Source organism: Hyperoodon ampullatus, assembly GCF_949752795.1.
Source record: "Hyperoodon ampullatus genome assembly, chromosome: 16".
In the NCBI taxonomy this organism is placed as follows: Eukaryota; Metazoa; Chordata; class Mammalia; order Artiodactyla; family Ziphiidae; genus Hyperoodon; species Hyperoodon ampullatus.
In genome coordinates, this window is record NC_136929.1 from 25,608,932 (window position 1) to 25,753,110 (window position 144,179).

The 144,179-nt window shown below is 38.9% G+C and overlaps 1 protein-coding gene across 1 annotated transcript; it reads right to left on the minus strand.

The window, feature by feature from the left end:
• Positions 1-60,062: 60,062 nt before the first annotated feature.
• Positions 60,063-120,928, minus strand: NDFIP2 (Nedd4 family interacting protein 2; the record flags this gene model as incomplete). Its single annotated transcript, XM_079721699.1, has 8 exons — positions 60,063-60,464; positions 61,858-61,963; positions 64,661-64,727; positions 67,897-68,021; positions 75,798-75,891; positions 82,136-82,272; positions 85,996-86,161; positions 120,608-120,928. 7 exons carry the CDS (start codon positions 120,926-120,928, stop codon positions 61,860-61,862), a joined length of 1,014 nt encoding a protein of 337 aa, XP_079577825.1. The 3' UTR covers positions 60,063-60,464; positions 61,858-61,859.
• Positions 120,929-144,179: the final 23,251 nt, after the last annotated feature.

A 144,179-nucleotide genomic window follows, 5' to 3' on the forward strand; every position in this document is an offset into this window, starting at 1 on the left:
TCAAGACAGATAAATTAGCTTCAGCATAAGGACGCCAGCAGCAGACAGGGGAACCTCTGAGTTAGAGATCACGGGGAGGGAGAGATTTTTATCTGTTTTGCTCACTGCTGTACTCCCTATGCCTGGTAGATAGTAGGTGCTCAATAAGTAATTGTTGGATAAATTTGGGGGCTCTAAGAAGAAGACAACAGAGTTCCAGAAAGTTACTGAGACAGTGAAGCTCAGTTATCAGAACTAAAAGATCACTGCCCCCTAATCAGCAGGAATGACTTACTGCCAAGTCAAGAAACCCTGTCCTATAGGGACCTCTGATTGAAAGTCAAAAATAAACCTTGGAATTCAGGTAAGGTTAGATCAGCAGGTGGGAGTCAAATGACTTGACTACAGGGTGGGAGAAAGGACTAGGGGAGAAAAATCAAGCCCATCTCTCTCTCAATCTTACCTCACGTTGCTTCATGAAAGTCCTACCTGTCCTAACCCCATTCCAGCTGCCACCTCCTCCCTGGATCAGTGAGCATGGGCATCCTGGTACATTTGTAACTGGGCTCTGAAAACATTTTCTTCAGGTAGCCAGATCCTAGTTCTCACTCAAAGCTCTCTTTGAAGGAAGAACCCTAGCTCTCAATTCCAGCTGGTTCCTGCAGAATTCAGTCTGTGTTTCTGTGGCCTCAGTTCTCTGGTGGCGCTTTCCTTGATACGAACCGCAAATTCATAATGCGATTGTTTTTTGATACAGAGCATTGCCATCACTGAAAAGGAACTATCAGAGTGTACCTTTAACTCTCCCTGGCAGAGAAGAACGTCCGTACTGACCCCTCCCTAGAACCGGACCCAAGTCTGTCCTTGATGTTGAACTTATGGGAAAGGACTGTGCTTCACACAGGCCCATCCTCAGTTTTCACTTTCTCCCCTCCATCCCCTCCATGTCAGTGATCTCTCTCTCCTCACTCCATCCCTAGAGCTTAGCAGGAATTGCCATCTTGTTTCATGGCCAGAACTGACTTTACGATGTGCAGGTGGTATTCTTATCTTGCTAACTCTTCCCAAATATGAGTTCTGGAAAGCTGCTTTATTTTCAGAACCTCTTAACTCAGGATAAGGTATGGGTCCTACAAACTGTTAGAAAGCCTTGGACTTTGGTTTAAGGGAACTACTCATAATCTGCTCCAGTTATTGAAAATAGCAAAATAAAGGTCCCTGTGGTCTTTCAGTATGCCGGTCTCCAAATACCGAGAAAATAACGTATCAGCTGAGTTGGACAAATGAGTTGGTTAACAGTGCTCTGAAAGGAGATAACACTTAACCAACATCATCCTCTGTGCAGTAGAAAAAGAAGGGCCATGATTAGCACAGAGGATTTACATTTATTTTTCTGTTATGATCTGAGCTTAATCAAAATATACACTGGTCATATTTATGTCTATCCAACACAAAATAATTGAGTAAAAGCAATCATTATCTATCTTTATTTTAACACCTGATACAGATGCAAATACTCCTAGAATGTCTACTGAAGCTTAACGATCAAATTAATCATAGCAATTTCCCACAGAAGAATATTTAATGGCATTCTAAAACGTGGATAAAGGGAAAGAGTAAAAGAACATTGATTTGGAGACAGCATAAAAGGCAGATGTCATCAGTAAGATTACACTTTGAATTTTATTTAATGTAGGGCAAAAAAGAAAAAAATGCTTTTCTCCCAACTATATTTTTTCATAGAGGACACTGGCACTTTTTGTCCCTCAGAAAATTACTGGATGGAGGAATACAAATGCTAACAAAAACCTTTTGGCTTCTTTTTAGTTCCTAACACATACTCTCGAGTTCACGCTATGGTTATCAGGAGAAATCTATGGAAAATAAAGCTGAACAGAACTGCAGATCATCACCTGGCTTAGCCTTGTCAAGCAGGGATGAGACCGGAAGTGCCAGGTGACACTGACTGACAGAAATGAAAACCCGAGAAGAAAACACACTGAGGAAAGGATAGTGAGAAACTTAATGAGATCTGTACCCTGCCATGGCCAAGATCAGAGAAAAGTGATATACGCATTATGTGTTCCAGCAAACGGATAAGTTCCAGCAGCCTTTCTTAGCCTTTCCACAACCCTCTTTACACAGTCCTGATGATGGGCAGAGGGTCATTTGGAGAGATAATATTTCTAATTGTATAAATTATATTCCTGATGTCCTAATACCAAGGTTATTACAGTTCAAAAATCATGCAGTGGATTATGCAAGGTCATAAGTTAAAGAAAAAAGATTTGGAAACCACAGGAATTTTTAATTTCCTAGGATTTTTTATTATATTCTTTGTTTTAATTGTGGTAAAATATGCATAATATAAACTGTACATTTTTAAATGTGCAGTTCAGTAGTATTAAGTATAGTCACACTGACATACAACCAATCTCCAGAACTCTTTTAATCTTGCAGAAAACTGAAACTCTATTTCTATACCCACTAAACAACAACTCCCTCCCCCCAGCCCCTGACAAACACCATTCTACTCTCTATTGCCATGAATTTGACTTCTCTAGGTATTTCATATAAGTAGAATCACATAGTATTTGTCTTTTTGTGTCGGGCTTATTTCACTTAGCATAATGTCCTCAGTGTTCATCCATGTTGCATATGTGTCAGCATTTCCTTCCTTTTTAAGGCTGAATAATATTCAGTTGTAGCATGTATCACATTTATCCATTCATCTATCGTTGGACACTTGGGCTGCTTCCACCGTTTGGCTGTTGTGAACAACACTGCTACAAACTAGTCTTTCCACTTTAATCCTGTGTTTGTGCCTCAGACATGCGATCATGAAAAACTGCCATATCAAGTCCTCACATTCCTGCTGAATGGGAAGACTGACCACAAAAATGTGATGGCTCTCCTACTAAGATACTGAATCCTATTAAAGAAAGGCAGAGTTCCCAAACATATTCCATGCTCACAAATTTCTTGGTCTGTGCTATTGAGTGGGTGGGATATCAAAATGAGTAGGATAGCACTATGTCCTCTGAGACATTTTTGAACCTATATAACCCTGTCCCATCCTTCCTCCCTTCTGTTGTTTTCATGTGTACCTATAAGACACTTACAAAAACCTTAGGGAAGAGGCATAACATATGAACTTGGAAAACTTATATCCCACCCGCAGAAAAGGAGGTGTGTCAGAATCTGGGGCAAGGGGCCAATGTGTATGACTTGAAAAATCCTGTACTTTATCCTGACACACATAACGTCTAGAGACCTACACCAATGGCTCCCTGGCTTTAAGACTGGACTGCCCAGTTAAATGTAAAAAAAATATTCCTTAAAGAAAAACATTCAAAATTAAGTAGTTTGGAATTTAAGGAAATTCCTTAACTGTAAAAGATTTAACTCAATGAAAAATTCACTTCTTTGCTAGAACAAATAAAAACTATCTCAAGCATATCCCACAGGAACCATTTCACCCATATGGTCTGTAACGTGCAATTAGCACCTCACTAGTTACAAGTCAAGTCCCTCCCTTCCTGCCCCATGACCTTCACCAGGCCCAAGAGAAAGAGCAGGAGCTGTTAGATCCGTTTCAGGGATAAGAAAACTCATGCGCTGGGTGGGTAAATGAGCTGCCATAGGCACCATGATCAGCAAATGGCAAAAATCAAATGTAGAACCCTAGACTTTTCTGTGGAACACAGAACTGAGAGTGTTTAGAAACCTTTATAGCAATTTACAAAGTACATGCTCTCTGATGAATCTAAAAAATAAATTAGGGTTTGTACTTTATGTCCTGGGAGTTTTCATTTCATTTCTCATAATTAATTTCACTGTATTCTAAAAAGTATATCAGCCCACAAAAATCTGAGGGTTAAAGAAACTAATCCTTCACCGCAAAGAGTTTGAAAAGCACGGTTGGACTCAAATTCCTCTCAAAAGCAAATCAACCCCTAACGGGTGTAAGTGAAAATAAGCATGTATCAGGAATTCTATACACCATCTCAAAATACTTTATAAGTAATAGTTAAGAAATGCAAATATTCACAAAATATGAGAATTTTCTAACCAGCTTATCAAAAACAGCATACAATGCACAAAGAGGTAAAGACTGCACTTTAAAATAGCAGATGTCAAGGACAGAATCTGAAAGTGAAGGTTAAACGTTACCATGAGGGACACAAGATGCTTTGACAAGGCATAGTTCCTTCTTCATGGCACATAGAAGAAACCACAGCGCTGCGCAACCACTGCCCCGTTGCTGACCATTCCAGGGTCTCTGGTTGTCAACCATTCCTTAGGTCACTGAACCTCCCTGCTGGAGAGAACATCCAGTGTCTTCTCGTCACCTAGGGTCACTCCACAGGTCAGGAATAAATGGGAAAAGGGGTGTCTTTGGCACCCAGCTAAATAACCACGTCATCTGCTTAGTACAATCCTGTAGTGTTTTCTTTTTTTCTTTTAGATAATAGTTAAATTCAGGTTCAATACAATTTATAGTATTAAAACCAGATTCTTTTTTGAGGTAATAAACTAGGTTCTACAGTTTCTCTCTCTGGTAAATTGGTCCTTTAAAGCCACAAAGTTTATAACAGATCTGCCATGAACACTCTTGTAAACATGAATTGTTTCACATTCAGGTTTCTTTTCGTTGCCTTAATTTTCAGGTAATTATACTCTTTTGTTCCACCCCAAGCAGCACTGTACCTTCCTTGGTATTTATACATCCCAATAATTGCAGATGGTTATCAAAGCCTATCTTTGCTGTCGCTAAGCCAAGATGAACCTATTTAATTCCCTTACCTGTCCTCATAAGTCAGTCCCTCCAGCCCCCTCAATCATCTTCCTGACTCCTTGTCTGAACGTTTTCCAAGAAAACGTCTACATCTTTCCTGGTCTCAGGCTCCCAGAACAAATGTGGTTTTCAGGTGCCATTTCATCAGGATCACTTCCTTACCCCGGGGTAAATCTCTTGAATTCTTCACATCCCTTTGGTCTTTTTCCCTCTTCCTATATCCAGCGTGGGTCCAAGGTATTTTGCTGCCCAAGGCAAAAAGAGGCTTCTCTTCTTTTATGCCACGTAATTGGATTTATTTCAGAAAGTTTCACATTCTCTCCTCCACTCTCCCCACTCCTCCTTCTGTTCCTGAATTATAGATACACTGCTAAATTATCTGGCTGCAAAAGACCATCAACAAATCCAAAGTCTTGTAGTATTTGGAAAGGTCAAAGGCTCTAGGAAGCAAAAGTGTGGACTCTGATAAGTCATTTCTAAAAGCCTCAGTGTCCTCGTCTTTAAAAGTGGGCAATGACAAAAATAAGAAAATGTTTGTAAAAATATGAAAGAATATACAAAATTATTTGTAACAGGGAAGGAATTATATAAAGTAAGTTTTTTGTTCTTTTTTATAATAATTCAGGCTTTGTTAGAAATAATAAGGTCACAAAATGACTTAGCAAAAGTAAATACTGCATGTGGAAGAAATGCTACCAGTAATCCAGACTTTATGCTTCCTCTCTCAAAAGTCTTCAAAATCATGAAAGGTCTGTTGCTTAAATATTGTCCTGTATATTTAAGGGCTATAAATATAGTCCTATCCGGGAAGGGATTTTGTATAAGGATGAACAGTTGGCCTGCTGGACATAAGGACTGCCTCACTGGGAGAAGGGAGAGCACAGAAAGCCCCTCCCACAGGTAGTGGTGCAATTGTTAAAACTTTCCCAAGTGGAGATCTGGGCCTCCGCACCATGCCAGGGAATGCATGCGCTGATGCCACATATCAGACATTTGGATGCATGTTGCTGGGATCAATAGATGCTTTGGGGAAAGACCATAAACTCCTAAGAGTGACTGATCACCAATTAAAGTATAATTGTTCACGCCAGGGGCCTCCTCAAGCTGTACACAAAGAGACTGTCAACTTTTACAACCAGAAGGCAAGAAAACTTTAGGATCCGACCCCAGAATTACTTTAAGAGCAGCAGAGCTCCAGGAGAGGCTGTATTCTCAACCTTGACTCATTCACTACTCCAAGGTCAGGGCTCTGATTCTGAAGTAGTGGGAACATAGATATGGGGTGAAGATATCTGAGTTGATACATTAAAAAAATCTTAAATCCTAAGAATTTCCTGAGCCTCCTGGGCCTGCAGAAGTGGTCCACTCCTCCCTGTTAAAGGCTAGTGTCAGTGCAACTAGTCACTAAACAATCTATGATAAGGAATAGAAGAGAGTTTTGTTCCAGCCAAGTTGAGGACTCTAGCCAGGCAGACAGAAATTCGAGAAGCATTTGAACTGTGTTCCACTGGACTACAAAGCAGAGGAGGCTTATCTAGGCAAAAACTGCAAAATTGCACAAATTGTTTGTCAAGACTTAGGATTGGAGCTGGCAAGAAATAAGGGGGCTTGTTGAACAAGGATTGATCACAGTGACAAGGGGAGACCTCAAGACCATAAGGTTGCAGCTAGGAGCTGGTAGCAGATAACTGTTTTGAGAACAGCTGGTGGTATCCTTGAATTTGATACAGGTCAGAAAATTCAAGTTCTCAGTGATGCAGAAACATGTCTGAAACCACATCCATAATGGCCACTCGGCTCCATTTTGGATGCTGGGCCACAGTTACTCCATTTGATTTTTAAACGATTTTAAATATGTCATCACTAGTGACAGACCCCCCTTTCTTAAAAATTATGAAGGAACTTCTGCCTTACAAGATCACATGCACACACACACACACACACACACACACACACACACAGCATTCTTGATCTACTCCCACTTCCTGGCCACCAGACAATAACTAGGACTAAGTCAAAATAAAATCCTGCTGAAGAAGTATTGGATCTGCTAACAAAGCAAAGAGATTATACCTTAATATTGCCTCAGGGCCCAAAGATGTAGCAGCAGAAACTGGAGGAGTACAAGACGGAATTCCGAGTACCACATCAATAGGAGCAGAACATACAACTGGACTAGAGAGTTTCTAGGATGGCAGCACTCTTCTGTGATACAGAGCTTCACATACCGGCAAGGACCCAGGGAGATAATACTCATACATTGCTAGGACGGCTCTGGGAAGCTTGGAGAAAGTGATAGCACTCACTAAATGAGTAGAAATGCCACAACTATCATGGTTAATAGTAAGGAAGGGGTCAAAAGACTCAGAGACGTGGGCGTGCTAGAGTGGAATATAAATGGTAAAAATGAATGCATAAATGAATAAATATCTTCCCATACCTTGGAAAGACACATTTATACATTGCTGCCGGAATTTTCTTCCTAAAACTCAAATCTGATCACATTACTCTTCATTCTCACATACCAAACAAAATTTGATTGTTTTAGATTTATTCTTTTTATTTTTATTATCTGTGCCTGGCATGTATTTGCCATATCAAAAAATACTTGTTGAATAAATGAAAGGACCTGCTGAGCTCTCAAGACTCAGTTCCTCCCGCTACCTTCTCTTCTAAATACCTCTCATTTGAAAGGACAGACACGATGTCTTTCTCACCACTCCCCAAATACGACAACCGTTCACAGCCTGTGCCTTTATAAAAGCTGATCACTCTGCCTCAAATGCTATCTCCACCTTCTTTCATCCATTCACCCAACAAATATTTACTGAGTGCTACACACACCCTCCCTGCCAACTCCAATTCACTCTTTATGACATCCTCTCTGAGAAGGGGTTCCTCTCTTCCCCAAGATAAGCGGGCTTCTCTGGGCCATGGCACCTTGAACCTTCCCCTCTAGACACCTCCCCTTTGAACTGCTATTTGTCAGTTTACATGTCTTTCTCTCCACTTCACTGAGTGCACTCAAAGCAGGAAGACCACCCTCTAGCTCGGACCCCAGTAAACAGGAAGATATGTGGCAGATACCTATTTCTTTCATCTGCCTGGTCTCATTTTCAACGTTCTTGTAGCAACACTCCTGCTTCTTTGGGGAACTAGTGCACTCTCCCCCTGCTTCCCACTCTGTGTGGCTCCAACTGCCAGTCCCAGTTCATCAGACATGGGTATCACACATGCCCTTAGTCACAGAGGTGGGCATGTGACCCAAGCAGGGACCTGTGTGGTCCCTGCACAGGAAGGAGCTCCCTCTTCCCAAGGGGTGGGGGGGTCACTAACGTAAAGCAGCCTGTGGCCATGACCTCCTGCTCTCAACCACATGAAGGAAGCACATCTGAAATAGGGAGAATGTGGCCAACGAGCTGAGAGAAGTAGAGCGGGGAGAGCAGACCTAACGTTATTTTAGTCTCTGAAGCCCCTGAGGCCAGAGGCACCCTGAGTCATTCAGGTAAATCATCCCAAAAACTTGTTGAATGAACACAAATGAAACTTTAAAATATACTTTCAAAACAGTGTTCATTGTCAAAACTCAATTCAAACATATTAAATTATTCCATAAATTATTATCGAGCCTCTACTGTGGGCTGGGCATTCTTTTAGATGTTAGGCTGGCACAAGCAACTTACTCTTTTTGTAATATAATGCTATTTGAAATTAGCACTTACCTCAAAAAAAGGAAACAAGCCCTTAGAATTTTATTAAATATTTGTATTTTAGAGTGATAAGCCCAGTCTTTTTTTATTGTATCTATTCTTGGTTATTGGGATAATTTATGTTCTAATGTGAAAGCAGATAATAGTCCTCCAAAATGGTATAGATATTGGATCAGTCATGCAAAAGTCAGCTAAACAGTAAACATAATATAACAAATGAGGTCAGGAATAAAAATGTATATTTTACCCACAAATGTATATATTTACCCACAAGGATTAAGATTGATTTGATTCTCAATAAGGCAAGAATGATAATGTAAGGATCGTATTACTTATTAATGATCTAACTTGCCACCTAAACGCGTTGACACATTTCCCCTGAAATAGAGTAGCGTGGAGTGGAGGTACCAGATGGTATATTCAAGAGGTCAGTGTTCCTCTTGAAAAGCATGCAGCCTGAAACTTAACATCCCTAAAGCTGTGATCTATCCCAAACAGAATACAGGATTCCTACCACCTGGTACTGTGAATCCTGACGGTAGAACTTTGGCATTCAAGGATTAAATACATGAGGTATAAACTCTTAGAGAATAACTCAAAACAGTGACATGTATTTTTCCCAAGGCACCAAATAACAAGGCTGGTAATTTCAAGCAAATCTCTTAGCTAGACCTATGTGTGTTTCCCAAATCTGGCTATGTCTCAGAATCACAGCTTTTTAAAACTAAAGCTATCAGGGTACTTACCTACCAGTCAGATTCTGAATCAATGGATCTAAGATAAAGCCTGAGCACCAGTATTTTTTTTTTCAGTTCCCAAGATCAAAGCGATGTAAAGCCAGATTTGAGATCTAGGACTCCTATCTGAATAAATCTTTCTTTTTCTCTACCAGTCATCATGCACACTCAACTTTTTTTGATGTCCATTAAGTGAGATATAAAATTTCAGCTAATATTGAAGAGATGGTTAACTTGCATCATGAAGCTATACTTAGGAAACGTGATGTTTTTCCATAACCAAGAATTGGGGAATTCATGAAGATCTTAGAACACAACCCTCCTGAATATCAAGAGTCTACTATATCTTATAAATTTTAAGATTGCAATGGCAGCTACATTATATTTAAAATCTTGAATTTTAGAACTCACATAGACTTGGGAACTCATTCAGTCTAACTCCCTCATTTTACAGAAGAGAAATCAGAGCTACTGATGTTAATGTATTAACATCATTAATGGATTTCGTTCAGATGGCAAATGAACTCTGAAATGTATATTTTAGTGTAAATTTTTCAAATTCTGCTTTGGTGAACACAGCAATCTCCCAAATCACAAAAGCCTTCCAAAATACTGAAACTGATCTGTGGAGTGCCATTGGGTCAGTAAATTGGGAGCTGATTCCATCTGTAAAAACCTCTCAGTTGGCAACCATGAGTACCTTCCACCTATTAAAATGGTCAGTTGACCTGATCATTTATAAAGGCTCTAATCTGAAAAACAAGGAAATTTCTATAAATCAAGTTGAAAAAAATGTTGACAGAGTATTGTGTTCTAAGATGGAGAATATTCTAAAACAGGGTGGATCATAACATAGGTTTGTGGCTCAGGGTTACCTCCAGGAAACACTCAAGGCTTCTGAAGTTTGATTAGTGAATCTAAGCAGAACATGTAACTTTCTAATCATAACAAACATAATGTTCAAAAAGAATACTACTTATTGGTTTTCAAGAGAATTCTACCTCAAGTGAAACTGATACAACATTTCTTATAGACATGCACAAATTGGTTCATTTGTATACAGTGCCAGCTTTGATAACATTGAGAATAAATACACTACAAAGTTCTCAAAAGTTATCTTTAGATGTTTAATACCTGTATAATTGAGGAGACTTGTGGCTTTAGGTGACTTATAGTATGTCACCATTTTATATAGCAACACTCCAAAGAAATCTGTCAACTTTAGACTAAGTTTGTACAAGGCAAGACACAGTGTGAAACCTATCTCAGACCACTTCAGACATTTTTAGCATACATATGAAGCTGGCCAGAGACAGAATGCCCATACCAGATCTACCACAAGTCTGTAGCATATGTCATTGGTCAACTATGCTTCAGACCGTGGGGGAAATATTCCTGAGATGTAGGTGATTTTCTAATTTGTAACAAAGAGAGACATAGAACCAGGCCCAAAAGGGTCAGAACTTGAAGGGGGATTATTTCTTTTGTTCATTAATTTGTTTATGCAATAATCCCATATTAAGCACATTCATTACAAATACAAACTAGCAACTTAGATCTGGAATTTTCCGTTGATAAGTTAACAGGTTATATAGTATAACCTTGTCTGTTTGAGATTTATTGAACTGGAAAAAGAAAATTTATTATTTCAGTCTAAAAATTGACTTAGAGAAAGAAAAATACATATTCTCAATGAGTTATTCATACTGTAGAAATTATTGAAACTGTTATTTAGGAACTATCGCAAGACTGTGCTCTAAGATTTTCCCAATAAGGAAAATAAATCCTCCCCTGAATCTCAAATCAAAACCAATAAGTTCAAGTACAAAGTCAACAAGTAAGGTCATCCCATCTGTGAAGATTTCTTTAAATAGTGACGTAATACAAGGTGGATCCCTCCTATATTTAGTAATTTCATCTTAGCACGTCTGAAATTTTAAGAAATAGTCATTTTTTTCTATGCCCTCAAGTTTACTGGTTATTCATTCATGAATAATATCAGAGGTAATAGATGCTACATTTAGGAAACAGAATGTCACATGCTATACCAGGAAGTTTTTAAAAGAAAAGAATGGTTTGGAAAAAATAGAACTCAACATCACATTAAAGAAATTTTTGTTCTAAATATATTAGAGGAAGTATTTGGAGGGCATGGGCTCATATTTCTAGTGCAGAACTTCCTTTCAACTCTTTCTACCCAGTCAACAAGTTTCTCTTTCCAAAAACACGTCTAACCTCACCTAGGCTGTATAATTTTTCTAAAAGCACTCAGTTCTCAAAATGGCCAGTGTCCCAAACCTTCCTATTTGAAAAAAAAAAAAAAAAGGGCAAAAGACAAAGAAGAACTCAATCTAATGATCTGAATTTTTCTTTTTTCCTATTCAAGAATGAGAAGTATTTCAAAGTAAAAGGTTAGTGACATGTAGAAAAATCCCTGTGCCATAATGCACAGTATAGAAAATACTTAGGACACTTATAATACAATATTGTGTTACCTTAAAAGGTTTTATTTAAGTCCCTCATCTTTCTCAAAAATAAAAAAGCTTGGAAGAACCCAACAGAAAAAGACATCTTAACATCTTAACAGTGATTAAGAAATGAAATTATAAAATAAAAACTTAAGTATTGAGGAGAAGGCAAATATGCTAAAAACATAATTGAGAGTGAAATTTATCTGTGATCATCCTGAGAGGTAGGGATAAAATAAGAAACACAATCACCTATGTTGATCCTCTAAATGTAGAAGTGGAAGCGCATCAACTTCTTGACTAAAATAGTATTATTAATATCATCTAGGATTTTATACTGTGTGGCTCAATAGCTAATGTTCTTGACAATGGTTTTCCAACAAATACAGAAGTCCTCTTTAAATGACGCTTTCTTATATAACCCACAGCTTTCCAGAGAACACATCCTGGAGATAAAAATAGGGTCATGAGAAGAGTATTCTCCAATTCTATGCCAACTGAGAAAGTGCAACCCATGGTAAATTCCTCAACAAATGAAAAGTCCCCAAGAAGGGTCTTCTTGGCTACAATTTGGCATCCACAATTTTCTTTCTCTCCTGTTCTATAGTGACAGCTCTGTCACTGCTGAGGACAAAAATGGCGGCTACATCACTGTAGCTCACAGAAGTGGCCATCACCAATGGTTGGCAAGGACATTAACGTTGTTGCTAAGAGTTGATGTCTGTCCTGAGACTGCCACCTTCCATTTGAATACACTAAGCTTGACTTTACCTTAGGGGCTTGCCCTAGCTATTCCTCTGCCTGGGAAGCTTTTTCCTCATGTCTTCATGTGGCTAACTCTCTCAGGAGCCCGTGTCTCTGTTCAGATAGCCTACGTTTCCCTGAACATGCTACCTAAACTTATCATTATCCCCTAGTCCCTCTCTATCCCATAACCCTGTTTTATTTTGGACTTGGACCAAGTCACCAAAACAATCAATCACTCCTTCTTTCTGATTCTTCCTAGAGGACCAAAAAACAAAACCAATCAAATCAAAACAAACAAACAACAAGAAAAACACTTAAAGTTGGCCACGTTAATGGGCAGGTAGTGGGATGAGTTCCTCAAAGTTGTGCAGCATCAAATAAATAAAAAGCAGTCAGTGCCCTCCTTCTATCTGGTTTTGAAATTCAGGTTTACTTCCAATGGGTCCTGATTGGACCTTGTGCAGCGATATAGCAAAATGTTAAAAGGTAGCAAATATATTTCAGGAGGTTTTTCCCAAATTAAATATCTGCACAAGGGACTTCCCTGGTGGTCCAGTAGTAAAGAATCCGCCTTGCAATGCAAGGGATGCATGTTCAATCCCTGGTCAGGGAACTAAGACCCCACATACCATGGGGCGACTAAGCCCGCAGTGCCTCAACTACTGAGCTCATGAACCTCAACTTGAAAGCCCACGTGCCGCAAACTACAGAGCCCACACGCTCTGGAACCCGCACGCCACAACTAGAGAGAAGCCCGCACACCACAAAGAAGAGCCCATGCGCCCCAACAAAAGATCCCACAGGCCTCAATGAAGATCCCACGTGCCTCAACTAAGAGCCAATGCAGCCAAAAATAAATAAATAATTAAAATAAATAAATAATAAATCTTTAAAAAATCTGCGCAAATTAATAAGGTTAATGTACTACTAACCTCAAATTTTCCATTTGTCCCCAAAGTACAATCAATTAAACATATTTTTTAAAAGAAAAAGTGCTGATCTCTAGAACAGAGGTGCTGGCACATGTGGTGTAAATAGGAAGAATTTCGACTGAAACGAGTACATCTCTGAGAAACAGGCACTCTAAAACTTAGAGCAGTGAGGAATCCAGAAAGTTTAGTTAGGTGTGAGAGGAAGTTCTTTATTTAATGGCAAGCCAGAGCATGCAAAGATGGCAGAACTATTTCATAAGATTGCACAGTGGCTCCTTACAAACTGAAAGGATTATTTAGCCATAATCTCCATACTTCCCAAAACAATGACACTGTGATTACAGCGCATGCCCAATATGGATAAGAATATTTTTATTACTCACCAAGTTGACTTCAAAAAGGTTCAGGATTCGTTTGCAGAATTTAAGACAAGATTTAAACAAGTAAATAAGTATTTGCTTAGGTTGTCCTTTTTGAATGTTGGCATGAAATTGAGGCTGGTTATGAAATATTAATATGCCGACTGCCATGGTGTAACCTGAACTGGATGACCTGGCATTGCTATTGAAGTCTCAAGGCCACAACAAGGTATATTAAACTTTGGGAAATACAGTCACAGGACACAGCAGCAGAACTTGCAAAAAACTCTGCTGTGATATCGCAAGGACTGTTTAGTTAGTATTTATAGCTCATGTTTCCCAGCCAAGTCTCTTAGGACAAAAAAGTAGACTTGGCATTGCAAGGACTCATCTACCCTCTCAGACTTCCAGGACCAAGTATTCACGAGACTATATGAGAGTAAACTTAATTTTTTTCCATTATAATGTCTGTTACAAAATTGGTGAGTGACTTCAGGAAAATATTTTGACCAAATCTAAAGATAATAAACAAAAGAGAGTTGGTGGGGGGGGATTCAAATTACACTTCTTCCTATTTCCTAAAGACAAATTTGTCCTGAGAAGTAGAATCAAACATCTTTAGTTTAAAAATAAAAACTAGGTTTAAAAAAAAAAAAAAGATATACCATGCTCTTTGATAGAAAGGCAAAAATATCAACTTGGATTTTTCCTAAATTAGTATGTAAATTAATTCTAATAATCATGCACATGGATTTTTTAAATTAGATAAACTAAATGAAAAAGAAAATAAAAACTTAGAAATAAAACAACAAAAATAACCACAAAATTTGATGAAATAACAATAGAATATTTCTATATGGTAAAAAAATATATGTGTATATATATATATATCTTAAATCAAGTCAAAATGCTAAAAACAAACTGGAAATATTATTTGCAATTCATGTACACAATGGGGAAAGGACAGTCTCTTTAACAAATTGTGTTGGGGAAACTGGACAGCCACATGCAAAGGAATGTAACCGGACCACTATCTTACATTATATACAAAAATTAACTGAAAATGGATTAAAAACTTGAACCTAAGACCTGTATCCACAAAACTTGTAAAAGAAAACATAGTCGGTAAGCTCCTTGACACAGGTTTGGATGATGATTTTCTGAATCTGACACCAAAAGCTAAAGCAACAAAAGCAGAAACAAACAAGGGGGACTACATCAAGCTAAAGAGCTTCAGCACAGCAAAGGAAACCACCAACAAAATGAAAAGGCAACCTACTGAACAAATGAATGTATTTGCAATTCATATATCTGATAAGAGGTTAATATCCAAAATATATAAAGAACTCATACAACTTTATAGGAAAAACAATTTTTTAAAGAGCAGAAGACCTGAAAAGACATTTTTCCAAAGAAGACATACAGATGGCCAACAGGCACATGAAAACATGTTCATCATTAATCATCAGGGAGGTGCAAATCAAAACCACAATGCGATATCACCTCACACCTGTTAGAATGGATATTATCAAAAAGACAATAAATAACATGTTGGTGAGAATGTGGAGAAAAAGGGACTCTTGTGCACTACTGATGGGAAAGTAAATCGGTGCAGCCGCAGTGGAAAACAGTATGAAGTTTCCTTAAAAAATTAAAAATAGATCTACTGTATGATCCAGCAATTCCACTTCTGGGTATTTATCTAAAGAAAATGAAAAGACTAACTCAAAAAGATATATGTACCCTTGCGTTTACTGCAGCATTACTTACAATAGCCAAGATAACCTAAGTGTCCATCAAATGGATAACTGGATAAATAAAATGTGAGATATAAAATATATATATATATATACACACACGTGCACACAATGGAATATTACTCAGCCATAAAAAGAAGGAAATCTTGCCATTTGCAACAACATGTATGAACCTTGAGGGCATTATACTAAGTGAGATAAGTCATTCAGAAAATAGAAATACCATATGATTTCTTGTATATGTGTAATCCAAAAATAAAACAAACAAAAAAACTCCACAAAAAACAAACTCATAAATGCAAAGAACAGATTGGTGGTTGCAAGAGCAGGAACAGGGGATGGGGAATGGGTGAAATGAGTGAAGGGGTCATTAAGTAATTTTTTTATAAAAAGAAAAGTGGCATTCTTGGAATAGGCTGCATACTCACAAGAAGTAGAGAGATAACAACACTAGATATACTTATTTATTATGTGATGTGATACAAAATGGTTTGTGGAAAATGCTTTTGAGACACCATATCTATGGTGGTAAGGAACTAATTTTGGATCTAATCATCATTCTTTAGAAAAGATTGTAATCCAAGTTAGAGTTAAATAAATAAGTAACCTTAAAACAAAACTTTTTAAAACTCAGTATGAAAACTTATGTTATAGAAACACAACTGAGATTTTATGGATGTGGGTGGTTAAACATATGTGGGCCACTGAAAATTTAGTTAATCTGAAAACTTTCAGAATATATTTCCTTATATGTATTTGTCCATAGTAGGGTTAAAGCTTTTAATCTGCAGTCTGTCTAGTGATCAGAGAGGTAATAGTTAAGGAAGAAAAAAAAGAAAGAAAATGCCCCAAACAAACTGAAAATAATATTTGCAATTCATGTCAAAAAAAAGTCTAATTTCTCTAACACCAGTAGCTTCTAAATATCAATAAGACCAACAAAAAGCAAGCAAAGTTTAGAAGCAGATTAGTCACTGAAGAATAAATACAAATGTCTCCTAAAAATATGAAAAGATCTTCAATAAAGAGTAATTTTAAAATGCTAAACTCTACTGAAATTCCATTTTTCACCCACCAGATTAGCAAAGTTCAAAAAGTTTGATGAGGTACAGTGCTGGCAAGTATATAGTGAACCAGGAATTAAGCTGCTGCTGGTGTGTAAATGAGTCCAAACTTCATGGAAAGCAATTGGCAATATCTATCAAAATTTACATGCACATACTTATGGAAATTTCGCCTCTAGGAATTCATCCAGTGGAAATACTTGCACATGTGCAAAACAATATTTACATAAAGATCTTCACTGTAACATAGTTTGTATTAGCAAAGGTTTGGAAATTGCCATCAGTAGGGCATTGCTTAAATAAGTGACAAGTCATCTAAACCATGGCAGCACTCTTGCTTTTCTATATGATGATCATTCTCCAACATCTGTTTTGCTAACAGGCTGTATTTCGCTAATCCTCTCCCCATCCCTAGGAGATTAGTCTTGAAGAGTGTAAGTCGATCATGGTCATTCCATTCTCCTTGTTGGAATACAATAAAACCTCCAGACCACTGTCTCTGGAGGAAACCAGTGGCTGGGGGATAGGAACTGAAAGGAGATTTACTTTTCTCTAAATGCCTCTTTGAACTCTCTGAATTTTTCAACAAGGACAAGTATGTATGGAAAAAAATACATGAACTTTGTAAATAACATCATCTTCCATTTTTAATTAAGAAACTGAGGCCTAAAAATTATATTTTTGAAGGTTTTGAAAGTAGCAGCAGAAATGAAACCTAAGTCTATGTACTCTAGCTGTAAAGTGAGTCCCAGCAAGGCCCAGCTTATCTGGATATAAGGTCTGTTATTATTTGCTTTAATATCATCTCTTTTCCCTGGTGAATATGCAGAATGCTTTAAAAACTGATAACCGTAAATTCAGGCAAAAGAGTTCAAATTCTGTCTCTGCCACTCCTTGAGAGCTATATGAGTTTCAGCAGGTAATGTACTTATTTGCACCTCAGCTTATTCATCATCAAACAAGATAACAATGAAACCTTGGGGCTGTGAGTATTCAGTTACAGCTGACCCTGGAGCAACACAGGTTTGAACTGCAGGGGTCCATTTGTAGGCGGATTTTTTTCAATAAACACGACAGTACTACTTACCCCTCCTTGGCTGAGTCTGCAAACGCAGAATCGTGGATGCACCCACCTTGGGACTTAAGTAGCAGTGGCTTTTGATATCCATCGCGGGTCCTGGAACCAATCCCCCAAGATACCGAGGAAGGACTGTGGTTTAAATGAGGTAAATGAGAAAAAGCTGTTAGCCTTGTGCTGGGCTTTTATGAGTGCTCTAGTGGACATCGGTTGTTGTAACGTGCTCACTTAATGAAAGTACATTCAAATGAAGTTTTGGTTCAATATTTTGGGAATTTCTCAGCATTTCTTAAAATAATCTGAAAAACCGCATCAGGGATCGTAAAACTAAGATTGGGATAACTCCTTTTAAATCAGCTAAAAGAGTATTCTGAGCAGTGTTTCTCACACTTAAGCTTTGCCTGAACATTGGAATTACTTGAAGAGTTTTTTAAACTACTGATGCGTGAGTCCCACCTTCGGCGACTCTGATTTAATTGGTTTGGGCTGCAGTCTGGGCAGCAGAATTTTTAAAGAATTTTTAAAGGTCTAATGTGCAGCCAAGGTTGAGAACCACTGGCACAGACTCTTCATAAATCATCTGCTCTTAAGTTATAGCTATTCTCATGGTGTTGGTAGAGGTTTTGAGGGCTTATATATTTCCCTCAAAGATTAGAAGTTTCATCAGGACAAGAATTATCTCTTTCTTTCTAATTCTTTTTCTTTTCAAGCTCTGATTTCTATCTTTCCTTTCATCTCATTAAGTGCCCAGTTGATTCTCTATCTTCTTCTGTTGATTGATTGGCTATTAAAAATTGCAAACTCTGACAGCAGCTGGAAGCCTCCCTCCTTAAGAGTTTTCCTCAGGCTCTTTTCTGGGGCTAATGGCGGACGCTGGGAGGCTTATGCCAAGGAGTACTTCCCAGAACTTCTGCTGCCAGTGTCCTTGTCCCTGCGGTGAGCCACAACCACCCTCTGCCTCTGCAGCAGACCCTCCAACACTAGCAGGAGAGGCCCTTTAATCATCAGCACAATGTATGGCACATGCAGAAATCGTTTAGACAAAAAAGTGTTTCAAGAGAGATTCCAGGAGAGGGGGAAGATGGCGGAAGAGTAAGACGCGGAGATCACCTTCCTCCCCACAGATACATCAGAAATTCATCTACACGTGGAACAACTCCTACAGAACACCTACTGAACGCTGACAGAAGACCTCAGACCCCCCAAAAGGCAAGAAAGTCCCCACGTACCTGGGTGGGGCAAAAGAAAAAACAGAGACAAAAGAATAGGGACGGTACCTGCACCAGTGAGAGGAAGCCGTGAAGGAGGAAAGGTTTCCACACACTAGAAGCCCCTTCTCGGGCGGAGACTGCGGGTGGCGGAAGGGGAAAGCTTCCAGGTCGCGGAGGAGAGCGCAGCAACAGGGGAGCGGAGGGCAAAGCGGAGAGATTCCCGCACAGAGGACCGGTGCCGACCGGCACTCACCAGCCCTAGAGGATTGTCTGCTCACCCGGCGGGGCGGGCGGGGCCGGGAGCTGAGGCTCGGGCTTCGGTCGGAGCGCAGGGAGAGGACTGGGGTTGGTGGCGTGAACACAGCCTGAAGGGGTTAGTGCGCCACGGCTGGCCGGGAGGGAGTCCGGGAAAAGTCTGGAGCTGCCAAAGAGGCAAGAGACTTTTTCTTCCCTCTTTGTTTTCTGGTGCGCGAGGAGAGGGGATTAAGAACTCTGCTTAAAGGAGCTCCAGAGACGGGCGCGAGCCGCAGCTAACAGCGCGGACCCCAGAGATGGGCGTGGGACGCTGGGGCTGTTTCTGCCGCCGCCAAGAAGCCTGTGTGCGAGCACAGGTCACTCTCCACACCTCCCTTCCGGGGAGCCTGTGCAGCCCGCCACTGCCAGGGTCCCGGGATCCAGGGACGACGGCTTCCGCGGGAGAACGCACGGCGCGCCTCACGCTGGTGCAACGTCACGCCGGCCTCTGCCGCCGCCGGCTCGCCCCGCCTCCGTACCCCTCCCTCCCCCTGGCCTGAGTGAGCTGGAGCCCCTGAATCAGCGGCTCCTTTAACCCCGTCCTGTCTGAGCAAAGAACAGACGCCCTCCGGCGACCTACACGCAGAGGCGGGTCCAAATCCAAAGCTGAGCCCCAGGAGCTGTGCAAACCAAGAAGAGAAAGGGAAACCTCTCCCAGCAGCCTCAGGAGCAGCGGATTAAATCTCCACAATCAACTTGATGTACCCTGCATCTGTGGAATACCTGAATAGACAACGAATCATCCCAAATTGAGGAGTCTGAGCCGTGTGGGTGAAAGGCTCTTGGTGCTGCAGCCAGGAGTCAGTGCTGTGCCTCTGACGTGGGAGAGCCAACTTCAGGACACTGGTCCACAAGAGACCTCCCAGCCCCATGTAATGTCAAACGGCAAAAATCTCCCAGAGATCTCCATCTCAACACCAGCACCCAGCTTCACTCAACGACCAGCAAGCTACAGTGTTAGACACCCTATGCCAAACAACTAGCAAGACAGGAACACAACCCCACCCATTAGCAGAGAGGCTGCCTAAAATCATAATAAGTCCACAGACACCCCAAAACACACCACCAGATGTGGACCTGCCCACCAGAAAGACAAGATCCAGCCTCATCCACCAGAACACAGGCACTAGTCCCCTCCACCAGGAAGGCTACACAACCCACTGAACCAACCTTAGCCACTGGGGGCAGACACCAAAAATAACGGGAACTATGAACCTGCAGCCTGCGTAAAGGAGACCCCAAACACAGTAAGATAAGCAAAATGAGAAGACAGAAAAACACACAGCAGATGAAGGAGCAAGATAAAAACCCACCAGACCTAACAAATGAAGAGGATATAGGCAGTCTACCTGAAAAAGAATTCAGAATAATGATAGTAAAGATGATCCAAAATCTTGGAAATAGAATAAAGAAACTGCAAGAAACATTTAACAAGGACCTAGAAGAACTAAAGATGAAACAAACAACGATGAACACCACAATAAATGAAATTAAAAATACTCTAGAAGGGATCAATAGCAGAATAACTGAGGCAGAAGAATGGATAAGTGATCTGGAAGTTAAAATAGTGGAAATAACTACTGCAGAGCAGAATAAAGAAAAAAGAATGAAAAGAACAGAGGACAGTCTCAGAGACCTCTGGGACAACATTAAACGCATGAACATTCGAATTTCAGGGGTTCCAGAAAAAGAAGAGAAAAAGAAAGGGACTGAGAAAATATTTGAAGAGATTATAGTTGAAAACTTCCCTAATATGGGAAAGGAAATAGTTAATCAAGTCCAGGAAGCAGAGAGTCCCATACAGGATAAATCCAAGGAGAAACACACCAAGACACATATTAATCAAACTGTCAAAAATTAAATACAAAGAAAACATATTAAAAGCAGCAAGGGAAAAACAACAAATAACACAGAAGGGAATCCCCATAAGGTTAACAGCTGATCTTTCAGCAGAAACTCTGCAAGCCAGAAGGGACTGGCAGGACATATTTAAAGTGAAGAAGGAGAAAAACCTACAACGAAGATTACTCTACCCAGCAAGGATCTCATTCAGATTTGAAGGAGAAATTAAAACGTTTACAGACAAGCAAAAGCTGAGAGAGTTCAGCACCACCAAACCAGCTTTACAACAAATGCTAAAGGACCTTCTCTAGGCAAGAAACACACAAGAGAAGGAAAAGACCTATAATAACAAACCCAAAACAATTAAGAAAATGGGAATAGGAACATACATATCGATAATTACCTTAAATGTAAATGGATTAAATGCTCCCACCAAAAGACATACTCTGGCTGAATGGATACAATAACAAGACCCATATATATGCTGCCTACAAGAGACCCACTTCAGACCTAGAGACACATACAGACTGAAAGTGAGGGGATGGAAAAAGATATTCCGTGCAAATGGAAACCAAAAGAAAGCTGGAATAGCAATTCTCATATCAGACAAAATAGACTTTAAAATAAAGACTATTAGAAGAGACAAAGAAGGACACTACATAATGATCAAGGGATCGATCCAAGAAGAAGATATAATAATTGTAAATATTTATGCACCAAACATAGGAGCACCTCAATACATGAGGCAAATACTAACAGCCATAAAAGGGGAAATCGACAGTAGCACATTCATAGTAGGGGACTTTAACACCCCACTTTCACCAATGGACAGATCATCCAAAATGAAAATAAATAAGGAAACACAAGCTTTAAATGATACATTAAAAAAGATGGACTTAATTGATATTTATAGGACATTCCATCCAAAAACAGCAGAATACACATTCTTCTCAAGTGCTCATGGAACATTCTCCAGGATAGATCATATCCTGGGTCACAAATCAAGCCTTGGTAAATTTAAGAAAATTGAAATTGTATCAAGTATCTTTTCCGACCACAACACTATGAGACTAGATATCAATTACAGGAAAAGATCTGTAAAAAATACAAACACATGGAGGCTAAACAATGCACTACTTAATAACGAAGTGATCACTGAAGAAATCAAAGAGGAAATCAAAAACTACTTAGAAACAAATGACAATGGAGACACTACGACCCAAAACCTATGGGATGCAGCAAAATTAGTTCTAAGAGGGAAGTTTATAGCAGTACAATCCTACCTTAAGAAACAGGAAACATCTCGAATAAACAACCTAACCTTGCACCTAAAGCAATTAGAGAAAGAAGAACAAAACAACCCCAAAGTTAGCAGAAGGAAAGAAATCATAAAGATCAGATCAGAAATAAATGAAAAAGAAATGAAGGAAACAATAGCAAATATCAATAAAACTAAAAGCTGGTTCTTTGAGAAGATAAACAAAATTGATAAACCATTAGCCAGACTCATCAAAAAAAAGGGAGAAGACTCAAATCAATAGAATTAGAAATGAAAAAGGAGAAGTAACAACTGACAGTGCAGAAATAAAAAGATCATGAGAGATTACTACAAGCAACTCTATGCCAATAAAATGGACAACCTGGAAGAAATGGACAAATTCTTAGAAATGCTCAGCCTGCAAAGGCTGAACCAGGAAGAAACAGAAAATATAAACAGACCAATTGCAAGCACTAAAGTTGAAACTGTGATTAAAAATCTTCCAACAAACAAAAGCCCAGGACCAGATGGCTTCACAGGCAAATTCTATCAAACATTTAAAGAAGAGCTAACACCTATCTATCTTTCTCAAACTCTTCCAAAATATAGCAGAGGGAGGAACACTCCCAAACTCATTCTACGAGGCCATCATCACCCTGATACCAAAACCAGAGAAGGATGTCACAAAGAAAGAAAACTACAGGCCAATATCACTGATGAACATAGATGCAAAAATTCTCCACAAAATACTAACAAACAGAATCCAACAGCACCTTAAAAGGATCATACACCATGATCAAGTGGGGTTTATTACAGGAATGCAAGGATTCTTCAATATACGCAAATCAATCGATGTGATACACCATATTAACAAATTGAAGGAGAAAAACCATATGGTCATCTCAATAGATGCAGAGAAAGCTTTCGACAAAATTCAATACCCATTTATGATAAAAACCCTCCAGAAAGTAGGCATAGAGGGAACTTTCCTAAACATAATAAAGGCCATATATGACAAACCCACATCCAACATCGTCCTCAATGGTGAAAAACTGAAAGCATTTCCACTAAGATCAGAAACAAGACAAGGTTGCCCACTTTCACCACTCTTATTCAACATAGTTTTGGAAGTTTTAGCCACAGCAAACAGAGAAGAAGAGGAAATAAAAGGAATCCAAATCATAAAAGAAGAAGTAAAGCTGTCACTGTTTGCAGATGACATGATACTATACATAGAGAATCCTAAAGATGTTACCAGAGAACTACTAGAGCTAATCAATGAATTTGGTAAAGTAGCAGGATACAAAATTAATGCACAGAAATCTCTTGCATTCCTATACACACACTAATGATGAAAAATCTGAAAGTGAAATTAAGGAAACACTCCCATTTACCACTGCAACAAAAAGAATAAAATACCTAGGAATAAACCTGCCTAAGGAGACAAAAGACCTGTATGCAGAAAATAATAAGACACTGATGAAAGAAATGCACGTTTCCAATAATAATTATTTTGATTGTGAAAGGAATAAGTGAAAACCTTAGGCAAATGATTAAATCGGTTCCATATAACAATCATTTAGAAGAGAAATAATTTCCCTTAAGACTTTCCTTGTTTGCCAAATCTATCAGATCCTACATCCCTGTCTAAAATTTAACATGGTTACCCTTATTCCCAACCCTGTAAAATTTGTCATCTAAACACAAAGCAAGTATGTCATTGTTGAGATATTCCTTTTCCCAGTGAACTCTTAGAAGGAAGATATGATGTAAAAAGCAAAGGGAAGGCAGCTAGTAGGCATTCACTCATTTATTCATTCCGCAGGTGCGTACTGAGAACCTGCCAGGTGTCTTGAGAGCCTCCCGGGTGGCCAGAGCTATGTGAGGAACTGTGGTGAAGTACCAACCAGGACCAGCGGGGGAAAAGTGATAAATGTTACAACTAGTAAAGATGGCGATCATCAGCAGGAGACCTCACGGAGTCAAAAACTATAGAAGTGGGCTTCCCTGGTGGCACAGTGGTTGAGAGTCCGCCTGCCGATGCAGGGGACACGGGTTCATGCCCCGGTCCGGGAAGATCCCACATGCCGCGGAGCAGCTGGGCCCGTGAGCCATGGCCGCTGAGTCTGTGCGTCCAGAGCCTGTGCTCCACAACGGGAGAGGTCACAACAGTGAGAGGCCCGCATACCGCAAAAAAAAAAAAAAAACTATAGAAGTGAAGCTTGAATGCACCGTCCAAATGGGGCTGGGCAGGATTGGTGCCCAGGCATGGAGAACAGGAAGGTCTGGGTGAGAGAGAGCACGGTTCGCTAGAATAACAGAAAGAAAGTGAGTATACCTGGAGTGTGTGAGAGGGAAAGTGGTGAGAGAAGAGGCTGGAAAGGTAAACAGGAACCCTAAACCTTGGAACCCCTGTCAAGGGATTTGGATGGTATCCTAGGGACACTGGGAAATCATTAGAAGATTTGAAACAAGAGTGGTAGCCTCAGATTTCTAGGGTTTTTTTTTGTGTGGGGGGGGGTTTTGCTCTGTTTGGTTGCAGTTTGGAGCATGCTTTTGACAGGAGAAGGCACGAGGCAAGGAAACTGGTTGTAATACTCCAGGGGAAAATCCTTGTGATCTAGTCTTGTGACAAATGGAATCAGAGAAAGGAAGGGAGCATTCTTCCTAAAACTCAAATCTGATGATGTCACTCCCACACTTGAAACTCTTCAAACTTTTCCCATTGTTCTTAGGATAAAATTTCAAAAACTCTTAAGACGGCTTAAAGGGCCCTTCACGTTCTGGAACCCCCTTCCTCCCCGCTTACACACTGACCCTCTCTGCTCCTTGTATGTACTAAGCTCTTTGGACCTTGAGGTCTATTACACATAAGCTGCCTAGAAACTTCATAAACTGTTTGGTTTACTGAGGAATAAATGAATGAAGTGAATGATTTAAGAGATATGTATCAGTTAGGCTTGTAATTGATAAAACTTGGAGGGGAGAAGGACATCAAGGATGAAACACATGTTTCTGGCTTGAGCAACTGGTTGGTTTAGGGAACCTCTGAAGAAGAAGCAGAGAAGATCGTTCAATTTGGCTTACATTGAGCTTGAAATGGCTGCAAGTTATCCAAGAGGCGATCCTAAACAGGCTATTGGACCTCAGTACTTAACATACACCTGATTCTGTGCCAGGCACTTTCACACCTATTATCTCCTGTAATTAACTAAAGCCAAATATAGATGAAAGACAATTAACTATATGATCTAATTTTAAAACAGGCGCTGCACTAATTATGTTAATCCAGACTATGAGTAGCCCACATCTATTCATCTGGGGAAATGAGAAATGTATCCCTGGAGGAGTTTTAAACTATTGATTTCAATCACTTCATTTCCAAAGTATCCCTATGGCACAATTATGGGAAGACTTAAAAAACAAAAACAAGCGTAGATGGGTTGGCGAATAATTTTATTCCCATGGAGCCATTTTAGCCTGTCCCAGTCTTTGGCATGAGTAATCATGGGGCCCAGCTCATTTTAAATAAGCCCAACAGAGGTAAAGAGGAAAATGCTCAGCCAACATTCTGCATTCCATACCACCCTCAAAACCAGTCCCTGCAAGGGTTCTCCCTTCCTACTTTTGGCAAAGCATTAAAAGCCAGACCTGTGAAATATTTCTTCTACCTGGTTTATATATTTGATGTATCTTTGTTTCATCTCCAGGTGCAATATTAGCATTCCAGAATACATTTCGATTGCATCCTTCAAACCTGCGGACTCTAAGTTCCCCAGCAATAGAACCAAGCTCCTTGCTCCATAATATTTTAAAACAATGTTTCTCATCTATAGCTCAGCACACTGGAATCAACAGGGCTGATTTCTTAAAACACAGACTTGGGTTCTTACCCCCAGATCTACTAAATCATCATTTCTCAAGACAGGACCCAGGACTCTGCATTTGTAAAAAGCTACCCAGCTGCCATATATATTCACACTAAAGTTTGAGAATTCGGATAATTTTTCTTAAGTAAGGTAGACAATTCTCACTACACATCTTGCTCTCAGAAATAGTTATGCCTTCTCACAGAGAAGTAATATACCAGAACAATAAATACATTCAATAAGTTAATAAAAATTTGAATCCACAAGTAAAAACAAGAGACTGTTTGAACACTATGAATTGGACTCCTTGAAAGAAAATTTTAGAAGATTTTACCCACCTACTGCTGCCACTAGAATAATTGCTGGAGAACAAATATTTTACACAGAACTACTAAATACCAGGTAAGTGTTCACTGATTACAAAAAAGTAAGCTAATTAAAGGGGGTACTTTATTTTTTTAAATTTTATTTCTTTTTTTTTATACAGCACGTTCTTATTAGTTATCTACTTTATACATATTGGTGTATATATGTCAATCCCAACCTCCCAACTCATCCCACTAAAGGGGGTACTTTATAATTAAGGTATCTTATTGAGAGTAGGGAATATTCACGTTACAAAGTAATCCCTGTGTCATGAGGGTTTTGTTTTTAGATTTTGTTTTGTTTTGTGCATATTTGTTTGGTTTTTGGTAAGTGCTTTTCAAAGACGTTTTCTAAAAGGAATGGCATAATTGACTCACTGAATTAAACCCTCAACTATTGCCCACAAACCTTCATTCAATGTCTGTATCTTTCCCATAGAAAGATTGTGTGTGTGTGTGTTTATATATATATATATTTAATACTCAACCTAAATACAGATATTTCAGTGTGTTTAAAACTCTTGTTTTCCGAGACAAATAAATACTGTTATTTGAGAGATGCTGGACAAATAGAGATATGTGAGACTTAATCTCTGCATTTCTCTGCATTTTTTAAATTTGAAAAAGAGAAGACAAAATCACTTTTGTGAACATTTTCATTCACAAAGCTGCAGTCTTTCTTTTATTATTCAGATACTGAAATGTTAATTTTTAAGTACTTTTCGTTTGCGAAATAAATAGAAAATTCTATTATCCGTCAATTAAACATAGGTAAGAAGTAACAGACTTTGAACAGAGGAGAGATACATATTATGCATGCAAGGAAAATTAAAACTCGAGATGCTGCCGGGGTGCGGGGCACGTGCTTTGATGTACAAAAGAACCATTGTTCGTGTGGGACAAAACCTCCCCAGTATGGAACAGAGATAAAAAGGCGGGAGTTTCTAGCAGATCAAGGTCAACTGAGATCTATGAATAACATAAATGCTATTAATCTAGTACCGAATGAATCACGGGAGTTCAGCAGGGTATGGTTATGTGGCAGCGTTCGTGGCAGGCGTGTTTTATGTCACTTTTGTATTAGATAATGAGCATATTCATCCAGATTCCTAAACACCATCCAAACTGGCACAGAAGAAGCCTTAAGGAGCTTGAGAGAACAAATCAAAGAACTAGATCTGAAGCTCAGAAAGGTAATAGGGATGTTCAAACAGTGCGGCAAGTTATGTCTGCAGGCATCCGTACAATCTCACCCTGCAGGAAATAGCGTGAGAAAGGATTTCTTAGTTGGATGGCTAGCAGCTTATTATGTATAATGTCGCCTCCCTCATTATGTCCTGGTTTAATACTTAGAAACGATGCAGACAGTAATACCTTAAAAGACTGGATGCTGGAAAACATGGAATTCTTTTCCTCTGATGACTAATTTAAAATACAAAATGAGCTACTTCTTTCTTCAGGGAAACATTATAAAATCAGTAAGTATCATTCTCTTTTTTTTTCAGATTAGAATCTACCTAAACGTTTGGGATTCCTTTCATCTAAGTCTTATTGAAAGATATATTTATTTTATATATATATATATATATATATATGTTTATTTATTTACATTCCACATCCACTTATATTTTTTTTATTTTTAAGTCTTTATTGGATCATAGTTGATTTACAATGTTGTGTTAGTTTCTGCTGTACAGCAAAGTGAATCAGCCATACATATACATATATCCACTCTTACTTAGACTCTCTTCCCATATAGGTTATCACAGAGTATTGAGTAGAGTTCCCTGTGCTATACAGTAGGTCCTTATTAGTTACCTATTTACATATAGTAGTGTGCATATGTCATATATATGTGTATACATATACATATATATAGTAGTGTGTATATGTCAGTGTGTATATGTATATTTTAAAAGCACAATTAAAGGAGTTGAAAAAAAGAGTTGAAAAGGAAGGAGACCTGGGCAGAAAACAGAGGACTTGTAACTGGTGCTAGTAAACTAATCCAACAGAAAATAGGAAGGAAACAAAAGAAAGAGAAATAAGAATAAAAGAAAGTAAAAGTAAGGAAATAATATAAAGGTGAATTTTTTTTAAGTAGACTGCAAAGCAGTACACTTTTCACTAAGGGACTGCATTTCCGTCCACCCAATGGAGCATAAAACCTTATAGAAATACATTAAAAACTCACAAAAAGCAAGCACCATAGAAGATTGGCCCATGATGACATCTTAATTTGAACACAGCTGGCCACATGTACTGAGCTCCTGCCGCTTAGACACTGTTTCCACTTTATTCATTCTTTTATTCAATAAATATTAAATGCCTTGAATTGGGCATTGAGGGTACAGCGGTGAACAAGACATACATAATTCCTGCCTCATAAAGCTTGTTGCTTTAAGATTTTTTTAAGATCCAGAATCTCAGAATGTGACCAACTGGAAATAGAGTCTTTGTTAGGATTTTGAGATTAAGTCAACCTGGATTCAGAGTGGGCCCTAAGTCCAAGGACTGGTGTCCTTACAAGAGGAACAGATGTAGAGACACAGAGAAGGTGGCAGAGGGAAGGTGGAAGCAGAGATTGAAGTGATGCATCTACAAGGCAGGGAAAGTTGAGAACTGCCAGCTGCCCTCAGGAGCTAAGAGGGCAGCACGGGATGGTTTTCCCTCAGCTTGCAGAAGGAACCAGCCCTGCTGACTCCTTGATTTCAGACTTCCTGGCCTCCAGAACTGTGAGAGAATGAATTTCTGTTGTTTTAAGCCAACCAATCTGTGGTCATTTGTGATGGTAGCCCTAAGAAACTCAGATAGTGATGCACAGAATTAATGCAGACGTCAAAACCCAGACTACAGTACCACTGATCATGTGAGCAGCCAGAGGAAACAAAAATGCAGACATCAACAAAGTCCTTAATAAAGGAACCAAAGAATGAAGGTGGGCTTGCCAACAGAAGGGATTTTAAGATGATCTAGCATCATCCTATTCATTTTAGAGCTGAAGAAACTGAAGGGATCTGTCCTTTGGCTTCCTTTCTCCTTTGTCTCAAGTGAGATGTAGATGGTCTCTTCTGTGTCAGGCAGGAAATCTCTGTCTGGCTGACACCCCGAATGATTCAGCTGGATTCCCAGGGAGTGGGAAGTTCTCACCAGCAAGATGGTAACTATAAAATGCTTTTACTCTAGAGTACTTAACCCGTAGGTCACAAGGGGAGAAGCAAGAAATATGGACTCCTGTCCTTTAGAAACACGTCCACAATCCCAAATATGAGACCTGTTACATTTAAGCTATAAGTAAAGTCAAACAAGTATATTTTTGGTTCCTTGGGTTAAAACTAAAGGCTTAAAACAAGGCAGAAGAAAGGGAAAGTGTAGAATATTTCCACCAGTGGCATTTAAAACAAGGGCAGAATGTTGCTATCTGGCTGATAGCAGACCAGTTCTATCAAACCAGAAAAGCCGGACAACACATACACACACACACACACACACACACACACACACACACACACACCCTATTTAATTGTGTTGAAGGACTACGAAAGTAGCCAAAAGCTTGAGGGGGTCAAGATCCTTGGCAGAAGGAAAGTTAATTGAGAAGCTGGAGAGAAAGTGGCTGCTGAGATGCAAAGAAACTGAGCACAACCGTGAACAGTCTCATGGGACAGGAGAGTCAACAACGGGAGCTCAAGACCATCAGGAGACACAAGGTGTGAGGAACCAAGATCCCAGAGAGAAGGGAAACACAGGAAAATAAGCCGCTTTTGCTCTTGAGACGCTCATCCGTTGTCTGTGGTGCAGGCCAAGAGATGAGGAAGCGGATCCAAAAGGTGCTTTGCTAAGCGGCTGAAACACTGAGCAGAGCTACTGGCAGTCTCACTGCACTGGGAGATCCAAAAAAAAAAAAAAAAGAGTATGGGGGCTGCCAACGTGGAGGTGCCCAGGCAAACATTTCAGGGTTTCAAGTGAGATTTCTTACACCTTCAAGTAAGGGCAAACCCCAAGTAGAGAGGCCTTAAAGATTGGAACTCGGCCCCAAATCAGCTTGTTCCCTAACTGGTTTAAGGTGATCTGCTTGTCTACTACCTGCCTTCCAGAATCTAAAGAAATTCTCTCTGAAGAAAGAGAACATCTTCGAGCCTTTCTACAGTTTTTCACATGTGAGGTCCAGCCTTCCCTAGAAGATGAGCAGACACACTCGAGAGAAAGAACTAGAAGGATAAAAACCATCATGGAACCAGACCCAGTTATGATTCGGATATGGAAATGATCAGACCTAAACTTTAAAACCAGAGCAGATTTGCACATCCCTTTACCACAGACAGTTCATAAAGCATCACAGACAAACTTGTAGTGCATGAAACTAGAATGGGACCTGGCTAAGCATCTTGGTGACTCAGAAACTTCTCCTCTGAAGGCTCTTGTCCTGAGGAAGAGGAGGGAACTCTGACCATTGCCCCAGAGGCTCAGTCCTGTACCCCCTTAGTGGCTGAAGCCAGTATTTCCCAAAATACTGCCAACCTGGCAGTCTGCATAAGGGATATGCAGACCAAGTCCTGGCACAGGGATATCCTTGAGGTAACAGCTTCTGGGACCAAGACAAGTGGGCAGAAAGGAAAGTGAGGGGGCCCCTGGCTTTCCCCACTGGCAGCATCAGAAAGGCTCTGAGCGGAGAGAGGAGCTCTGATGCTGACAGGTGCCAACCTGGGAGGGAACCACTGGCTCCACGGTACCAGGACAGGCGACAGGCTTTGCTCTGGTCACTCACGTCTGTGCTCTGGGTGTCTTTGCATGCTAAAAACCAAGGACAGGGCTTCCCTGGTGGCGCAGTGGTTGAGAGTCCGCCTGCCAATGCAGGGGACACGGGTTCATGCCCCAGTCTGGGAAGATCCCACATGCCGCGGAGCGGCTGGGCCCGTGAGCCATGGCCGCTGAGCCTGCGCGTCCGGAGCCTGTGCTCCACAACGGGAGAGGCCACAACAGTGAGAGGCCCACGTACCGCAAAACAAACAAACAAAACAAACAAACAAAAAAACAAGGACAGGGGTTTTGCCCTCTCTCTCCCTTCCCCTAATGACTTTTAGTGGTGAAGCAGTTAACGCAGTATTCCTCCTCTTGGCTGGGACTTTGCATTTTTTATTGGCACCGTCTTATCCCAGGAGACAATAGCAGATTGTGTGCCGTGTTCGCAGAGGGATCTTGTCCTGGCAGGCAGGCTTCCAGTCAACACGCTTAACATCCTCTGCAGAGACCGTGCCGCGTGCCTTGTTCCAACCTGACTTTCAAGTGTCTTTTATAAAGACAATCATCCTAATCACAACGGGCAACTGCGTGAGAAACTTGCACAGATCTGAAGCCAAAAATACTCCTAAGAGAGTCTGATGGAGAAGCAAAGAGAGAGAGAGGATGCCCCAGAGAGTAGTAGGGAAGGTGGCCTTGACTGAAATCCCGGGACCAAAATGCTCCTGACCTCTTGCCTGTTCCCAGATTAGAAAAAGCCCTTCTCTTCCTCATACCTCTGACCTGGTTAATAGCCCTAAACAGCTTTCTGTTGGGTAATTTTAACCACAGCCATCACCCAGGTGAGGAGCTTTCCTGGCAGAAAGGTAAGAAATTTCAAGATACGCAGAACTGCCAACCAGGGCCCGAGGGTCTGTGTCCCCAACCAGCAGCCACGCCCTGAAACCACAGTCCCTCCCCAACAACCAGGGGGAAAGCACCCCACAGGTCACCCCCAGGAAAGGCTCTCTCGGGCGACGAGAAGTATGAACTAAGAGAAACAATGACTAAAGCCCTCATATAGGCACAGTTCATAAAGCACAAAGCATGCTGGACTTCCAGATTTCAAAAACGTATGTGAAGAAGACAGATTTTAAACATAAGGAGACAGATTCATCAAGGTAAAGCAGCTTGCCAGAGGTCACGTGGCTGGCAGATGACAAAGCTGATTATTCAAATAAACTTTCTGGAGGAGAAAAGACAAACCCATCACACAGAAAAATTCCCAAATAATTTACAGAGATGCTCTGCCCTCAAGGAGGTGGCACATAACTGCCCACTCCGTACGTGTGGGCTAAGCACCGTGACAACCTTCCAGGAGGACGGCGTGGGGTCGTGAGGGTAATGAGGGACATTCTACAAACACCTGACCATTCTACAAACACCTGACCAAACACCTGACCACCACCTTCTCAAAACTATCAAGGTCAGCAAAGACATGGAACATCTAAGAAACTGTCTCAGCCTAGAGGAGCCTAAGGAGGCAAGATGATTAAGTATACTGTGGTATTCTAGACAAAATCTAGATGGGAAAAGGTCATGAGGTGAAAACTAAGGAAATCTGAATAAATTATGGACTTCAGTTAATGATGATGTATCAATAGTGGTGCATGAATGGTAACAAATATACCATGCTAATGTAAGATGTTAACAATAGGAGAAACTATGTGCCAGGTAGATAAGAATGCTCAGTAGTATCATCTCAATTTTTCTATAAATCTAAAACTGTTCAAAAATTAAAATTTCACTTGACTAAAATGCCCAAATATCTCTGCCTAACATCTTTCTACAACAGCACACAGTTCTGTCTCTTATTAAGCAAGCATTTTCTTGGTATGTAACTCAGTTAATTAAGTCTAGCTCCCTGACCAGATACTAGATTCTGAGAAAGCAGGGACCACGCCTGGTTTTGCTGAGCATTTGACCCCTACCACTTTGCACAGTGGCTGGCACATAGTAGGTGCTCAATAATGCTGAATGTATGAAACTAGTTCCAAGGGTGTTTAGAACAGCTTTCTCTAAACACATTAAATTCAAACATTCAACGCTAGGTCAGAAAGGATGCTAAAATATTTAAAGTATCAAAACAAGAAAACAGGATCCCAGCACTGATTTTAATTAAGGTATTAATTCTGATGGTGGGGATTAACATGGACATTTAAGAACAAAGCACAAAAATATCAAAACACTTAACACACACACACACACACACACACAAAAGAACAAAACACAAACCATATGATCCAGCAATCCCATTCCTGGGCATACATCCTAAATAGATGAAAACTCTAATTCAAAAAGATACATGCACCCCAATGTTCATAGCAGCACTGTTCACCATAGCCAAGACACAGAGGCAGCCCAAGTGCCTATTGATAGATGATTGGTTTAGGATGTGGTGTGTATATAGATATATATATATAGATATAGATATAGATATACACACATATATATAATGGAATATTACTCAGTCATAAAAAAGAATGAAATATTGCCATTTTCAGCAACATAGATGGACCTAGAGAATATCATACTAAGTGAAGTCAGACAGAGAAAGACAAATATCATATGATATCACTTATATGTGGAATCTAAAAAAATAATACAAACAAATCTATATACAAAACAGAAGTAGATTCACAGAAATAGAAAACAAACTTATGGTTACCAAAGGAAAAAGGGAGGGGGAGAGGGATAAACCAGGAGTATGGGATTACCAAATTCAAAATAGATAAGCAAAATAGATAAGCAACAAGGATTTACACAGGGAACTATATTCAATGTCTTATAATAACCTACAATGGAAAATAATCTGAAAAAATATATATATGTATAACTGAATCACTTTGCTGTATATCTGAAACGAATACAATATTGTCAATCAACGATATTTCAATAAAAAATAAAAATAAAAAATTTAAAAAAGAACAAAGCACAAACTAGAGCAAGGTTACAAGCATGAGTTGGAACCCACATTACAAAGAAGAGGAATCGAAGAGTCAATGAACTTCAAGATACATACAAACAATGTGGTATCACATTAAAAGTCAGTATTATCCATGTGTACTCACAGAAATACAGCATTTGTAGGCCTGAAAGTTATCCTTTCACTTTCTTGGCTTCTTGGCTTTATTCAAAATTCTTTGTACAGTCTGAGTTTCCCTACAGAAAGAAGACAAAATATTTAAATGGTTACAGAATAGATAATCACCCCATGAGGAAAAGTTAAGAAGTTGAGAAAGGATAGCCAGAAAAGGAAAAAGCTAATAAGTGATCAATAAAAACTACTTAATATGTAACAAGTGTCTGTAAGGAGAGACCTGACTACTCTTGTGGCTTCGCAGAAACCCCATAAGAGAAAAATTAGCTTAAATTGCCGAGAGCCTTTTTCATCAGAAACTTCCTCTCATATCTTGGATAACTTTAAACTCAGAATGGCCAGCCATCTGGTTGACATGGCCCTACCAAGAAAGAAGGGTGGCCTTCAGGAAAGTCTTTTAGATCCTTATCAATCTATGATTCTATTATTTGACTCTGTCTTGACTCTGCACATAAATAAAATGATGGCCACAAGGCTTTCTTCCATCACCAGCCAGACCACAATCTTCACGTGGGCAGAAACCATTTCTGTTTTGTTCACCTCTCTCCTCAGCACCTAACCTTAGTGCCTGGCTTTTTGGTGTTCAATCAACACTTGTTGAACATGCACATTAATAAGTAAATCAACATTGAATCATGAAAAAGATGGGCAATTATTTTCTGCTTTTTTAGACTTATGAGAACTCAAACTAGAAGAACAAGAGCAAAAGAATGTTGCTATCATTGATTTCTATTCAATCATCTAAAAGAACTTAAGTAGATATTCTACAGAAAAGCCTAGGAAAAGGCATTAACACAGTGCCTGACCCACTATAGTCACTACGGCAAATATAATTTACAAAGATGGCCACATTTAATGTATAACCCATCCCACTCTTCTTACAAAGTGACACTGACACACCTCCATTAGGGTCCACATTCCCTTTTCTTGAACCCAGGCACACCCTGTAACTGTCCTAAATGTTACAAAAATGATGCGATGTTATTTCCGAGTTATACAAGGCAATATACGGCTTTCTCTCTTTCCTTTAGAACGTTTACCCTTGTAACCCAGCTACCATGTTGGGGAGAAGCCTAGGCCACATGGAAAGGCCACAGGTGGTGACCCAACATCAAGCACTAGACATGTGAGTGAATGAGACTTCAGAAGATTCCAGCCCCCAGCCTTCAAGCCTTCCCAGTGGGGCCCCAGTCACCATGGAGCCATCTCTCCTGTGCTATGCCTGAATTTTGGACACACCAAAATCATAAAAGTTAATATATGATTATTTTTATCTTAAGCAACTGAGTTTCAGGTAATTTGTTACACAGCAATAGATAAGTAATACAGGGATTACTCAATGTTAGTTCAATTGGTTTAACTGGTTTGAATATCCCCAGGTCAGCTGAACAAATTTGCTGAATGCCTACTCTTATATGTCTGGCACAGTTTTAGGTGCTAGGAATACACACACTTGAGTCAGGCCCCTCCCTTCTACTAGCTTCCTGTAAGGGGAATAAACACAAAGTAAAAAGTTAACTTCAGCATAATATGATCTGTCTTTCTATTACTAGTGGATCCTTCCTGGCTCAAACTTGGATCCTGAAATGGGGAGCTGGTGACCCCTGTGGGCACCTCTTAAACTGATTGGCATGTGATCTCCTGGCTTTTCTTGTGATGGCGGGGACAAGAAAAGTAGCTAAAGAAGGAGGTGGAGGTTATATTTGCAGTGGGCTGGTGCTCCTGAGGAGAGGGAGAGGTACAAAACAAGGACTGGCATCGTTTACACAACCCAGGCCTGATTCTGAGTCTCTTTGAGAGGGGAGTCCATTGAGAAGTGAAGAGAGTTAAGCTTTTGAAAGATCTTGTGACACCCTCAGTGCAGTCAGGGCTGTTTCAGGGGCCCAAGTGGTAAAGGCAGAGTCTGCAAGACATCAATACTGTGTTACCGTGTTGGTTATTTCTTATTAAGTTAATACATTCATGGTCTGGGTTTTTTTTTAATTGTGATAAAATATATATAGCATAAAATTTTACCATTTTGGCCATTTTGAAGAGTACAGTTCAATGGCATTAAGTATATTCACAGTATTGTGCAACCATCACCACCATTTGTCTCCAGAACTTCTTCACCATCCCAAACTCAAACTGAAGCTCCACATCCATGATAACTCCCCGCTCTCCCTCCTGCCAGCCCCTGGTAGCTTCCTTTCTACTTTCTGGCTCTACAAACTTGACTATCCTCGGTACTGGTTCATGAACTCAGGAGCATCCCAGTGAAATCTGAGACCGGCGCCTTACATGGAGGTGCAGGGAGGGACCGAGAAACAGGCAGCCCACTCCAGGGTGGTAGGTGGTAGTTTTAACAAGCAGGGGAACTCACTTATGAGGCTTGTCTTTAGGGGCCGCAGGATGAGTGTCTGTCCGCCCTGCCCGCCGGCATCTTAACTATTTATACAGACGGCTTAAGGGGGTTCAGTCACGTATGCATCAGATGGTCTCAACAACACACTGCTCCCTACAGCCTGCGTCCTTGAAAATGTCTCCTAGTGTGGGAATGGTGAGTGAAATATACATTCACAGGACAGGGACGGGGGTAAGGAGCCTCCCATTGCCCGGGTCCAGTTCACGGGTGAACCAGCGGTCACGTTCTCGCGATGACCTCCTCCAACCCGCTACCCCTCACAACCTGCTCTGACAATTTTACACACCCCTCATTTCTCACAATGTGCCCTGAGCGGTCAGCAAGGGGTGTCACTAGCGTGGAGGTAGTTCATTCGGTGGCCCTCTGGCTGCATGGGGGCTGATACCACAGCAATGATATAGGCACGTGCAAGAGAAAAGACAGATTAAGAAAATGATTCCCAAAATAAGTAAGAATTTTTCCATTAAGAGTTCCATCATCCAAACTTTTGATTTTTTAAGTCCCCTAGGCCAGGGGTCAGATCATTCAGAGTGTTCACTAGTGTCCTCATGTGATTTAATAAAGATGACACATGAGCAGACTCATGAGGTATGAACACACAACAGTCTGTTTGGATAATGACACAGGTGCCTCCTGCGAGGCAGTAATAATGTCCAAGGCCATCCTGTTTTGGAGAACAGCTTTTCTCATTAGAGATTTCAGTATTCAGTAATGACAGGCTTTGCCAGGTATTACTTAAGTCTTGTTCCAGGCCAATGGAAGGGACAAAGATCACGGCCAAATGATTGTACCAGTGGAAAAGGGAACATGCGCACCTGGCCTTGAGGAGAGGGAGGTTAGCAATGTTTGTTACTATGGGGTGGATTCTCTCCTGTGCCCAGGGAAAACCCAGGGCACAGCTGCCCAATCTCCCAGGTGGCATCCGCAGCCACAGATGTGTACCATGTAACCACTGGGTCCCACTGGGCGTGACCCAATAAATACATGGGCATGAGCGGTGCAACAAGTCAATGCCACACCAGTCACTATCCTTTTTTTTTTTTTTTTTTTGCGGTACGTGGGCCTCTCACTGTTGCGGCCTCTCCCATTGCGGAGCACAGGCTCCGGACGCACAGGCTCAGCGGCCATGGCTCACGGGCCCAGCCACTCCACAGCATGTGGGATCTTCCCGGACAGGGGCACGAACCTGTGTCCCCTGCATCGGCAGGCGCACTCTCAACCACTGCGCCACCAGGGAAGCCACAGTCACTATCCTTTAATGTGACAGAATGACTGCACAGTTCCAGTGATAGCCATCCCTTATTCCTGGTACAATTGTGTTGGTTCTATTTAAAGTGATTTTTCTATTCCCAACATAGGGGTGCCCAGGTACTCAAATGTCTATTACCTGGGTGAGTGACATGAACCCACCCCAAGTCTGAGTATACTTACCCATCGGTCTGGTGATGGAATTTTTAGGGCCCTGTCAGTCAGTAGGTTGATGCTTGCCTGTGTAGTTTAATTGACAGAAAAATAATACCCATGCATATTGATAGTGTGTGTCACGGGCCAGGTGTCCGGAGCAGTATGGGTGATATCAGATGAATTAAGAGTGCTAGTCCTAGTTTGTTCTTCCCTAATGTACTGCTTTAGGGCCTTCCAATCCCCTTCCTGGAGTGGTGATGCCCACCATGGCAATCCTGACAAGCTAGAGAGGGGCAGCTGCTCACATACCCAATAGCTGGATTGATTCCTTTGCCAGGCATTCAAGTGGGCCAACCTGTCCCTGGTTGGAAACTCCAGTGAACGGCTTCAGACTCCTTTGGCAGTTGCCATGGGTGTTGTTTAGAATACACAGAACGTGCTGTTACCAAATTAACCAAATCACTGTCTATCAAGGGCAAGCCGGCATCCTTGGCAATATGCCATCCCGCCCAGGTGCTATGGTTGCCACTTTTTCTAAGTCCCTAATCTGCTGTGTCTACTGAAGGATCAGTTGCTAGGGTTCATACCCAGGCTAGGGCAGCAGCTTCCCGATTGCCAGGGGGTGTCAGCACTTTATGAGCCAGGACGAGGAAGACAGTGAGGGTGTCTTTCCACACAGCCTGACCCCACAAGGACTTATTCATGATCATCCACCCCTCGGCTTCCCACTGTCCAAGCCACAGGGTTAACCCCTTTAAAACAGCCCAACTATTAGTGCAAAGGGTTAACGGCCAGGGCTTCTGAGTGAGCACCAGCCAGACAGCCCCGTTCAGTCCACTGGCTGCTGCGGTTCGTTCCCGTTTCCGTCCAGATGGTGTCAGTGTTGGGCTAATAGAGACTGCAGTCCGTGTGGACAGATGGCCCCAACTAGACCATCTGCACGCCAGACATCAGTGGGAGTTTCCACCCTCCGTCTCTAAGGGCTGCAGGGGCCGCCACAACTATGGGGCAGGGAGGGGCATCTGGAGGACCCACATACTCCACAGGGCCTGGAAGCACCCACGTTTCTAGAGACAGTGGGCTGGCGGGCAGGGTGCTCCTGTGCTACAAATGGGTGTGTCATTTAATCAACGTGGGAGTTTAAGCCATGCCAGAGGTAGGTCAACAGAACATATTTTTAACCCACCGCTTGATAGGAAGGGAAGTTCTTGCCAGGATATATTGTTCCTTCATGGGAGGCTGTACCTGGAGGGGCTCTTGGTACACCGCAAGGAGCTAGTGCTCTCTGGGGGTATCAGGTTTCTGCCCTCTTCCAGAACTGAGACCAAAATCCTAGGGGTGCTCTCTCCTTCTGTTTTCTCTGCCACACTGCCCAACCCATACCTTCCAGGTTCACACATGCCTCTAATTCAAATGGTAGCCTGCTTGGGAGATGCCCAGAGCTTTCATCGGCTTCACTAGTTCATTTTTGCCTGCTTGAAGGGAGCTTGCTGCTCTGATTCCCAGGCCCACACGTGCCCTTTCTTTACCAGGCGGTATAAGGGACAGAGGCACTGTGCCAGGTGGGAATAAAAGTCCTCCCAAACCCCAGAATCCCTACAAAGGCTTGCACTTCTTTCACCTTCTTAGGGGTTAGACAGGCTTGCACCTTATCAATCATAGCTTATGGGACACTCTGGGTCTTGCCCAACTAAACAACTCCCCAAAACTTTACAGTGGTGCCTGGACCTTGAGTTTTCTGTGGGTTTGCCGCCCATCCTCTCCCTCACAGATGTTCCAATAAAGTCTGCAGAAGGTCCTGCAGCAGAGGCAAGACTTCCTATGTTAACATTATATGATCAGTGTAACAGGCCATTTTTCTGCAGTGGGGAAGAAGAACAGGGCCAGATCTTGGGCTACCATCCCGCGACATACATGGGATGTCAGGGAGCCTGGGGGAACCACTCGTTGTCCCTCCCACATGAAAGCAAATGGATCTTACGACTAGGTGGCCAGCAGTGTATTGAAAACAGCATTTGCTAAGTCTAGTACAGCATGGTACATTCCTAGGACTGCAGCCAAGATATCTAAGATGGTGGCAATGTTGAGCACAGCCCCATGGGTGGGAGCACTACCTTGTTCCATGCTCAGTGGTCCACGATCATCTGCCATGAGCCATCTGGCTTTTTTTTTACCAGCCATCCTGGGCTGTTGAGAGCACTAAGGGCAGGACATAAAATACCCAGTTCTTGGATGGTTTCTTTTTTTTTTTTTGCAGTACGCGGGCCTCTCACTGTTGTGGCCTCTCCCATTCCGGAGCACAGGCTCCGGACACGCAGGCTCAGTGGCCACGGCTCATGGGCCCAGCCGCTCTGCAGCATGTGGGATCCTCCCGGACCGGGGCACGAACCCGTGTCCCCTGCATCGGCAGGCGGACTCTCAGCCACTGCGCCACCAGGGAAGCCCTGGATGGTTTCTTTCATTTCCTTATGCCCCCAGGCAGTTAACATTGTTTGACAATTACCACTCTTCCCCAGGGGCAGTAGATTTACTGGTTCCCAGTTGGCATACCCTTCAGCCCTGGTTTGATTACCCTAGCCTGGAGGCAGAATTCACTGACAGAGGTTTGCAGAGTTTGATTTTGTAGAATATCAGTGCCCAATCCATTCTCTGGTATTGGAGAGATAAAAACCTTGTATCCTCGTGGGGGAGAACACGAAACTTGTAGTGTCAAAGGGACCTTCGCCCTCCAAAACCATTGATGGCACTAAAGGGACCAGAAAACTTCAGAGGGTGACCATGTATTAGAGTACATTTGGCTCCAGTCAACCAGAACTGTCACCTTTTGTTTATTTCTGCGGGAGTCAGTGAATAGTGAACTCAACAGGATGCCTCCGATAGCCTCCAATGGCCCTCACCTGGAGGTGATCTTGGCCTGCATCCTATACCCGGGGCATGGTGGCAGGGGGCACCCTGAATAGGACTGTATCCCTGAGGCCTCTGCTGGAGCAGGCAGGGCATCGGGGATGGTAGGGGCAGATGGGCAGGTCTGCACTGTTCAGGTTTTAAGGGTTTCCACAGGAGATCAGCACTGTGTTTCAGGTGGGTCCTGGCACCAATGAGGTCAAACCACATTTGCTTCCGCGTTACTTTTACGAGATTCTTTACAGACGTTTGGGATAGCCTTTCGGGTTTTTGAGCTCCCTTTCTATCTTGGGTCTCTCCCGTAGCCCGAACCCGTTCCACGGATTTGTCAGTTTCCCCCCAGATCAACAGTGGGTTGCCTAGCGTCATAGATGTCTTGCCCACCAAGGGGCTCAGCATGGATATCAGCGTCCAAGCTGGGTGCTGGTGGCGGACTGGAGTATTTTAGCCTTCATTCCTGCAGTGAATGTGGCCTGATCGGGGCTTTCAAAAACAGGGGTGTGGGGCTTCCTTGGTGGCGCAGTGGTTGAGAGTCCGCCTGCCGATTCAGGGGACACGGGTTCGAGCCCCAGTCTGGGAAGATCCCACGTGCCACGGAGCGGCTGGGCCCGTGAGCCATGGCCGCTGGGCCTGCGCGTCTGGAGCCTGTGCTCTGCAATGGGAGAGGCCACAACAGTGAGAGGCCCGCGTACCGCAAAAAAAAAAAAAAAAAATTCATTCAGACACCACTTACAATTATTACCGTCAATAAGTATACCATAATTTGGAAATCTGTCTTCTGTGAATGAGATGAATGGCATTGACAGCGTACCTGTTCACCCTCTGCAAGCTCTCCTACATCCACACCCAGGAGATCCCACCATGTGGAATCTTAACTCCATCACGCATTGTCCTATTAGGAAACTTGATCCATCAGGAGCCTCCTCTCTCCTCCCATATTTTGACCTCTTTCAGCTCTTCTGGTTCCCATCTCTTGTGCTAGGACTTCATCACCTGTCCCACTTAAGTCTCCACGCTCTTCTTTCATCACACCCTACCTCTCACTTCCTGCACAGAAACACTAAACTGCTTGAGTTTTTAGCACATATTGTTTTCTCTCACCTTCTTACCATTGCCCAGGGTCTTTTCTCGGTCTGTAATTCCTTTCTCTACCTCCCCTCCTCATCTGAAAAAAAAAAGATAAGAATCTATGGACTGGGCTTCCCTGGTGGCGCAGTGGTTGAGAGTCCGCCTGCCGATGCAGGGGACACGGGTTCGTGCCCCGGTCTGGGAAGATCCCACATGCCGCGGAGCGGCTGGGCCCGTGAGCCATGGCCGCTGAGCCTGCGCGTCCGGAGCCTGTGCTCCGCAACAGGAGAGGCCACAACAGTGAGAGGCCCGCGTACCGCAAAAAAAAAAAAAAAAAAAAAAAAAAGAATCTATGGACTGAAAGAGGATAAGAGGTTTGATTTCTTTCTTTTTATGATCTCTAATTTTAAGTGGACACAGCATATGGACAAGTTATATACGTTTGCTCAGTTTTACCACCATCCCTCATTCCCAGCCACCATTCTTTTATAAAACTCTATTATAAAAATTTTAATATTTTTTCCATTCTTTACTCTGGCATCAAAAGACCTTGTGGATGTATAATACTGACAATAACACTACCAAGTCCACAAGTTCAGCTCTGAGTACAAAGTAAAAGAAATGTGTCCAAAATGTCTTTTGCCACAATATAAAGTCACTCTCAGCAGATATAACACAGTTTTCTATGTAACATAAATTAAATCTTTAAACCATATCTTGTTGCTAAAATAAAAGTGCTCTCTAATTTTATCTAGATATCAGACAATATACCTATTTAGAAAGTTTGTTATACTTAACATAATGATCTTTCTATTACCAATTAATAATTATAGAATTACTATATATAATATAATGCTTTTGATTTGCTCAAATTATTTGACCAAGGTAATCTTTCCTAGAAGACTTCAAATGGATGAATTTTGTCATCAAGATTTTTGTTCATGTCAATATTTGTAGGGAAAAAAAATCTAAAGTCAAATTTTTAAAATAATTCGACGGTGTTTATAAGAAAAATACTCCATTATAGAGAGAGACCTAAGCCTCTTGAAGATCTTATGAAATTTCTTCCTAAGTTTTATTTTTCCAAGGTCACAGGAGGAACAGAAATTTTAGTTTGCCACCTCAGTTTCCAAGTCTAATACCTGCAACTTTTTATTGCAACAGTAAAGCAGCACAAATTACAAGAACTTTCTTTCTTGCTACAGACTGCCCATAAATCTTACATTCCACTGGATTCTGGACAGTGGGTACTGGATGAGGCACATTTCAAATGCCAGTTTTTTATAGAACATGTCTACAAAAAGATTAATCATTTTAATATTGTTCATAGTTATCCTTGAAACCTGGTACGCTAGTAGTTAGAGAATATCCTATATTTTACGCTTCAAAGTTCTCAACCTATAAGAACATTTTTTGTTCTTTCACATATCTCACATCTTTCATCGCAAACATAATCTTGGTTGTGAGGCAAGTGCCCTCTTTTCTTATTCCACTTCCTTCTGAGAGAGAATTGCCTTAGTCTGCATTTGGGGAAGCCATATGCTTCAGGGGAAGCTGGGTAATTCTGCCTCTGCTGTGATAATGAGATTGCCTTTGTCAGTGACTGGTTTGTGAATGACAAAGAAATGTGAGGGCAAATCTCTGAGGGACCTCTAGAGAGATTTTAAAGCACACCAGGGGAACCCTTCTCTTTTCCTGTCTCTGGAAGCTGAAGCCACAGAAGAAGAAAGTGAGCCCATGAGAGGCTGTAGGCCGAAGGCCCAGGCATTAAAGGGAGTGGATGGGAGGGAGGAGACGGAGGACAAAATACTTATAAACAATAGACAATATATATAAACGTAAAATAAATAGATAGAAAACATATAGAAAAGTGTACAATGGCACACTGACATAGATCCTTAATGCAACCAAAACTCCAAAGCAGTAGCACACCTCAACAAAAGAGAGACTGATGCAAAAAACATCAAGGAATGAACTACAACTACATGTATCCCCTCACCATGTATCCTCTCTTATCGACTCTCTTCATCTCCCCCAACTGTAGCAACTTTATCTAGTCTTGGGGCTGGGGCATTACCTGGATCTGTCCAATATTCTTTTATGCCTCGTTTGTGTCACAGGGTTATTTTACTTGGGTCCTTCAGAGTTCTGATTTTTGACACTGATTTTCTTACAACTCAAAATCTTTTTATCTTCAACTACTGTCTCTGCCATGAATGTCATATGTGCATTTGAAAACATGAAACTAAAATTGACTTTTTTTAATTAGTCAAGACCCTTACTTGATAGTCCTGGCATTGCTGTTCTAATAAGCAGACGCTGAGAACACTTAGTACTACCTTCCCTGCTGCCTCGCTAGAGAACGCATGGTATGACTCACAGGCAGATCAAGGAAAGAAGTATAGATTAATATTTTAGGTTATCATCTCATTACACTAAAGAAAAGTTTGCAGTTATTTGGATATCTTATTTCAAAATAAGTATGGAAAAATGTAAGACATTTTCCTTTAACTTATCTTAAATAAGTGAAATAGAACGTTTATTGATGATGTATTGATGAACAGCAAACCTATTCATGAAAACACTGATTCATTTTTATTTTCAGTTTAATTTTGACATACTGTGAGGGTTCTTTGTTTAAGATATGATGTTGGGCTTCCCTGGTGGCACAGTGGTTAAGAATCCGCCTGCCCATGCAGGGGACACGGGTTCGAGCCCTGGTCCAGGAAAGTCCCACATGCCGTGGAGCCACTAAGCTCGTGCGCCACAACTACTGAGCCTGCGTTCTAGAGCCCGCGAGCCACAATGACTGAAGCCCGTGTGCCACAACTACTGAAGCCTGCGCACCTAGAGCCTGTGCTCTGCAACAAGAGAAGCCACCGCAATGAGAAGCCTGCGCCCCGCAACAAAGAGTAGCCCCCGCTCACTGCAACTAGAGAAAGCCCATGTGCAGCAGTGAAGACCCAATGCAGACAAAAAGTAATGAATAAATAAATAAATTTTAAAAAAGAAAAAAAAAGATATGATGTCAAGTTAAAACATTTCTTAAGTATATTTCCAATGGGACAACCTTATCCAACAAAAATCCAAAGTTCCAATTTGCCCGGCCAATTTGATGCAGTCCTGATGTGGACGTGGATCAGGACCGCAACAGTAACATGGGCATCAGTCACAGCCTTGGCTCTTTCTATTGAAGAACATTTCCAGTTCGCACTGGGAGCTGCATGTTTCGCTCTATATGGGAACAGCCCTACCCAGGCTGCCTGCGTCCAGGGTTTCAATGAAGTTTAATCCAGTCCCTCTACACAGTGTCTTTTCCTATCAGGTTATTTTCTCCTGGATTTCAGAGCCAGGTGACCTAAGTCAGCTCACCACAGCAGTGCTTCCTTATATAAGAGTTTGATGGGAAAGAATAAAGTCTACAACTTGTCAGCTCATTTCTGCTTGTAGCACTGCCAAATGTGGGGGCGAATTTCGCTTCTGTTTTGCTCTACATGCCAATGAATGGTTGGGTCATCCTTGGGGCTCCCTTATTCGTTAGTCTTCTCCTCCCATTCTGTCTGTCAAGTGAAGTTCTTTGTTCGAGACATAACACAGAAGGCCCTGCCGTAAGATTACTCAGCCTGCTGTGACAGTCAGCTTGACCATTAGGGTCCCTGGAGCTGACCAAAGAACCATGATCAGAATCTTCATCCTTTTGGCTACTGTTGAAAAAAGCACTGATGTCATATTCCATACAGTTTATAGGCTGTGATTTACCACTGCTGGACAATGATCGTATTCATTGTTTAATTATTACATATAAAGCTGTCATGCAGGTCTTTATAAAGAATTTTTTCTTCAGTTGAATTTTTTCCACGTGATAAATTCCCATAAATGAGATTATTAAAACTACTACAAATGACAATTATGACAATTGTATAGAAATAAAATTTAGAGTAAAACCTTTTTTAGAAAAAAAGAGAACACAACTTGCCTGAAAATTTGTGGCAACTCTGCGTGGGGTCAAGACCTGGGAGGAAAGTGTCAAAATGAAAATTGTATTAAGGTAATGAGATTAGGAGTGATTCTTTTTTCAAAAATTTATAAACTGATGTTAAATTTTGCTGGAATTTTTAAAAAGAGCACTGAAGTTTTCTAATTATAGGGGACATGAGTTTCTCATTGAAAAAGTATTTATTCTTATTCTCTAAAGAGTATGTGGGGCTTCCCTGGTGGCGCAGAGGTTGAGAGTCCGCCTGCCGATGCAGGGGACGCGGGTTCGTGCCCCGGTCCAGGAGGATCCCACATGCCATGGAGCGGCTGGGCCCGTGAGCCATGGCCGCTGGGCCTGCACGTCCGGAGCCTGTGCTCCGCAACGGGAGAGGCCACAACAGTGAGAGGCCCGCGTACCACAAAAAAAAAAAAAAAAAAAAAGAGTATGTGGAAACTTAGTGGGTTTTCTTCAGAACATTAGAGCTTTTAATGACATAGTCAAACTATACTGGTATTGTTTGCTGGGGTTTCAATAGTTGAAAAGTATCTAAAGAACAATAACAACAACAGAAAGAATCTCAAAGTACCCTGTTTTTATTGTGCTGCTCTTTCTCATAAATATGCACATTTGGGGAGTTGTAATAATGACTGATCTACTAATTCAACATAATTGAATGATCATTTTTTCATATTTTAGTCTTCATTCATTCAGATTTGAATTTAGTTTACATCTTGTATGTAGATTCCAGAGGAAAGACAAAGCAAACAATGAGAAGGAAAAAACACTGAGCGTTGGCTGGATTTGCTTTGTGTGAACAAGTAATAAAACATTTCCTCTATTTGTAAAATTGTCTTAAAGGATGGAGAATAGCATTAATGCATTCTAGTAGCTTACTTTAAATCAACATTTAAACTTAAGTCTTTATTCCTTTTGCTTCTAAGTATCATTATGTATCACTTTGTCCTTACTTTGACAATTAGGTAATCTCTAGCATTTAATAGGAAGCTTTTGTTTTATGTCTAGAATGTCCACGTTCGCTAAAGTAGATACTATTTTTAAAAATTAATGTGCCTCATTAATTTCATTCTGAAATCACAGTACGAAAGTGCTGTAGACTGCTGCTGTGAATGCTGGGTGTTTTTTTTCTTTTTTTGGAGGGGGGAGGTTGTGTGTTTTGGTTTTGGTTTGGTTTGGCTTTTTGCTTAAGATTTTATGCTGTATGGTGCGTGTGTGTGTGTGTGTGTGTGTGTGTGTGTGTGTGATTCCCACCTTGGTAAGTTTCAGCAGGGGAAATACAAGGAAAAAGAAGTTACAAGAAGAAAGTTTCTATCACCTCGTATTTGTCAATCTGGAAGAGAGTTTTGCAAATAGGTCACTCATTAAAAGTTTATATGGTAAATTCAGGAAGGCTCACCCCAGGGAGAGCAAGAGTGAAAGTTTTATAGAGCATTCTGGGTGGGCAGAACCCAAAGCTTACGTAAACCATTGCTCTTTCAAATACCCCTCTAGCTCCTCAATGAACATTCAGCTACTCCTTACCCTGAAGTAAACACACTCAAGAATCAAAGGAAGACAAACTCGGTTACACAATTCAACAAACTATTCATTTCTCATGAACCGTTTACAGATATGTGAATGCTAAAGAATGCTGGACCTGGAGGAGAAGAGGGATGTACAATAAATTACTTAAGGAATTAGCAGTACTTTTTATTTTCTTTACTTAAGAATGTTATCTTTTCCATTTTTAAAGATTTTCGAAAGTCACCCCCAAAAATGTGGCCGCTCAGGTTGGCCTTGGGTGCGGGGTTGTAAAGGAATGTACCAAAGCCGCAGAGTGCAGTGAGAATTCTACTAGAGAGGAAATGGCTGCCTCTTCATCCTCCTCCTCAGCCGGTGGGGTCAGTGGAAGTTCTGTCACTGGATCTGATTTCAGTGTCTCAGACCTTGCCCCACCACGGAAAGCCCTTTTCACCTACCCCAAAGGAGCTGGAGAGATGTTAGAAGTGGTTGAGAATCTGCCTGCCAATGCAGGGGACACGGGTTCGAGCCCTGGTCTGGGAAGATCCCACATGCCGCAGAGCAACTAGGCCCGTGAGCCACAACTACTGAGCCTGCGCGTCTGGAGCCTGTGCTCTGCAACAAGAGAGGCCGCGATAGTGAGAGGCCCGCGCACCGCGATGAAGAGTGGCTCCCGCTTGCCGCAACTAGAGAAAGCCCTCGCACAGAAATGAAGACCCAACACAGCCAAAAATATATAAATAAAATACTGAATACATAACTACTTTAAAAAATAATAATAATAAAATAAATAAATAAAGTGTACCTTTCTGGCTCAAAAAAAAAAAAAGTCACCCCCAAATCTGTGGCATAATCAACAACAATATACACTAGAGATGGAAACATCTAAGATTTTTTAAAGCATTTTTAATTTTTATGGACATGGGCAACTAAATAGATGATCTGCTTCTTTAGGAAAGCATAAAACACTTCTCCAGTAAAAGCTAAAAATGATTCCTACCTCCAAGAATCTTGCTAGCTTTATTTCCCAGGTAGTTTTAGAAAAATTTCAGTTTATGGGCTCCATTGTACCTCTGGACTCTTTAGTCTCATAATTCAAGGTCACTACTTCATAGTTCTCTGGGTAACCTTGTTCCTAGAATTCTCCTTCCAAGCTCCCATCACCAGGGCTCTGGCTCTTATACTTTCCACACAGCATCAAGTTCAGGGCTTAATAAGCATAAGGCTTTACCTGCTTCTATTAGCATTCTTGAGATACATTAAAATAAATAGCCAATGACTAAAATTGCTTGGATTTTTCTCTACTCTAAATGACTTAAAAGATTACATACTTACTTGAACAGTCACATGAGAATTTCTTGACATTATTTTTCCTGGTTTAGATTTTTAGTTAACTACACAATTGAAATCCCTGTTATATGACAAGAGATTTCTGAATGAAACCTGGACGTTTCACATTATGTTTTGAGACTGGATCTTAATGAATACCTTCTGTTTTAGAGGGCTTTCTCTGGCCAGGAAAAGGAGTTGCTGCCTTGTTACTGCAGGTGGAGTAGAAGCCCAGGTCTCCCACTCAGCCTGTACTGACACCCAAGGAGGGGGTCCCCTCATTACTGCTGAGGACGGAAGGGTGTTCCAGCTCCCCACATGGTGTCCACTAACCCTGAGGAGGGGTGGCCTTGTTATCACTGGATGGCGGAAGTCCTGACTCCCCTCTAGGCCTCTCCTGACACCCAAGTGCAAGCTCCCTACTTGGCCTTCTCAGCCCAGGGGAGGGAGGGTGCCTCGTTACAGCCTGGCAAGCATGGAAGTCTAGGCTCCCCACTTTGTTGGTGAAGGTAGCAATGAAACCATGTTTATTTTCTGTGTGTTTGGCTGCAGCAGAGTGGCTATTGTCTAACAGTTTTCTGTCTTGTTAGGTTGGCCCTTTCCTGGTCCTTTGTAGAGAGATCAGTTTTGCTGGGGGCTGTTTGTGTCTGTGGCCTTTAGTGTTTCCCGGTTGCTGGCTTCTTTGGCTCCATGTCTGGGATATACAAAGCAAGGAAAATTCAGGGAACTCACCCCCATGTTGTCTCCTTGGTCCCAAGGTTCCTAGCTGGTCTGCCTTCTTCCCTCCACCTTTTCTTAGTTAGGTATGTTCTATGTAATGTTCAGATACAAGCCTAGCAAAATATGTGTAAGATCTGTATGTGAAAAATTACAAAATTCTGACTAATGAAATCAAAGAAGAACTGAATAAATGGAGAGAGTTTCCGTGTTCGTGGATGGGTAGACTCAATATTATCAAGATGTCAGTGCTTCCCAACTAGATCTATATAGATTTAATGCAATCCTACCTAGGATAGACTTTCACATATTTGGTCAGAACTGTTTTGAGAGCAAAATATTTGGGCTTTGAAGTTAAATGGAATTTGAGTGTAAATTGTGGTCATCTCATAATGGTACAGTTTCTTCAGATTTTGTTCTAGATAAAATAAAACTGCCTAAAAGATTTCAGATGAGGACTCCAGCTTCTAGGAAGATGGTGTAAACATACTTTCCCTACTGCACCAACTAAATACATCTAAAAATCCTGCTTTCACTACATCTGCATCAGAATTTTGCTACAAATTTTGATAACTTGTGTTTTCATCTTCATTTAATTCAAAATATTTTAAAATTTCTCCTGAGATTTCTTCTTTGACCCCCATGTGTTATTTAGACGTGTGTTGTTTAATCTCTACATATTTTAGGATTTTCCTGTTATCTTTCTGTTATTGGTTTCTGGTTTAATCCCACCGTAGTCTGAGAACAAACATGGTATGATTTTTATCCTTTTAGATTTTTGAGGTGTGCTTTGTGGCCCAGAATGTGGTCTATCTTGGTGAATGTTCCATGTGAACTTGAGAAGAATGTGTGTATTGTGCTGTTGTGGATGAAGTAGTCTATGATGTCAATAATATCCAGTTGATTGGTGGCAGTGCTGAGTTCAGCTCTGTTCTTACTGATTTTCTGCCTGCTGGATCTGTCCAAATATCCTGCCCTAGAAGACTTCAAATATAAGAATTCAGATAGTCTTGCGTTTGAGGCATGTGTATTGAAGACAGCTAATGGGACATCTAGTCAACAGCAGACCTAATGGGATGTATACTGTGAGTTTCTGAGGAACCCCAGATTTGGGCAGAATTGGGCAGATGTGCTCTCCCCAGGTAGTACTGGACCGTGGCGGGCTTCCCTGGGCAGGGGTGGAGCAGACCATCCCCGGAGAACAGAGCACAGCTGGAGCTCCTGTGAGCCACCAGCTGCAGGAGGAAGAAGACAAGCTGAGCAGAGAATACCCCGGTATTTACAGTTCAAATTTACCCATGAAATAAGTTATTCCCCTGGGGAAGAGCTAATAAAGAGGTGGAAGAGGTCAGGAGTTATACCAATTACATTCCTTCCACACAGATGAAACATCAGAAGTGGTGACCTCCCACCCCTTCCAAGAGTACACATTAAATCTTAAAAAAAAAAAAAAAAACTCACAAACATGTAAGATAGTAGCATTATTGGAAACATTTTCCCAGAATTTGAGGACCCAGAGATTTGCCAACTGTAGATGAATGGCTGAAGTTAATACACAGGATGAAGCTCACATTACAAGTAATTTCTCTTGCAGAATATTTTATATTCAGCCTTTACTCTTGCCTTCAGACAATGATACACTAGGTTTGCGTTAGCCAAGAAATGGTAAGAGAGAGAGGTGGGGGAAAGGAAGAAAGGGCAGGAAGTCAGGGAGGTAAGAACAAAGAAGAGACAGGGGGAGAGAAAGGCAGGGAAGAGGTCATTGCTGTTAACAAGGAGGTGTGAACAGTCCCAGGGTTTTTCTACCCAGAGTTGAGAGCGTGGTCAGTTTCAGAATCTGGACCCTGAGCAGGCAAGAGGTATTTCTCTCTGTAGGGCTTCTGTATATCTTATTGCTTTAACTTTTCTCTGGTAAAAATTATTTTTGTCTGGGGAAGAGAATTTGGGGTGGGGAAAAATGTATTTCTGATTAATATTAAGGGGGAAGGGCTTCCTTGGTGGTGCAGTGGTTGAGAGTCCGCCTGCCGATGCAGGGGACACGGGTTTGTGCCCCGGTCCGGGAAGATCCCACATGCTGCGGAGCGGCTGGGCCCGTGAGCCATGGCCGCTGGGCCTGCACGTCCGGAGCCTGTGCCCCGCAACGGGAGAGGCCACAACAGTGAGAGGCCCACGTATCACAAAATAAATAAATAAATAAAATAAACCAGGTGCAAGGAGCTTGGATGGTCAGTAACCCTGTGGGCATGCAAGACTTGTAACTTCTTTTTCACGTTGATGGCCTGAGCAGTTCTCCTGTCAATTTTTGGGAAACAGATAGTTATGCCTGTGTATCAGTTTGAACTGCTCTTAAGTATCAGTAGTAAAAAACTTGACTAATAACAACCAAGCAAATAATTTATTTTTCTCATTGAGCAAAAAGTTGGAAGGTAGGTAGGTAGGTCCAGGGCTGGTGCAATGCTCGATGATGTCAGGGAACCTCACAGCTCCTCCTTCCTTAACACTCTTCATACTTAGTCTACCAACTGTTGCCTCAATGGCACAAGATAGCTGCTTAAGCTCCAAATGTCACACTTGAGTCCAAGGCAGGAAAAATTGGGGAAAAGGAAAGGAGGGGCTTTAACCATCTGTTGCTTTAGCCAGAGAACCCTGGGACACAATTTTGGCACTGAAGCAAGGAAAATTAACTTTAAACCCAGAATCATTTTGTTCTTCTCTAAACCTGCCCAGGCTGGTTATCCTCATCAACCCCAACCCCTTTCCACCTAATAACCTGGTTCCAGAGAAATTCTCACCAAAACAGCTGTAAGAGATCATAAGACAGGACATTTAAATGCTGCAAATACCTGATCCTGGAGCAGCCCAGCTCCCAAAGGGCTTGAAGCCACAAGTCACTCTTCATCTAGAGACTATAGGAGCACGGAAATAAGCCTTGGTTTCTCAGGAATAAACTACATTCGCAGGAAGAAATAATACTCTCCCCTGAGAGCTGCCTCCTGGAATACAGAGAAAAAGGCACATTCTCTCCAACATTGTGCCTGGGAACATCTCACCTTGATGAAATTAGAAGTCATGCTGACATCACAGAACACAGGGCCATTCTAGTAAAATAATGTATGTGGAAAACGTCTGTGAGAGTATATGATAGTTAACAGTGGTTAGTTCTGGAGAGGGAGAGGGAGTTGGGAGATAGGTGAAAAGGAGATATCACAATTGATTCCATATATTTCTTGTACCCGTGTATTTGGAGAAGAGGGTGCTTGTACTATTGCTGGCTTCTGAAGTTAGTAATATGTCAAGTGGTAAAGTGAATGGCTCCAACGACAGGTGGAGAATCTCGGACTTGATTTTTTAAAGGTGTAACCGTGTGCTGGGCACACTGGACTCTGAAGTTACACTGGGCCTGGATCCTACCCTCAGCGGAAGTGACTAGGCGTGAATGCAAATTACTCCGACCCAGAGAAGAGGTGAAGAGGTTCAGGTGCAGTATCATGGGAACTGAAAAGAGGATTAGTTCCTTCTGAGGAGGAGGAAAGAAGGAAGGGAATCATGTAAGAGATGGTAAAACATGAAACGTTTAAACATACGTGCACACTCCCATCTTTCCAAGATCTAGTTCCAGTGTCATCTCTGCAGTGGAGGGTGCCTTAGTTCTCTCAGAGATCAATTACTCAGGCCCATGATGTTTGTTCCCATCTATCTCACGTTAGCACCTTTTTCTGTTTATAAATCTGCTCCCATTAGCCTCTGAGTTAGAGGCCAGAAAGCATCTTACATATCCAGGGACACACACAGATCCCGGCCCTAGCAGCTATGCCACCCACCCCATCCATCCATTCATTCAATTTGTCAAGATCTGTGCTAGGTTCTGGGGAGGCAGGCAAAGCTGAATAAGATAAAATATCCACCACTGGGGACAGAAACACAAAAATCAACAGTGATGGTGCAGTGTCATAAATGCCTTGACGGGAATAATAGAGGGGTCTAAGAACCAAGAGGACCAGAGTCAGGGCAGGAGGATGAGAAAGGCTTCCCCAAAGAGAGAGAATTGAAGCTCTTTTTGAAGAAGATGGGAAGAGGAATAAGGTAGGAGATGGATTTCATGTGGCGACAACAGCATCATCCCTTCAAGAACTATGAACTGGCACTCAAAAACATCTCACCCCAATTACGATCACGGTAGAGACCAAGGGACTTAGCTCCAATCTATGTGTTTCCCTTTCAAAGCCACAGACATTAAAAAAATAAATAAATCCAAGACTAAGAACCCATCATTCATAAGAGAAAGCTGGTGAAGTAATTTATTCTACAATCAGAAACCACCTGCCCACCGACCTATTTTCTGTTCACTTCCCAACCAGGATTTCAGTGCACCGGCTCCCTGAGCAAAAGCAATGAGTCACCAATGATAGAGTGACAGCATCTCATCAACTCACAGCGGAACTCTGAGGGACTGGCCTGCAGGCTTCCGAGCCCGGGGACCTGTGTGCGCTTCCTCTGCCCCACCAGCTGGAGTGCTTCCACTCTTTGCATAACTGGGCCCCTTAAAATCAATGGTCATCTAGGCAACTGTTGCTTTAATTCCACTTGCCACAGAGGAGATACAGAGAGCCAGCACTCGATCAGCATGATGCTACTATAATCACCCTTTCCAAAGGGACTGGCAGATAAAATGCCCACATCAGGCAAGGGCTTACTTCAGGTCCTGGAGGCATCTGCTAACACTAACTGGCAGCCCAGTCAGCAAACACAGAGCTGAAAGATGTAATAATAATGTCTACCTTTTCCTTTTGCATAAATCTCACCTAATCCTCAGGTACATATTGTGCTTCCCAACAAACAGATGGGGAAACTGAGGTGTGTCAGTTAAGCAAATTGCCTGAGCTTGCACGAGGGCTGATATTTCAGTCCGGGGGTAATCTAGCTCTAAAACCCAGTCTTCCTGTTACACAAAGCTCCCCTCTCTTAATCATCCACAGGCTCCTCAAGGATAGAGAAGGGAAGATACTAGTGGAAAAACATTATATTTTTTTGAGGCGAGAAAAATCAACTATATGGTAATTAATCCAATTCTGCTCGCTTTACAGGATTATGGAGAAAGTAACTGCCTTCTCAGCACAAACAGTTCTATTCTGTCCCAACGCTCCCACACTGCCCTGCAGATACAGCCCTGCGGAGAGCCACGCTGTGTGTTTAAAGGCAGGAAAACCAGAAGGCTCTCAGTGAGAGAGGTCATGAAGCAAGAACTCCAGAAATGCTCATTAACCGTTTGAGATCTGTATTACATGCCTTTTCCTTGCCCTGCAAAGTCTGACTTATGCGTTGATCCGAACACTTGTAACTTCCTATCACTTATACACAAGGAGATGGATATAGAGAGAAACACATGATAAGAGAGGGATCAGCAGGACTACTAGACCAAAATCCCACAACTTCAAACTATGGGAAGGAAATGTGCTGTCACGGGGCAGATGTACTGCATTGGAACCTCTGGAAATTGAGGCTGGGATGTTAATTTCCCCCAAATTCCCAGTTGACTATAATGCACCATATTGAATAACAATCACAGCTCCAGAGAGATATTCAAAGAATCATTCAATCAAAAATTCACCTCTGGGGCTTCCCTGGTGGCGCAGTGGTTGAGAGTCCACCTGCCGATGCAGGGCACACGGGTTCGTGCCCCGGTCTGGGAAGATCCCACATGCGGTGGAGCGGCTGGGTCCGTGAGCCATGGCCTCTGAGCCTGCACGTCCGGAGCCTGTGCTCCACAACGGGAGAGGCCACAACAGTGGGAGGCCCGCGTACCACAAAAAAAAAAAAAAAAAAAAGTAAAAAAATTCACCTCTGGAGATCCTGTAGAATTAGGGAAATGTACGACCCAGCTGTCTCTTAAAAGTTCATAACTCTCAGCTGAAAATGGTATTTAAGGTGAGGGTTTCAGCCATTTTGGCGAGTTACTCAGTTTTTCTGGGTCTTTCCCATGTATACATGTTATTAAACTTTTGTTTGATTTTATCCCGTTTGAAAAAAGAAGGTTCATAAATCTCAGTGAACTGACGCTTTCCAGTCTCATCATTTAAAAAATCTGGATTTAGGAAGTGATATTTCACACTTTATTATATTAGGATGAGTGGTCACCAATGCTTGCTAGCAATTAAGGGTCTTTAGGTCTTCTCTCTGAATGAATAAAATGGGAATTAAAGGTTTACAGCCCAAATGCCATAGTTAGTCAAACCAAATCACTATGCAGGAATTTACATGGCTGAGAAAACTAAGTTTGATGGAAAAGAAATAACATATTTCCACACTAGGGATTTATGCACGAGTACAGTTCTTATACCTCTGAAGAGTTCATCTTTCCAACAAGGTTATTTGTTACTCTTCACATTCTGAATCCTCCAGATTGCGTCTGAGCTTTGGGCAAACTTTTGTTGTATTTGCTGATCTCACTATGCTTCTGGTAAAGCTAAAAGAAGAAAAGAAACTGCTTTAAGGAAGGACCGTCTGTGGCCCCTCTCGCTGTCACTAAAGGTAAAGCACTGATTTAATTAAAACAAACACGAAGGAGTAGGAAAGTAATAAAGTGGGTTTGTTTGTTCTTTTTGTTTTGCAAGCTTGAGAGGAAAAAAACCTCCAAGATTATGTGAACCAGTGTGTGATCTGGGCTTGCTATAACGTCAGCTGTTAAAGGGCCAATAACCCTATCTCTTCCCTATTTAGATGCTGAATTTTTTTTTAGTGGTTTCCATGAAAACTAAGTGGGTTTTTTAGAAGCAGGTAGCTTAATCTTTCAAAACAAAAACAAACAAAAAAAGAAAGCTAAGTTGAAAACATCAAGAAAGAAAAGTGAAAACAAGCAAACATGTTGAGTTCAAAATAAACATTTTCTTTTTAACTGCTTAACTTTTATGAAGTATGGAATGAGCTTTTTCTGTTTTTTTAAATAACTTTAGGGAAGGTTGCATTTTAGGTCATATGTCCCAAACAAGAATACACACCCATGGGGCTTCCCTGGTGGCGCAGTGGTTGAGAGTCCGCCTGCCGGTGCAGGGGACATGGGTTCGTGCCCCAGTGCAGGAAGATCCCACATGCCGCAGAGCGGCTGGGCCCGTGAGCCATGGCCGCTGGGCCTGCGCGTCCGGAGCCTGTGCTCTGCAACGGGGAGAGGCCACAACAGTGAGAGGCCCGCGTACCGCAAAAAATAAAAATAAAAAAGAATACACACCCATAAGCAGGTCTGATCTAAGGTGACGACTAATCTTTTGCAAAGTAGAAAGAAACATAAATTATCTTCATAAAGCTGATGCTTTTGCATTTATTAAAATTAAACTGCAATCTATCTCCCAACATACAAATTACTGTGACAAGTTAAATGATGTTCCCACACTCCAACCTAATTCCATGCCAGTTGTTTTCATGTAACATAAGTTTGATCATATAAACATTTTGTGAGGCCAAGGTGGTGATAATATACTGTGAATCAAACTGATTTTGAAAAACATGCATGACAGGTTCACATTTCCACATTTACTGAACTTTATTAACACATATAAAACATGCTTTATATATGGGCAAGGACATTCAATATTAAATGGCACATTGTCATCTAACAGTTGAACTTTATCAAGAATGAGGTTTTAGAACATAATACACTAATATTTCATGACTATTTGAAGAATTAAATAGCAAACAATTAAAATAACAATTAACAGCAGTTTAAACATACAAAAAGCTCAGTTTACTATTTACCATAATCAGAGTCATTCCAATACAACTTCTATTTAAAAAAAAAAAAAAAGAAAAAAAAATAGTACTATGTGTGTTCTACAGGCCAACAAAACGGGTGTCTAGGCAGGGCTGACTAGGTGACTAGGTGACTCCTGCCCTAATACTGCAGTTACTTCTCTCAAAGGGCAGTGGGTTTAGGCAGTCACTTCTCAGCAGTGTAGTTATATACAGGGTGATCATATAATTTCTCCTCCAAATTAGGACACTTATGAGAGAGGAGGCACTATATAAGGTAAGGAAATAGGAATAACCAGATCTGTTATGAGCAAACTCAGGATATATATGTCACTCTAGTTAAATACAGTATCAGATGCACTATCATTACCTTTGTGCTTTTGGGGACAGTATAGACCAGTTGAAAAAAATTATATTAAGAAACCCTGAATTTTTCTCCAACTGGACTTTCTGAACTCCACTTTTCCTGTCATCAGAGGTTTTGCTGGAAATATCAGTGATTATTGTCTTAACAGGTTAAAATTTATGAACTTCAAAGGCATGGGATATAGCTTATAGACTCAATAAAAGGCTAGAGATTAGTATTTTTTTCTATTAAAAAGAGATTTTCATTTTAACCAACTATAGAATTTGTCTTTTAATTTCTAAGATGTATCCTGAACACACTATATAGAAAATGTATTTTTACCTTAAATTCAGTTTATTTCATAAAAACATAAAAATGGATTTTTCTGGCCATAACTAGTTTATTCAAATATAATAGAAATAATGTAATATATTTTTTGTATTAACTTCCGAGCTCCAGTTCACACTCATTCAAAAATTGTTTATAGATACCTAACGAGGATTTTGATTTTCAATCTTTAAGGCAGAGTGCAAAGGCAACTAAGTATCTCCAAAACACAACAGCAGCTACTCTGTCCAAGCTCACAGGAAATGAAGGGAAGTACGTAGGATCTGATAAATCCAGATGAGAATGTTGTTTTTTAAAATAATATTCTGATTCTCCTGATTGGATGATGAGATTTAAGACTACCAATGAATTGTACCAATTAAAGAGGATCAGGTAACATCACACTTGAATCTTACAGATTTGGGGGGAAAAAATCAAAACAAAAAGGGAAGTTTTGACATTGGGTCAACATCCACATGCAGAAACTAAGTATTAACACCACAGAAACAAAAATAAAATTTTAATAAATTGATGTATGATAGATGATCTAGATATTTTAACTTACTATGTAGCATAGCTTAATTTCATTAAAAACTACTACAAAGAACAAAGTACAGGTCTACAGGACAATTAATGTGCAATAAAGAGATCTAGCACGAGTTCACATTTCTTCTAAGTAAATTTTAACTTTAATTAATTTCCAAATCAGGCAACTAAATCAAATATTTTGTTTCTTTACCCCAGGCTATTGTTTTACTTCAATGGGTGTAACACGGGTACTTTAACCAACAATAAAAATTCTAGCAGGGGAGGAGAATAAATGAGGGAAAACAAGAAAATAGGAGGCTCAATTAGCAAAACAAAACATGTTTTATTTATCAAAGACAATGAAATAAATCAGAAAATACAGAGAAATACAAAAAAAGTTATAAAGCATAATAAATTTTATTTTTTCAGAAATGGAAAAATGACCCTGAATAGTTTTAGATGTATCTTTTAGTAGTCAGTCAGTGTCTAATAATAAACAAGCAATCAATTTTATATGTTCTATATAGCTGTATCAACTGATTTTTAAGTTTAAAAGATAATTCCCATCATTTTTAATGTTGCATTTCAAAAGCAAAGATATAACTGAAGAGAAAACAGATGAGACACAAAATGATTTGTAAAATGTAGTAGCTTATGAATGTAAAATAGATTCCAGTTGTAATAATATTCACACACACTCTCGCAACACACTCACACCCCTATATTCCACAGATACATTTCCATAACTTGAAAACAGATATTTCACATATCTCAATTCAGGAAATGATTTTTACAAGTTAATCCTACAATCAGAAAGCAAGAAGCTATTAAAAGCACAAGTTTTTATTTGCTAAATTAAACTAAACATCTAAAGGAAAAAATATTACAATGATATTTAAAGGTACTTTTTATTGGCTTTTTAAAAGACAAAATGCAAATGAGAGTATCTTATTCAGAAAATTAATTTTCAAAAATGTCTTAAATGAAATAAATATAATATCTAATACAATCTCTTCCTGCAAGAATCTCTAAGATGGACAATGCTAAAAACCAAACTTCTCATTTGAGAAACCCTAAAACTGTCATGTCCCTATAAAAAAAAAAAAAGATTTTCTTATAAAGGACATGTGGCATACCCACATTTTCTTAAAATTTGTCCTAGAACTATCTTTAACACCCAAATTTTCTATATATATTAAGTTCACTTAATTTAAAATTAATGAAGAGATATCTAGACACAATTTCTAAGAAAAAATGCAGAAAGTAATTTATGCATGGTTATTTACAGAAAGTTTTGCTAAATAATGATGTAAATATTGGCTCAACAATCTGACAAAGCCTAATAATCAGCACTGCAGGTTTCAAAAAACTCTATATATAACAAAGGATGTTTCATGTGTAGAGTTACTAGATAAATCTAAGAGCCAGAAACTAAAGTATTTGACATGGTTAATAGTTTCATTTTTATTATATTGAATGTCAGGTCAGAAGTCAATGGCATTTACATGCTGGAAGACTGTTTATCACTCAACTCTTTCAATTATATCAAACACTGATTAATCAAATGTGACTCCACTTTACTGCTACAACTTTATGGTTTCTTTCAAGTATACCCAAATCTTTTAAATGGGCACATATGCAACTGTGCAAAACAAATGAAATATAAATATTTAAGAGAATGAACAGAAATGGCTCTTAAGCATAAACCACTCTGCCATTCAGTTATGAAGCTCTATCTTTTCTTCACTAATTTGTCTTCTGCTTTTAGTAGTCTTCTATCTTATTAAAGTTGCAGGTTTACAGACGATCTGGAAATTTCACATTGATATAAGAAAGGAATGTCTGGTCGATGCAGTCTAGGGACAAAAAGAATTAGCCTTAAAATGTATTAAGTTGCAAACGACAGCATAATGAAAACCGATCTTATAAGCAGTATTACATCAAGTATATAATATCCTTTTGGTAAGAATGACATAAGGTAGCATATATCAAAATATATTCTAAAGTTTAGGTTTCTAACCATCTAGGAAATATTTACATTATAGTTTACTCTTGAAAATGCAAACAAGGTAATCACACTGAATATTCACAGAATATCATTTAAATTAGTAAAATTACTTTGCCTTTTATCTTACAGGTAATACCGACAAACTCTTAAGGTCACTGCTTATAAAGACATTTTACCAGTTAAAGAGAAAATGTGACATCTTCTAGGGGGAGGAAGAAACCTTAGTGGAACATTTAAAGTGATATTTAAATATAATCCAGAAATGCAATTGTAATCATTGTTCTCTTTAGCAGAAATAAGTAAATCATGTCAGCTTATGTAAAACTCATATAAGCATAAAATTTAAGCAACCAAATCACAAACCATACAATTTATTTATACTTAAGTCATAGCAACTTGAAACATTTTGTACTTAAAGATACATCCAGAAGTTAAGTGTTTTAGTAGACATTTTGCTTATGCAGTTCAACTACTTTAAAAGTTCAAATCAATGAAGCTTTAGAAGTATCAATAGTATAGCAAGTAGAGATATGAGGTCTCTTCATGTGAAGATCTACTAGCTGCACAATAAATAAATGCCTTTACTATAGACACAGCCTCCAGAAAATCACTGGATAACCAGTAAGACAACCTCTGCTCATTTCTTTATACTCCCATTTATTCAAGTTGCAGCCTTCGTTGTTGATACAAACTGGCACACATTAAGAAAATAGTAACAAAGCTCCTATTTTCTTCACACAACTTTTATTCATTGATCCAGTTTGTTAAGAACAGTGCATGGCAAGTTGCTTTTCAATCACAGATTTGTTTTTTTGTTTGTTTGTTTTATCCACCAGATATCTATGTGAATTTCACACTGTTTTATGCAAAATGCCCATTCTCTCTGTGTAAGTGCTTTGTTATATTTTGTTTTTCAAGCTTTCAAATGCTGTGCTGGTGGTTACTTCGTATACATCCTGTGGTCAAGCTTTAAAAAGAAATTTAAAAGTCTGATTTAAAGTTTCAGTTTACTCATAATACATTTTAAAAAATTAAAATGTATGAAATTCAATTTTAAAAATGGAGGTTATCTTAAAAGTCCACAACTTCTTAAATTTCGGTAAGTGACTGTTAACAGCATAAAAATCTATTAAATATGCTGAATTTGAGTAGACAACATGAGTACACATTAAGCATTTAATATGCATCTGGTGAATTTGAATACAAAAGGAATAAACAGTTAATATATTAATATTTCTTACCTCTATAATAAGAAGAAATATCTTGTTCTATGAGCAGCTGCCATGCTTTCAGACATGTTTCTGACTTTTAGATAATTAACAAATCCTCTGAAGAAAAGAAGCAGGCCTGAGAAGGTTGAAATAATACAGATATGTTATGTTCTTACACAGAAAGGGGACACAATAAATTTTAGATAGACAATTATAAACAAGACCCTCTTGGTCTAAAGAATTTAACATGTAGGATTACAGTCATTCCATAATATATTTTACATTATAATGACAACTCTATTGTAAGGAAATATAATAAAATTTTACTGCCACCCCCTAATTCTTTCAATTTGTTACACCTAGATGTATCTAAAATAAAGTAATAAATCTAGCCATGAAAATCCAAAATTACACAAAGATACACACTTACTAAATTATTTCTTAAAAAGCAAAGCTACCTAATGCATTTAACTCATAGAAATCCCATTTTATACCAAACTTTTTAATTACTATAACTACTAAGCAAACTAAGACATATTTACTGATATAAAGTATTCAAGAGAGAACATATACATGTAATTGCTAACAATTGTGGGATAAAACCAATAATAAGCCTGTCTAGCAAGATCAGGTGCCTGTCATCTGCAAGATCTGCATTTAGAGATATGTGCATTATGTAAATAATTTACTTATTAGTTATTATTTTCAAGTAATAAAAGACTAATTTATAATAAAAATTAAGTTGAGAAAAATCAAGAAGACTTTGGAAGCAGCCACTCTAGTGATTTCTTAAATGATTTGAGATGTATCTTCTATCTATCTCAGTGTTCTCCTCTGTAAAATAGCATTTTTAAATAATAATCATTTACATTAATAATCATTTATAATAATCACAGGTATCTTTAGTAATCAATAAAACAAAGCCTGTGAAATGCTTCAAAGTTTCAGGTGAAAAATATGAGCTAAGTATAAAAAGCATTACCATTATTAGTAGAGCTAAGTCTTTGATATACTTAAGCATACAATTCTAAGGGCAACATTTATTGACTCCAGTAAATTTTTAACTAGGTAATGGTGGGCGGGAGGGCAGGGACCAGAATATATGTACGCATGCAACTTTCCTCACCAGGAGGAAGAGTCTGTCAATTTAAAATGTAAAGTCTCAACTGAAATTTGTAACCCAATTCTAAGACAATAATCGAAGCACTAAAATAAGAAGCATGGTTATAATAAATTAGAGAGGAAAGATAGAAGAGATATACAAATAATGACTTAAACAAGTGGTATAAGTTTCACCTAAATCTGATCCCATCTGCTTCCCATATCCTCTTTCTACTTGTGACTCCCGCTCTGAATTCTACCCTCATGCCCTTCCAGATGCTGTTCAAAGATAATGATATTGTGATCCAAACGTAAAAGTACTACTGAAAAATGTACACCAAAATTACTTGTGAAATCCCTTCTTTTGTCTATGAAGCTGCTGATTCTAAGACACATTTTGTTCTGCTCAGGCATTTTCCAAAATAAGCCAATTCGCATCTAGAAACCGATCACTCAGCAGCTATTGTTTCTCAGCATTCTATGATGTGCTCAGCACTCTTCTGAGTATTATGTGAGAGGAACATTTTGATCATGAATTAAGTTTTCACATTCCCCTAAATGCTAGGTTATGGCTCTGATATGGAACTGGGGCTGTCCTCTGCATTCTACTCTGTCTCACAGTTGCCTTCCGAAGGCTCCTCAATCCGCTAATAATATTTATAAGCAAGTATCTCATTCAATATGCTTAAATACCTAAAAGACTTCATCAATTTTTTCACTTTTAAGGAAGAAACTCAATAATGAGCACAGAATCAGTCAGAAAACAATTAACAATACAAAAAACTGGCTAAACTTTTGCACAAGTCTGACTCCCCAACAAAATCACAACATTAGAATAATTTCATTATAAACATTAGAGAAACAATCTAGGATTTTTAGTGACCTTAACCGACCACTAAGATTTTGTTTCCCCAAAGATCCAAAAGATGCAACAGCAGGACTAAATAAAAACTCAAGGAGAACACTGCCACCTACTGAAATGCTATTTTCTGTATAATTATGTTACTAGAGAAATGTGGGCTCTTAAACCTAAATAGAAACAAAATGTATTCGTCATGTCAGTAAATAAATTTGAAATGTGGATTAAAGGTATCATGTGATTTTAAGACTAACTTAATTATCATATATCTAAAGAGGAAAACACAAGGGATCAAAAATCGGAAATCCATAAAATTCATCAATATTAATAAAAGACATGCCTTGTAAGAAGTAAGAAGAAAACTCAACAGAAGTACTGTGATCATTAGGCACGAAGCCTATCCTTATGCCTGACTGATTAATGATTAATGCAGGGTACACTTCCAAAGTGTAAAGAATGTTTCAATGATCCAAAAATAAAAGAATGGACAGAATATCCAACTGTCCTCCTCTCAACACTTCCTACGATCATTAAAAGAAAATTATGCATGTATATTTTCCAAAATAAATGCTGAAGGCAACTATTTTTTAATCATTTTAGGATTTTCAAGTTTTGTAGGATTGACTTATCATTCAACCACTGATTCTTTAAATTGACAGGCTCTGAATTTTAACTCAGAAATCCAGAATGCTACATAGAATTATCTGAATAGCCAAGATGATATAAGTGTTTGGATATGAGGATTTTACAACAGGAAAAATTTTTTCCACATAAATTATAAAACAGTATATTTATATCTCACATTTTTAGGAAACATCAAAGTTAAACTAAATGCAAATTAGTTATACTGAAATGCATTAACAATAAACTTACCAAGTACAAGAAATATCCACCAAAGCCAATACTGTCCATTGAAATATCCAGTAAAATAATCAGAAAACTGTGGAGTAAACATAAATATATTAACCGTATTTGTGTACCTAAATTTGAAAATCATAAGTCTTAGTTTCAGAATGATTTACCTCAAATAATCTTTAGCACTTAAAACAGCACGAAAAGAAAAACAGAAAAGAAAAAAAATACTTAATGACATACACATATAATTATTTGAGAAAAAATAACAGCAAACACACTTATGCAAAATATTTTAGAAACAAAAAATAGTTTCAAACTGCTTGTAAAGAAGAAAGATAAGTGCTATATATCTGAATCCAACATTTTCTCATTAAGGAGTTCACATGTCAGTTCTTTTTTCATAATCTCTCAAAGCCACAACTACCATCCCAAACACACTACAGCAACCTGCTGCTTTAGATATTAACACCAAAAGCCACATTAGTTTAATCTTATCAGATGGGGATGTTCTGCTGACCTCTAAAAAGAAGAGCTTTTGACCTTCTATACACCCCCTACTGTTAATCACTGCCAAGAATACTAGGCACATAAAGACCCCCAACTCATTAGAGTCTTTTTATTTTCAAACTAGATGCTCCAGCATTCATTTCCCAACAGTGAGCTGAGAACAGCTAAATGAACCTTGAAGCGGCATTTCAACAGTTCCTATTAGTGGCCGTGGTAGACAGTTTATATTCTCTGTGAAGTGAGGATATGAACAGGCAGATGGAAGGCAGGGTTTGATGATACTGGACACAGGTATCTTCTCCTTGATTAGACTAGGGACATGATGATTTATTATCTTCGAAAAGTTTTCTTTTTAAATCAGTCTAATTTTCCTGCTTATTTAATCTACTCTGTTTCCATTGGTCTCTAAACCGAATCTGATTTAACTAAAAATGAGTTTGTTAAATGCAGATTTGTCCTCAGATGTATCTATCTCCAACTTTATAGGTAATTATTTCCAACTATTCATTGGTAATTTCCATAAAAGCTTAAAAATCTTATAGGTGTGGTTATAACAAAAATGCCTACAAATTGTAGTGTTACTAGTGAGGAAGCATATCCACTAAAGGTTATCTAAATCTGTTTTTAAAAGCTTTTAAGTTATTCTCACAGGAAGTATTTAGAATATATGAACCATGATCTAAGTTCTCAGCTTAGAGTTTTAGAAATTACAAAGATTAGAGATTTCAAAGTACCATCATAGATGCAAATCCCACATGCTCCTATACCTTTAAAATATGTACAATAAAGGGAAAACTAGAAAATTGTGGAAATATAGCTTGTAAAGTAGGAAAGCACTATACTACTTTTTAATCAAATGATTAATAATTAGAAATAAAAGGTTTTCATACAGGTTTTAGAGATTATAAGAACAAGAACAAAAGGAATAAAGAACCAAAGCAATACATTTTTAACTTTCTTATTTTTAAATATATTTAAATATATATATTTCTAATATTTAAAATATATTTAATATATATTACCCGACAAGAGGCAACCAGAAAAGAACAATGTCATTCTTCACCAAAAGTACGAACCTGCAGCTATTCTTTATTTTTTCCCAAGTGAAGAATAGAATTACCTTCACTTTGAAGTCAAAGAGAAAAAGTCACCATGTAAAAAGGATAAGCTTTTGGGCTCATTACTAAGTTATCAAGTGTTTCAAAATACTAAAAGTCATAGGGCTGAGCCAAGCTGTGTTTTTGGGTTTTTTAAAATAAGGAAATAACTCATGTTGACTGGTCAACCGCAGGCTGCAGAAATCAAATTTTGGAAAATAAATTAACCAACAATAAGAATTTATCTGATTTAAATTTGAAAAAAAAGAATTCATCTGATTTTATTTTATTATATAAAAGTATATATTTTATTAGTTGTATATAGCATTTAAATGTGTGGGTAACTTTTAAGAAGAGTTATTAATTAACAAAGCCACTTTCCTAGCCTTACCTAAAGAAATCAGGAGAAAAGCTTTGTAAAAAGGAGCCAAAAGGGGCCTTCAAGAGGCAAAGGAAAAGAGCTGGGGGAAGATTATGTTAACAATACTACTGCCTGTAAAATGGGTACAAAAAATTATTCAGGGGCTAGAAAAGCTGTTGAGATAGGAGAAAGAAAAGGACTTCTTGTTATCTCCCTACACACTACCTTGTAAATGATACGAGATAGACAGAGGGTGATTTCCAGGACCAACAGGAAAATAAGAAGAAGGGCTTAGAAGGAATATAAAAGAAAAAAAGATGAGTTCTCATAACTACCTCAAAGGCCTGTACTGTACTTTTTAGCTCTTAATGTTACCAAAAAAGAAAAAAAAAGAAGAAAAATAAAAAAGAAACAGTGAGAAGATATTTAAGTCCATGATAATTTCACTAACCAATGGAAATTTTTATGTTTTAAAACTGATTTTAGGCAGACCTACACTATATCACAATAGTGGCAGCCATGATTTACTGAGCACATATACTTGTGCAGCAACTGAGCAAGGTACTCTCAATATGTCATGTTCATGCCTCACATAAATACTGAATGGCAGCTATCATCAGCTTACCATGAAGAAACTAATGCTCAGAACAATTTAAAAACTTAAAGTTAGAACACTGATATACAAAAAGATGAGATTCAAACTCAGATTTATCTGATTTCAAAGTTCTTTCCACTTACTGAGACTTCCCTGGTGGCGCAGTGGTTAAGAATCCGCCTGCCAATGCAGGGGACACGGGTTCAAGCCCTGGTCTGGGAAGATCCCACATGCTGCGGAGCAACTAAGCCCGTGTGCCATAACTACTGAGCCTGAGCTCTACAGCCAGCGAGCCACAACTACTGAGTCCGCGCGCCTAAAGCCCATGCTCCGCAACAAGAGAAGCCACCGCAAGGAGAAGCCCATGCACCGCAACGAAGAGTAGCCCCCGTTCACTGCAACTAGAGAAAGCCCTCAGGCAGCAACGAAGACCCAATGCAGCCAAAAATAAATAAATTAATTAATTAAAAACAAACAAACAAAAAGTTCTTTCCACATACTAACAAGCTCTCATATAATACAGTCATAAAATGTCCACACCACAGAGATCACTATGATAGTTAAGGATAGAAGTTAAGAATGTCTCAAAATAATTGAGCTCATATACACAAAATGAACATCTGTGAACCACGTAGGAAATTTTATGTATTTTAATTTTAGAGACAAAAGTGATAGAGGCTATCAAGACACTCACCCTGACAATAAGGATCCATTTGATCAATGAAAGGCCAAATCCACAGATGGCACCATATCTTCCAGCTATGGTATTGGTGATACAGAAGGATAAACAAAATCCAAGCCAGTTGAAAATAAATGCCACTGAAAGCAAGAGAAATAATTAATTCTTTTAAAGACCACACTTTGGAAACAAATTAACAGAGACATAATATAAACATCAATAATACTTCATGACTCAATGGAAATAGCAGTTCTTTCTCTTAATTCTGTACTAATTAAGTCTTGTTTATAGACTATAGTTTACCTTTTGCAAATGTATTAGTTATTTACTATACATTAACAAGTGGGTAAGCTTGGTTTCTTGTCAGTTTGGTCAACAAGGATCAACACCTTACAGCTTATCACCAAAAGGTGAAACTGCATTTTTTTTTTCGTTTATACACACATTTGTTATTGAAGCTGCATTTTTAAACCAGTTAAAAATTAGGTCACAATGTAGCTCCCATGTGATCCTACCCAAAAAGTCTAGTCTATGCCATCATCAGCCAGCCAAATTAAAAAGCAATATTAAAGATGAGCGGAATAAATTATAAACTATTGTTCCCAGAGCAGATACTGTTCATTGCCTTCTCTTCTTACCTAACAAAACCTGTTGTTCCCCTTCCCAGGAACTCACCAACCTCTACAGCCTGTATTTTTAGGAAAGGCTGGACCCCATACTTAGCCCCCAAAGGTGAGTCCTCTCTGGGACAACCACAGAAGGCCCAAATCCCTTGCCAGTGAATTTTTTTTTAATAGGACTTCTGAAAAAATTCTTAAAAACACAGCAAGGAGAGGGAAGATGGAATATAGGTAAAACAACAGTGGTTTTAAATTGATCATTGTTGAAGCTGGGAGATGGATACACAGATGTTTATTACACTCCTGTCTAGTTTGAGAATTTCTACAATGAAAGTTTTTTAAAAAGAAAAGAAGAAAAGGCCCTTCTTCCACTGGGTATCACGTTTAACTGTAATGCCTGGAACTGCTGCAGGGAGCTTGCTATCAGCCTGAGGATTAAACCATCACTCCAAATAGTGGGGGAGTGAAGAAAACCGAAGCAAAGCAAAGTAGAGCCACAGCACTGATGTGGTCTGTGCCTGAGGTCTGCTCATCCAGGGACTTCTTGTTTTGTGAGATAATCTCCTAACTATTTAAAACAGTTGAGTAAGGGTTTTCTATTTCTCATAGCAGAAACCATTCTGACATAGGTCCTTGAGATATAATCAGAGTACCTTATTTACGTCCAAGATAGCAACATCATCAAAATAATAATAATAATAATAAAACTAAAGATCAATTTGAACCTAAATCTTGTTCAGTGCCCAGCCTCTTACCCTAAATATCTCCAACCAAGCCTCAGGGAGAATAAAGTAGATTACCTAGAGAAATTCTAGTTTTTCAGAATTCTAAAGACAAAGAGGAAACATTTTAGGATAAGTTTAAATGAAATGGCTATTTCTTCGAAGTAATGCCCCTACTCCTGTTAATTTCTTCCTTCCTAATACTTTCTAGTCGCAGCTTTTTTGATCATTTATGGGAAACTGTACTATATGGTGTGATAGTCAGAAAAATCAATTTTGAAATAAGAGACTCGTGTTTGAGTCACATTGTACTCACTCACTAGATATATGACCTTGGACTCACTGCTGACTTCTGTTGAGCCACAGTCCTCTGATCTTTAAGTACCTACTTCACAAGATTGATAAGAGGATTAAGTGAGAATGTGAAGAGCTTAAGCATAGTACAGAACCTGGCACATGGTGACTGCTAAAAAAATGCTAGCCATCATCACTACCCATACAAAATGATCTCTTCACATTACAGACTAGGTCCCATCTTTCCTGCAAAACAATTTCAAGAGACACTACTATAAATAAAGCTTGCTTACTCTCTACCGTACTGTACAACAGAGATAGGATATTTCCATCATTGTAGAATAATCTATTGCACATAGCCACTCTGTATCAAACTGGCTAATATTTGTGTTAGCTGTAGGGAAAGCACATAACAAAAAATAATTTTATATCTATTTAAACTAAAGAATTTATATTACCAAACAGCAGTAGAGATTCCCAACTGGTTGCTACCTATGTGTTAATGACAGGCTGAGATATTTCTCTCCTCAGCCCTTAGGGCAGGCAGGTGAGGTCTGGAGCAGAGGACAGACTGTCACCAGTCCTGAGCACCTTACTCTTTCATCTCAGTGTGCTATAAACATTCTATCATTTTGCAAGCATGTCATGTTGTTGAAACATAGGAGGCACTGATGGAGAAAATCCAAAACAGCAAAACATTCCAAAAGGGTATTTTCACCTTTTCACCTGAGTATGTGTATGTTTAGCTTTGGGAAAAAAATAATTTAAACACTGTCCAATTTCTTCAAAATCAGATTTACCGATATCTATTATATGTATCATTGTACCCAAAAGAGAAATAAGGTTCAAAAGAACGTAAGCCACCATGTTTTCTTTATGCTCTCCGCCAGCAGTATGAATTCCTGTAAATTGTGCTCATGTGATATAATTTGTTATAGACTGAACTCTGTCCCCTCAAAATTCATAGATTAAAGCCCTGACCTCCAGTGTGACTGTATTTAGAGACAGTGCCTTTAGGGAGGTGGCTAAAATTAAATAAGGTTATAAGGGTGAAGCCCTAATACAATAGGATTGGTGTCCTTATAGGAAGAGGAATAGACACAAGAAAGCTCTCTCTCTCTGCACACATGTAGAGAAGAGGTCATGTGAGGACACCACAAGAAGACAGCCAACTGCAGGCCCTAAGAGAACCCTCACCAGAAACCAAATTTTCTGGCACCTTAATCTTGGACTTCTACCCTCCAGAACTGTGAGAAAATAAATTTTCATTGTTTAAGCCACCCAGACCGTGGTTTTTCATTATGGCAGCCTGAATAGACAAATGCATAACTTAATCATCTTTAATTGGTTTAAGCACTAGGAAAACAGAGAAGTTATGACTACTGAAGCATAAATAGATTCACTTTTTATGCCCCTTGGCCTATAAAATAGCAGTAAAGCTGAATAGGTCTTTACAGTACAGAAAGAGCAAAGCATTCAATTCTGGATCCTCTATGACATGTCTGTCTCAGTTGTCAAAAAAGAGAATTTAATAAATTGTACACTAAACCTTAAGTATGTAAAATCCATAAAAGAAATAATGTGTAGTAGAGGCAGGTGAACATATACATGCCTAAGAAAGAAGACAAGAACAGAAGGACAAGTTAAAACTAAGAACAGTTAGGCTCCACACAAAGTCACAAGGCAAGTAAGAAGCATAGCTGGGACTGGAGCATCCAAGTATTTCATGCCTATATCCAGTGATCTTTTTATTATATATACCTCCCACCTACCCAAAGAGGTTAGCAGAATAATCTAGAAAGCAATATTGTACACTGTAGTTTATCCATTAACTAGTAAGGCTACACTTTAAAATTTTCAATAGCCACAAGATACTTATTAATAATAAAGGGGGAAAGAGTAACTTCATAGTGAAGAAAGCTGGCGGACACTATCTTAACCTGATGCAAGTTAGCATCACTAGTAATAAGACATATCTAGAGGATTAAGTGAGAATGTAAAGAGCTTAAGCATAGTACAGAACCTGACTGCTAAAAAATATATAATTTGTTGCTTCTGATTTGATGTACTGAAAAGAACACATCATTTCCGTAGTATTCTTGAGGGGGAAAAAGAAAAAAAAAGGAAAGAAATGCAAAACCTGAATCTAATCATGAGGAAACGAGCTAAATCCAAACTGAAAAACATTCTACAAAATAACCGACCAGTATTCTTCAGAAGAATCAAAGTTGTTATGAAACAAAGAAAGACTAAGAAACTGTTCCAGGTTGAGGCAGACTAAGGAAACACAGAAACTAATATAATATAATCCTGAAATAGATCCTAGACCAAGAAAAGGACATCAGTGGGACAACTGGCAAAATCTGAATAAGGTCTACAAACTAGTTAGTAGTATTTCGTAATGTTAATTTCCTAATGTTGATCATTGGACTGAAGTTACATATGTTAACACTTGGGAAAGCTGGATGAAAGTTATATGGCAATTGTACCATTTTTGCAATTTTTTCCTAAATTTAAAATTATTTCAAAATGAAAAGTTTAAAAAGTTTTAAGTTAAAAAAATTTTTGATACTTGCTTTGAAAATAAACAAATGAATATCATAAATGAATGAATACCAATATACTAACATTAAGCACTTATTAATTTTTTTATCACAGAAAAATCCTCATTATATGTAAATGCACCATGTTTCATACACAGTAAGTTCCCAGACAAAGAATAATCAGTTTCACTATACTTGATTCTGAACTGCATAAAGGCAAATTCCTGTCTTATCCTCATGCAATTCTCTTTGTTTAAACTATCAGCCATTGAGAAAAACATGAAGCTAACAATTTATTAATTTTAAGACATTTCCACTAAATTATAAGCAATGAAATGATGAAATTATTTTTCTTATAAACAGAACAAATTCAATAAAATGTTCACAAATATTATGAGTTTCTTAAGGTGTAGTTATAATTCTTAGATGTCCCCCCTTTCTGGATTCACTTACAGTATGTGACCTCATCTAAAAGCTATATAAAAACATAGCTTTACATGAACAGAATAAGTCATCAATGCATTGTTTTTCAATGTGTAGTGCCCAGATAACCCCTTTAAGAACTGTCACTTTTATGACTCATCCATGGTAGGTACTTGAAAGAATTTACTGAATAAAGATGCTCAATATCACTAATCGTTGGGGAAATGCAAATTAAATCATAAAGAGATACTACCACACAACTATTAGATTTCTAAACTTTTTAAAACTGTTAATACTAAATGCTGATGAGGATCAGAGCAATAGCAACTTTCATTCACTGCTGGTAGGAATGCAGAACAGAACTGAAAGACAGTTTGGCAATTTCTTACAAATCAGAATTCACGTTTCAAAACACTTTCTAATTCTTTTTAAAGTTACGTACAAGTAACTTAATATCTTTTTAATTATGTTTCCCTCAAGTCTAAAATGGGAATAATGCTAGTGATTATTACTATAGCATGCTGACGTGAAGACTCACACACAGTACGAAAGGCTAAACCTTAGAAAAGTTTTCTAAACAGAATACTTTACATTTTTAAGCATTAGAGTTCAAGGTCATTTCCACAGAATGTCAATTATCCAACGAACCAAACCTTAATTTCTAGCTTTTAACTAACATATAACTGACTTCTATTCCATTCTTTTAGAGACAAAATCTCTTAAAAGTATGCTCAGATACAAGCACATAAGGCACATATAAGGCATTTTTCAGTGACACTTCAAGGGATTAGGAGAAGCAAAACATTATCAGGGGATACACACATTTCGTTCTTTACATTTTCTGAACATGGACAAGCAATTATCTTACCAAATTTACGCGTAAACTTTTTTTAGGGTTACATGTGGTAAGAGACTGAATTGTAGACATTGAAAACAGAGAAGGAAAGAATTAAACCAACAAAAGGTTTTAACTGAAATATTCTTATTGATAATCACTGCAGTTTTATTTGCAAAACTTGTATAACCTGAAATGCTTAAATTATAAACCACGCTAAAGAAAATCTATTTCCAGACCTTAGAGATAGACAGTAGAACAGAACCTAGACAATAGCTACTGGATAGTTTAGAGTTTGGAAAATATAGCAAGTTGCAATTTGTAGAACAGCCACTAGATGGTAGTGACTACAAATAAATCTATGCTCATTAAAGCAAATAAACTGAAGTACTGGCCTACAGCGTACCCACAGAAATGTATCAGGAAATGAAGGTGAAAAATAATTTATAATCTTACTCTTATAATACTGGTGCAGTATTTGTAGAATAGGAAGCATAAAGATATAAACTGTAGAAACATAATTTAGTAAAAATGTAATAAAAGGCAGGTAATTTACATTAATATATTAAATGTAAATATTTATATTCATATTAATTAATGTACCACCAGTGGCCAAAAATAAGGTCAACCTTATTTTTGTGCCTAGGTTACTGTGCATTTACAACACTGGTGTATCAGTGAAATGCTGTCAGATCTAAAAAATAAAGATTGATAAGAAGATAGCATGGTTAAGTGAAATATAGAAATGGAGAGATAATAACTAATCTCTGAGTCAAATAATTAGATGGTGTCAAATAACATGTTTTTATTCCTAAGAAACAGGTATTTATACTAACTACAAATAACTACAATAAATTTAAATTCTTTCTTTTTCCAATGAAGATTTCTGAAAAGGCATAACCATGAAAGGAATTAATGTTTACGCTACTCTTTTTGTAAAGAAAATATGTGGGAAGCCTGTTATTAATATAAAGGGTTACCAGGTTGAACTTAAACTAAGAAAAAAATTAAAGTTCACTAGACTAACAGTACAAAACAGAGTTATTTGTAGCCAAAGTGTTCACTTCCTTTTCATCATACTTAACATCATATCTAACTACAAATTATAACTAAAACCACAAGACATAAATACTGCATATACATTAGCTGCTTGCCAACCTGAATATAATTTAGTAAGTCTGAAGAGAAAAATGTAACTGCATACACACATTTCTGAGCAGTTCAACTACTTCTATTCTTCAGTAGATGAAATGGAATAAGGAAAGGAAGCAAGAAACCATTTCAAAATGGAGGAAAAGGTAAGGGAATTTTCAGACTCAAAAGTAACTCAACTTAGGAAGTATGTATTTTCTATTTTGTCTATTTTTTTTTGTCTATTATTAAAGTCGAATGTGGTACTTTACATAGGTAAAACATTCCTCAGTTTTATCATCAAAATTAACTCTACAGGGCTTCCCTGGTGGCGCAGTGGTTGAGAGTCTGCCTACCAATGCAGGGGACACGGGTTTGTGCCCCGGTCCGGGAGGATCCCACATGCCGCGGAGCGGCTGGGCCGGTGAGCCATGGCCACTGAGCCTGCGCGTCCGGAGCCTGTGCTCCGCAACGGGAGAGGCCACAACAGTGAGAGGCCCGCGTACCACAAAAAAAAAAAAAAAAAAATTAACTCTACAGCTGAAATAAATTAAATCAGCATTCTATCAAAGAAGGTATGAAAGCTTGGTCATTTAACCAGGTTGAGGGCAGAAATTAACCCTATCATAATCTAATAATTGTACTTAGTTGAATACTGGGTTTCCAAAAATTATTTTATCAATTTAAACGGTTTGAGTGTCATAATATTATTTACTGAGTGTACCATGTGCCATTCCTGAGATAGGAACTGAAATAATGAAGACATTATATAATGAAGTCTTTCCACAAGTAGCTTAAATCTACTTTATAAAGTCAAATGTTAATTTAAGAATGTTGCAAAACGTTAAAAATTTACGGTTTCTGTTCTTCTAATTACTCGCCATTCCGCACAAATAAGACAAACCTTCATACTCCTGTGTCTCAAATCACATTGTTCCAGTTCCCCAGAATATCTCCTTTTCCAACCCTTCCTCCTGTTTAAAGACACTCAAGTGAAAGTTCTCTGCTCCAAAAGCAGAATTTATCATTTCATTATACATGCTCCTATAGCCCCAGCATTCACATACAAAAACATATTTAGCTTTAAATATGCTTATATATATCGCTATACAGTCAGCATCTAGCATAATAACTGCAATACAAAGTTACCTGATAAATGTTTAACAAATTCTAGGATTTGTTTCATATGATCACAGTTAGTTAAATGTCAGGAGCAATTTACATTTTAAACAAGGTAAGACACACACTGACAACATCTGCCTTCCCTCACTGTCTATGTTACTTTAAATACATACACAACCAATAAATGCAAAAAACTAGTTTGGAAATAGTTTCAGTTTTCACTTACTGAAAAACGCCAGCATGAAAATCCCATCATTACCCACTCTGAGCTGGTCTGCATCACTGAAGTCATCTCTTGTTGGACACTCTTCCTCTTGAATCTGTAAAACATAAACTATTAGAATAGCTCACTAAACTATTGATAATTACAACTTTATTATCTTAAGTATAAAGATAAAAATTTAAATAAAATCTAATGTCCTCAATGTATTGTATAGGCAAAATGAGATAATGAGTACAGTATCTGATACATAATACGTACTCAAAAAAATTAGCAATTATTAATTTTTCATGGACACCCCTGAAAAGAGTAACTTTAAAAGTAAACACAGGGCTTCCCTGGTGGCGCAGTGGTTGTGAGTCCACCTGCCGATACAGGGGACACGGGTTTGTGCCCCGGTCCGGGAAGATCCCACATGCCGCGGAGCGGCTGGGCCCGTGAGCCATGGCCGCTGAGCCTGCGCGTCCGGAGCCTGTGCTCCGCAACAGGAGAGGCCACAACAGAGAGAGGCCCGCGTACCACAAAAAAAAAAAAAAAAAAAAAGTAAACACAAAAAAGATAAAAATTGAATAACATCGAATTAATGAAAATGACATCACAAAAGATCGATGTGACACTGCTGCATCAGTGTCAAATGGAAAGAGGATTTTTCATAATCAGTGGTGAACTCTAGATTGGTATACACTATGGTTGGCAATTTGTCGATATTTATCAAAAATTAAAACATACACATCCTTTGACACAGTAATTCCAGCTCATGAAATATACTTATAAGAAATGATGTATTATAGATAATTCACTGCAGCAATGTTAATAAGAGCAAAAACTTAGACACAATCTAAATGCCCATCAATAGTGGGCAACTGTCAGGAGATAATTCTCTGTGAGTCATGTTTCTACATGTCTCCCAGGTAGAGGCACTGGCTACCTTTTTTCTGTATTATCTTTTCCAGGATGTTTATATAGTAGATGGCTTTGGGAGAGAGAAATAGTATCTCTCTCCAGAGCAGAGATGTAGGCATGCTTATTGGCCATTAGAAAATATTGGGTTCCCCTGAACTCAGGGTTCCACACTGCGAGCACAGGCATTGCTTGGCCCTCTCTGAGTTGCCCTGCAGGACCTGAGGCTCAGGAAACTGCCATGAGAACATGCTAATACCCTGGCTACTACTACTGCTGTGAATAATAAAGTTTCTGTCTCTGACCCAGCAGTCCTGTCTTCTGTGAGCATCCACAAAACTGTGACAAGCTAATCAGTTATCTTGCAAGTAGGCTAAAGTCCAGACCGTTTATAATTCTTGAGATTAATGAAATAAATTATTGTATATCTAAAACAATGAAATTCAAAAAGCAATGTAAAGATTTAAAAATAAATTACAATTTCCAAAATATATTAAGTGAAAATCATTTATAGTACAATACTTTTGTGTACAAAAATAATCTACAAACACATTATTGTAGTTGCTTATAAATGTCGAGAAACTTCTCTGGAAGCACGTACAAAGTCTGTTATCACTAATTGCCTCCAATATTCAACAAATATTGATAGAATACCCATTCTACATAAGACTGTGCTTCCTGGTACTTGGGATATATGAATGTACGTAAAAAAAAAGATGTTTGCTTTTCCGAAGCCTATATCCCAGTGAGGGGAGCCGGACAATAAATAAAGACATAAGAAATAAGTTACTTATACAAAAGGTATATAAATGCTCTGCAAAAAAAAAGTATGTTTAGCAAAAAAAATGTAAGGAAAAGATGTTTAGAATATTTAGTAAGGGCTACAGTTTTCAATATGGTGGTCGCATAAGCCTCATTAAGGTGACACTGAGCAAAGAATTAAAGGAGAGGTAAGAGAGTCAGCCATGCAGATATCTCATAGAGTGTTTTAGGCAGAGGGATAAGCCAGTGCCAAGTTCCTAAGAGAGAATCAGACCTGGCATGTTACAGAAATAGTAAGGAGGCTAACATGGTTGAAACCAGTGAATAAGAGAGAAAACAGGAAGAAATAAAGCCAGAGTCCACTAAAGGACCCTGGATTTTACTGAGTGAACTGGGAGGTCTTACAGAGTTTTGATCAAATGATTGACATGACCTGATTGACAAACTCATTATCTCCATGTTACATATACATAACCTCATTGGGTGTTAATTTTCAATTCCGTGTTAGTACACACAGAGGCTCAGAGAAGCTCAGTGCCTTGCCCAAGATCCCATAATTAGTTAGGTCAAGGCAGGACTTAAATCCAGGATACCAATGTTCTTTCCATGCAATCATGGTAGTCTCACTACATATACTGCTTTTCTGAAAGAAAAAGACTTTCAAAACCATATTGCTCATTATTTAGGCAAAAAGATCCCTTGAACTCTGCAATCATATATCCTTATGGACTTATGGTCAAGTTAATAATTGGCAATGATTAAATACATATTAATGAATTTTTATATCAAGAAATTAATTAATTAATTAATTAGTCAATTCAAGAAATAAACATTAAAGCACAGTAGAAGGCCAAAAAAACTGTCAATATGATGGCAAGAATATAAAATTTCATACTCTTTTTGAAACACCAGTCCAAGAGATTTTATCATAGTACATCATTTTTTTTTTCTTTTTTAAAATTTATTTATTTTTATTTTTATTTTTGGTTGCATTGGGTCTTTGTTGCTGTGCGCGGGCTTTTCTTTAGTTGCGGCGAGCAGGGCTACTCTTTGTTGCGGTGCACGGGCTTCTCATTGGGTGGCTTCTCTTGTTGCAGAGCATGGGCTCTAGGTGCACAGGCTTCAGTAGTTGTGGCACTCAGGCTCAGTAGTTGTGGCTCATGGGCTCTAGAGAGCAGGCTCAGTAGTTGTGGTGCACAGGCTTAGTTGCTCCATGGCATGTGGGATCTTCCTGGACCAGGGCTCGAACCTGTGTCCGCTGCATTGGCAGGCAGACTCCCAACCACTGCGCCACCAGGGAAGCCCAGGACATCATTTTTATTTTGCGGTACGTGGGCCTCTCACTGTTGTGGCCTCTCCCGTTGCAGAGCACAGGCTCCGGACGCGCAGGCTCAGCGGCCATGGCTCACGGGCCCAGCTGCTCCGCGGCATGTGGGATCCTCCCGGACCGGGGCACGAACCCATGTCTCCTGCATCGGCAGGCGGATTCTCAACCACTGCGCCACCAGGGAAGCCCCCAGGACATCATTTTTAGAAAGATAGAAGACATATGCACAAAGATGTCCTTTACAACATTAACACTGGAAAACACAAACACTCTTGAAAAGAATCTAATTGTTCACTAGAGAGGAATGGCCACTATATTATAGTATATTGATTCCATGGAATTTCACTCAACCATTAACATAACAGAAAAATATTTACATAAAATGCTTAAAAAAATAAAAGATAGTAGCTATGCAATAATTTCAATTACATTAAACATTGACTTATAAACCCTAAAATTGGTAAAAAAAAAAGAAAAAAAATTAAAATGAAGAGCTGTAATAGGACAACAGTCGTATTTTTCTTTCTAATTTCCCACAGTGGCTAATTTAAAGAAAGCATTCATTAACTTAATTAACTGTTATTTACTAAACACCAAGGATGTGCCAGATAATAGCTAGGTGCTAGAAATGTAAACACAAGGTCTTCTTGGAGTTGTTCACAATTTATCAAGTGCTAGCTTTTACATCAAAAGACAAGTTACTGACACACAATTTTAAACAAGGTACAAAAAAATGAACCCTATCCACTATATATGGTCATAATATGAGACTAAGTGACAAGCCATGTTCTAAAAGTTTTATAAAGTGAATCATGTGAAACAAATATTTTTCAGAGAAGTATTAAAAATGGGCAATACACTTCAGTAGATCAATGAGTCATCAGATAATCATACCTGCAACCCTACTCATGAGAAATAAGAAATAGTAGAAAACAGTATTGTTTCCAAGTCTCCAGGCTACCTACATTCCCCCAAAGAGACTGGATTTAAGAAATTAACTTTCAGCTCATCCAGCTGAGATTCATTTACAACTGAATGTACTCAAGTGCTAATCAGACCAGTTTTTTATCTGAATCAGGTATAGAAATTCATACTGAATGACACTTTGCAGAAAGAGGGTGCTGGAGCACTGGGATAGAAACTGACGAATTTGAAAGATTTTTTTACAAGGACCTAAGTTATGTTAGTCTCTTCATACAACTCTGTTTTTGCTTTCCATAAAATTTTCCACAATTCTCACAAGCTAGAGTTACAATGGTATTGGAAATGGGTAAAAACAGAAAACTTTTCTTTATGGACATATTCCAGCTCAGGCTGGGAATCACATTACTTTCTAAAAACAAGACACTGGAAATGATGAAGGGTTTTTAACAGTAACACTTCAGAGTTTTCTTTACAAAAGGTAAAATCACCTTTATGCTTACCTCAAAGCACAGAGAGCAAGACTTAATGATTCCTACTTTCTCTTTAGAGTTCTATCCAACTGTGTAGAAGTTAGGGCAATAGAGGGCCCAAGGTCCTAAACATCCTTTAAGGACCTTTACCATTTCCAAAGTCCCTAGGAAAACACTCCCTGAGAAAAGGAGTTACTGTCCTACTTCACTGAGAGTGTGTGCATGTAAATATAATGCATGTACAAACACACAGGCACTAATAAAAACGCCACACCTTAATAGATCTATCCTCCTTCTCCATAATTCTCCCCTCCCAACATCAAAAATCCTTACTGACTGAGCTATATTTATGCCATGGTCTTAACAGAAACTTACTTCCCCCTCAGAAGGAAAAGAAATCAACAATAGGGGCTTCCCTGGTGCAGTGGTGCAGTGGTTAAGAATCCGCCTGCCAATGCAGGAGACACGGGTTCGAGCACTGGTCCGGGAAGATCCCACATGCCACGAAGTAACTAAGCCTGTGTGCCACAACTACTGAGCCTGAGCTCTAGAGCCCGTGAGCCACAACTACTGAGCCTGTGTGCCACAACTACTGAAATCCACACGTCTAGAACCCGTGCTCTGCAACAAGAGAAGCCAGCACACCGCACTAAAGAGTGGCCCCCGCTCGCCACAACTAGGGAGAAGCCCACGCACAGCAACAAAGACCCAACACAGCCAAAAATAAAACAATTAATTAATTAATTAATTTTAAAAAAATCAATAATAAATTTGAGGTTTACTACCTTTACTTATGTGCCCAAAACTATTTATGATGACTTTTAACTCTGTGTGTGTTGGAGGATGCGAGTGGGAACAGGTCTGAAGAGGGTTGTGGCTGATGAAAGAAACCTGTCCAGGAAAAACGCTTACCCATCAAATAATCTACGCGCTGGGCTCTGGCCTGATGGCAGCAGGACAAGAATGCTATACATACAAGCACCTTCTTCTCCCTTTTCCCGTCACCTAATTCTAGCTCTCCTGTGTCACGTGATATTTCTGTGTCTTTTTCCTGAACAAAATGGGGTTAACCCAGAATCTGACATCTCTAAAGACTAAAGCAAGAAATAAAGGTAACAAACTCTAGTCCTGCTTGCAGCCACATTAAAATGTAAATAATTTCTACCTTTTACCTGACTGAAGAATAGCATACATACACCTCATTGATTCTCCATTATTGAGACAGCCACTCCTTGTACCAGAACAGGAAATAACACACGTGTGTATCACTGACTCTATTACTAAGACAGGGAGATGAGGGAGAAAAAAGGGCGGTGGAATCTTTGACCATCATTCCCAAATTCTAGGGTGGCATGTGTTCAAAGGACCAAAAAAAAAAAAAAGTGAATTGACAAACATAATTTTGTAGGCCTGGTAACTTCTTTCTTTGTGTCTTTAACCTACCTTGAGTTCATTCATAGAGTCACGAAACTGGCTATGCTAATATATAAAAAATGAATAGAAAAAAATGATCTATAATTATAGTTATGCACCACAGAATCTAAACTATATAAGAAGGGAAGTAAGGACATTGAAGACACTTCAATGACAGTGAAGAGGTCAACGGGGTGGGGGTAACTTGAATGAGGGAGTCGGAAGTATGGGGGATGAAGGTTAGTGCATGAGATGCCTGAAATCAAGACTTAGGAAATGATAAATTATTGGTAAAGATTCCACCCAGGATGACCACAAGCGAAGACAGGGTGCAGGAGAAGACCAATCGAAATCGAAATCGAAATGAGAAGGTCAAGGAATGCAGAAGGTAAATTTAAATAGGAGAGTGCCCCAAAATGATGACACCAATAAATAGTAGTAAATACTAAAACAACTACAAGCACAAAGAACTATTTTTGATATTACTGAATATACATATCAATTAACACAAATAATATTCTCAAAAGGAAATGATAACATTGTCTTACTCTTTGAGATGTTTCTGCTGCGGCTGCAGCTGCCATTGCAGCAGCTTTGGCCTTCTCGGCTTCATCATACGTAGGAAGAGAGGTAGCAACACTGTAAGGAGGTGGCACAGGGTAAAACTCACTGTAAACGTCTGTATCTGAAGAAAAGGATTTTTAAAAAAGATAACCATTAAAACATACTAATATTATGTTCATAGCCAGAACATAATTTAATAAGTTACAGAACGCCACTAAAGACTATCACTGCTATTTGTAGTCCTATGTTATAAGCTATATAACATATAAATTACTACTACATTGTATATATTATTTAGTCCCATATTTATTATCAAGAGAAAGAACTGATAAATATCATCTAACAGCTGATACACCAAACAAGAACATCAAGAATGAGACTGAAAATGTGGGCAACACAAAGGAGGTAGACTCACCTCACCATATATGAGCATCCTCTATGTTCCTACTGCTATGCTCAAAGACTTTATTGGCCCATAATCTCACAGCCAAAAAGTAAAAATATCAGGAATAATGGTAACAAACACTGAAACAGCACTAGCCATTTACTATAACACTGCTAAATACATTAACCTTACCAAGCAACTCTGAGGTTCAGTTAAGTGATTTGCCCGGAATCACACAATCAAGAAGTGGCAGAAGCCAGGGATTTCCTGACTCCAAATACTTTATTATTTATTTATTCTCATATTTACTTGATAATATATAAGACATTAATTTTTCTACACAGGTCAATTTTAACAACTCCTAAGAAAACTCAGTATTTCTCTTTGCTAAAAGATTGATGATTTTTAACTTTTTTTTACCCTTGTCCCTTCTCCCATTTTCCCCCATCTACCTAGTTCTTTAGTTTTTCTTTTGTAGAAGAATTTCTCCCTCCCGAATTTTTAAGCTATTTTTGAAATATGATCTCCAGAAGTATATTGCAATATTAAATATAGACTGCTAATTTTTTTTAAAAACTGCATCATTTATTGCCAACTTTGGTATAAGTAAAATCATACACACAGGTCAATCAATTGATTAGACTTATGCTAGAATCACTGACATAAAAAACAGGCAGATTCTAAAAGTAGTACATACCACAGTGTTTGACATCACCTCTGTGGTTTCCTCTATCATAACTAAAGCATTTTTACGTCTTCTACATTGTTTACAATTTTACCTATCTTTATCAGATTTTCTTGCATTTTCCACATGAAAAAACACTGCACTCCAGCAATATTTTTCCTGTTGTGTTTTAATGTACACAGGTTTTAAAATAAGTATTTTTAATGCTATCAATAAGAGCTAAGGATCTGAAGTTAGGCAATTTTCAATCTAATAACAGGAAGTGGTTAGTGGGAGTATAATACTGAATGTTATCCACCAAAAGTCACAAGAGTCATAAATTCTTAGAAAAGACTTATTATTAGGATGTAAAAACACCATACACCATCAAGTAAATAGATTTCTTTAATTCTGAAGACTAGAGTAGAAGCAAAATTTAAGTAAAAACCATGATTATGAATTTAAGCAATAACATTAAAACTATACGTTTTTAAAACTGGAACAATGGCATATATTATCCAAGGAGATGAGATCCTTACACTAAAAATAGATATGTAAGTTTGTGAAAAGTTTTAAGACCCAAGATAGAAAAAATATCTCCACCAATAACAGGTGAAAGTTGGGAAGGAGCACCTTTAATTTTCACTTAATTTTACTTACTTTTCTTCTACCCTTTGAGGCAGTGGTTGGTTCTCAACCACAGAATTTAAAGTCTGGGGAGCTCCAATCCCAACTCCTCTTCTTAGAAGTTATGTGACCTCAAGCAAATCACTTAAGCACTGTGAAGTTCCACTTTCTCATCCATAAAACTGACCCAGCGAGGCTATTACTTGCTATTATGGGATGAAATAGAAGAGTATTCAAGAGGACTCTGTAAACTGTGAAGCATTATGCAAATGTCACCTTTTATAACTGATGTTGCTCAGATCTATAAAAGCAGCCATAAAGTGACCTACTGAAGAACATAATCTCCACAGAAAACGGGCACTGCCCATGCCTAAAATATAACAACACTGACTAAGAAGCTGAAGAAAAATAATATCAACAGTTTTCATTAAACAGAAGCCCAAAATTCTAGAATTACTCAGTTCTTGTGCTCTATGATAGTCAGGAATAGCCTTTTAGCACAGGTGAAAAAATTAAAAAGACCAGAAATCACAGAGGAGACTGTGAGAATAACTGAACTTCTAGGTACCAGGCTCCACTTGTTTCACAGTTGAAATTTATCTAACCTTTAAAAATGTCATGCTACATTATCAAAACGATTCCAGATCATAGAAAAATGAGAAGCTTCTCAATTCACTTTATGTTGCTTCTATAATATTAATACCCAAACCAAAAAGACAGCACATAAAGTTATAGATCACACTAATAAAGCCGCAAAAACTCTAAATAAATACTAACAAATTTAAATCCAGGAAAGCTTAGAACATGATGACAAAAAGAATTTATTCTAAGAATATAGGGATGGATTAGCTTAAAGAAGAAATCTGTTGATAATACATTTCATTACAACAAAAATTGAAGGAGAAAAACCATGTAATTTTACAATAAGGTACCAAAAAGATGACTCCCAGGTTTCTGGCCTGCTGGAGCCATTTATTGAAATGGGGAAGACTGTCAAAGGAGAAGCTCTGGTGGTAGAGGGAAGAGGCTGTATAGTTGTGGTGGTGATACTTTGAAACTCTTCCCATGAAGAGGTGGAGACTAATTCCTCAATAATCTTGAATAGAGACTAAGTGACTCACTTCTAACAGCCTGAATGTGGCAGATGTGACACTGTGACTTTTGAGGCAATGTCACAGATTCCATTTGGCTTTCTCTCAGAATGCTTGTTCTTAGAAGCCAGCCTCCATTCAGTGAAGAGCTCAGGCCACAACAAGAGGCCACATATAGTTGTTCTGGCCAACAGCCTCAGCTGAGGCCCTAGCATCAGCCAGCAAACGTGTGAATAAGGAAGCCTGCAATTACCTCCAGTCCCAGAGTCACCATCAGACAACAATCACATGAGACTCTAGCAGAGAACTTCATAAAGAAGCCCAGTTCCCCCCAAACCATGAGAATTAACAAGAATAAATGATTGTTATTTTACTCCATTAGGTTTGAGGTAGTCTGTTAAACAGCAATAGCAACAGTAGCCACAACAAAGGGATTGCAATTTCACTCTCAGCATCTTCCATCATAGAATGATTAACTTAGCATTACTGGGAAAATACAAATTGTGACCAGAGAAATAGATGAGGGTAGTTCTTGAGAATGACCTGCAAGGATGAGATGAACAGTAGCAAGCAGTAATCACTGCCTTGTATCCAGGAAATATTACCATGAGTAGGGGGGACATCATGTGAACGCTTCACCTCCATTCACATGCACTTACCACATTCTCACATTCATCATTAATAATACCTTGTTTATGACTATATAAGTAAACACACACACATATGGGTATGTTTATATATTCATGTGTGTATGCATTATATGTGTGCATGAATATATATGTATATATGGTTATTTCTTCCAAAAGTTATATGGCTAATCCACTGGGAAGGGATTCTAGTAAGCATAAGAAAGTTTAACAAGCTACGCTTTTAAATTAATTTTTAAAACAATGAGACAGGTAATCTATGAAATATTTTATAAACTATCTTTAGAAAAACCTTTTTTAAAATAATCATAAAACCGAAGAAGCCCATTAACAGACTTGATAATTACACAAAACCATACAGGTAAAAACAAAATAAAACATCGAGCTATTAAAAACATTACTAGTTGTTTCACACTAAAAACAACAATACCTGAAGTTGTAGGTACTTCCACAGTAATACTGCTATAAGGTGGAGGAGAAGAGTCAGTCTCAAGTCCAGATGCTGAAGGAGCAGCCTGCACATTTTGTGGTGTTGGGTTTGAAGTTGACGGCTGCTCTACAGCAGATGATTCTGAATTATCCTCTTCATTGTGAAGCTAAGAGAACAAAGGAAAATGAAAACATTAATGTGAATCAAATTAAAAAAAATTTTAAAGATCGTTTCAGGCAAAGAATCATTTTTTAGCTAAAAACAAGGTAAAGTAGCATTTAAAAAGATGAACAAAATTTTTAAGAGACATAATCAGTCATTAAGAAGTTTAGAATTTTTATAGTTTCTTTACAATAAGGATGAAGTTCAAATTGTTAGGATTTATAGAGGAAAAAAGTCATGATTACAAATAGATTCAAGTTCTCTCAATCCTACAATAAATATTGCCTACCACGCATCAATCACTGTGTACTGCAAAGAAAACTTCTAATACAACCACAATACCGTATCTATTACACTAGTATCTAAAATAACTAGAAATGTAAAATGAATTAATGAAATAGAATAACAATATATATACATTCCAAAAACATGGAATACTCTGAGGTTTTCCCAAGTACCAAAAGAATTACTAATAAAGCAAAATAAGTCAGTGTGCACATAAAATTCTGAAAAACGTCATTACAACAAATTTATTGAAAGTTCAATAAATGCTAGATACTATATTGAGATCTTTATCACTTAACTCATTCAATCCTCACAACAAACCTGTAAGATAGAGACTATCAGACTGTTATCCCCATTTGACAGATTAAAAGAAAAAAAGAAAAAAAACAACCAAACCAAACCAAACCAAAACCACCCTGGACGTGTAGAGACTTGGAGTAACTTGCCAAACAGCACAACAGCTAGGAAGGGTAAAGCCACGAATCACACCCAAGCAGTGTGGCTGCACATCTCTTACTTCACTTATATGGAAGGAAGGAAGGAGGGAAGGAAGGAAGGAAGGAAGGAAGGGAAGGAGGGAGGAAGGAAGGAAGGAAGGGAGGGGGGAGGGAGGGAGGGAGGGAGGAAGGAAGGAAGGAAGGAAGGAAGGGAAGGAGGGAGGAAGGAAGGAAGGGAGGGGGGGGGAGGGAGGGAGGGAGGGAGGAAGGAAGGAAGGGAGGGAGGGAGGGAGGGAGGGAGGGAGGAAGGAAGGAAGGGAGGGAGGGAGGGAGGGGGGAGGGAGGGAGGAGGGAGGAAGGAAGGAAGGGAGGGAGGGAAAGAAATTTTGTCACAGAGCAAATCCGTGTGTTGTGATATAATGCATTTTTGGATTTTAGAAAGAATAGGTGAATTATTACTCCACTTTCTAGGAGCTTCGATAAACTTATTTTCTCTGTACCTCAGTGTCTCCATATGTAAGTTCTGAATGCAACCAAAATCCTCACAGAATTGTAAAATAATATTTGAAAATCATCTAGCATAATGCCTAACACACAGAAGGCATTTAACAAATACTAGTTCCACCCTTCTTCCCTTTTATTTAATATACTTTATTTTATAAACTCAAAAGCAGAAATTATGTGGTACTCTGTCAGTCCAATAAGTAGTCACTCACTTGCCTCTAAAGAATTTTTTTAAATATGCCAAGTAAAACAGGAGGTCAATTTACTTCACTGCTGTCTGCATGTGTCTTGGTAAGCGATTACACTAGCAAAACACTTGTGGGAGTTCATAAAGGTATTATAACTTTTAACAAAACAGTATAAACAAACCTAAAATCATCTCAAGTTTAAGAAGACAACTTTTTCCATAACACTATGGACAAAAAATGTTGCCTGTCGGGCTTCCCTGGTGGCGCAGTGGTTGAGAGTCCGCCTGCTGACAGGGGACACGGGTTCGTGCCCCAGTCAGGGAAGATCCCACATGCCGCGGAGCGGCTGGGCCGGTGAGCCATGGCCACTGAGCCTGCGCGTCCAGAGCCTGTGCTCCGCAACAGGAGAGGCCACAACAGTGAGAGGCCCGCGTACCGGAAAAAAAAAAAAAAAAAAATTTCCATTTTCTTAGATTGACAATTGTTTAATTTTTTCGACATTTGATTGCCTTTTAACTAAGTTCTTACAAAGGTTCAAATTAAGTTACATGTTTATCAAATTAGACAATGCCAATTTGTAGAAATTTTTCCTTAATCATGCTGCTATGTTGTTAAATGGTTCTATTTTATATTCTATAACAATTACCTAAACAGCAAAAAAAAAAGGGTGGGGTAGGAGTGGGGTGGGACCTATATATATTCAGTAATGAACCAGGCTCTGTGTCCCATCCACATATCACCTCAAAAGTTATCTTCCCAGGGAATTCCCTGGCGGCTTCACTGCAGAGGGATTAGGGTTCAATCCCTGGTCGGGGAACTAGGATCCCGCAAGCCAAAAAAAAAAAAAAAGAAAGTTATCCTCCCAGCTTGTCCTATTTATGAGCCTCCTGGAAAAAAATGTGGGCAATAGCACGTGAAAATTAAAATATCTTTAATCTAGTGACCAGGGCGATGAAAAGTTGCACACTAAACCACAGTTTTTTAGTCCGAAGGGTAAAAGGATGACAAGAGGGCTTTGTTAAACCTATCTATCTATCGCTAGCTTTTATAGATGTATATTAAGTATTTTTAATGATAAGGAAACTGTAATCATTATGATTAGCTAGCTGGAGGTCTAGCCTTCCTGTGTATAAACTATTGTTTCTTTTACTTTAATTGGCATCTCCTATACATATCCCTTTATTCTATTTTAAGGTGATAAAATACTAATGTAATAACTAGAGACTTTATTTTTGAGAAGCTAGAGATCTCACTGAATGTTTTCTAAATATACCAAGATGAGAATTATGGAAGCGCAATCAAGTGTTGTTTAGTGAACAGTGCCCTGTACCAGGGCCTGGTAGGTTAGCCAGTTGTATGGTCTTTTTTTCACCTTTCTTCTCATTTCTTTTCTCTTCTTTTCTGTTTCAGTTTGGGCACAGAAATTGAACTACAGGGCAGAACTGTAAGATTTTTGGGAAATAAAAAACGAGCTATCTCTAAAGTTGTTTATTTAAAAAAGTTTCTAAAGAACTAATATATGTTGTATACTGCCATATTCTGACTACATTTATTACCAAAGGGCAAAACTGGGAAGAAGAGTTAGTGGTTGCAAGGAGATCAATTTTAGCTCAATAAAAAAACTTAAAAATTTTTAGTTAGAACTTTTTAATTTTTAGAGTACTAGCTTTTCTGTGGGGCAACAAATCCTTTCAGGCAGATTTTGGATGACTATCTGGCAAGACTGTTTTATAACTAGGATGACCATACAGCTGTTTTCCCCAGGGCAGTCCCACTTTACACCTGTTGTATCACAGCTCCATTCAATTTAGCATTTTCTCCACCCCATTCATTCTCAAAAAAATTGTACAGTAGGGGGCTTCCCTGGTGGCGCAGTGGTTGAGAGTCCACCTGCCAATGCAGGGGACTTGGGTTCATGCCCCGGTGCGGGAAGATCCCACATGCCGCGGAGCGGCTGGGCCCGTGAGCCATGGCCGCTGAGCCTGTGCGTCTGGAGCCTATGCTCCGCAACGGGAGAGGCCACAACAGTGAGAGGCCCGCATACCGCAAAAAAAAAAAAAAAAAAAAAAAATTGTACCGTCGGTCAACTGACATGTAATGGGATTCTTGCCCTTTGTACAAAATTAGTAGATAACAAAGGTTCCTTCTGACTCTAAGATAACATGATTCTAGAAAAAAACCTCTGGTAGCCTCTATCATTCAATGTTGCCTTATCTAACACCTGATTTAGAGAAGGAAACAGATATGTGTTGCAGTAAAATCAATCTGTAGAGTCAAGCTACTCATTTTAGTCACCCAAGAAGAAAGTGAGCTACCTTATCTATGCTCCTAGGGATAAGGTGCTAAGAAATTTCTACAAACAGCCCAAGTGTTAAAACCAATAGCTCAGAAGATAGAGTCCCACAAAACAGTGCTGCTTAGCAAAGGGAGCTAGATTTTCTACCAATAACACTGAATTACAGCAGTCGTCCTCACGCACACACATACCATTAAGCAAATGAACAGAATCTTCTTAATTTGAGGTTTACTCCCCACTAAATTTTTTCCACTAAGCTTTTGCTGTCTCTGGATACCTTTCTTCTAATGAGAACTAGCCTATGATAAAGCAATTATTAGCAAATGATTCAAAAATGATACAAATGATTAGGAAAGAGCACATAAGCAACAAGTAAATATTAAAGGAAAAATATTTGCCGTGCCTAATTTTCAGCTTCTTCTTTTGAAAGTACAGAAGTCTGGTTGCAGTTTTATATTTCATAATATAATACAGGCATATTTCTGCTGGTAAAAACCTTTCTTGTCAGTATGAGAGAATATCATTATTTCATGATGTTCTACAAAGAACACAGTGGGCTTCAGATGCTCTGTCACCTGAACAAGTCTGCAAAACAACTGTTAAAAACCAAGTATCATCAGATATTTTATCAAGACATAACAAAGTGTCTTTTAAACAAAAAGGATTCTTACTTCATTTTTAAACTGTTACTGTCTGCTCATGATATGTCAACTGAAAGGTGCAAAAGAATACATACAGTATAACTGAGTCTTTTTAAATAATGAGAGAGATAAACACAACATTGTAGATCAACTATACTTCAGTAAAACTTTCTTTTAAAAAGCTATTTCCTACAAATTCCAAATAAAAAATAAATAAGAGATTATTTGTGTAGTACATATAGGCAATCAAAATTTCTGGAAGGATACACAAGAAAGAGCAAAGAGCTGCAGGTGGGGAAGAGATTTCATCATTCTCTACTATTTGATTTTTCACCCTAAACATAAATTACTTTGAATTTTTAATTTTTAATAAATAAAACCAAAATGCAAAAGTCCTCTAATTTCTGGTTTGGCATGTCTCACAGGCAACAATGTTAAGGTAAACACTATATCCTATGATAAAAAAAGCTTTTTCCACATAAAATGTAATATCATTATAATAGCTTCCCTGGGTTTATGTATATACAACTTTCTATTAAAAATGACACAATCTGAAACTGTAACCACAGGAAAAATACATGTGAAGAATGCAAATGAGGAACTGTATCTGTTTTTTTAAAGGAAAAATAGAGAGGGATAATTAATGGGGCAACAGAGTGATTAAAGAACATAAGACCAAATTTATATTGCCACACTAGACAGTTCTTCTGAGCTTCTGACCTAGATATCCACTCATTAATTCATTTCTTAAAACAACATTAAACATAATCACATACTAAAAAGGGGCTCTAGGCTCTTTATGTACAATTCTTTTCCTCCCATACTGCACTGCCTAGTTGACTTCTACACACAGTTCAGGTCTTAGCTTAAAATCAAGTTCTCGGACTTCCCTGGTGGCGCAGTGATTAAGAATCCGCCTGTCAACGCAGGGGACACAGGTTCGAGCCCCGGTCCGGGAAGATCCCACATGCCGCGGAGCAACTAAGCCTGTGCACCACAACTACTGACCTTGCGCTCTAGAGCCCGCGAGCCACAACTACTGAGCCCGTGTGCCACAACTACTGAAGCCTGCATGCCTAGAGCCCGTGTTCCACAACAAGAGAAGCCCCCGCTTCCCGCGACTAGAGAAAGCCCACGCAGCAACGAAGACCCAACGCAGCCATAAATACATACATACATAAATAAATTTTTTTTAAAAATCAAGTTCTCAAGAAAATCTTTCCTATCTCTCAAAAGTAGATTAGGACACAATCTTAAAGCACCCTGTTCTTTAGCACACTTACTACAATAGCAATTATTTATGTAATCATTCATTTACAATCTGTTTTCCCAGCTAAAGTAAGAGCTCTACAAAACTGGAGGTTATGTCTGTCTTGTTGAACACTACAAAAATAAGCTCCAAAGTATTTGGAATCAACTTTGGTTAAAATTAAAAGGAAATGCAATATAGGTCACCAGTCACAACACTATAAAATGGAAAGACTGGAGAAATAACCTTGCTCTAACCCAAGTACTTTGAAACCTCTAACAGCTAGTTATTACCTTAGTAAGTTAAAGGAGAAAGAGTTAGAGTATATTTACGTCTCAATGACCTCCAAGGAACAAAGAAACCAAACAGATGGGATAAAGATCTTATATAAATTGCTATTTTCAGAAGAATTCAGCCTCCAGTTAAATTCCTTTTTAGATGCTAAAACTGCAATGTAAATCGGCTAGATCCAAAGAGTCTCTCTTTGAATATAAAGTGCTCTATATGGTACACTCATTAGTCCTGTTCATAGTCCTTTAATTAAATGACAAATACTTGATCTTATTCTTAAATGTTTATATCAACAGAAAGATACACTTTTCAAAATTCTATTTAGCTTACTCAGATCTTACCTAAGAAAATACATATTTACAAATCTGCCCTATAATTATGCCTCTTTAGCAATAGGTCAATATGATCTTAACACAGATTATCATAGTCCAAGGGAAAAAAAGAGAGAAAAGAAAAAAAAGAAAGGAGAAAAAAATATTTGAGTGCTGGGCTGGCAATTTCTCATACTTTCATCTAAGGTTGTCTGTCTATGGGGCACTGCTCCCTGCCATCCCCCACTTACCTTCTCGGTCTCCCGCTAATTTCTCAATCTAGCACACATGAATTGAGCATGAAAAGACCATAATGTATGCCATAACTGTCTATATATTTCATCATAGGAAGATGTTCGGCTTCAGCCTCATCTTTCGTGGTTTTATACCAAAATATGTATGTTACATAACATATTTTAAGTTTACTTTTAAAAGACTGCATTTTTCAAATCTGGCCAGTACTTGGGTTTTTGTCCTCTACAACTCAAGCAGCTTTCTGAGATATATTTGTTGACAACTACGCTGTGTCTTAAGCAATTAAGTTATTTGTGGCAGACATGTGATTGTCTCCCTCAAATCCCTTCCATCCCTCTTTCATTACAGATTCACAGTAATGTGAGTGGGACTGAGCCCACCCTACTATCTACGTTGGTCAGGATAATTTTCTCCTTTGGCACTGCAACTGCTTCCCAACCAGCCTGGCCTTCCTCCTGGGCTGGGTGCCTGTGTCAAAGGTGGGCAATAAAATAAGCTAAGGTTATCTACTTAGAGGATATAGAAAACTGCTGTGGAAATAATGATACAGAGCAATTCCAGGCTTTAAGATTTCTTTAATTGGTTTGGGGACCATAATTTAGAAACCCCGATGGAGAAGGTGTCCCTACGCATTTTTTATAAGCAGAAGAAAAGTTTAATGATAATGTCTGAATTTACAAAACTATTCAAACCCTGAGTTTTCAAAATAGTTCAATGTTCTGATTTTTATAAGCTAACATACTGGTATTTGTAAATAAATAAATGTTCCCTGCCATTCCAGTTCTACAAGGATAAAGCCATTAGCTACTGCCTTGGCCCAGGGACAGCGCACCCTGAGGGGGATTCAGGATGGTGAAAAACAGGAAACATTCTGTGCTTTGGATATACTGGCCCTTAGATAGTTAAGATACATATCTAAGAAAACATTTCAAATGACCTCAGATTCTTGCATCTTCCCATACACAGAAAAGCACCAAAATCATTCACTTCAGAGGTCTTCTTTGCGCTTAGCAGTAATCTTTTTATCTTGACTATCTGGTTTTCCCAGCAAATAAAGTTCATAGGCATCCTGGCTCCTCCCTTACCTCTCTGGAGCAGTTCCTCGGAGCTGAGAGGCTATCTGTCAGGCTATAGTCCTCAGTAAGGTCCCTAAATTAAACTGAACTCACAACATTTATGTCGTGCATGTTTATTTCAGTCAACATATCCTATCCAACATAAGCAATGATAAATATAATGCCAATGGCAACTTGTAATGAAAGGTTCTTTTCTGTTTCCATAATCAAGTTAAATAAGAGCCCTTTGACAGATTCTCCAGAAAGTTTTTTACCTGCATGCACCAAAGTAAGTCAGGAAATGTCATAACTGGTAAAGTTTAAAAAGCAAAATTGGCTAAAGAGTATACTTCATAATAGAGAAGTGAATCTCAGATATTAAAGTATAGTAATAATATTAAAATAAGTCCCCTTCTAGCAATCAAAATCTGAACATTCAAGAGGTTTTAAAAAGCAAAACTATTCAGGCACGAGAATAAAAAACAAGAGCTAGTAAACTCTAATTGCAGCCATTTCCTTCCAGGAAACTACCAGTTCCAAGTTTGTGCTGTACTTCATGAGTCCCTAGAAGCTTAGAGACCCTTTAATTAGATCTGGGAATATTATTACCTTCCTAGTCAGATCATAAGCATGTGAAATTTAGGAAGTATGCTTTATTCATCGTGGTATCCCCTAAAACAGGTAGCAGAGTTTAGGACACAGAATAAGCTCCACGTTAAATATGCAGTCCCCTAAGCCTCCCAGAGTTTTTCTTCTACCAAAGGCAAGAGAGAGCTTGGTCAAGTAATGGATGCACTGAACATCTCAAGATCAATAATCACAACTCATATATTCTATGATTCCCATGGTGTTTTTACACATAGTAGAAACCTGAAATATTTAATCATTCAACTTTTGCGGGCAATCACCATAACTTAATAAGTAAATATTTGTCCCCCAAAGCTTACTGAATTAAACTAACGGTGTTTTCCAAAAAACATAGATAACTGAATTAATACATGCTAAAGAAGGATATAAATTCCATCCCCACATCACCCAAGTTTTTAGAGTAACTACTCTAGAGACATTCCTACCACAGCTAGACAAGACAGTCAATAGTAAAGAAAGTCACAAAAATCACAAAGAGCTGTCCCCTCCCAACACAAAATCAAAGAGCTGGCAAGGCTAGGTCAATGCATAAACTACCTGAGACTCTTTACACACTGAAGAAAGAAGCATCAGTGACTTAGAGCACAGAACAGTAATAAATGTTCATACATAGGACTTTTATCCATCAAAAAGTAGTTTACTATTAAAGAATATAGATACAAAAACCAAAAACAGGTCACAGCAGGGGTGACCTTTTGATATAAGTTAATAAAAATGAAGACTAGGAAAAACAGATTTTATTAGACAAAAGAAATGAAACAACAGCACACAGGAAGAACATAAATTATTAATTTAAAAAGTAAATATTTCTAATAATTAAAGAAGCAAAAACGGTGTGTTAGAATGGAGCAGAAGTTGAACTACTATTAGTAAGAATATAAATTCATTCAACCATCTTGCAGAGCAATTTGGCAATTCCTAGTAAGGCTGAAGGTGTGTAGGACCCAATAATTCCACTTGTAAACGTCAATACTAGAAAACTCTCACACTTGCACATAAAGAGGCACATATAAGAATGCTCATGGTAGTACTATTTGTAATAGTGAGACACTGATAACAACTGTCTGGTCAGCACAAAATGAATAAATATTATTCCACTATTTGTATAACACAATTCATTTTAAACTTATTAATTAGACCTACATGAGTCATCATAGATAAATCTTTAAAACACGGTAAGTGAATAAAGCAAGCTGAAAAAGTATAAAATAGTAAAATACTGTAACAAATACATGCTAACATCTGTTATCTCCACAGTGGATATAGAACTATCTTTTACATCATTTTCTGTACTTTCCTTTATGCTTGAAATGTTTCATAGTTTTAATATTTACATTAAAAAAAAAGCTGGCTAGCCAAGTTGTCTTCCATGTATAAAGTATATATACTATCCATAAGTCCTTGAGAAAAACTACTCCATGATGAAAACCAGGCAATCAGAAAATTAAGCAAATAAAAAGTAAATAAGGAGAAAAGCAATGTGAAAAGGTATGGTGGTTAGCACTGAGTCCTTTCAAAGACAGAACTAATGCTAAACATTGAGCTAAAGACTAAATAAATAGCCGCTGGCAAACAGACAGCAAACCTGAAGAAGTAAAAATATAAGCAACATAAAAATCAAGAACTGGGGAAAGAAAACATGAGAGAAAGTATTAGTACCACTCACCTCATCTTTCACAGCAGGGATTTAACCTCTAATATCTAAAATTAAAACATGAGGTTTTAAAAATTACTCCAATTTCTTACTGATTTTTATACTCTAAATTTTAGTGAAATCCTACAGAACCTAACAACTCAGTGGTAAAGGAACCTTTATCTAGAATTCAGCAGTTCTTTAGGATTTTTTCCTTGCTGTTAAATCCAAACAAAACCGTATTTTGTATTCTCATTAAAAAAAAAATAGAATAGTGGGACTTCCCTGGCAGTCCAGCATTAAGATTCCATGCTTCCACTGCAGGGGGCATGGGCTCGATCCCTGGTCTGGGATCTGATCCCATATGCCATGTAGTGCAGACAAAAAAAAATAGAGAGAGAGAGAAAAAAAAAAGAATAGTATCCCAATCTTATTACATTATTCCTGTCCATAAGCACAAATGGAAATGTATTCACCAAATGTCAACATAATTTATTTCTGGTTGGTAAGATTTGGGTGCCTAGATTGCTTCATTTTGTACTTACACTGCCTGTATTTAAAAAAATAAGTATATATCACTTTTTATAAAAATATACTTTAGCCTAGTAGTTCTCATTTTAAGAGAATTCTTAAATTCTACGTGCAAAGAAACTAATCAGAAACTTAAAACAGGATTTCTTTGTAAAGCTGTTCATCATAGGGCTTCCCTGGTGGCACAGTGGTTGAGAGTCCGCCTGCTGGTGCAGGGGACACGGGTTCATGCCCCGGTCCGGGAGGGTCCCACATGCCGCGGAGCCACTGGGCCCATGAGCCATGGCCGCTGAGCCTGTGCGTCCGGAGCCTGTGCTCCGCAACGGGAGAGGTCACAACAGTGAGAGGCCCGCGTATCGCAAAAAATAAATAAATAAATAAATAAATAAAGCTGTTCATCATAGTGTTATAAAAATGGAAAACTGGAAACAATCTATTCATCCAAAATAAAATAAACACACTGTGTATCAATATAATAGAATCCTATACAGCCATTTAAGGTGGTGTTTCCAAAGGATACTTAATGAAATAGGAAATGCTCATGATACAGTGTTAAAGAAGTAACAAAATTGTGTGTGTGTGTAAATCATATATTATTCATATTATTTTAAATAAGATGAACTGTTAGCAGTTTCAAAATGATTGTTAACAGACAAATGGGTAGCATGGGTGCTTGAAAACTGTATTTTGTTGGTTTTTTCTTTTTTACTTTTCTGTATTTTTTCTAAGTTCTCTAGAACAGAGATGAAAGAAAGTATGAAACAATCTTTTTGTTCTTAATGTAGGACATATGTGATAAAGAGATTTCCATCTATGCTTATAGGAATAAGTTTCTATAAGTTAGAAAACTGACATTTATAAAATTGCTCAATGACACTAAAAATGAAAGGAAATCACCACAGACTTTATATCCATTCAATAACCTTTTATAATCATTCTTGTCTTTACAAGAAAAGAAAGGTACATAAACCCAGATAGATGATGCTTGTTATTTTCCATCACCCAGTTAACAGTACTAATACATAAAGTAATACCAGCATGTAACCATTTGAGTGTGATGATATTCTAGTGAAACCCATTTGGAGGTCAAAATGATTCATAAAGGCTTTTTCTTTGTCTCTTTCCCACCTATAACAAGAGTTTTCTTCATGGTGCCCTTCTGTCTTAACTAGTTGTTAATCACATTATATATTTGTCTACATAATCTATTTTCACAGTCAGTAATATTATCTATTCCTTAGAACTTCAATGAGGATGGCACACCAACACTGTGAGCAACATACCACCAATGTTCCAACTGCTTTATTCTATGCCCAGCTGATAAAAAACCTCCACAAACTTTCCACAAACAACTCTGAGAAAATGCTCATTAAGCACTCAGCATAGCAGCAGTAAGCTACTGTGGCAATAACTGTTGTATCGGTCACCATTCTTCCACTGCGGCCCTACATATAAAGCATAGACAGTGCTTCCTCTATCCAAACTAAACTTTAGAAAGCAGATACATTCACATTATCTAACTGTTATATGGTAGGAAAGTGCAAAAATGATAGGGACTTGTCACAAGGGCATACGAGCAGATAGTCAAATCTGGGATGATCTGAGCCTCAAAATGATGACAGTATGAGATTATAATCAATAGAATAAAATTAAAATCCATGAATTCATACTAATATAAATGAATAAATAAACTGGAGGCTACAGGAGTTCTTCCTTATAGAATCCTACATAATAAATGCAGAAGAAATGACAGAATTAGGAAATCACCATTTGACAACCATCGTTATAACTCTTTCAGGTAATCATAAACAATGAGTTCTAACACCAATGCGTGAAAGTATAATTTTTTATACTTTTTTATACTTTTAAGTATAATTTTTTAAAGAATCTTTGTGGGGTATACTATAAAATAACTGATATGAATTTTCCAAAACATTAATGTAATCCATGACAAATAAGATTAAAGAACTGTTCCAGCTTAAGGGAGACAAAAAGACACTAACTAAGCACAATAGCTAATCATGGACTAGATCCTAATCTAAAAATAAGTTTTTTCTTTTGCTATAAAAGACACTAGTAGGGAAGCTGGTAAAATATGTTTATAGATTACAGTATTGCATAAATGTCATTGATTCTGATAACTGCACAATAGTTTGTAAAAGTATGTCATTTTTAGAAAATATACACTGAAATATTTAGATGTGAAGGGATAACATGTCTGCCACTCATTTTCAAATGCTTCAGAAAAAAATATAGCGTATGTGTATATATACACATATATACAAAGAAAATATCACAAAGCATATGTGATAAAACGTCAATATTTGAGGAGACTGGGTGAATGGTGTACAGGAAATCTGTGTACTATTTTTTCCACACTTTATTGTAAGTCTAAAATTAAAATTATTTTAAAATAAAGTTAAAAAAACAAAATGCTATATAGCAAGAAAATAGAAAAGAAAATACGTTGTATTAACAAACAGATTAACTTAAAACTCTACAATCCCAGCTTCTAACTTCCACTCTATCACTAGAGACCTATATGATCATTAAAAACCTCTACACCTCAGTCAGTTTACAAAATGATTTCTCTACATTTAATCAAAATCCTAGTTTCCCTGGATGGCACTACATCCTACAAAAGCCTCTCAAACACGAAATGTTAATCCTCACACACACACCCCCACCTGATCTGGAAACAAGAAGACAAAGAAAATGTTCTTGGATACAGCCAATGCCAGATCAAGAGCCTTTCTTGAAATTCACACTGTCTATACAGCCTGCCAGACTTTCTCTCATCCTGTTCTTAGTATTTACTAAATTTACTTAGTATTTACTAAATCATTCCCCAGTGAGTAAAACTTACAAGCCAGCCCCCTACCTCCAATATCATCTCCTCTACCTTAATTTCTACTATAATACAAGACAGCTAAACCAATTTAACACTTCAGCTATGAAACAGGAAGCAATAATATGCAAAGTTGAATGGTCTAGTAACTCCATCAGTTCTCTGCTTCTCTGACCTGAGAGTCATCTAGAACTGCTTCTACTAGAAACTACTAGATTTCTACCTCTTAATTCCTGGTCACAACCTCCTGCCCTTTTTCACTCCCTTACTTCCACTAAGTCTATTCCTTGGGCCCTCCATTTGCTGCCACCTGGTTTACTTTCCATCCTACGTAGCCTGGACGATACAGTGAAAAATTTGCATGACACTCACCCTCAATTTCCTAGTTCCCATATCCTCTGCCACAGCTACCCCACCGACACCCAATTTGGGGTGAGTCTGTCTACCATCTCCTGGTAGAAGGAGAGAAGCAAATTCCGTAACTGTATAGACGGGCGCCAAGTACAAATTTAGTTTCCAATTCCAGCAGGGCCATCAGAACTAGTCATCACCATGGCAGGCGTTTCAGCTCCGCCACTCTTCCAGCCCCCGCTTCCAACCATGGAACTCTCAGTCCAAATCTTTGCCTCCTACTTCTCAGAGGAAAGCAGCATTTCAAGCAAAAACTCCTTCAGTTTCTCTCCCCTGAAGCTCTAAATTTAGCATACGGCTTCCATTTGTATTCTTTACTCCTAAATGCCAAATAACTGTACAGAGAAGATCCTGCCTCTCAAAGGATTGTTTATTTGTTTTCTCTTTATGATATGTCTCTCCTTTCTCTTCTCTACTAACTTCTTTCTCTCTGCCCACATGTATATTTTATTCACACCATACTTAGAAAAACCCTGCCCCCAGCTAAAATTTAAATTTTTATCTTGTGCTTTTTGAACTATTTCCATCTCGTCCTTCTTTTCCTTCAATGACAAACATCCTAGAAGAAGAAAAAAAAAAAATCTGTGCACTTCTAATTCCCATTTCCTACCCAATCCATTACCATCTGGCTTTCACTCAAACAGCTCTTACTAAGAACAATGACCTTCTTTCTAATTGTTAGATCCAAAAACCTACTCATCCTATCAAAAATCTTGAATACAGTCGTCCCCGGATATCCTGGTATTTATTCCAGGACCCTCCACTCCCACCCTGCAGATACTGAAGGCCCACAGGTGCTCAGATCCCTATATAAAATGGCATAGTACAGTCTGTTCTCCATATCCGCAGATTTCAGAACCCAAGAATACGGAGGGTATGGTGTACATTCAACACAGTTGAGTGTAGTTCTAATTGGTTTTTCTTTAGCTGCCAGCGAAGTATTCCCTCTGGTTTTCCTCCTACCTTTTTTTTTTAAGATTTATTTTATTATTTATTTATTTATTTTATTTTTGGCTGCGTCAGGTTGTAGTTGCGGCACACGGGATCTTCATTGCAGGACGCGGGCTTCTCTCTAGTTGTGGCATGAGGGTTTTCTCTCTCTAGTTGTGGCGTGCGGGCTCCAGAGCGCGTGGGCTCTGTAGTTTGTGGCACGCAGGCTCTCTAGTTGAGGCATGCAAGCTCAGTAGTTGTGGCGCGTGGGCTTAGTTGTCACGCGGCATGGGGGATCTTAGTTCCCTGACCAGGAATCAAAACTGCGTCCCCTACATTGTAAGGATTCTTTACCACTGGACCACCAAGGAAGTCCCTGGTTTTCCTCCTACCTTTGACTATTCATTGTTTCTTTTGTAGGAGTCCTTACTTTCCTCTGCCAACTTTAAAGAGTCTTAGCAAAAACTGAATCCAGAGCTGTGGATACTGCCTCTTACACAGAGAGCAGACTGAAGCTCCAGTCTACGTCATTAATTAGTTTGATTTAGTTTCATTTGCAAAGGCATAAGGCAACTAATCCCATGTAATACTGGTAAAGTTATTATCACAAGCATTCATTTCTCGTTTAAAAAATTACTATAGTATACTGTCTGGTTTGATTTCACATTCTTTAAGATAATCAAGTAGTTGCTAAATGAAGAGAAGATAGTTTGATGCCAAAAAATCTAAATTTGAGTTATAGATATACCACCTCCTGTATAACTCTGAGTCTTCGAGCCTCATCTTCTTTCTGCAATTCATTCATTTTCATTCAGTCGGCCAGTTATCAGTCGCTCAACCAATGGTTACTAAATGGCTAATATGGTATGGGTGCAGGAAATCGGTGCAAATCCCAGCCCATCAGTCCCTAGAACTTCTAAATTCTAACAACTAGGAGTTCTGAGGCAAGGGCATAATACAGTATGACTAGAGCAGCAACAGGGGGAATAAAGAAAATAAAAGTTTGCATACTGTATCACAGGTAAACCAGGGAGCCAACACCAGCAAGGACCAGGCCTGAAATACCAACTTTCTTCAGAGTTAGTTTTGTTCTTTCCTCAGCAAACACAGAGAAGCTAAGAACAGAATCCTCAAGCAAAACTAAATATAGTAAAATCAATTACCAAGACATGCCGTTGTTGATTAGTCACCCAAGAAGCACAGAAAATGCCAAGATGCCATTGGCGGCAATAGTTAAAGGGTTCATCCATCGAAGTGTTACATGCCAAAGCAAACCCTCAAAAACTGGCTGATAAAAGTAAACACATAATCTGAATAATTTCATAATATCAAAAGCTAAATACACATACAAATACACACACACTCTCTCTCTCTCTCTCAAAAAGTTGACATTTATGTGCCTCTAAACTGATTTCTTTATCTCTGTATAAATACTTATTCTCATGTTACAATGGTCACTATAATGTCATATTTCTAAAGGTTCTTATCAATAAAAAAAGAAAAAAAAACACTGTTACACCAAGATTTTCCACACTTGACACGACTGACATTTTCTAGTAAAAATTTACACACACGTGAATTCATTACTGCATGGATTTGCACTAGGAGCAAAGATGCACAAGACAAAAATATGTTATAACTTGTGCCTTTGAAGAAACCAGAGTGAAAATACTATCCAGAGAAAAACTGCATAGGTGGTTCTTTATGGTGCTCAAATTCCAACTGTCAGCAAACCCATCTCAGCACACATAATAAAACGAATTTACCAAATAGTTTTGGAGGGAGAGAAACTCTGGTAAACTAAGTTTTTAACTTTACCTTTTGAAAGACTGGATTCTCCTTTAAAGAGAAGCCTTAAATGTTTTAGCATACTAAAACACTGATAAATGTTAGTATGCTTAATGTTTTAGCACACTAAACATTGATAAAAGAGGACTTAAAATATTTCATTACATACTACAGTAATTTTGCTTTTAATTAATAAGTCAATGAAAAGCACTATGTAGGAATATATCATGTACCAATAAGCAAACTAACAAAATACTGGCACGAATAGTTCTGAGACTATCCTCAACCACCTACGTTGAACTAAGGATGTGAAGCATACTGGTTAAGTACAAAGGCTTCGGAATCAACTTTTTAAGACTCAAATCTAGACGCCAGCACTTACCAACTCTGTGACCTGCTTGGACCTCATTTTTATCATCTACAAAATGGAGTCTATTTTCTTACAGGGCTTTCACAAGGATTACAAAAAATAACACCTATAAATACTTAGAATAATGCCTGACATAGTATAGGACCAATAAATGTTACTTTAAAAAAACAAAGACACTTTATGTATAGCATCTATTCTAGTTTCTACAACAATCCTCTGAGGTGAGTATGGCTGAACAAACTTTAAATAACTGAACTGACACACCTAGTTAGGGGCAAAGACAGGATTCAAATTCAGATTTTACTGTCTCTAAATTCAGACTCTTTCTATGTCAAGATGCCTCCAAAAAAAATTCACAGGTAGTAATCTACCCTTCCACAGGATTACCCTTACGAGTATTTCTGATGCTGATTCAAGTACACACACACACATACACTACACACACCTTTGAATCTACCCATCTACTTCTCTTCAATGCCACTAATTATCTAATCCAAGCCACCATTATCGCTTACCTAACTATTGCCATAGCTTCCTAACTAAATGGCAGACCCTGACATTTGGGAGGTCCCCAATGAAAAGGCTGGCTCACCAAGAAATGACACAAGCCTCGATTAACAAGTCAAAAACACACAAACACAGCTTATAGAATATAAATAAGCAAAGAAAGAACACCCAAATTTAAAGAAAACCTCCAACATGAAAGAAAAACAAAACAAAAATGTTAGAAGGAAAGTTAATACAGGGAGTAGAAAAACAAAAACCTCAAAAATCTTTAGTTGGCTCAAGTTCCAGCATGGCAGTATAAGCCCCCTACAGTCCAACCCTCCCACTGACAGCCACTATAAACTTGAACAAAATATGAAAAACAACTATCTGAGCATTCTGAACATTAAGGAAAATAGGGATTTGGAGGGAAATTAAACCTTGGAGAAGCAACCTGCACAAAGAGTTTTCCCTTTTTGTTCTTTTTGCAGCTTTGCTGCAAGGCAGAACCATAGTTGTGGAGAGGCACCTTGTCTTGGGCTACTAAAACCTCAGTAGAACCCTTGCTATTTCTAGCCAGAGGAAGCATGGAACAAATGGAGCCCAGGCAGGCCAGAAAGTGAGGGGAAATTACTACCCCTTGAACCATGCATGTGTAGGACTTAACTAAAACAGATGAGTAAAGGCCTAAGGAATTAACCTTAGATCTGAACCACTGCACACAGAATGGGAGACAGTATTTAAATCTTCCAGAGTACCATAGCAAAATGCTCAGAAGATCCAGGATAAAATCCAAAATTACCAGAAATACAAAATACTAGGAAATATAAATCACTCTACAGGGAAAAGACAATCAAGAGATGCCAATTCTAGGATGATTCAGATTACTGTTACCATACAAAGATTTTAAAGCTGCTATTACAACTATGTTCTGGGAAGTAAAGCAATATTACCCTGAAATCAATGAAATGGCAGGGAATCTCAGCAGGTAAATAGAAAACAAAAAATTGAACCAAATAAAAACTTTAGACTGGAAAAATAAAATACATGAAATAAAAAATTCACTGTGTGGGATCCATAGCACAATGAAGATAGAGGAACTAGAAAGCGAATTTAAATTGACAGAATTTATCCATTCTAAAGAAGAGAAAAGAAAAAGGATTGAAAAAATAAATAAGCTAACAAACAAATAGAGCCACAGGGACTCTAAACCTTTAAAAGGTCTAGAAAACATGTCATTTGAGACTCAGAGGAAATAACAGACTGCAGCAGGAAAAAAAAAAAAACTGAAGAAATAATATCCATAACTCTTCAAAGTAGTGAAAGGAGTAAATTTACAAATTCAACCTCAGTGAGGCTAAAACAGAACAAATTCAAAGAACACTACACCTAGACACATCATAATAATAGAACTTCTAAAAATCAAGATAAAGAAGAGTTATTGGAGCAGCCTGAAAAACCAATATATATTACATACAGAGAAACAATGATTCAAATAACTACAGATTCCTCATCAGAAACCATGGTCATCATAATAAAATGGAACAAAACCTTAAAGGGCTGAAAGAAAAAAAAAACTCAGCCAAGAATTCTACACCCAAAATATGTATCTATAGGGGAGATCCCTGGTGGCCTAATGGTTAGGATTCCACGCTTTCACTGCCGCGGCCTGGGTTCAATCCCTGGTTGGGGAACTGAGATTCCAAAGCTACGCAGCACAGTACCGCCCCACAAAACAAAAAATCTAATACTTCAGGAATGAAGGTAAAATAAAGACATTTCGAATAAAAGAAAGAAAATTGATTAGAGTTGATCTGCACTTTAAGGAATGATAAAGGAAGTCCTTTAGACTGAAAAAAAATTGACAGTAAAGAAAAACTTGTTTCTTCAGGAATGAAGAGAGAGCATAGGGAATGGTAAACGTCTAAGTACACATAAAAGATTCTTTTTTCCTCATAAATTTTTTAAAATATGTGTTACTATTTAAAACAAAAATGATAACATTTGTTGGGGATTTCAGTGAATGTACAGGTAATACATATAACAACTATAGCGTCAAGTTTGGCAGGGGGAAGGGCGTACACAGTATACAGTCACAAAGTTCTACTTTTTACATGAAGTCATATGACATTAATGTTAAACATATATGTATATACATATACCTAACTTTTCACTGGTTATTATAATCTTAGAGCAAGCACAAAAATAATAATATTAACATTAATAATTGATAAATAACAATATTATTAATATTAATAAATAATAATAATATAAAGAGGAATAGCTTAAAAAAGCAATACAAATTTTGAAAAGGCAACTAAAACAATTATTTTGATCAAGTGATCCAAAACGCAGAAAAGGATGAAAAGAGGGAAAAAAAAAAAAAAAGAGAGAGGACAAACAGAAGGCAAATAATACAGCAGTAGAAGTAAACTAACCATACCAATAATTACATTAAATACAAACACTCCAGTTAAAAGGCAGAAGCTGTCAGAGTGAATAAAAAAGCAAAATCCAACTATATGCCACCAACAAAAGGCACACGTTAAGAACTCAGGTTGAAAGTAAACAGAAAAAGATATGCCATGCAAAAAATAAGAAGGGAAATTTAAAAAAATAAGACAGGAATGGCTATATTAATATCAAATAAAACAAACTTGAAGACAAAGAGCACTGCCAGAGATAAAGAGGGGCATTTCATAACAATCTCAGAATGTAGGAAGCAAGAAATTGAGATAATTAAAGGGAGATAGACAACTCCATCACCACAGCAGATTTTAACACCCCCCTTGCTTAGCAACTAGTAGAATAACACAAAAACAAAAATCAGCAAGGAATTTCCTGGCAGTCCAGTGGTTAGGACTCAGCACTGTCACTGGCAGGGCCCGGGTTCAATCCCTGGTCAGGGAACTAAGATCCTGCAAGCCGTGTGATGTGGCCAAAAACAACAACAACAAAAACAAACAAACAAAAACAAAAATCAGTAAAGACACAGAAGATTGGAACAATACTCTGAACCACCTTGATCTGACATTTATACAACACTATATCCAACAACTCAAGAATATACATTCTTTTCAAGTGCACATAATACATCACCAAGATAATATACCGGTCCATAAAACAAGTCTCAATAAATTTAAAAGGAATGAGACCATACTGAGTGCGGTCTCTTACCACACAAAAAAATTAAATTAGAAAATTTTTAAAAGATATACAAGAAAATCCCAAATAAATGGAAATCAAATGGAATTCAAGAAATAGCTGATCCAACATAGTAAAGTGATGAAGGGAAGTCTCAGTATGACAGCTGTGTACTAGGCCTAGAGAACAAATACTACAGATAGAAACAGGAGGATGGAGGGCTCTAGGAAGAATGTCTTCAAAGAACAAAATAAAGGAACTAATACTTATCCAGTGCATGTGACCGTGCAAAAAAAAAAACGTAGCTGAAAAAGCAAATTCTGAAAAATGACCATAGGATCTGCAAAGAATTAAACAACAGATACACAAGGGGGTGGGGGAGGGATAAATTAGGAGTTTGGGATTAACATACACACACTACTATATGTAAAATAGGTAAACAACAAGGACCTACTGTATAGCACATGGAACTATACTCAGTATCCTGATATATATATATATATATATATCAATATACTCAATATCCTGATATATATATATCAATATATATTTTCTATACACTTGAAACTAACACAACATGGTAAATTAACTATGCCTCAATAAAAATTTAAAAATTTAAAAATAAAGAAATAAAAGTCATAAAATATAAACATTAATTATCAATTTAACCAAATATTAGGAGCTTTTCATACACTTAATCCTCACAATAATTCTATGAGGGAAGTACCTATACTATCCTTACTTTATAGATGAGGAAGCTATGGCAGAGAGAGGTTAAGTAATCAGCCCAGGGTTACAGTGCTTGTAAGTGAGAAGCCAAGATTTGAAACTACCAGGCTCATCCTATACCATCCGTGCTCCTCATGTCTGGCATCGCTGTCAATTAAAGAAAGTTAACTATGATGAAAGTTCTGTTTCCCAGGAACTTTTAACTCAGCTGACATGTTTACAAGTAATAGAATAAAATTTGTCCTCCAAGCTTTGCTGCATAACCTTAAGCAGAACCTCCCTCAGGCAGTCTTCTGTAAAATGAGACGGTTGAAGAAAATGATCACTAACTACTTCCACAATATCTGGAAACAATTTATTTTCCTTTTTCCATAAGTAAACCAAATAACCTACCCATGGTTAATTATCTGGCAAATGCAAGTCACCAGTCAGATGAGGAATTATGTAAAACTACCAGAATTCATCTAAATAGGTTTCTCAGCACTATTCTAAAAGCAAAGTACATACCCTAATTATGGATATGCAGAATATCAACATGTATGGGCTGGGCAACATATTGTTACTTTTACATAAGAGAACTCTGGAAAACTGTTCACTATAAATCTATCAGTAATCGCATGGATACACTTGAAATAATTCGAAACGGCATTCATTTATTTCTTCAGTAAGTATTTACAAGGCACTAGACAATGGGCCCAGAACTACACTGTATACTATTATAAACAAGACAGACCTAAGCCCTGCTTCCCATTGAGTCTACAAAATACATACCATGGAATAAGAACTATGATAGGGATAAGTGCACAGTGTTAAAAGAATACACTGAACTTGGTAAAAAAGGGAAGAAATGGAGACGGTGAGGGAAGGTTTTCTGGAGAAAAGAACAACTGAACAGATTTGAATAAAGAACAGAAGTTCATCCTGGAGGAAGCAGAACGAAAAGAAAAAAGGGGAATCATATGTTCAAAAGCCAGAGGAGTCCAAAGGCAAGGGAGAGCGTGGTCGGGAGTGGCGCCTGGAGAGGAGCGGGGCAAGAGAACAGAAGTATTACAGGTTACAGTTCAAAACACGGCACGCGTGCAGGGCAGTAACAAAGTAAGCAAGGTGAGGTTAGCGGAGGCTCATGTTCTCTAAGGTTACAAACAAAAACTTAAAAGGGTCTCAAGTGTTATTTCAAGTGTTAATCTTTCCCCTTGTGGGGAAATCACAGCAAAAGTCATGCTGATATAAATGAATGCTCTACCCAAACGAGAACAAATGTTCTCTAAACTGTTGGATTTCTTCAGTCTAACAGCCAACAGGCTACAAGTCCTATGAGCCTCAAAATTAGTAAAGAAGTAAAACTATCCGGTTTATTTCCTTATTCTCAAAGCCTCTGCCAAATAGCACAATTTCTTTACATAATGTAACGGGTAAGCCTGGAGAAACATCATAGACAAACTAAACCACAGCACATTTCTAAACTTTTAAAATACTAAATCGCTGATATTCAAATCTTAAGAGTCAAAACCTTGAAATAATCTGATAGTAAATCTTAGACTACTTGCAGTATTTCCCAACTTGCACTTGGCATGTCTTTAACAAGAATTTTACCTACACCTTAATTCCAGCTAAGTGATCAAACTTTTGGAAGAAACCATAACAACATGGCATGAAAACATAGAGGATGATTTATATAAACAAATGGTAGATAGGCTAGCCTTAATTACAAGGATCTTTTGAGTAAATTTACATTTAATAAAGTCAGCAGAATGTATTCCATAGTTATTTAAATTTAAGTCAGGCCTACACATGTAGAATATGTATAAAATTCTAAAATAATATATTATTTATACACATATAATGAGACAGTGTTGTAGCATGTAGGTGTGACATTAAGGAAAGAATAAAAAGAAAATAGTCTCTAAGTAGTCAACATAAAGCAGATGAGAAAAATCAAAGCAGTACCCACAACTCCACAGTCAATGAAGGTACTAAGCAGGACCACTGCACATGGCTTCATGGGTTCCTTACTGAACACTATGGGGTCAATCATATATCACAAACAACCTGAGAGAGCCCAAGTCTCAGTAGCAAAAAAAAATGAATTCTTATAAAAATAAGTGTGTGTGGGCTTCCCTGGTGGCGCAGTGGTTGAGAGTCCACCTGCCGATGCAGGGGACGCGGGTTCGTGCCCCGGTCCGGGAGGATCCCATGTGCCACGGAGCGGCTGGGCCCGTGAGCCATGGCTGCTAAGCCTGCGCGTCCGGAGCCTGTGCTCCGCAACGGGAGAGGCCACGGCAGTGAGAGGCCCGCATACCGCAAAAAAAAAGTGTGTGTGTGTGTGTGTGTGTGTGTGTGTGTGTGTGTGTGTGTTTAGACAGAGAGAGAGGGAGAAGGGGAGAAGGAAGGAGGAGAGAGACACAGACACTGAGCAACATATGTTAAGCTGTAAGGTAATGCAAAACATGCACACACACACACACACACACACACACACACAATCTGAGAGAGCCCAAGTCTCAGTAGCAAAAAAAAAAAAAAAAAAAAAGAATTCTTATAAAAATAAGAGAATAAAATAACATAAGCAAGGTTTTGAGTCTATGGAATTGCTCTTGAGCTAGCACCACTCATTCAGTCATTCTTATCAAATACTTCCTAAGTGCCTACCATATGCCAGATACCGGAACATATAGCAGTGAACAAAACATACCTGTCCTCATGAAGCTTACACTCAGGGGAAAGAAGGAGGTAGGAATTAAACACGTCAAATATTTGAAAATATCAGGTGGTGATAAGTACTATGGGAAAAAATGAAGCAGGAACTGGGGCTAGGGAGTACTGTGAAGGGGGTATTGTGATTTTAAATGGCCTCAATGAGGTGACCACTCCAACAGAATGAAGATTCCATCAGACATGAGAAACTCGTCTTTGCTGTTCTCATAGGGAATTTTATACTCTAACTGGGGTCTCCACACCAATTCTAGTGATAGACCAAGTGCCTGCCTGATTACCAGGTACAAAAAGTAAGTGATGCAAAACAACCTTTACCATGTTCCTAAGGGTTTATTTCAAGACTCGGTGAAATAAAAATTTGTCAGAAGCATCCTGCAACAGGCCCAAACTTAAGGCCTTTATGAGGTGCATTCCTCTTTCATCTACACCAGGGGTGGGCAAATTACAGCTAGCAGGCCAAATCCAGCCCACCATCTGTTTCTGTAAATGAAGTTTTATTAGAACACAGCCATGTTAACTTGTTTACATATTAAGTACGGATACTTTTGCACTAAAGCAGCAGATCTGGCACACAGCTGTGACACAGACCACATGACCTGGAAAGCCTAAAATGTTTACTATCTGGTCCTTTACCAGAAAGTTTGCTGACCCCTGGTTCTAGATCGTCACCACCACTACTACCACCGTCATAGTGAGATTCCTTTCAGGGCCCTCTTCACGAACACATGGCCAGTGCAGTCACATGGAACCTTGCCTCAGGAGGGCCTCATGCTTGGGGTTTAATGCTCTATGGTCACCTTTAAGTTCTTAATAATTTTATCTTTGAATCCAAGTTTTATAAGTGAACTCCAATGGGACAAAAGAGCATGTGCCAGGGACCTGGTGCCTCAGCTCACAGGCAGTCTGCCTCCCCAGGAAAGATTCTCAGGCAGCTGAGCGCCCTGGCTCACCTCAACCCACCACCTCATGACTAGGAGTACAGCAAGGTGGTAGCTATGCCCATCCCAGGCTGGCGTCACCATGATACATTCACGAGCAAAGCAGTATCTAGCAAGTCCTGGCATGGAGGCTGCAATCCCTTGGGGGTGCTGTGGGCTAAGAAGGCAGGCCCGTCGGAAGTGGAGACTGGCTTTCCTACCCAAGGCCAGGACCCCACGTTTTCATCTGGCAATGCACCTTGCAAGGTATGTAACCGGACTTGACTGCTTTCACGAAACAAAAATTACAAACAAGAGTTCCATCCTTCTATCAAATCTATCATAAAATTGATTTCTTTGTTTTGTCCCATTCCCCTGAGCCATCTCCCTTCACCTTGCTCTAGGCACACAGCTCTCTTCTTATTTCTTAAACCAACAAGCTCATTTGCACCACAGGCCCTTTTCACACCTAAAATACTCATCAGCTAGAACATTTCAATCAAGTCTTGGCCTGAGTGTCACACCTGCAGAGTGGACAGAGTTTCCTAATAATCCTGATTCCAATCCACTGAGGAGTCAAACCCACTGGTGAGGCATCCCATCTCCAAAGATGCCACCATCAATTTTGTGCCTCCATGTATGTGTACTGCCTCTCCCTCATTGGGAAATGGAGTTTATTTCCCCTCCTTATGAACCTGGGCTGGGTTTATGGCTGCTTTAACCAACAGAATGCAGCAGAAATGACATTCTGGAGTTCTAAGCTGAAGCCTTAAGAGGAATGGCAGCTTCCTCTTCCTTCTGTGATGTGAAAGGCCAAGGTCACACTGAGAGGGCACATGAAGAGGACACACAGAGAACTGAAATGATCAACATTCAACTCACTCAAAAAATAAGAAGAAGAAGAAGAAGATGGACTGACAGATATATGATAACACAGATGCAACAAAATGTTGGGAATTGTAGACCCTACAACTGGTATATGGAAGTTAACTGTGCAATTCTTTCAACTTCTGTATATATTTGAAAGTTTTTTGTTTTGTTTTGTTTTTGGCTGTGTTGTGCAGCTTGTGGGATCTTAGTTCCCAGACCAGGGATCGAACCCGTGCCCCCTGCGGTGGAAGTGCAGAGTCCTAACCACTGGACCACCAGTGAATTCCCTGAACAGAACCGCTCTGCTGAACAGAGCCAAACCAAGGAATCTTGAAACATAATAAAATGCTTGTGTTTTGAGTAGTTTGTTACAAAGCAATATAAAACTAAAACACCAAGATTTGAATACCAGATCCATCACACCTAGATCCACACACATGCCTGTATATATTTAACCTCTTTATGTCTCATTTTTTTCATCTGCAAAATGAAGATCATAACATTATCTATCTCACAGAATTATTCTAAGGAATAAATGTGCTCATGTGTGTAAAGCACATAGCAGAGTTCTCAGCATATTCCTGACATAATGCAAAAAGATATTATTCTATTATTGCTATTTTATTATTGATAAAATGTATTATTTATACCATCATCCTGCTTTACCTTCTTTAAACCATCTATTACTATCTGAAATTATGCTCACTTATTTATCTGCCTCCCCTCCACCAAAGTATGAGCCATGAGACACGAACTTAACTGTCTTGTTCACCAGCACCTAAAACAGAATTTGACTGACAGAGATACTTTATAAATTAATAATGAGTTATAGGACCTCAGTTTCACAGTTAATCAATAATGATATCTAAAAACTGCTCCCATACCTTATCTTAAGTATAAATCTGACAAGAGGCACTCAAAACACAAGATACACACATAAACTATCTATAATATGTTATTTTCAGGATATAATTCCAATGCATTTACTTGTTACTGCACAAATACTACACCATTATTGGATCATGTACACTCAAATATGCCTAAGTGATGGCTAGCATCTGACTCAGCACCGTTCAGGTGTTCTAAAGTAGCTTACTCGTTTGTATAATTTTTTAAAAATGAACTGTACTCAATCAAACTAACAATTACTATTGCTACATGCACAGAAACAGCCAGAGAAACTTCCATGTGGGGTCCATTCAAAACCAAATTACCCTGGCAACACAAATTAACATAATACTAATCTTCAAGCTATGGAAACTTGGTTTTAAACACATCTGAGAGTGAATTTCCTCAGTTACAGTATTTTAAAATCTATATTAAAGATGAAATAAGAATCAGACATTCACAGAACCCTGAAGCACCTCTGAGGAAAAGCAGCAGTCTAGAAGGTACACAAAGACACACAAAAACACAACTCAGTATAACAAGTTCTCTAATACTGTGATCCTCAACTTTTCCTCTGCCGTGATGTAGAGATGACAGATGCAAGAAACTCACCCTGCCTCCCTCTTCCAATTATAATTTCGTAGGAGTTTTTACATCTAGGAACAGGATTTTATAAGGCAAACAAACCACAGGGGTGTGGTACAGAACTTTAGGTGAGAAATAAACACATGTAAAGTCAGGGAAGTAAGTAAGAGAGAAGACATTATAGTTGAAGCTAGTAATAAGTATGTCCTGATGAACTCCAGCAGTTAGTGCATAAAAATTAAGGCAGGCAGGGGGGCGGGGAGGAGGAGGGCGGGATTGCTAAGATGTGTATAGGTATGGAAAGGTCCATTCAAGGAACTTGTATGTTAAGAACAGACATTTATACTTCAAAATCCAATAAGCCTGGGCTTCCCCGGTGGCGCAGTGGTTAAGAATCTGCCTGCCAATGCAGGGGACATGGGTTCGAGCCCTGCTCCGGGAAGATCCCACATGCCATGAAGCAACTAAGTCCGCGAGCCACAACTACTGAGCCCATGTGCCACAACTACTGAAGCCCGTGCACCTAGGGCCCGTGCTCTGCAACAAAAGAAACCACTGCAATGAGAGGCCCACACACAGCAACGAAGAGTAGCCCCGGCTCGCCGCAACAAGAGAAAGCCCACGCGCAGCAACAAAGACCCAACACAGCCAAAAATAAATAAATTTATTTAAAAAAAATCCAATAAGCCCACCAGAATGGCTAAAATTAAAAAGTCTGAAACACCAAACTTTTGGCAAGGTGGTGAAGCAGCCAAAGCTTCCATACATTGTTTGTCTAAGTGTAAAATGGTACACTTGGAAATGGTACACAGACTTGGAAAAAAGTCTGGTGGTTTCTCATAAAATTAAGCATACGCCTACCCTATTACCCAGTAATTCTACCAAAGAGAAATGAAAACGTACGCCCACAAAAAGATTTGCACAAGAATATTCCCAACCACTTTGTCCGTAATAGGCAAAAACCGGAAACAACCTAAATGTCTATCAACAGAGCAATGGATAAACAAACTGTCCTATATTCGTACAATTTATACAATGAAATACTATTCAACAATAAAAAGGGATGCACTACTGATACACACAATAACAGGATCGATCTCCTAAACTTCTTGCAGAGTGAAAGAAGCTTTGTAGACTCTATGCTGTATGATTCTAGAATAGGCAAAGCTCATTCGAAGTGAAAAACAAAAACGAAACAGTATAGCGATCACCTGGTGGGTAGGAATCAACAGGGAAGGGTCATGAGTGAACTTTCTAGGGTGACAGTAATGTTCTTTCCCAGTGGTCAGGAAACTTTCTCTGTAAAGGGCAGAAGAGCATATATTTCAGGCTTTCTGGGCTCTGCGTCAAATACCCAATTCTGCCACTGTAAATGAATGGCACGGCTGTGCTACCATAAGACTTTATTTACAAAACAAGAGTTAGAATGTAGTTTGTTGATCCCTGCTCTATATTTCAAAAGTGATTTGGGTTACACAGATGTATGTAATTGTCAAAACTCATCTAATTGGCCATGGAAGATATGTGCATTTCACTATATGTCACTTTTATCCTAAAGGAAAAAAACCATAAAGAAATATTGAACTCTAGGCTAATGATAAGCATGTGGTTGGCAGTGAGGTACACTGATATCTGCAACTTATTTTGAAAGCTCAAAAAATAAGATGGAGGGGCTTCCCTGGTGGCGCAGTGGTTGAGAGTCTGCCTGTCAATGCAGGGGACACGGGTTCGAGCCCTGGTCTGGGAGGATCCCACATGCCACAGAGCAACTGGGCCTGTGAGCCACAACTACTGAGCCTGCGCGTCTGGAGCCTGTGCTCCGCAACAAGAGAGGCCGCGACAGTGAGAGGCCCGCGCACCGCGATGAAGAGTGGCCCCCGCTTGCCGCAACTAGAGAAAGCCCTCGCACAGAAACGAAGACCCAACACAGCCAAAAATAAATAAATAAATAAATAAATAAATAAATAAATAAACTCAAAAAATAATAATAATAAGATGAATTGACAGATATATGATAACACAGATGCAACAAAATGTTGGGAATTGAAGACCCTACAACTGGTATATGGTATATGGAAGTTAACTGTGCAATTCTTTCAACTTCTGTATATATCTGAAAGTTTTTTGTTTTGCTTTGTTTTTGCCTGCATTGTGCGGCTTGTGGGATCTTAGTTCCCAGACCAGGGATCGAACCCGTGCCCCCTGCGGTGGAAGTGCAGAGTCCTAACCACTGGACCACCAGTGAATTCCCTGAAAGTTTTAACGTTAAAGGGGAGGGAGGATATTCAATAAGAGGCCACTGAAGATTTTTAAGCGAAGAAATGAAAATCAAATTTATATTCTACAAATACAATTTATGTAGCACAAACAATACACAGAAGGATGGTCAGATGAAGGAAGAAAGCACTAAGCAAGCTATTACAATAGTCCATGCCATAGAAGGTATCAACATTTGAGGAGTAAGTACAAAGTGAGTTCATGCAGAGAAGGAAAGTCAGGGGAGTGAAGAGTAGAAAGCTCCTTCATTTCAGGAACGAGGAAGGAGTTTCAAGGAGAAAGTTCACAATGTCAACGTAAAAGAACTGAAAAGTACCTATTAGATTAAGCAATGGACCTTGATGATGTAAAAGAAGATGTGTGGTAAGAATGTAAACCAGATAAAGGATATTGGTAAGTTCAAAGCAAACAAACAAGTGATGATCAAAGGAATCCAGCTGGGCCAAGAGAGGAAGGCAAAACTAGAGAGCAACAGTAAAGTAAAAGACTGAAATGCTTCTTTAAAATGGAAAACAAAAGTAAACAACTGCACCTAAAAATCACCATATACTATCTCATCCAGAAAATGCACTCTTGGGTAAGGCAGCCTGCTATGGGCCTGAGTGTCCCTGCACATTCTTGCTGAGTGTGAAAGAAGGTCAAGGTTACCACAGCATTTAACTGCCTCTCAGGGAGAGGTGAACTAGTTTGCTTGTTATTTGCTACAATGTTTGCAGCTTGCTAAAAAAAAAAAAAAAAAAAAAAAAAAGTGCTAGACCCTTGGTCCTGAGCTCCTTAGCTGTGATCCACCCTGTTCTTCCATTAGACCCATCACCCTCATGGGACCTGGTTACAAGGAAAACCAGCACAAATATGCTGATGTTCATGAGTCTGCAGGGCTGTGAGTAATAATGTCATTTGTTTCTGACCTGGGAGTCTCCTGTTTTTCTGCCAGCAACCATGAAACATTAACAGACTATCAGCTTGTAAACACGGTAAAATCAGATCTTAAGACTTTTCACTGCTCTTGACATGGACAACAAAGAACTAGTTGATATTCATGTTGCTAAATAAAACAAGAGACAAAAACATAGTCACTAGCAAAAACTGAAATATATACAATATTTTATAGTTTATTTACCTTACATTATTCATAATATTTATCATGTACCAGTCTCTACACTATGTTTTTTACTTACACTACATTATATAATTCTCATAATAATCCTAATGAGGTAGGTACTAATATGAGGAAACTGAGGCTTCAAGATGCTAGGTAACTAAGCCAAGGGCTCACAAATTGTAATCAGCACAACCTAAGTACAAGCCCAGATAACTTTAAAAGATGTGAGGGTTTTTGTTAACTATTAATAGTCAACCTCCTTCCCAGCTGATTTATCAAGGGCAACTCTAATTCATATATAACAGCAAAGTATCTATATCATCACAGTATGGATAGTTCATTATTTTTATAGAAAACTAACATTTTGGAAATGTTAATATAATCAAAGTTTTCTCTAAAAATCTGTGGTCAAGGTTTAGGAAGAGCTAGGTTAAACAAATCCAAATCACTGTCTTTACGGCAGAAGCTCTCATGGTTTTAAATATGCAAATGTATGTCTTTATATTCTAATATATATTATAAACCTTCTAAGACCATCTATTATCATCATTCTGAATGATACAGTTTGGGAAACTACTGCTACAATCCACAGTGCCAATTTAACTTATATACAGAATACCTCTGAAAGCTTAGTAGTCAGCTTGGTGGTTCACATACACAAAACCTTTAAAATGGAGAACATCAAAGTTAGAATGTGGCATAACAGCTCCAAGCCAAGTCACCTCCTTCATAGTTTGGCAACACTGCCCATTTCCTACCAGACAAAATTGAATTTCCCGTAACACAATGGAACTACCTGGCTTTTTCTGAAATTAGAAGGGTAACAAGTCAAGCCTTCTTGTATTTGTAGCTCTGTACATTGTTATCACTTAACAAAATCTGGACACTTTTAACAATGGAGGAGAAATCACAGAAAAAGTAGTTTCCACATAAAGCTTGTGCATTGGTTAATGGTAGTAAGTCATTCTAATGGTCCTAGGCATCACCGTTAACTTACCAATACAGAAAGCTAAAATTTAACTCTATGAACAAGTGGAAAATTAACATCGTACACCATTTCACCACCAAGCATGTCTTCCTGTCTCCTACTTAGTCAGCTCTAAACATTCAACAACTGAACCTGTTTATTTCTCCATTGTTATTAACCATTCCAGGGTTTTTTTAAAAAAACCAAAACTGAGCTAAAGTCAGCCACACAACAGTTGTGTTCATTATACAAGCCAGAGCTGTAGCTGTAGATTGGTCCCTAGCTTACTTGCAAACCAACTCAGATGCCTTTTTTTTTCCTTTGCCCTCTGCTCTGAAGGAATGCCTCCACCCATTCAAAGTCTATGTAGGACACATCTCCAGTAGTTTTGTTGTGGGGGGGGCATATACCTAGGTAAAGTTACTGATCAGGCCATTCTCAACAAAATTAAGAGTTACTCTAGACAGATGAAATTACCATGTAATTACACAGGAATTGGAATCAAAATCTGGACGTAAACTGTACTAAGATTTTCAAACACTTCACCTTACAAGGAAAACAAATTTATGTCCTACCTACTTTAAGCAAGAAGTATCTTTAGAAGGACAGATTTTTGCCCTCTGCTCTGAAGGAATGCCTCCACCCATCCAAAGTCTCTGTGGGACACATCTCCAGTTCGAGGGGGAAAAAAGGCAATAAAATATGATACTGTCGGGACTTCCCTGGTGGCGCAGTGGTTAAGAATCCGCTTGCCAATACAGGGGACACAGGTTCGAGCCCTGGTCCGAGAAGATACCACATTCTGCGGAGCAACTAAGCCCGTGCGCCACAGCTACTGAGCCTGCGCTTTAGAGCCGGTGAGCCACAACTACTGAACCCCGCGCGCCTAGAGCCCGTGCTCTGCAATAAGAGAAACCACTGCAATAAGAAGCCCGCGCACCGCAACAAAGCGTCCTGCTCGCCGCAACTAGAGAAAGCCTGCATGAAGGAACGAAGACCCAACGCAGCCAAAAATAAAATAAATAAATAAATAAATAAATTTATTTAAAAAAGAAAATAAAATGATACTGTCTACTTATTTTGAAAGGGGTTGTAGAGAAAAAGAAAACATCTTAAAGCTGACAGCAATTTCCAACATTTTGGTGTTAGGAATTCTTAAAAATAATAATCATAACTACTGAAAGCAAATATGACACTATAATAAATTACTTTAAGGCACAAATACGTCAATTAAAAATGTTTTGAGGGCTTCCCTGGTGGCGCAGTGGTTGAGAGTCGCCTGCCGATGCAGGGGACACGGGTTCGTGCCCCGGTCGGGAAGATCCCATATGCCGCGGAGCGGCTGGGTCCGTGAGCCAGGGCCGCTGAGCCTTCACCTCCGGAGCCTGTGCTCCGCAACGGGAAAGGCCACAACAGTGAGAGGCCCGCGTACAGCAAAAAAAAAAAAAAAAAAAAAAAAATGTTTTGAGCAGTGATTTGTATATGTGAACATGGTGGATTCTGATAAGCAAAACCCCCAAAGAGAAAAAATTCGAATCAGTTAACACCATTAAGGGAAACAAATAGCAACAGGAAAGAAAAGAGATTAGAGAAAAGAAATTCCACTGGTAAATGCAATGGGTATTCAATATTTACCTATTGCATTTTATTTTTACTAACATCTGCAAAAATAGGAATTAAAAAAAACCTTTAAAAAAAGCCTTAAAAAAAACCTCCAAAACAAACAAACAAACAAAAAACCACCAAATGTGTATACACTAGCAACTTGAAAAATGCCTTCCCAAACTGGCAACATTTTCCAAACCATTCCAAAAATACTGATAAATTTTCACAGAATTCAGAATATACATCATTTGGAGGTTTTACGGGATGTAAACCAGATGAAGTGGAAGCCTCCTGAGCTTTTATCTTAAAAAAAAAAATGCAAAATTACATACATTGGGTTTTCATCTTTCAGTAGCCTTTGCATTTGTCAAAATACACTTATTAATAGAAATTCTTTACTTCACAACTAAGTCTCTCCTGTGCAATTAGATCTGAAACATGAAATCTGCACTAACATATCTATATTTGTAAATTTCACAAACAGTACTATTAAATTGCATCATCGGTGCTCCATATTAACGTTTTTCTCCTCTCCCTCAGTAAATAGGTTTAACTAAATTTCCACCTCAAAGTTTACAGAATAACATGCTACCTAGCTGCAACGAAACAGTCAACTATTGCTGAGTCCATTTTTTAAATAAGGTTTACGTAGGAATCTCCAATGACACCACCGGAATTAGTATCAGAGAAAAAAAATATTAGAAAATTTGACACGGAAAACACAGAGGGGCACTTTTCACTCGTTTCAACATACAAAGGTTTATACGGTTAAGCTGGAAAACCTTGTATTTAAAGAAAATTTTTCAAACAAGATTAGCATTTTTTTAGTAAAACTTCCTGTTTCCCCTCCTACCAAAAAAAAAGTGATAGAAAACAGAATGCAATCACTTTTAATTCTAACAAAACAGAGAAGGACAAAATGACAAGGTTAACTAGAACTGAGAAACAAGTTCAGCCCCATGACTATTCTCTACCGTTGCACGATTTTTAAGCCCACATTTTCTTTCTTTTTTTTTTTTTTTTTTTTTTTACCAAATCCACTTCCCACCCTACGTAGGGCTTACACCTGCCTCCTCCCCACCGACTCCATCTATGACGGCGACACCTTCCCAGCAGGTATGTGAACTCATTTCCAGTATACAATCCACAGGAAAATCTCTGAAGTGACTGGGTCAGGGCATAACGAAATGATCGAGAAAGTGAGACATAAAACAGATACAAGTTTTAAAGGGAGGCGTAGGGGTGTCTAACAGCGGAGGGATGGGGACCTCGAAGGAGACTGGGGTCTGGAAAGAAAGGTCTCAAAGGAGCCACAGGCAGGCTCCATCCGAGAGGTGTGAAGGAAGCAAGGTCCTGCCAGAAGAGCCAAAAATAAATTAGCCAGCACGTCCATTCCGCGAATAACCCGAGGAAAGGGACTCTGGGGGCCTCGGCGGGGGGCAATCCCGGGGTCCTCGGCGGCGCAGGAGGCCCGGGCTGGGGCCAGAAACTCACCACCTGGTAGCGGCCAGTCCCCGGCTGGTGATGATCCATCCTGCCCGGCTCGGGATCCGGTTTCCGAGCGGGCGAGTGCCCTCGGCGCTCAGCCCCCTCGGTCACCCGGGTCGACGACGTCGTCGCCGCAGCGACCCTTCCGCCTCTGTTTATGCCGCCGCGGTCGCCCAGCCGGACCACCTCACTTCCCGTCACGGCCGCAGAAACCACCGAAACCTCCGCGTCGGCCGCAGCTCTGGGCCGAAGCTCCGGGGCGCCGCGAGCGCTACTGAGCATGCTCGGGATGGTCGCGCATGCTCGCTGGGTCCTCCGCCGTCCCATCCGCGTCGCGAGTTCGGGGGCGGTGGGAGGGCGGGTGGTTAGCTGGGTGGGAGGAGGTGGAAAAGTCAGGCAAGTCCCAGGGAGCAATCTAGGTTGTCAGCCTGTCCGGAGTGGGCGGTGGCAAAAGGATCAGGGGAAAAAATAGCACCGTCCTTGATTGGTCTTTTCGTTTGGACGGGTTTCGCGCAGGCACAGTCACAGCGCACAGATACAGATGTCCAGGAGAGGGGTGACGCACTCCTAGAGCACCTGAGGACAGGTCACCCTGTTGCCCAACACTTCCTCGTATTACTCACCCAGCCTAGGGCAAGGCACAGAGATCCGTCTCTAGGACCTTCCTAAAACTCTTATTCAGAATCATTAGTGAGCTAAGGGATGTCTTGTTAGCTTCTTTTGTTTGTCCCCTTCTTGGTAGTAAGAGATTTAAGAATCCAACAGGGACTCTTCAGCCATACTCATGTATCTCGCCAAGGAAAGAGGCCTCTAGCCTCTAGAGCACTAGGTTGCTGGAAGGATACAAGAAAATAATGAAAAAATATAGGACTCTTTTGTGGTCATATCAATAATTCCAAAGGGTTTAACAGTAAGGAATCACTCCGTGTGCAACATTGTCAGTCGATCTCAGTATCCGGTTAACCACACATGACGTACTATGTGTGAGTATCTCCCACGGGGTGCAAAGCATGTTTCTCTGGCAAGTAGAAGAGTATGATGGGGCAGCGAACTCTTTAACCCAAAGACCTGCTTTCTATACCCTGAAAACTATGATCCCACGTGACCTGGCTCAGCTATCTTTTTTACTTAACCTCCCTCCTGAATCGCCAAAGGAGATTCCTGGAATGAAGAAGGCTACTGGATGGGCCTGATCACCTAGTTAAAATAAAAAATACAATAAAGAGAGAAACTCATTGAGAGATCAGCTGAAAAAATGTAAGCCTTCCTCTGATTGCTTTATTCAAAGAGATGAGCATTTTTTCGTATTTTTGCCGTCTTGACACATTTGGTGGTTAGAGAGTATTAATAGGCTAACAATAAGAGGCAATGATATTGTCATACTTAAATGTCCTTAAACTTTCTTTAGGTCTAACTTAATGTGTTTTAGACTCTAAGATAATAAACATGACATTTCATTGTGTTACTGTACAGAGCTCACCCTCACAATTTCACCCCAAATGGTATCACCTTTCAGTGATCAAAACAACCCCCAGTTCAGCAAAATGAAATTAGATTCCTACACCATTTATGGTCTATACGGTTCATTTAGAACTTAATTTTATATGCAGTTGCACTTTCATTAATCATTTATATGTCCATTTGTTTTTCAAATAGACTGCTGCTCAGAACAGAGGCCATTTTTTACACCTAGCACACCCAGAACAGTAATGGGAACATACCGGTGAAAACCAACGTCCTGACAAAAAGCAAACATCCTAAATCTTGTTAGAGTAACAGATTCTTTCAATTTTACTCTCCTCCCAAGTTTTGTGAATGTTTTGCTAATCTAGAGAGATGACAAAATTCAACAGGAAAGGGGGTCTTCAGTGAAGAGGAGGAAGAGAAAGAGGGGAAAGAGAAGTAGAATAACAGCTGATACGTATTGAGCCCTTCCCAAGCCAGGAACTGCACGTGTTATATCATTTCATCCTCACAACAATTCCATGATGTAGGCACGATTGTAAATCCCGGTTTAACAAATCAGGAAACTAAGGCACCGAGAGCCACTTGTCCAAAGCCAAATCACTCGTAAGTAGTGACAGACTCCAGAGCCTCCACTATATTAGGCACAATGGTATAATACACCCTTAAAACGAACAAAGAAACAAACAAAACAAGTCTTGTCTCTTTCTGTCCACCACTACTATGAAACTTCTGCAGAAGACCAAAAAAAAAAAAAAAATAGTGATGCACCAAAAAGAGCCAATCTGACTTCCTTAAATGCCACCTCCTTGATCTGTATGAAATAAGAGATTCTCATTGTTCTCTAAAGAGCCATTCTGAGCTCGTTTTGCCCATTTTGCCACGAAGCCAGTGTGACCTGTAATGGGCCATCACAAGCAGAGGCCCTGAGTTGTCCCACTAGGAGCAACTTTTTTGGGAAGATATGGGGGTAATGATATTCTTATCATTCTAGAGGCCTTAAGCAACATTTGAGATGTTGATATTTAATCTTTTGGTGGCAACAATTTGATATTTAATCTTTTGGTGATGACAAGTCTAGTTACCTAAGGAATTGGTGGTGGTCTACCACCATAAACTCAAGTGGGATTGTAGAATTAGAGTACACTTCACTAACACCTCTTGTTCTGGCCTAATCAATATTCATCTCCAAATACACAGCCACCCAAAATTTAACTAGTGCTACACTGCAGTGTGACAGACATGGAGATAAGATGACTGGATTTCCTGTCATGAAATCACACTCTGCCTAGCGCCATCCAGCTGTTAGTTTTGTTGGTGTTTCCTTTGGCTTGGCTTTCTACCTTGAGGTCATGCTGTCTTCAGGGTGGCACCCTGCTGTTTACTAAACAAGGCAGTGGTCTAGCCCCACCTTTGCCTGACATTGGACCCATCTAAGGGGCAATCTCTGCTTCAGAGTTCCCTGCTGAACCAGCTGAGATTTTGTCAGCTCTGCAGCATGTTGTGACAGCTCTCCGTGCCCAATCCTTTTTGCTCTCACAGATATTAACTCTCCAGTAAAGCTCCTGCACTCATAACTTCATATCAGCATCTGCCTCCTAGAGAGCCCAACCTAGACAAGTACCAATATTGTCGACTGAAAGAAAAACGCACAACATTGTTGTGAGTTAAGTTTTATTCAGGTACCTTTCTGAGGACTGCAGCTTTGAGACAGCTTCTCAGATAGCTCTGAGGAACTGCTCCGAAGAGGTAAGGGAGGGGGCAGGATATCTATGAACTTTTTTGCTGGGAAAAACATGTAGTCGAGCATAAAAAGATTAATGCTAATCACAAAGAACAGACATCTCAAGTTAAAATGATTTTAGTGCTTATCTACGTATGGGAAGATGCAAGAATCTGGGGTCCTTTGAAATTTTTCCTTAGATGTGCATCTTAACTATCTAAGGGCCAGTATATCCAAAGCACAGAATGTTTTCCGGTTTTCTCCATCCTGAATCCCCCTCAGGGCACACTGTCAGAAGACAACTGCTGTGCCTGATGGCTTGATCCTTGTAGTAGAACTGAAATGTTGGCAGGCAACTCATTTTTATAAGATATAAAGTGATAAAACATTATTATCAAAATTATGTTAAATGACTACAACTGCCCTTTCACATAATAGATGTTTCATCTCCAGAATAACCCTCCGTACCCTCCATTGTTATCATTTTCTCATGTGGACATAATGTATCTACAGCCTTCCTGTTAAGAATGACTTTTTTTTTTTTTTTTTTGCGGTACGCGGGCCTCTCACTGTTGTGGCCTCTCCCGTCGCGGAGCACAGGCTCCGGACGCGCAGGCTCAGCGGCCATGGCTCATGGGCCCAGCCGCTCCGCGGCATGTGGGATCTTCCCGGACCGGGGCACGAACCCGTGTCTCCTGCATCAGCAGGCAGACTCTCAACCACTGCGCCACCAGGGAAGCCCAAGAATGATTTTGATTTTGTTCTTTAGAGCGATGCTGTCAGGCCAAGTCACAGGGACCCCTTTGCCTGGACATATTTCCCACTGGGAATCCCTCTTACCTTCCCAGAAGCAGAGGCATTCCCTCCAGAAGTAAACCAATTTCTTACCCTCCCTATCCTCCTCTTACCTCTAACCAGGTATGCTAAACTTTGTATACATGTGTAGGATTTTTGTTGAGATTCCCACCAATTAAAGAGCAGCAGACATGCCATTGCCTGCAGATGACCATCTATACTGGCCTAAATCACAGGTAGGCAAATGCTCCAAATTTTCCTTACTTCTTCAGTGATTTTTAGTTTTTATATCCCTTCCTCTACAACATAGAACTACTCCTCAAGGTAGCTACTGATGCTTAGTGTGACCATAGGTCCTAATAGTTGGTTGCATTTGGAATATGTATGATTTTGTATATTTATCTAGAGAATGATCAAAAAGAAGTAAAAATCACATTCTCTGTCTGAAGATTTCTATCTCTACCTAATAAAAATTCACTAGCCATTATTTTCTGTATATTAAATTCTAAAGTAGATTTTAGAAAATACAAGAAACTATCGTCATTTTAGTAAATGAAAATAAGCATAATTATTACTGCAGTTTTATCTCTGTTACCACGTATGTGGATTTTTTTACACAGTTTGTAGGCTCGAACCTCAATTTAGCTTCACATGGTGTTCCTTATTTAACTGGTTCTGAGATTCCCGTCATCTGTTCAGCTCTATAATTTTAGAGAGGAAATCTTGTAAAGCGAGCTACTTGACAATCAGGTATTTGTCTCTTTATTCTCCTCCAGTATGTTGAAAGACTCTAAAACATAGCTAATGTTCTTTTGTAAAAATTTATTTATTTATTTATTTATTTATTTATTATCTTTGGCTGCGTTGGGTCTTCATTGTTACTCGTGGGCTTTCTCTAGTTGCAGCAAGCGGGGGCTACTCTTCGTTGCAGTGCGTGGGCTTCTCATTGCAGTGGCTTCTCTTGTTGCAGAGCACAGGCTCTAGGTGCGCAGGCTTCAGTAGTTGTGGCACGTGGGCTCAGTAGTTGTGGCACGTGGACTCAGTAGTTGTGGCGCACGGGTCTAGTTGCTCCGCGGCATGTGGGATCTTCCCGGACCAGGGCCCGAACCCATATCCCCTGCATTGGCAGGTGGATTCCTAACCACTGAGCCACCAGGGAAGCCCCATAGCTAACGTTCTTTATCAGTCAGAGTTCAACCAGAGACAGACCAAGAGCAGATAGATATGAAGAGATTGATTGCAAGGAGTTGGCTTACCCTGTTGTGGGGACCTGCTAGGCAAGTCCAAAATCTGTAACTCAGGCTACTGGAACTCTGGAAGCTGCTTTCTACAGGCAGAACTTCTTCCTCCTCAGAGAAGCCCCAATTCTGCTCTTAAGGCCTTTCAGTAGATTGAATCAGGCCCACCCAGATTATCGAGGCTAATCCCATTTACTTAAAATCAACTTATTTTGGACTTTAGTCATATCTCTAAGATACCTTCACATCATGCTTAGATTAGTGTTTGATTAAATAATTGAGACTATAGCCTAACCAAGTTGGCAAAGAAAACTGACTATCACGTGTTTATTTAAATGCTACAAGCAGAAATTGTCTCTATATAATAAAGGCCGGGGGAGGGGGTGGGGCGCGGTGGGGGTGGGCAGAAGAGAGAAAGGGAGGAAGTACCAGAGAATTAGCTTAGAGAATTAAAATAAATTTGCATGTTATTTCCTATCAGCTTTATCTTGTGTAAGTACTGTTGTGTAGAGAGGCACCACCAGGCAACAATTAGAAAAGGTTTGAATTTCGATAAGCTACAATATTTTTATTTAGCATTTTCATTTTTCCTTTGTTTGGCCATGAGCAACAAATGTGAGCAAATCAACAGCCATTTTGCCTTAAGGATTACATATTTTAAATTGGGCTAAGTTATAAGTTATTAAAATGGTCATTGCTTTACCTTGAATATGGAAGGCTGTTCTTTGACCATACTAAAGCAGGACATTTTTGTGTTGTTATTTGTTTCCTTTTTTTCTCTGAAAGCCTGATAATCACTTTCATCCCAGAAGAGCTGGGCTGGCACTGAATATATTGCCTATTATGACAGGTTTCTCTTGACTAACGTGTGATCATCGTGTAAGAAGACAAACACTCTAAGTGTGTGGGAGCTGTGGGAGAGTAAAAAATACTAGGAAAGAAAAATGTCTCCTACATATCAAGGTGTTCTTAACATGTTAAAGATCATGCGCTTGCTTTCTTCATAAGAGGAACCAGGCCTTAACAGCCTGCTGTCGGTATGCTGCTTCACCATTAACAACATATTACAACATTAAAAATAGGGTCGCTATATAACAAAGGTGCCTGATTTCAGTACTGAGGATAAAGGGCATTCAACATCTGAAGGGACAAAATGATGACAGTAATTAGACAGAGTGACTTACCAGATGCTGCCTTTCTAGAACTAGGAAAAAATTCATAGCCATTACCTGGCCTTAAGATTCAAATCGGGGAAAAAAACTAAGGGCCTAACAGAGCCAAAGTAAGCCAAGATAATGAAAAAAGGTGTGTGGGGGGGTGAGGAGTGGAATTCCCTTTATATCTGGAAGTTATGTCCTAGAATAAATAAAATATTTATAATGTATTCCACTTCACCTGTCAATAATATGTAAAGTTCCCATGAAATATCTGTAAATTCTGCTTATAGAGAATGATCACTGAGAAATCTGGCATTATTTCCCCAATAAGGGTAAAGACACCAAGCTCAAATCTTCTTTATCTAGCGTCTTAGTCTGTTTGGTCTGCTATGACAGAATACCACAGATAGGGTGGTTGATAAACAATAAAAATTTATTTCTCACAGTTCTGGGGGCTGGAAGTCCAAAATCAGAGTGCAGCATGATCTGGTTCTAGTGAGGGCCCCCTTCTAGGTTTCAGACCGCTGACTTCTCATTGTATTCCCACAGGGCAGCAGGGGCAGTGAGGGATCTCTCTAGGGACTCTTATTATTATTATTTTTTTTAAGGTACGCAGGCCTCTCACTGTTGTGGCTTCTCCTGTTGCGGAGCACAGGCTCCGGATGCACAGGCTCAGCGGTCATGGCTCACGGGCCTAGCCGCTCTGCAGCATGTGGGATCTTCCCGGACCGGGGCACGAACCTGTGTCCCCTGCATCGGTAGGCAGACCCTCAACCACTGTGCCACCAGGGAAGCCCAAAACTTTAGCATTTGAAGGGACCTTCCAGATCACCGATGCTTCATTTTGAAAACAAGGAAACTGAGGCTCAGAGGGGTGAATGCAGCCTTTGAGTGCTGTCTGCGAAACTGCCACTCCACTTTCAGCTTGTTTCAAATGCTTGGTTCAGTAACTCATAAAACAATCCAAAATACTCCATTGACTGTTCCCACCACATCCAGCGAGAAATAGCCATCCAAAACAGTACAAATAAAAATCAAAAATTTAGAAGTCCGACACATCAAGAACTCAACATGTGGGACTTCTCTGGTGGCGCAGAGGTTAAGAATGCACCTGCCAATACAGGAGACACAGATTCAGTCTTTGGTCCAGGAAGATCCCACATGCCGCGGAGCAACTAAGCCAGTGCACCACAACTACTGAGCCTGTGCTCTAAAACCCGCGTGCTGCAACTACTGAAGCCCTCGCACCTAGAGCCCGTGCTCCTCAACAAGAGAGCCACTGCAATGAGAAGCCCACGCACCGCAACGGAGACCCAACGCAGCCAAAAAAAAAAAAAAAAGGAACTCAACACGTCAAAATTTCTTTGGAAGAAATATTATAGTCAAATGTATTGCCACCAAAAAGGATTAATTCTGAAATAGTTGCTAATTCTCTCAGGGGTTGCTGCTTTGGAACAAGTAAAATATCTTCTTTTTAAAATAAAATAAATGGACCCTCCAAAAATACAGTCTTTGAAAGCTGAGTAGATACATAACATTAGTTGTATGCATGCAAGCTTAAACACCAAACAATCCCAACCCCATACATACATACATGTCCATTCATATAAGGTTGGGATATAAGATGACCTAAACACATAAAGTTAGCCCCTGACCATGGGATTTTACCATGCATGATTCCTGAGACAATACAGCTGCACATACATACAGTAGCCCCTAGCTACATGTGACCATTTAAATTCAAATTAATAATATTAAGAATGTAGCTCCTCAGTGACACTAGCCACAGGTGTTCAGTGGCTACCGTGTTGGACAGCGCTGATAAAGAACGTCTGCATCTTCACTAAAAGTTCCGTTGGACACCATTGCTCAAAGATTCGCTTACTATTCACCTTAATCGCCTTCATTTACTTACTGAATTATCCACAAATTTTATAATAGATTTTGTCCCAACTATGCCATATCTTAGCAATGAGGCTCCTGAGTAAGTCACTGAACCTGCTGAGCTGGTTTACTCATCTTTTTTTTTTTTTTTTTTTTTTAATTTTATTTTGGCTGTGTTGGGTCTTCGTTTCTGTGCGAGGGCTTTCTCTAGTTGCAGCGAGTGGGGGCCACTCTTCATCACGGTGCGCGAGCCTCTCACTGTCGCGGCCTCTCTTGTTGTGGAGCACAGGCTCCAGATGCGCAGGCTCAGTAGTTTGTGGGTCACGGGCCTAGTTGCTCCGCGGCATGTGGGATCTTCCCAGACCAGGGCTCGAACCCGTGTCCCCTGCATTGGCGGGCAGATTCTCAACCACTGCGCCACCCGGGAAGCCCCTGGTTTACTCATCTTTAATATCAGATCTTTATCTGTCTCACAGGTTGTATTGAAGTTCAAAGGAAATGTAACCATACAAATAAAAAGGGTAATTGTTTCTGAAGACCCTTTTCCTTTCTTTCATTTTCCAGTGACTGCCAGAAAAAAAGTGATGTTTAATGCCTTTTACACTTAAAATGTGGAATAAATATTACAATACAGGGAAGATAGAGACTACCTAAAAGAACACAGAAGCTGGTTAGACCTCCCAACTAGGCCAAGTGACTGGGCTTATGCTCTACGTGAGTCATAAAATAAGTAATAGCTCCAATCTGTGTAACCATAGAAAGTACATCGGTTGTTGTTATCCAGGAATAAAACTTTTCCATAGTATATTTGTCAGCCATTGTAATTATCATAATAATGGCTAACATTTGTTGAAAGCTGCCGCCATTTTTGCTAAGTGCTTCATATATATCTCACTATATTTCACAGGAAACATATGCTGTAAGTGCTACTGTTATTACCATTTTACATATCAGGAAACTGAAACTTAGAATCTTAAGGAATTTACCAGAGGTCACAAATCAGTGAAGAAAAGGGGATTTGCTGGGTTGGTTTTTATTTCACTTTTAACAATTTTTTAATTGAAATAAACATACGTACAGAAAAGTAAAATTCCTAAGTGTACAGCACAAAGATTTTCCATAAACTGAACCTATGTTACCAGTACCCATTAAGAAATGGGATATTTCCAGAACCCCAGAAAAACCCTTGGCCCACGTTCTGTCTCTACTCCCATACAAAGGGTAACCATAATCCTGACTTTTAATACTTGTATATAAACGTTTGACTTTATCTACATAGAATCATACTCTGTGTACCCTTCTGAGTCTGATTCTTTTGATTAAATTTATGTTTGTAAGATTTATTCATACCATTGAGTGTAGTTGTAATTAGTTCATTTCATTGTTGTATAGTATTCCATTGTGTGAATATACCATACTTTATTTACCTGTTTTACTGAATAAATACAGCTGATAGACATTCGGGTTGTTTCCAGTTTGGGATTTGTATTAGTTTCCTAGGGCTATGGTAACAAAGTACCACAAACTGAGAGGCTTGAGCAACAAAAATTTATTTTCTCACAGTTTTGGAGGCTAGAAGTCAAAGACCAAATGCAGGATTGTTTCTTTGGAGGGATGTGAGGACTAATGCATTCTATGCTTCTCCCCTAGCTTCTGGAGGCTTACTGACAATCTTTGTTGTTCCCTGGCTTATAGAAGCATTACCCCAGTCTTCCTCATCTTTACATGGCATTCTCCCTGTGTGCATGTCTGTGCACAAATTTCCCCTTTCTGAAAGGTCTTTAGACATATTAGATTAGGGGCCCCTCCTATTTCTGTATAACCTCATCTTAACTTATTTTTTAATAAATTTATTTATTTTATTTACTTATTTTTGGCTGCGTTGGGTCTTTGTTGCTGCACGTGGGTTTTCTCTAGTTGTGGTGAGCAGGGGCTGCTCTTCATTCCAGTGTGCGGGCCTCTCACTGTGGTGGCTTCTCTTGTTGTGGAGCATGGGCTCTAGGCCTGCAGGCTTCAGTAGTTGTGGCTCGTGGGCCCTAGAGCACAGGCTCAGTAGTTATGGTGCACAGGCTTAGTTGCTCCGCTGCATGTGGGATCTTCCTGGACCAGGGCTCAAACTCCTCTCCCCTGCATTGGCAGGCGGATTCTTAACCACTGTGCCACCAGGGGAGCCCCTAACCTCATCTTAACTTATAACATCTACAACAACTGTATTTCCAAATAAGGACACAGTGTGAGATATTGGGGGTTAGGACTTCAACATATGAATTGGAGGGGGGACATAATTCAACCCATCACAGGACTATTATGAACAGTACTGCAAAGAATATTTGTGCTCATTTCTGATGTGTGTATTCCTACAAGTGGATATGCTGGATTATACAGTATGTGTATGTTCAGCTTTAGTAGATACTGCCAACCCATGCACCTATAGTCACGCAATCTATGACAAAGGAGGCCAGAATATAAAATGGAGCAAAGACAGCCTCTTCAATAAGTGGTGCTGGGAAAACCGGACCGCTACATGTAAAAGAATGAAATTAGAACTCTCCCTAACACCATACACAAAAATAAACTCAAAATGGATTAAAGACCTAATTGTAAGGCCAGACACTATAAAACTCTTAGAGGAAAACACAGGCAGAACACTCTTTGACATAAATCACAGCAAGAACTTTTTTGACCCACCTCCTAGAGGAATGAGAATAAAAACAAAAATAAACAAATGGGACCTAATTAAACTTAAAAGCTTTTGCACAGCAAAGGAAACCATGAACGAGACAAAAAGACAACCCTCAGAATGGGAGAAAATATTTGCAAAAAAAGCAACTGACAAAGGATTGATCTCCAAAATATACAAACAGCTCATGCAGCTCAATATCAAAAAAACAAACAACCCAATCCAAAAAATGGGCAGAAGTCCTAAATAGACATTTCTCCAAAGAAGACATACAGATGGCCAACAAACACATGAAAAAATGCTCTCCATCACTAATTATTAGAGAAATGCAAATCAAAACTACAATGAGATATCATCTCACACCGGTCAGAATGGCCATCATCACAAAACCTACAAACAATAAATGCTGGAGAGAGTGTGGAGAAAAGGGAATCCTCTTGCACTGTTGGTGGGAATGTAAATTGATACAGCCACTATGGAGAACAGTATGGAGGTTCCTTAAAAAACTAAAAATAGAGCTACTATGTGACCCAGCAATCCCACTACTGGGCATATACCCAGAGGAAGCCATAATTCAAAAAGATACATGCACCCCAATATTCACTGCAGCACAATTTACAATAGCCAGGTCATGGAAACAACCTAAATGTCCACCAACAAAGGAATGGATAAAGAAGATGTGGCACATATATACAATGGAATATTACTCAGTCATTAAAAAGAACGTAATTCGGTCATTTGTAGAGACATGGATGGACCTCGAGACTGTCATACAGAGTGAAGTAAGTCAGAAAAAGGAAAAACAAATATCGTATATTAACGCATATATGCGGAATCTGAAAACATTGGTATAGATGATTTATTTACAAAGCAGAAATAGAGACACAGATGTAGAGAACAAACGTATGGATACGAAGGGGGAAGGGGGGGTGGGATGAAGTGGGAGATTGGGATTGACATATATACGCTATTGATACTATGTATAAAAGAGGTAACTTATAAGAACCTACCGTATAGCACAGGGAACTCTACTCGGTGCTCTGTGGCGACCTAAATGGGAAGGAAATCCAAAAAACAGGGGATATATGCATACGTATAGCTGATTCACTTTGCTCTGCAGTAGAAACTAACACAACATTGTAAAGCAACTATACTCCAATAAAAATTTTTTTTAAAAGTAGGTATTGCCAGATGGTTTTGCAAAATGGTTATACCAATTTCCCTCCTCTTATCAACGTATGAGAATTTCAGTTGCAAAACAACCTCACAAACATTTGGCAACTTCTGTCTTTTTTATTTCAGCCATTACAATGGAACTATAGTTCCATCTCATTGTGATTTCAGTTTAGCTTTTCCTGAAGATTAATAAAGTTGAACTCCTTTTCATATCTTTATTGACCATCTGGAGATCATCTCTGCTCATCTGTTCATTTACTTATTTTTTTATTGAATTGCCTGCATTTGTTTCAGATTCGCAGCAACCCATTTTTTCTGAGAATAATTGGTCCTTTGTCATACTTACGGATATGTATATCCTTTTTCACTCTTCTTGGTGTTAAGAACAAGGCTTCAGGCAAGTGGACAGCTCTAGATGATCTGCTTCACTTTCTGCCTCCTTCTCTCATGCATGTGTTTCAAATGCCAAAGGTGGGGACAGGGGGAATCATACTCTAAAATAGGGTCAGGATGAATAAATTGGTGCAGAACTATCCATCATCATCTGGTCTATTTGAATATATTTTCATATCTGACCTTTAGTTTCAGAGAGTGAGAGCAAGCATGTTTGTCTCTGTAAGTGTCAGGCTGCCATCTCTCTGTCTATTCCTTTCAATGCTCCCTTCAAAAGGCTTTAGCTGTTTGGCCTGCTCACCTCTCTTTTTTACAGCTTTTTGTACTTCCCCTGCCTTCAGGCTGGCTGTAGAGGATAAGATGTGTCTACTTTCAGTACCTAACATGGGACCTTGCATAAAGTAGGCCCTCATTATTGACTTATTGACTGTAATTGATTGAAGCCTTCATTTCATTGCTATGTAATAGATGCATAGCATCCATTCTTAGGATGCGGTCTTATTTTTTAAAGAATTTTTGATATCAACAAGGAAATATGCCAAAAGGTAATGAAAATATCACACTTTGTAAATGAGGTTTAGGAAATATCTAATAGTTCTCTATGAAATTTTCCCTCATTTATCCTAAATATAAATAGAACTAGGTCTGACCACTTAAATGGCATCTCACTAATGATCTCCTTCCCACTTTCATTTATTATTATAGGTAGAGACTTTTTTTTTTTTTTTTTTTTTTGCGGTACGTGGGCCTCTCACTGTTGTGGCCTCTCCCGTTGCGGAGCACAGGCTCCGGACGCACAGGCCCAGCGGCCATGGCTCACGGGCCCAGCCGCTCCACGGCACGTGGGATCCTCCCGGACCGGGGCACAAACCCGCGTCCCCTGCATCGGCAGGCGGACTCTCAACCACTGTGCCACCAGGGAAGCCCAGGTAGAGACTTTTATGATCCTCAACCTTGTATTTGTTCTATAATGGGCTAGAACTCTGCTAAAGAGTTTTCATGAGTTACTTTTTATTATGGTAAAATATATATAATGTAAAATTTACCATTTAACTCTTTTTAACTGTCCATTTCAGTGGCATTAATACAGTCAAACATTGTTGTGCTACCATCACCACCGTTTATTTCCAGAACTTCTTCATAATCCCAGACTGAAACTCCCTCCCCATTAAACTTTAACTTCCCTTTACCCTCTCCCCTTAGCATCTAGCAACCATCATTCTACTTTCTGTCTCTATGAATTTGACTATTCTGAGCACCTCATACAGGTGGAATGTACAATATTTGTCCTTTTGTGTCTGACTTATTACATTTAGCATAATTTCCTCAGGTTCATCTGTGTTGTAGTACGTGTCAGAATTTCACTCCTTTTTTAAGGCTGAATAATATTTCGTTATATGTTTTAAATCTTCACAGTTACTACCCCTGGCAGACCTGAATTTGAAAGCTGGCTCTGCCACTTATATAGCAACTGACCTTGGCCATGTTGAATTTTCTCTTTGCATATCAATTTTCTCCTTTGTAAAATGGAAATGAAATTACCCAGCTCACTGGACTGGAGTAAGGATTTAATAAGATAACAAAATAACCTCGTGTAGTGCCTGCCAGATAGTCAGTGTTCAGTAAATGGCAGCTGGTAGCATAATGATTCATGTTGATAGTAAGCAATTCAAAAGTCTGTTCCAGGGCTTCCCTGGTGGCGCAGTGGTTGAGAGTCCGCCTGCCAATGCAGGGGACACGGGGTTCATGCCCCGGTCCAGGAAGATCCCACATGCCGCAGAGTGGCTGGGCCCGTGAGCCATGGCCGCTGAGCCTGCGCGTCCAGAGCCTGTGCTCCACAACCAGAGACACCACAACAGTGAGAGGCCCACGTACCGCAAAAAAAAAAAAAAAAAAAAAAAGTCAGGAGAAGTCCAGACTAGTGTGTGCAATGTAGTCTCTGCTTTATGGAAAAGTCATCTTAGGTCATATACATATGGCATATCCAAAAGGTATTTTTGGTTTCTAAAGTACTCAGATCAATGAAGGAAGACAAAAGTCATTTGTGAAACATGTACTTTTTATTCCACCCACAATCTATTTGCCAGCCTTAGAGAGGTTAAAATGTCAGTTCAAAGAGGTCAGTCTTAAGGACTACCAATGACTTGTTTTTTCAGGGAAAAAAATGTTTCATTTTGTTTATCAGACAAATAAGTAAAATCATATCTTTAAGGAATATGGACTTGATAACTTATTAGAAATAAAAGTATCTTCAGAGTCAACTAAGTCATTCTCAGAGTGAGCATCTGGGAAAATAAATAGCCAAAATTTTCAGGAGAATTTTTAATAAACTTTCATAACAATCTCAATTTAGAGTTCCTCTAATACCAATATTAATATTAACCAAAAAGAAATTTTAAATATGCTTTATAATTTTAATAACTAAAGTTTTTTCATAAACATTTTTAAAGATTTATTTTTATTTATTTATTATTTTATTTATTTTTTGGCTGCGTCGGGTCTTAGTTGTGGCACACAGGATCTTCACCGAGGATTGCAGAATCTTTCACTGCGGCGCACAGGCTTCTCTAGTTGTGGCGTGCAGGCTCCAGGGTGCGTGGGCTCTGTAGTCTGTGGCACACAGCCTCTTTAGTTGAGGCACACGAGCTCAGTAGTTGTGGCGCATGGGCTTAGTTGCCCGGCGCCACGTGGGATCTTAGTTCCCTGACCGGGGATCAAACCCACGTCCCCTGCATTGTAAGGTAGATTCTTTACCGCTGGACCACCAGGGAAGTCCCATAAACATTTTTCTTATTATAGAAAATTTGAACATATAAAAAAGATAGACAAAATATTTACTTCCGGCCTTTTTTCTTAAGCATAGTTTTTTATGGGGACAAGTAGAAATAAACATAGTGAATGATTCTCTGTATTCAATTTTATATCCTTTTTCACTTAACCTTATAATGCAATACTTTGCATAGGATTTTTCCAAAGTGATGAGAACTCTTTATGAACACATTTTAACAACTAATTAATCATTTTTTCTTAATCCTTTTCTAGGCAAATTATTTCTGGAGAGGAACTATAGCAAAGCAATTAAGAATGTGAATTTAAGCCAAATTTCTTGGTTCAAATCCCAATCCCACAAGTTGCTAGCATCAACCTGAGTAAGTTACTTCTTCACCAAAAAAAAAAAAAAAAAGGAACTATTAATAGTGTCCCTACCTGTTAGGTTTGGTATAAGGATTAAATGTGTTAATCTTTAACACATTGAATACATAGAAAATTATTAGGTACATATAAAATGCCATAATAGTGACTCACATTTGCTAAGGATTCTATAAATGTTACCTATTATTAGCTATTAAAAATCCTTGGTATGGTACACTAAAAACTATAATTGTAAAACAAGATAGATGTAATTGACTAAATTTAAAATACGTAACATTATCTGTAGATAACTTATAATGCTTTCTTAGTTTAAATTTTAACATCATCTATAAAGTATTTCAGATCAAGTATTATTAGACTTCTAATCCTCAATTTTTAATTTATGGACTAACTTTGCGATTGTTTTTCACCTGTCAAAGGCATATACATCTTCACTGACAAATATAATTTGTCAGATCTTCTAATGAAAAGCACTTAAAAATACCAGTGAAAATCAATAAAATTTAAATTTTTATTCCCCAGTTGCACTAGCCACTTGGTCATACCAACTTGGTCAACTCAATAGCTGTATGTATAGTGGCTACTATATTGGAAAAAACTGATATAGAACATTTACATCATTGCAGAAAGTTCTGTTGAACAGAGCTGTATTATGTCTTTTGACAAAAGTAGCATGTTTGCATTATGTATCAATTTATGAGTAATGTGTTTTTGCCCCAATTTTATTCAATTAATTATGCAAATTTTAGTAATTAATTTTTTTCTAATATTATAAAAACTTAATATCATTTGAGAACTGCACAATCATCTATGGTAAGGATCAAATGCAAGAAAAGCAATATGTGAGTGTGATATACATGTTTTATTTCATTTTTTTCTTTTCTGCATTAATTGAAAGGTTATACTCACCTTACTTAACAAATATTATCTTTTAAAATACTTAATTTACTAGATTAAACACAACTTAAAATTCTTTTTTATAATGAAAAATGACAATTTCTTCAGAAGTAGAGAGACTAATATAACAAACCTCCCCAGACCCATCACCCAGTTTCAACAATTATCAGTTGATGACTTATCTTTTTTCATCTATAACCTACCTGCTCTTACCCTCCATCCTCCACTGGATCATTTTGGAGCAAATTGCAGACATTATTTCATTTTTTCTCTGAACATTTTAATAGGTATCTTTAAAAGATAAGAACTCTTTTTGTTTACTTGTAATATTTTGTTTTGTCTTTATTTTTTCAGTTTTATTGAGATATAATTGACCTCCAGCACTGTATGAGTTTAAGATGTACAGCTTAATGACTTGACTTACATATATTGTGAAATGATTACCACGAAAAGTAAGAACTCTTTTTTAAATATAATCATAGTAACCATTATCACAGCTAAAAACAAAGAAACATAACAGTAATTTTTAATATATTCAAATATAGTCATTAAACAAAAAAAGGCCAGTCACTTTTTCTGACTTTAAAAGCAAATTTTGAGGTTAGGAAGTACATGTGATATTGTCATCAGTTCAAGGTCACTGATCATTTAGTGTCAGAAACACTATGGATCAATATTCAGGAAATGAGAGCAGTATGTTTTATCTGTTATTTGCTAACAACAACAAAAAAGCTTCATACGTGAACTCAAAAATAACCAGTGAAACAAAAGTAGGTTATCCAATTATTCAAAATAGGCCAAATCATCCTAATAATAAAAACAAGTTACTACCTCACACCAATTAGGATAGCTACCATCAAAAAAACAGAAAATAAGTGTTGGTGAGGACATGAAGAAATTGGAACCCTTCCCCACTGTTGGTGAAAATGTAAAATGGTACAGCCGTTGTAGAAAGTAGCATGACACTTCTTTAAAAAATTAAAAATAGAGCTACCCTATGATCTAGCAATTCCACCTCTGGGTATATACTCAAAAGAATTGAAAGCAGAGCCTCAAAAAGATATTTGCACATCCACGTTCATCGCAGCATTATTCTAAATAGCTAAAACATGGAAGCAACCCAAGTGTCCATGAATGAATGAAACGGATAAGCAAAATGTGGTATATACGTAAAATGAAATGTTATTCAGCCTTAAAAAGAAAGGAAATTCTGACGTATGCTACAACATGAGTAAACACCACAGACACTGTGCTAAGTGAAATAAGCCAGTCACAAAAAGGCAAATACTGTATGATTTCACTTATATAGGGTACTTAAAGTAGTCAAAATCATAGTGACAGAAAGTAGAATGGTGGTTGCCAGGGCCTGGGGGAAGTTCCAGAGTTAAGTTTTGCAAGATGAAAAGAATTCTGGAGGTGAGTGGTAGTGATGATTGCACAATCATCTGAATGGACTCAATACCACTGAACTATACACTTTAAAATGATTAAGCTGGTAAATTTTATGTTACGTGTAGTTTACCACAATAAATAAGATTGGAAAAACACAACGCACTGTACTATGCTCTTTGCAACAGAAGACAAACTGTGCATAAAGGGTGAAACAAAATAGATTAATAAATATTTTGCACATGTGTTTGCAAATATACCATACACAAATACAGGAGTGATTCCTGTATATCTTGAAGAGGACGATATTATTCACATAGGAACTCATTTTAGCTCAGAGTTTTTATAATTTCTACATAATGTGGAGAAAATAATAGTAAAAATGTGCAGAAAACATAAAAAGTTGATGATAAATGCTTGCACAGGTGGAAGGAAATAAGTTGTTTGACTCAGCTAAAACATCCTACTTATAGGCCAGAAATAAGAGACAGAAAATGGATAGTGAAACATTCAACCTGTTTGGCACAGAGATTCAGATACAGGGATGAATAGACAAGACATGCCATCATTCAAATTGAGGTTATTAGTTGGATTTACTGGATGCATTGAGAAATTTGGTAGCCACTCTAGGATTTTATAATAAAGAGAAAGATAAACAAAGGAAAGGTCAAAGAATTAAGAGTACAGGAAAAACAAAACAAAATAAAACAGGGAACATAGCTGAATACAGACTTAGTTGGTTCTGATAAGATGTATGTGTAAATTGGAATTACATTTATTTTTTACTTATTTTTTACAGTATTTCTGTTAATTAATTAATTAATTTTTTAACATCTTTATTGGAGTATAATTGCTTTACAATGTTGTGTTAGTTTCTGCTGTATAACAAGGTGAATCAGCTATACGTATACATATATCCCCATATCCCCTCCCTCTTGCGTCTCCCTCCCAACCTCCTTATCCCACCCCTCTAGGTGGTTGCAAAGCACTGAGCTGATCTCCCTGTGCTATGTGGCTGCTTCCCACTAGCTATCTATTTGGTAGTGTGTATATGTCAATACTACTCTCTCACTTCGCCCCAGCTTACCCTTCCCCCTCCCCGTGTCCTCAAGCCCATTCTCTACTTCTGCATCTTTTTTTTCTTTTTTGAATTTTACTTTATTTATATTTTTATACAGCAGGTTCTTATTAGTTATCCATTTTATACATGTTAGTGTATATATGTCAATCCCAATATCCCAATTTATCACACCACCACCCCGTTGTTTTCCCCCATTGGTGTCCATACGTTTGTTCTCTACATCTGTGTCTCTATTTATGCCCTGCAAACATGTTCATCTCTACCATTTTTCTAGGTTTCACATATATGCGTTAATTTACAATATTTGTTTTTCCCTTTCTGACTTACTTCACTCTGTACGATAGTCTCTAGATCCATCCATGTCTACAAATGACCCAATTTTGTTACTTTTTATGGCTGAGTAATATTCCATTGCATATATGTACCACATCTTCTTTATCCATTTTTCTGTCGATGGGCATTTAGGTTGTTTCCATGACCTGGCTATTGTAAATCATGCTGCAATGAACATTGGGGTACATGTGTCTTTTTGAATTATGGTTTTCTCAGGGTATATACCCAGTAGTGGGATGGCTGGGTCACATGGTAGTTCTATTTTTAGGTGTTTATTTTTTAATTTATTATTATTATTTTTTTGCAGTACGCAGGCCTCTCACCGCTGTGGCCTCTCCCGTTGTGGAGCACAGGCTCTGGATGCACAGGCTCAGCGGCCATGGCTCACGGGCCTAGCTGCTCTGCGGCATGTGGGATCTTCCCGGACCGGGGCACGAACCCGTGTCCCCTGCATTGGCAGGCAGACTCTCAAGCACTGTGCCACCAGGGAAGCCCCTATTTTTAGTTTTTTAAGGAACCTCCATATTGTTCTCCATAGTGGCTATATCAATTTACATTCCCACCAACAGTGCAAGAGGGTTCCCTTTTCTCCACACCCTCTCCAGCATTTGTTGTTTGTAGATTTTCTGATGATGCCCATTCTAACTGGTGTGAGGTGATACCTCACTGTAGTTTTGACTTGCACTTCTCTAATAATTTGTGATGTTGAGCAGCTTTTCATGTGCTTCCTGCCCATCTGTATGTCTTCTATGGAGAAATGTCTATTTAGGTCTACTGCTCATTTTTTCATTGGGTTATTTGTTTTTTTTGATATTGAGCTGCATGAGCTGCTTGTAAATTTTGGAGATTAATCCTTTGTCAGTTGCTTCAATTGCAAATATTTTCTCCCATTCTGAGAGTTGTCTTTTCGTCTTGCTTATGGTTTCCTTTGCTGTGTAAAAGCTTTTAAGTTTCATTAGATCCCATTTGTTTTTGTTTTTATTTCCATTTCTCTAGGAGGTGGGTCAAAAAGGATCTTGCTGTGATTTATGTCATAGAGTGTTCTGCCTGTGTTTTCCTCTAAGAGTTTTATAGTGTCTGGCCTTACATTTAGGTCTTTAATCCATTTTGAGTTTATTTTTGTGTATGGTGTTAGGGAGTGTTCTAATTTCATCCTTTTACGTGTAGCTGTCCAGTTTTCCCAGCACCACTTATTAAAGAGGTTGTCTTTGCTCCATTGTATATTCTTGCCTCCTTTATCAAAGATAAGGTGACTGTATGTGTGTGGGTTTATCCCTCGGCTTTCTATCCTATTCCATTGATCTACATTTCTGTTTTTGTGCCAGAACCATACTGTCTTGATTACTGTAGCTTTGTAGTATCGTCTGAAATCAGGGAGCCTGATTCCTCCAGCTCTGTTTTTCTTTCTCAAGACTGCTTTGGCTATTCAGGGTCTTTCGTGTCTCCATACACATTTTAAGATTTTTTGTTCTAGCTCTGTAAAAAATGCCATTGGTAATTTGATAGGGATTGCATTGAATCTGTAGATTGCTTGGGGTAGTATAGTCATTTTCACAATATTGATTCTTCAAATCCAAGAACATGGTATATCTCTCCATCTGTTGGTATCATCTTTAATTTCTTTCATCAGTGTCTTATAGTTTTCGGCATACAGGTCTTTTGTCCCCCTAGGTAGGTTTATTCCTAGGTATTTTATTCTTTTTGTTGTAATGGTAAATGGGAGTGTTTCCTTAATTTCTCTTTCAGATTTTTCATCATTAGTGTATAAGAATGCAAGAGATTTCTGTGCATTAATTTTGTATCCTGCAACCTTACCAAATTCATTGATTAGCTCTAGTAGTTTTCTGGTGGCATTTTTAAGATTCTCTATGTATAGTATTGTGTCATCTGCAAACAGTGACAGTTTTACTTCTTCTTTTCCAATTTGTATTCCTTTTATTTCTTTTTCTTCTCTGATTGCCCTGGCTAGGACTTCCAAAACTATGCTGAATAATGGTGGTGAGAGTGGACATCCTTGTCTTGTTCCTGATCTTAGAGGAAATGCTTTCAGTTTTTCACCATTGAGAATGATGTTTGCTGTGGGTTTGTCGTATATGGCCTTTATTATGTTGAGGTAGGTTCCCTCTATGCCCTCTTTCTGGAGAGTTTTTATCATAAATGGGTGTTGAATTTTGTCAAAAGCTTTTTCTGCATCTATTGAGACGATCATATGGTTTTTATTCTTCAATTTGTTACTATGGTGTATCACATTGATTGATTTATGTATCTTGAAGAATCCTTGAATCCCTGGGATAAATCCCACTTGATCATGGTGTATAATCCTTTTAATGTGTTGTTGGATTCTGTTTACTAGTATTTTTTTTTTTTTTTTTTTTTTTTGTGGTACATAGGCCTCTCACTGTTGTGGCCTCTCCCGTTGCGGAGCACAGGCTCCGGACGCACAGGCCTATCGGCCATGGCTCACGGGCCCAGCCGCTCCGCGGCATGTGGGATCTTCCCAGACCGGGGCACGAACCTGTGTCCCCTGCATCGGCAGGCGGACTCTCAACCACTGTGCCACCAGGGAAGCCCCTGTTTACTAGTATTTTGTTGAGGATTTTTGCATCTATATTCATCAGTGATATTGGTCTGTAACTTTCTTTTTTTGTAGTGTCTTTGTCAGGTTTTGGTATTAGGGTGATGGTGGCCTCATAGAATGGGTTTGGGAGTGTTCCTTCCTCTGCAATTTTTTGGAAGAGTTTGAGAAGGATTGGTGTTAGCTCGTCTCCAAATGTTTGATAGAATTCACCTGTGAAGCCATCTGGTCCTGGACTTTTGTTTGTTGGAAGATTTTTAATCACAGTTTCAATTTCATTACTTGTGTTTGGTCTGTTCATATTTTCTATTTCTTCCTGGTTCAGTCTTGGAAGGTTATACCCTCTAAGAATTTGTCCTTTTCTTCCAGGTTGTTCATTTTATTGGCCTAGAGTTGCTTGTAGTAGTCTCTTAGGACACTTTGCATTTCTGCGGTGTCTGTTGTACCTTCTCCTTTTTCATTTCTAATTTTATTGATTTGAGTCCTCTCCCTCTTTTTCTTGATGAGTGTGGCTAATGGTTTATCAATTTTGTTTATCTTGTTAAAGAACCAGCTTTTAGTTTTATTGATCTTTGCCATTGTTTTCTTTATTTCTATTTCATTTATTTCTCCTCTGATCTTTATGATTTCTTTCCTTCTACTAACTTTGGGTTTTGTTCATTCTTCTTCCTCTAGTTCCTTTAGGTGTAAGGTTAGATTGTTTTTTTGAGATGTTTCTTGTTTCTTGAGGTAAGCTTGTATTGCTCTAAACTTCCCTCTTAGAACTGCTTTTGCTGCACCCTTCTGCTGTCTGCCCTCTGGTGGATGAGGCTATCTAAGAGGCTTGTGGAAGATTCCTGATGGGAGGGACTGGTGGTGGGTAGAGATGACTGTTGCTCTGGTGGGCAGAGCTCAGTAAAACTTTAATCCACTTGACTATTGATGGGTGGGGCTGGGTTCCCTCCCTGTTGGTTGTTTGACCTGAGGCAACCCAGCACTGGAGCCTACCTGGCTCTTTGGTGGGGCTAATGGTGGACTCTGGGAGGGCTCACACCAAGGAGTACTTCCCAGCACTTCTGCTGCCAGTGTCCTTGTCCTCATGGTGAGCCACAGCCACCCCCTGCCTCTGCAGGAGACCCTCCAGCACTAGCAGGTAGGTCTGGTTCAGTCTCCTACGGGGTCACTGCTCCTTCCCCTGGGTCCCAATGTGCACACTACTTTGTGTGTGCCCTCCAAGAGTGGAATCTCTGTTTTCCCCAGTCCTGTTGAAGTCCTGCAATCAAATCCCGCTAGCCTTCAAAGTCTGACTCTCTAGGAATTCCTCCTGCTTTTGCCGGACCCCCAGGTTGGGAAGCCTGACATGTGGCTCAGAACCTTCACTCCAGTGGGTGGACTTCTGTGGTATAAGTGTTCTCCAGTTTGTGAGTCACCCACCCAGCAGTTATGGGATTTGATTTTATTGTGATTGTGCCCCTCATCCTCCTGCCATCTCATTGTGGTTTCTCCTTTGTCTTTGGATGCGGGGTATCTTTTTTGGTGAGTTCCAGTGTCTTCCTGTCAATGATTGTTCAGAAGTTAGTTGTGATTCCAGTGCTCTTGCAAGAGAGAGTGAGAGCACGTCCTTCTACTCCGCCATCTTGAACCAATCTGAGTTACATGTA